General features: G+C 40.1%; 1 protein-coding gene across 4 annotated transcripts; it reads right to left on the bottom strand.

The window, feature by feature from the left end:
* Positions 1-2400: 2400 nt before the first annotated feature.
* On the bottom strand, positions 2401-109999 carry WWC3 (WWC family member 3). Of its 4 annotated transcripts, none has more exons than XM_064143049.1 (23): positions 109716-109999; positions 73244-73353; positions 68249-68452; positions 65456-65532; positions 62393-62472; positions 55349-55478; positions 48367-48516; positions 46273-46346; positions 37396-37638; positions 33971-34060; positions 32384-32958; positions 26073-26193; positions 25237-25311; positions 22925-23011; positions 19523-19715; positions 14519-14686; positions 13764-13915; positions 12187-12346; positions 10920-11084; positions 9456-9548; positions 7298-7528; positions 6347-6474; positions 2401-4941 (listed from the first exon to the last, which is right to left on the bottom strand). In XM_064143049.1, exons 1-23 carry the CDS (start codon positions 109922-109924, stop codon positions 4875-4877), a joined length of 3582 nt encoding a protein of 1193 aa, XP_063999119.1. In that variant the 5' UTR covers positions 109925-109999; the 3' UTR covers positions 2401-4874. The 4 variants fall into 4 exon arrangements, with proteins under 4 accessions (XP_063999119.1, XP_063999120.1, XP_063999121.1 ...); XM_064143050.1 differs by having other exon boundaries at positions 7298-7525; XM_064143051.1 differs by having other exon boundaries at positions 14537-14686.
* Positions 110000-117026: the final 7027 nt, after the last annotated feature.

Genomic DNA, 117026 nt, shown 5'->3' with positions numbered 1-117026 from the left:
TGTGATACTTGCATACATGCAATGTGTTTTATTTCGGGACATTCAGCTTACTGCTCCTTTTCCCATGTTCCAATATTGTGCAGATTGGTTTTACCAGTAAGGGGATCCAGGGATGTGGGGGTTTCATTGTCAAGCAGTGCAACAGCTAGGTAGGAAACCATGCACAAGCACCCATGAAAATATCCATGGTTGACTGAGAGTGCATACCTGACTTCCACTCACTTCAAAGGCTAAGGAATGTGGTTGTGGAAGGCATTTCCATCCCAGAATGCATAAGCAGCTATTTATGTATGCAGGTATTTATTTGTGCAGCCTGTTCCAGCACATCATGCCAGTGCAGAGCATACAAAGTGGGTTCTTTTCAGAAGGGCCACACAACTCCTCCAAACCTTGTTCATAAACTGAAGGTTCCTGTACTCCTTGTTTTTCATATGGTCTCCCCACAGAGAACCCACAAATTTTACATTATGAAATGCAAACACTTAGCTTGCTTCCTCTGGAATTCCTACATCTTTCCCGAGTGAGGAGCATGGTTTAGATTTGATTTTACCTTATGTACACAGCACTCCACATCACTGTTCTGTAACACTCATAGCTCATTAATAACACCAGATCTACTATTGCCAAGTCAGTGAAGTGTGGATAAGAGACAGAAGTCCCAGCTTCCTGCCAGTGTCTGTTTTTTGCACCCACTGAAATCATTATTAGCAGCTCAATTGAATTTGGTGGAGGATGTTAAACAAACACTGAGCACTTAAATTTATTGTCTTGATAATATACCTGCAATTTCTGTTAACCAGTCTGAGGGGGAAATATGGAAAACAGCAAGCAGAAGCACTTAGCTGGCCAGACACATACCTGGGTACTTCTGTGCCACAAGACACACACCTGTAACACACACACGATGCTCTAGACACAGAATACTAATTTTGTGCACTAACCCAGTGAATGCAAAGGTCTCAGCCTTCCATTTGTTTCCTGAACACATCTTACCTAATTCAGTTTCTGATTTTCTCTTTTCTATCACCACTGCTGAATTCACTGAGTTTCCTGCTGAATGTGTATTTTCAATGGCTGGTCTAACTGCAAACATACTAAAGAGACAGAATTCTATAAAGAAAACGTTATTCTACAGTCTAGATATTGATGTACAAACTTAAAGGATGACTGAAAATCACAAGCCACCAGAAACATCTCCCTAAGAAGCTTTTAACTCCAAGAATACTGAGATTTTCCAAAGTGTAAGTAAATGATCAGTGACATTTACAGATTCTAAAATCAAATCAACTTTGCTCTTTGATATTTTCTTCCAATGATACTTAAGTCAGTTAGGTGGTCTCTTGAAAAGTACTCTTCACATAGTATTTTGGAAAAGACTGCTCTTGATTTTGTTAGTCTGTAGTTTCTCAAGTCTCTCTCTTCATACATATTTCCTCCTCTCAAAGATGTATGGCCCTGTGGTTGAAAAGGAGACTGGAGTCAAAAGAGGCTCTAAAGCTTCCTAACAATTCAACCTTCCATTTTACATCCTGAGAACAAAACATATAGTTCATGTAACTGCTGAAAAACAACAACAAAATATCTTTTAATGCAGCACTTACCTTTAAGTCTTTTAAAGTGCTTACAAGAACCGCAGTAAGAAATACACGTAAGACTTTGCTCTTACAGGAGAAAACCCACATGGACATACCCATTTTAGCTTTTGTTGTTGATCCTGATGGCAGTGAGACACAGACAGTTGGTATTCCAAATGGCTATTTCTAGAAGACAGTTTAAAAATAACCTAAGCTCTGTCATACCCTTAATGCCTTGCAAACACTGGACAGAGAGGGGAGTCATCTGTCAGTACTGTGATTTTGCCCATGCTCCTGAGTTTAGAGTTGAAGTGAGAAACTGAGAAATGGCCTTTCTGCAATTACACAGGTTTCCTTTGTGAAAGCAGCAGTAAAAAGTTAAGCCTAAAAAGGTTAACCACTACTGAATGGTTTCCACCCTAGAATTAGTCAGAAGTAAGACATTACAGAACTAAGAATGGCAGCTTGCTTCCTATTCAAATCTACAAAGGACAAACTTGTTACAGAAAAAGGCAGTTCAAACACTTGCAAGTGGAGCTACCCATGGATTCCAGGAATATTCAACTACAAGACTCTGATACAGCTGTCAGCTTATCGTGAGTGGTAAGCACATACCTGCCATTCCTCATGCTCTGCATCCCTTTTGGGTCTTCAGTATAACCTCTCCAAAATCTCCACTTTCATAGATTTCCTCTCTTAGCTGAAAATTCCTTACCTTTACACAGGACAGCATTAAATCAAAATACAACCTTTCTTAATGAAAGTGTCAAGAATGTGGCAAACATAAACCATTCAAATAATGTCTCTGACATACAGTACAACTCTATTGCTTTTTATGGCAAATTGTTTTATTTTGTAGAAGAAATACTTTCAGATAATACAAAAATGACACAATCATACAGAACTGTGACAAAAACAAGAGAGATGAATACTGAATATAACTCATTACCACATCAAGACAGAACTCATTACAGCAGTCAGAATCACAGACTCATGAGATACACTGATGATGTCTCACAGCAGTCACTATTTAAAAACACAAATTGAACCCCCTGACAGAGAGGCCACCAAACACTGCCCCTTTGTTACATAGCTACGGAACAAGTTAGGGTGGAAATGGGGTCCCCTACCCCAGCCTCTGCCCAAAGCAGACCTGATGTGACCAGGATGCTCTGGGCTACATCAAGCTGACTCCTCAAGGCCTACACGGACAGAGTTCCACCTTTCTGGGCAACATCTTCCAGTATGTAATCATTCTCACAGGAACACACTACATACCAAGCACTTCTGCTGTCACTGCATAGTAGCTTTTGAGGAACACTACTATGTAAGGGCCTCCACTGAAAATGAGACACAAAATTCTGACTAACTGGTCTTTTCAAGTAAGGAGCACTGAAAAGCTTGCTGTCCCTAGACTCTTGCCACTCTACCCAAATTTCTGATGTAATTTGTTTTTCATCTGCCTACTTTCAGAGTATGTCTAGTTGTGCCCAAGGAACCCAATACTGGATGGTGAGCTTCAGGATGGTTAGCATGATAAATGCTAAATATGCTTTAATTTCACATATATTGCTATACAGTTGAATCACTTGATGCTTGTAATGATTATAGGCTATACTAGGAAACAGGGAATACTACCTTAAATGTCTGTGCTAATCATCCTCAGTGATTGATGATTTGGATTTACAATCTCTTTTTTTCCCCATTACTTTTTGCCTCAGCTTGGACAAGTAAAAGTAACTTCTGGGTTTTTCTCCTATTAGACAAGGTAAGCTCCTGAAACTCATGAAAGACCTGCTTTAAGAAATGAAAATATTCTGACTGTTTTGGATATGTTCACTTACTTTTTGGCTGTTGTTTTCATTTCCTGACACGTAAAAATTTGGAACCAATTTGACCTTTACTTCAAATTCACAGAGAGTATGATCTTCCTTCTAGAAGAGTTCAGCAATTTGCAAAGTCAGTCTTGTGTTGGGCACCTCTCTTTGTAGGTAATGTATAATTAGAAAAATATGAGAAACTCTATAATAGTAGCTTAGTAAAGAAGTATTTTTACATACTTGCAGGATGCAAGGACACAAAACTGGCATTCTCGGGAATTTAGGGTGACAGTCTTTCTTCAAAACAAATGGTCACAAGTAAAATCCTTTCATAGAAGATTTTAGCTGGTCCAACTGGCAACCAGGTGAGCTGTACCTTCCAGAATTATACACCTTCCTCCTGGAAAAGTGTCACTGTTCAACAGAACCTGCATGCAGTAACTTCAAAGCACATCCTTTAGGATGAACATGCGATTAAGCACTCTTACTTAATGCAGCTGCTTTCCAAAAATCAGCATGTATGTACTTTCCTGAATCAGATCAGAATCTTTAGAAGTGTAGAAATTACTACAATATCCCTTTAGGGGTCTTTCCACACAGCTAGCTCACACTGTTCTTTTAACTCCTTTCTCACCAAACCAACCAAAGACCTGTCACCCATTTCCTTCCTCCGTTTAAACTGAGAATCTAGTTAAGAATATAAAGGTATTGTAGACACAACTGAAATGAAAACAATCTATTAGTGCACAGTAAGAACATGCAAATGAATTCTGCAATGTTTAACGTCACTTCTAATCAGTGTTAAACACACTGCAGGTGATAATATTTTGCTATAACACAGACAGTGCTAAAGGATACAATGTACATAGTAAGCTACAGATAATAAAGCTGAAGAAAGTGACAATTTTGGAACATAGAATTTTCGTTTCAGGTATCAGAAACAAAACCAGCTCAATGGTTCCATTCTACTGTATGACAAATACTGAAGAACAAAATTTCAGTCTTAAAATACATCTTAAAGTAGGTATTTTCCTTCAAGGAAAAAAAAAAAAAAAAAGAGGCACTATAAATAAATTACACTACAGTGAATTTGCCTGAACTCACTTTGTTTCTGTCTTCCAGCCTTTAAGTCAAATAAAACAGCATAAAAACTGTACACGCTCTTAACAGGATAGTCGATCTCTTATAAAATAAGTTGTCTTCAGAGATGTCAGTTTCACAACAAGGAAAAACCAAGCCCTGTTGCGGTCGCTATTATAAAATAGATATGTATATATATATTTATATATAATGTTTTTTGCTTACTTTTACTTTTTTTTACTTTTTTATTTTTTACAAAATGTGTATATTAGCTTTTGCATGATTTTTTTTTTCCCTCTTTTCTCCTTTTTTTTTTTTTTTTTTTTAAAGAAACTTGGCTAAATCTAATAACTTCATTAAAATAAAAGCGATAAATACTTCGTGTTTACAACGCGACATGTCATACGTCATCAGCTGGCAGAGGAGGTATGTTAATCCTTGGTCTTGTGAAAAAAGCTATCTTCTCTCTGTGATCAAAAACAAGGTGAAAAAAGTCATTCAGTCAAATAGATGCCTACATTCATCTTCCCCCAAGACCATGGTTTCTTTACTCTGCTTAGCAATTGTTACTTACGTACTGTACTTGAACACAACAGACCAAAAAACCCCATTAAACCTTACTGTACACTTCTGGCAACATTCCAATGACTACTTTTGAAAGTTTAGGTAGAAGCTTTATACAACTCACCGAACATCAGCCACAGCTGACTGTAAAATAGTTTCATGGAGCAAGCCCTGCATAAGCCCCTTCTGCAATGCAAAGGTACACCCCTGTGCACTGTGCAATAACGCTTACGTAAAATGAGGAGAAACAACAGACAACAGTCTTCTTTTTGCTTCTTTATTGAGCAAGCAGTACATGCTGGAAAGTAAGTGTTACTAAGAAATCGATGTCTGCATTAAAAAGGCAAAAAATTAAGCAAGGAAGGCAGCTTTTCCTTAACTTTCTATATCTTTTTATTCAATTCCCCTTTTATATTGCAGTAGACAAAGCACAAACCCCCCCAGAAACGTAAGATGTAAAACAACCCCAAAATTTCTATTCCTCCTCACCTTTGTGAGAAAGGCCTTTCAAAGGTAAGAAAACAATGTCCAAAAAAAAAAAAGGCCTTAAAAGAGACAGACAACTTCTGTATCTTACTTAAGTACTCCCTGCAGAAGGTTCTAAAAAGCTAACCACTGGATGAACAGCATAATCTAACAGTCTAGCTGAGCTGTCCTCCACATCCATGCTGTACTAACATGTTCTTCCTTTTTATTACCCTCCCAATGAAAACTATAAAAGCTTGAATGCTGCAGGAATAACGTCTTGAAGGTACAGTGTAAGTCAAACAATGTACACTGATAAACAATGCACACTACTTATCAATGCCACTTGTACACGAAATACTGTCAGAAAAAAACCCCAGTAAAGCTGGACACATACCATGTGAACACAGATGAAATAGGGGGAAAATGTCCAGAGAAAAGGCTTTTTGAGAGAAAAAACAGTACTACTGAGTAATTTTAAGGGAAAAGAGTGTTACTAGTAATGTATTACATTAAACCAATTATTTATGCCCACAGACCTGTACCAAAGGACTGGCTAATCATTTGAACTTAATAGTGACGAGGCCAAGCAGTTTCCACTTGAAGTCTTATTTATATTTATATTAATGCAGTTTAGAATTGTAATATTGCCATTTTACCTTAGCTTTGGCTGTTTGTGCTAAAAATAATTTGAAGGAAACTCATGTGTCCAAATCAATACACAGTTAAAAAACTACTGGCTATGCAGAACAGACACAGAACATAAGCTAAATTCACTTCAGGGAGCTTTACTCTCGCTGTGCAAGTGCTGCTGTGTTATTTCAGTACCACATTACCACTTACCTAAAAGTCTGCACCTGAATAGGCTCCTTCTGATTTTGCCCACGCAAGTGATATATTTCTTTTGATGCTTTCTTTAGCATCTTCTCAGCTGCTTGCTCTTGGTGGTGCTCAAATTTGGTCTGTCTGGTCTGGAAATGAGAATATTCATATGATCATTTTAAGCATTATAAGCAACACACAAGAATTTCTAGGTTAAAATAAGGATTTTTTTTCCCTGCCCTCCACAGTAAAACCATACAGGCACACTGTCTGACACAGCTTATAATTTAAGACTTATAAATTCAAAGGACTGATAGTGTTGTTTCATTTCTTGATGATCTTCAGAAAGACATGTATTAAACTCGTATGACATTTACTGCACAGAGATTTCTGGAACAAGACCTTAAAATAAGTTTAGGCTCAACTCTTTGTCTCTGGCAATGCAATGACAATCTTGCTTGCTGCACACATTTTGCCTATATCCTCTTTCTCCAGGAAAAGAAAAGATTACCAAAAAAACCCTCCACAGCAGCCCAACAATAAAAACAAACAAACAAACGACGACCAAAACCAAATCATGTTACACTTAGGGAACATTCTGAATAGTTCTAAAAAAAAAATCAAGTATCAAATCAGAAAAAAAAGAAAAATCTTTCAAAGGTCAGAAGGAAATTGTTGCAGTTGCAATAATAAAAACCTATTATGAGAAAAAATAAATAACAAAACCCCCTCAATCAAATAAAAAAAGCCAAGAAGTGCCCTTGGCAAATAGTGCCATTCTCCAGTAATAACCACATAGTTTGGTGATCATCATTGCGATGGTTTTAATCAATGCTAATGTTAAGAACATAGGAGCCACATTTGCTGTTTGAAGTGCTGCAAGAACAGGTCTTTAGATAACGTATCCAACCAAGTGTGCTGTTGAAACAGAAGTTTTAGAACAGGTTAAGTGCTCATTCCATGTTACCATACCTGCCTTTCTGCTTCCCTCAACAAGTTTCGGAATCGCTCATCCCGAAGGACCCAGTGGGGTAGATCTGTCTGCCCTCTGAGCTGGGCATCTTCCAAACGCTGTCTCAACTCTCTTAAAGCACATATCTCCTCGTTCAGCTGTCTCTGTCTAGTTCTGGATGCCTGGAGATCCAGCTCCAGGTCTAAGGATGTCCTTGCCATGAGCTCAGCCAAAGATGGTCTGCAGGACTGCTGAGTTATTAGGATTCAAAGGAAAGGCACAATACATTACTCCCAATATGGTACACAGGTCTGTCCTTAGCTACCCAGAGCACATATATGTTGGCTGTACTTAGTTCACACACAAAGTCTTTCCTGACACAAAGTTTTGGAGAGATTAATTATTTCCCACAGGGAAAGGCTAATTAGATGTGTAGCTTTTCTGTACCGTACATGAACTTCTCCAGTGTATGCTTTCTACTCCCTCCTTTACACAATCTCTTTTTGGCTTGTAAATATTTAACTAATTTAACTTTATGGACTAAGCTTTTTTTGATGATGGCAAAAGGGGTGCAATATGGAAAACTCAAAATATAGAATGAGAAGGGGAAGAGATGAGACCTGTCTGGGGCAAACAGAGGGTTAAATTACTGGGGAGGGCTCCTGAGGCAGCAGAAGGCAGCAAGGAAACTCCCATGAAACATCCCCAAGGAATCAAAGGCAGTTCTGATAAAAAAGTGATGCAGCCAACTGGCCAGGTGAAGTGCCTCTACATGAACACAGAAAATTATGACCAGACAGCCATCACTGAGACTTGCTGGGATGAATCCTACAACTGGAGTGCAGCTGTTTGACGGCTGCAGGCTGTTCAGAGGGGGGTGGCAAGGGAACAAGGGTGGAGTTGTTGCCCTCTGTATCAGAAAATTGATAAGAGTGTGAAGAACTATCCCTGAAGAATTGCCTTAGAGCACAGGAGTTCTCAATCCCCATGTCTAAGAAACTGGGCAAGGAAGGAAAAGACCAGCATGGCTGATTAGAGACCTGCTGGTCAAAATAAAGAGCAAAAGGCAGCTACACAGACAGTGAAAGTATTCACTAGACTAATGAAATATAGATTTGATGGGTCAGCTGTCCAGTGGATAAGGAATTGGTTGGATGTTTGCATACAAAGGGTAGTGGTCAATGGCTCAGTGTCATGAAGTTGGAAAATACTGCGCTGAGCAAGATTCCCCTTAAAGGGCTTTATTCAATACTGGTTTTAAGGTACACTCCGAATCAAAATGAGAGGCATGGCTGTTTACTCCCCTACATCAACATGAAATTCACTTCTGTCAATCAGGCTAAACTGTATGCCCTTCTGTGCCCACTTGTTCTGCAACATGTAGAGTGGCACAGGGGTGAAAGGAAGGCTTAAATTATTCATTCCTGAATATGTGGGCCTCAAATTCAATGATCTGCCAGAGCTGAATGCTCTACTGTCACATTCATACACATTTCCCCAAGACTGCACCTTGCATCCTAAATGAAATTTTAAAGATGCAACAAAGCTTACATCTAAATCAATACAAGTTCTCTATGTCTACCTTTTAGCTTGAAAAGTCATAGAATCAACCAGGTTGGAAGAGACCTCCAAGATCATCCAGGCCAACCTAGCACCCAGCCCTATTCAGTCAACTAGACCATGGCACTAAGTGCCTCAGCCAGGCTTTTCTTCAACACCTCCAGGGATGGCAACTCCACCACCTCCCTGGGCAGCCCATTCCAATGCCAATCACTCTCTCTGCCAACAACTTCCCCCTAACATCCAGCCTAGACTTCCCCCAGCACAGCTTGAGACTGTGTCCCCTTGTTCTGTTGCTGGTTGCCTGGGCGAAAAGACCAACCCCCACCTGGCTACAGCCTCCCTTCAAGTAGCTGTAGACAGCAATGAGATCCTCACTGAGCCTCCTCTTCTCCAGGCTAAATAACCCCAGCTCCCTCATCCTCTCCTCATAAGGTTTGTGTTCCAGGCCTTTCACAGTCCAAGCCCAAAACATGCATTCCCTCCCCAGTTACACTACAGAAGCTTGAACATTTTCTAAAACCATCAGAGTGTGCCTGCAGACATCTAAAACTTAGGTAGAGAAGTGCCAGTGTCCTAGCAGCTTAGTGCAAACCAAACCCGGGCTGCTGGGCATACCTGCTTGTACCGCAGCGTGCGCCTCTCCAGCGTGTTCCGGATGAACGGGGACTTCCTTGGCAGAGTTGAACTGTCACTGTCGCTGCGATACAGCTGATGAGGAAAGACATTGAAAATGCAGGTTGCTTATAAGTTTGTCTACATTAAGAAATCTGGGCTGCTTTTTTCCTCTGCTTTTAGTTTGAAGCTAGCTAGAATGTTTTGGTGAGAACTAGATTACAGGCTGTGGAAGGAAAACAAGGGTGATGTCTACCTCGCTCACAGGCTTGCTGAGATGCGTAGGAACAAGAAATGAAAACATAGATAAGCACTCTCACTTGGGCTGCTGGCTGAGCTGCATCTCTTTAACCTCACCCTCCATTTTGGACTAATCCACTTTGCTTCCTAACCCTCTGGATGAACCTCCATTCTTCTTTGGGACTGGGGTAAGGTTGAGAGGGGTAGGGGGAAGGTGAAGGGGTGGTTGAGAGCCCCTCCTGGGGACTCAGGTTTCTGGGAGGGGAGTTGTGTTTCTGTATTACCTTTTACCTTGTCTATTTCTGCCTATAATTGTACATACTGTAAATATCTGCTTGTATATTGTGCCAGCTGTAAATATAAGCTTCATTCACATTTCCAGAGCTGGCTGAGTCTAGTCTGGGTGATTTCTAAAGTGGGGGAGGGGCAGGGAACACCCAAACCATCACACCACAGATGTACTGTGTGCAACATAAATAAGAAAGGAAAGATTCTTGGTTCAGAAAAAAGCATAAAAAATAAAAATCACTGTTCAATTATCAAACTTAAACTATCAAAAGCTTATGAAAGAGTACAACTAAAGCTACCTGCATTCCACCAATACTGTAAAAAAAACCCCAAAAATCAATGCCATGTACTGATCTGCAATACCATGAGCAAACTGCTGATAAGCCTTTTTGCCACTAGACATACCAATCAGCCAACATGATCTTGAAAACTGTTATGCTGATCCTCAACTGTTTGCACCAGTACACCCAGGGATCCTGGCTCAGACTGTAACAGCCATCTCGTAACATTCAGGACAGCAACCAGAGTCATAAGAATAATTATGCAATAACCTTAAGATTACATATTCAGTCCCCTTCCCAAAACTTGTAGGTAGCTGAAAGTTAAATACGACTACTAAGCTGTTTATACACCTCATTAGGCAGCACTGTACCTCTGTTAAATCAATCACTCTATTCTAACATGTAAGATTGCCAAAGAGCTTAATATCTAATTTGTCACAGATTCTTTAATTTTAAATGTAATAAATTCAGGTTTAAAATTTTTAAAAGACCCAAGAGACCTCTCCCCCACTGCAACAATTAAGTTCAGGGAAAGACTATTCATCAGCATTAAAAGGAAGGTTTTTTTAATACATGTAACAAAATCTTTATCAAAAAAGTACTAAATACTTGCATGGAGTGTCCTCCCCCTCCTCCCTTCCTTTGAAGCCTTACTCACTCTGCAAACATATTGACTTCGTGCTCCAGGCGAGAAGGTCTGGGAACGAACAATAGTGCTACTGCGAACAAAGGCAGAACCCCGTGGCCTGCGGCTAGTTCTCTCTTTTGGAAGAGCAGCAACTTCTTCAGGAAACAGATCCTCAGTGTTAGTTTCCTTATCCACCTAAAATTTCAATGAAAGAATTTTTTTTCATTATTTTTTCCCCATTTTCTCTCTCTCACCAGAAACAATGAGACATTTCAACAAGACGAAAAGGAAACATTTTTTTCCCCGACTATGTTAAAGTTTTTATGTGCACTGAGAACAGAGGATGAATCATCTCGTTTCACAGAAAAAATGTTTTAAAAGTAGGTCATTCGAAATTCTAAAACTGCATTTCAGAAGCCTTGTCTGGAAGAGTAACAATTACAATGTGAATCATAACTGCACAGCAGACGGAGTGCATTTGGCATTGGCAATTCGGTATTAACCAAGCCATCACCTGATCTCCAGCCTCCAGAGAAGAAAATGGGAGTCACCTTCCAATAGGCAAGGTGACCCTGAAGCAAGCAACCACCCTAAAAATGCAGGAAGCCAAATCAAGAGAAGAAATTCAACCAAAAGGACCTGAAAGACTGTTGAAACAATACCAAAAGACTAAACTATTCAGACATAGAGAAAACACAGTCTACTCTAGCAGAGCTTCCAAACACAACAGGAGGTTAAGATCTCTTCTAAAGGCAACACAAATGGCTTACGTTCCTCTACTTCAATGGAAGTGTGCTGATTTCAACTTATTTTCAGCAGTTTCAGCACAATTGTTCTGAAAATTTCAGCTCTATCTATTGCAGCCCTGGAACATCAATGCAAGTCTTAAAACTTAAAACTCACAATGCCTTTGAAACTTCTTATTTCTAACAGTACTGGAATCTGATCGTGATCTTTCCTGTTGCAACTTCAGGTCAACACAGACTTTGATATCAGTGTGTATTTACAGGGTAGATCCAACCAACCAAGAAAACCCACACCCCACCACAAACAAACAAAATCAATTATGTCCAGAAATAACTAGCAAGCAAACAAAAATCTCAGCCCTAAAGAGGGCCTTTTTAAGAACTCATAAAGCATACTCATGAAGGCAGTGCTTATAGAGGGTTGTTAATGTAATTTCTTACTCTTTCCCCTCCTGATCAACTCAGACTCAAACCCAAGGAGCAGCAGTTAGCCACTGTGTGTGTGCCAGGCAGCATGGCAGTTTGCAGAGTGCAGTGTCTTCTCTCATTACCTTCAGTGGTGGAGGCTGAATTTTTCCAGAACTGTACTGGCCTGCTGGAGCTGCAAACATGTGTCCAGCTAATGAATCCCCGCAAAATGGCTCTGGATAAGGAGGACTAGTCTGGGTGCAATTACTGCATCCACTGTCAACAGATTCTGCTTGCCAACTCCTAAAGTCAGAACATCACAAGAATTTTGCAGGTATTAAAAAAAAACCATGTAATTACACACCATGTTTGTGTATTTCATTATCCAGGTCAGTTTATCATTTCAGAGTATTATATCTCCAGTAAAAAATAAAAGGATAACATATCTCGACTGTATTACTGTGAATGCAAAGCAAACAGAATAGAACAGAATCAACCAGGTTGGAAGAGACCTCCAAGATCAGCCAGTCCAACCTAGCACCCAGCCCTAGCCATCAACTAGACCATGGCACTAAGTGCCTCATCCAGGCTTTGCTTGAACACCTCCAGGGATGGTGACTCCACCACCTCCCTGGGCAGCCCATTCCAATGCCAATCACTCTCTCTGGCAACAACTTCCTCCTAACATCCAGCCTAGACTTCCCCAGGCACAACTTGAGACTGTGTCCCCTTGTTCTATTGCTGGTTGCCTGGGAGAAGAGACCAACCCCCACCTGGCTACAACCTCCCTTCAGGTAGTTGTAGACAGCAATGAGGTCACCCCTGAGCCTCCTCTTCTCCAGGCTGCACATCCCCAGCTCCCTCAGCCTCTCCTCACAGGGCTGTGTTCCAGGCCCCTCACCAGCTTTGTTGCCCTTCTCTGGACACCTTCCAGCACCTCAACATCTCTCTAGAATTGAGGAGCCCAGAACTGGACACAGCACTCAAGGTGTGGCCTGACCAGTGCTAAGTACAGGGGAAGAATAACCTCCCTTGTCCTACTGGCCACACTGTTCCCGATGCAGGCCAGGATGCCCTTGGCTCTCTTGGCCACCTGGGCACACTAATGGCTCATCTTCAGCTACTATCCACCAGTACCCCCAGGTTCCTTTCTTCCTGGCTGCTCTCCAACCACTCTGTCCCCAGCCTGTAGTGTTGCTTGGGTTTGTTGTGGCCAAAGTGCAGAACCCTGCACTTGGCTTTGTTCAATCTCATCCCATTGGCCTCTTCCATGCCAAAAAAACACCAAACCACCACATAAAAAAAATATCACCTTCCCAAATATTCTAAAAGCATATGTTTTGGTCTTTATAACACTAAGAAAACAATTACCAAACAAACAAAAAAAGCAACTCATGTAACAAATTAAGAGTATTATTCATGACAACACAACATTGTAATGAACACTGAAATACTAAGAGCTGTGTTGGAGATTCACCTCATCTCTGACACTTTCCCATTTCACCACAAAATCTTGGGGTTTTAGCACAGTGCTTTTAGCTAATCCATTACAGTGGCCTCTCTAGCAGTTTCTGTTTCATATGATGCTTTCATATTCCCTAAATTTCATGTTTACACACCACAGAATTTTTGTAACACTAACAGGCAACTGGTCTCAGAATCTGCTGTAGTGCAAGTACCACTCATGTGCTTGGTGAGGTATTGAAACTACTATTTTTACCGTTCTGATACGGCTTCTGCCTGATCTTCCTTTCTTTCCATCTCCAAGATTTCCTCCTCTGTGTATTCCAGTTTTACTCTCTCTTCTGCCAGCTCTCTCTCAACTGCTTCCAGCTGGGCAGTGGTCCTAGCTAAGAGAGCAGTCACTGCATCCTGAAAGGTAAACTACACTTCAAGTAAAACTGTTAGAACAAGGCAATGCATTCAACATGCATTATTCAAAATACAAACACGGTCATTTCACGTTCCTTAAAAGAAATGATTAACCCAAATCTGTCCTGAATCTTAATGATCATAAAGCAATTGGTGTTCCACAGATGTAATTTCTCACAGAAACCAGGCAGACCTGTTCTCACTCTGAAGCAGCAAGTTAGGTCAGAAGAGACCCCTAAAGGTCACCTGGTCTGATGTCCTGCCCAAAGCAGGGACAGCTTCATAGCCATATCAGGTTGCCCAAGGCACAGTCAAAGGGTGAAAAATCTCCAAGGATGGAAAGTGAACAGCCTTTCTTGACAACCTCTTGAAGTGCAGTGGCAGAAATGTAATGAGCTTTAGTTAACTGAAGAGGAAGTGTGCATGCAAATACACAGAGTACTATATCAAGTACCTCTCCTGACATCACCTAGCATTTAAAGACTCTTTTAAAATCCAGCCATTGCCACAAGAGCTGGATCAATGTATCAGCTTCTATGCACCACAGATGACAAAAACCCACTCCACAGGTCAAAGTAAACAAATCACTTTTCAGAAGCATACTGTTTTAACTGTAGTTACATTTCCAGAAGAACAGGGAATATTTTCTTCACACTGGTTTTTGTTCTTTGCTCTCTGGGGGTCTGAACCAGTGAAGATCTGAACAGCATACCAGTGAAGCTGCATCTCACCAGAACTCTCTGCATCAGTCACATTTATCTGAGCAATGCCCTGTAAACAATAAAAAGCATTGACCACAATAAGATAAACACACACTGCACAGAATACACCTTGTCATTTAAGGAGTATTTTATTCCTAAGATAAAAAAAATCCATTTTAACAAATTGTGCTAGTTTGAAAGCAGGCTAGAATGTTTTGGTGAGAAGAACTAGATGACAGGCTGTGGAAGGAAAACAAGGCTGATGTCTACTGCACTCACAGGCTTGCTGAGATGTGTAACAGTAAGAATTAAAACACAGATAAAGGAGTCTCACTTCTTCTGCTGGGGAACTGCTGAATTGCATCTCTAACCTCACCCTTCATTTCTTTTCTAATCCACTTTGCTTCCTAACCCCCTGGCCAAACTTCCATTCTTCCTTGGGGCTGAGGTAAGGTTGAGAAGGGTCAGGGGAAGGTGAAGGGACCTTTGGGAGCTCCTCCTGGGGACTCAGGTTTCTGGGAGGGCTGCTGTGTTTCTGTATTACCTTTTACCTTGTCTATAACTGTATATACTGTAAATATCTGCTTGTGTATTGTGCTAGCTGTAAATATAAGCTTCATTCATATTTCCAGAGCTGGCTGAGTCTAGTCTGGGTGATTTCTAAAGTGTAGGGGCACAGGGAACACCCAAACCATCACACAAATACTAAGTAAAAAGCAAACAACCAGTTTTGTCCTGTAGTGTTACAATGTCTAACATACTGAACTTCTTGCCTCTTGCTTACTCTCAAGAAAGACCAGAGCAGTTAATTGTTTTGGGTGTTTTTCAAGTTGAAAAACAAAATTTCTGTGACTGATGTAGATATGTTTGTTTCAGCTGACAGCTCTAAATCTTTTACTTTTAAATCCCTCTCAGGAAGAATTCTGATTTCTGTATTTGCTGAAATTATTTTAACACTATTACTTTAATCTGGGTTTTCTTAAGAGAACTGTATTTTGAGATATTCTTTTCTCAGAGGCATATTTAAAAGGGAAAAATACATCATGTAAAACAATTTGGGTTTTTTTTCTGTCTGTTTGTATCAAAAGGTAGTCAAGTTGGTCATAAAGTAGTTTTTCCACTTTCCAAGCCATTTTTTATCTCCCAGATTCAGGTAAAAAAAAAAAAAGGTTTAATGGAGACCTCTCAGTAAAGTATTCCCAACTTTAAAGTAGCCTTACTCCACCAGACAGAGCTTAAATAAGACATTTCTGAGTGGTGCTGACCTAAATGAAAAACAGCTGAGAGTAAATCTATGCTTTTTCTTTCCCCCTCCTTTCTTGTGTCTCAGCTCACTAGTGGCATGTAGGAATGATTTTCTACTGGCTAACCTTCAATTCCTGCTTTGGGCTTTATCTGGCTGTCTCTACAACCTGTTCTTCCCCATGCTAATGGCTCAGATGCTAAGAATGTTCTCATTTATATCCTTGGGAAAATAGTGTAAATATTGTTTTGATCACTCACAAAAAGAGCTGGGCACAATGACTACAACTGTGAAGGCAGAAAGAAATGTATACAGAGGTTATCATTACATTCTAAGCAGTTAATCAGAAGATAATTTCAATTTTTAAACCACTATGTTATTTTTCCACAATGAATGTTCCCTGAGCCTCTGCTTCAAGAGGTGTATAAAGGATGACAGAGAAAAGCTTTTGAGATGAACATAACCACATCACTGAAAACATTATTCTACACCAGTATGTTGGAGGCTACAAACACAGATGTCTTTTCATTTATATATAAAAGAGATCTTCATTTATATATAAAAGAGATCTTCTCTCTCTTCATTTATATATAAAAGAGATCTTCTCTCTCTTCACTTACATATAAGAGATCTTCTAATCATCTACTAGCTCTGGTACAGTGTAGGAAAAGAAATACATATCAAACACTAACACATATGCATCAGAGTTGGAAAATGCTTAGAAAGTGTTATTTTGGTTTCAGAGGTAAAGTTGTTTTCCTGTTATCAGTATTGGAAAAAGCATGTTGACTCTTTAGATATTTGACACTGCATTTATTTGGCAGCTAAGGAACATGTGTCAAAGACGTTGTTACTACAAAGTCGATGACTGGGTACAAAAGTCACCATCAAACACAATTAACAACTATCAGTACTGAAAGGACTGATTAGTATTTCACACCTCCACCTCAAGATTTAGAGCTGTCTCTGAAGGATGAAGAAAGCAAGGTGGGTCTGCTAGTGATCTGATACATGTCTGCTCTCACGCATTTGTTGACAGTTTGGACAGGGAACAATAGAAGCATTTATGAATCTCTTGGTGATATCAAACAGAGGACTTGTAAAATTTATGAGGAAAAGGATCAGAATTTAAAAGGATGTTAAATAACAGGGCAGATGTTCTGAAATAAAACCAGAACAAATGGCAGAATGCACGAAGACATGTTACACTCAAGAAGAATTCACATAAACCAGGATACAGGGAATAATTGGTTGTTTAGGGCCATAAAAGATCAGAAACTTGGGAGCGAAACAGCAATGCCATGTGATTGCAAGAAAGGCAATCACATTTCTTTGATATTTTAACATGAGCTATACATGCCAATTGTGGAAAATAACAATTTTCTTATCTCAACATTGATGAGGGCACCAAGGAAGAAATAAATCAACTTAAGGAAGCACAGTTTCAGTTGTAGGAAAACATGAAAAAAAAAAAATCCATCAGCAAGGGAGGGCATACAAGTAAAAGGCTGAAGGAATAGAAAGACCATTCCCCAATTTAATAGTTTTACTTCTTTATGTAAGTGATGTTTAGGATTGTTTGGTGAAATATTTATTTTTCCTTCATTTTTTTCCCTCCATTGCCTATTATGTACAAATATTTGTACAATTTAGGATACATTCTGGTGGCCTTCTTGTGCACAAGTATCTGAGGGGTGGGTGTCAAGTGCATGAGGCCAACCTCTTTATGCTGGTTAGCAGCAATAAGACAAGGAGCAATGGCTACAAACTGGAACATAGAAGGTTTCATCTCAACAGGAGGAGAAACTTCTTTACAGTGAGGGTGATAGAGCACTGGAACAGGCTGGCCTGAGAGCTTGTGGAGTCTCCTTCTCTGAAGACCTTCCAAACCTGCCTGGATGCATTCCTACCCTAGGTGATCCTGCCTTGGCAGGAAAGCTGGACTTAATCTCTGGAGGTCTCTTCCAACCTCTAAAATTCTGTGACTCTCTGATTCTGCATTTAGGAAAGCATTTAACTGATATAATCCAGCTGAGAAGAAAGCAGTCATCAAGAATTTCAGAAATATACAGATGGATGATTAGAGAGATAGGGAAAACTGGAATCTTAGTGGAACAGATTTTGAAAGGCAGAAGGCTTATTGATAGCAGTTCCAAAGAGAGGCAGCAAATACTATCTCAATTTGAGAAAATTCCTATTTTCAATTTACAGCAAAAGAGAGCAATGACCCAACATTTAAATATCTATTGCTTCAGTGCAGCCACCTTTAGAAACTGTGGCATTGTTTTCTCTTCTGAGCAGCATTAATACCCTAAAGTATGTAACCAAATACTGTAGAAAAAAAGTATTTCTGACAAAGCTACACTAAGATAAAAATTTCCTATCATAATTAATTTTGGCTAATTCAGTAACAGCTGTTAATAAAAGTAGATGTAGATGCATTATAAAGATGATTTGCACTGAAATTGTTACTGAGCTTCCCAGAGTAACAGGCTACATCAGTATAAAGCATTTTACACCAATATATCCTGAGTGCTCTTGAGATGTGCTTCTCTTTCATTATACTGTAGTGCAAAAATGATAGCATTACCTACTGCTGACAAAACCATGGGTCCACTTCTGCTTATAAAATATGCTACCTAGTTTTAAGGTAGACTAGTGAGCATCCTTGACCAGATTTACTCAAATAAACACCTCTTACCTATAGTCCAACATGACAGTGAGATGCCTGTTCTTTTATAGGCTTAATACATTTTTCACTAATCCATTTAAACCCCTCACTAAAATGGTAGCCCACTCCAAAATTATCAGGACATCAGTCCTAAGGTAGATTTATTTAAGCATATTTACATCTGATAACAGCTAAATAAAGCCAACACTGAACACATCTAAAGTAAACACAATTAACACATGTAACCTATTTAAATTGCTATGTTTATTTGAATGCATCTATGTACAAAGTTCACATAACCAATACCTGTTTGGACCACTAATTATCCTGCAACCAAAATTGATATAAAAGTAATCTTCTTTGCCTACTGTTATATAATAACAAGGAGTTACATATACATTAGAGTGCCACAGAGAAACAAGTCTTGAGCACAGTGTAATATAAAACCTGCCAGATGAAGCCTTTAGGGAAGCTTCATTTCTACTGTTTCTGTTAGTATTTTTTATGCTTTCTTTCTTGCACCAATATTTAACAACAGCAGTTTTTTTTTTCAACTTTCCCCACACCAGATATTGTAAGAAATGGAACAAATAATAAAAACTTAACCCTTTATCTATTAAATCCCAGAGCACTGAATGTGAATCTTACATGTATTTTCAACAGGCCTCCACAACGTAATGCTACAGGTAGCTCTATTTTCAACGCTGCTCAGAAATTCTCCTGCTCTCACCCTTGCTAACTTAGTTAACCATCTGGAATACTTCATGTAACCTAAAATGCACATATTTCAACTTCTAAAAAGTCCTATCTTTTTTAGTAACAGGACTATACTATACATACACATGCAAACAGACACACTCACATGCAATTCTATCAGCACTTCTCATGGAAAAAAGGCATCTCCGTTTTTCTCTTTTTTTATCTTAAAAATTATTCCTCAAGTAACTTCAATTTCCCATTCCACATGGCTTTTAAGAAAACAGACCACTTACCAATAGTTCTTCTTGCTGCTGATGGTCAACTGAGCAGATGTACAGCTGCAGTGATTTTAATTTCAAAACACTTGAATGCACGGGGATTCGGAAAACTTCATTAAATATTAACGGAGTTTGAAATTCCAAGGCTCTGGAGCAGTAAGTGGTTGGTGTGCCTGACTCGAGTGGTGGCAAATAAACTCTCACATGACTGGGAATGGCAAAATAAACAAATAGCACAATTCAGACAAAGAGCTTTCTTGCATTTCACAGTATCACCAAGGTTGGAAGAGACCTCACAGATCATCAAGTCCAACCCTTTACCACAGAGCTCAAGGCCAGACCATGGCACCAAGTGCCACGTCCAATCCTGCCTTGAACAGCCCCAGGGACGGCGACTCCACCACCTCCCCGGGCAGCCCATTCCAGTGTCCAATGACTCTCTCAGGGAAGAACTTTCTCCTCACCTCCAGCCTAAATCTCCCCTGGTGCAGCTTGAGGCTGTGTCCTCTTGTTCTGGTGCTGGCCACCTGAGAGAAGAGAGCAACCTCCTCCTGGCCACAACCTCCCCTCAGGTAGTTGTAGACAGCAATAAGGTCACCCCTGAGCCTCCTCTTCTCCAGGCTAACCAATCCCAGCTCCCTCAGCCTCTCCTCGTAGGGCTGTGCTCAAGGCCTCTCCCCAGCCTCGTCGCCCTTCTCTGGACACGCTCAAGCATCTCAATGTCCCTCCTAAACTGGGGGGCCCAGAACTGGACACAGTACTCAAGGTGTGGTCTAACCAGTGCAGAGTACAGGGGCAGAATGACCTCTCTGCTCCTGCTGACCACAGCATTCCTGATGCAGGCCAGGATGCCACTTTCTCAAAATCAAGCTAAACAAAAACATCAGTGTAATTTCCATAGTAAGAATCAGCCCTGGGACCTCCTCATTAAAGGAATTTACTGTTGAAACCTAACACACACAAACAGCAAAACTGATTTGGAGCTTTCTTTTTTTTTTCCAAACTAAACCTAATTATTTTTCTTCTTTAACTTGGTGCTTAAGCAGAGGCACCAAATGGCACTTGAGATGCTCTGAAGTATCCAAGACATCTAACCGGGAGCTAGCAAATATGGCATAGAATCTATGGGTGAGCTACAGCCTTCTCCTGAGCTGAAGCAGCTGGAGGCCAGGTGCTATGCTATGGTATTTCAAATGGAAACACATGTCTGTTTAGGTGATTGCATTGTTCTACAAGTGTCACTGATCCATTTCTTCTTTCCACACACTATGCATACCTTACCCCCCGGCCCCAAGAAACTTAGCCCAAAAGGATGTGAAAGAAATCTGCAACTACTGCATCCCTCTGCCATTGTAAAACAAAAGAAAAGTAAACATCCAATACCAACTCATTTCAGACCCCAAGCCAAAAAATGAAAAATCCACAACATTTTTAATCTGACAAAAACCAGCAGAGCTACTAAGAGAAGTTTCTCTATGTTCTCTCTGTCCTTACTGTCTCCCAGGCCCTGCAACATCCTATCTTTCCTTGTGCTAGCTAACAGTTTCAGGCTACTGTGTGTGAACAGACAATTTATGTGGTTTAAAAAGCTTCCCAAAGGGGAAGATGAGGCAATTAGTAGAGAGCCTCTGTCACTCACTCAGTGACTGGCTCAGCCCTAACTCCTGACACCTATGGAAATAAAACAAGGCTCAAGGATTTAAAATTCCTCTAGGTCAGAGGCTCACTTAAGTGAACCACATGGCTGTATGAATTCTTGTGCCACCACCAGAGAGGGGCTGACGCTGACAGGCAAATAGACAACAACTGAAGAGATCACTGTGGTGAAACTGCAGTGCTGGGGCATGGAGCATCAAGTTAGCTAACTAGCTTCCCATGCTGTACAAAGGGAACCATCCAAACCCTCTGCTCACTAGCTGCTGCAGGTAACTTCACTCCTGCTGTCCCAAACATCTGATTCAATGAACATCTACAGTTGCATGTAGATGTTCATTAAAACAGCTAAAAACTTTTATTTTGGTTGGATGAATTTTTTTGACTAGTTGAACCAACTGATTTACTCCACAGCTATGCAGTTTTTTTATTCCAGCTCAGGCATTTAACAGAAAAGGATGAGCAACAGAACTGTCTTTTTGAGAGCTGTTTAGATGCCCAACTGCCTGGATGACAATGTCCAACAAACATTTTGGATTAACTTCTTTTTGTTTTGGTGACTTTGCTTTACTTTCTTGAGATGATGCTAATTTCTTTTTCTAATCACAAGGCAGTATGAGTACTGCTCAAAACTCACATTTTTTCCCTATCACATGTCCCTGCAGTTACAGCAGAAACAAAACAAGGTATCAACACTAACGTACTAACATATATGAAATACTTTGACTAGAGGTTTGCAGGTTTAGCTAGATCAGACATTCTCAACAAAGATCAGCTCATTCAGTGTCACTTCAACAATTCCCACAGAATGTCTGACTTTATAACATGTTATCACATCTCCACTTTCCAGTTTCCAAACAATCTCTCCCAGAGATAACCCTCTTCAATGTGTCAAATTTCTTTAAAACAAGCTATGATACATATCACCACATAAAACAGTGTATTATGGCAACACATTAATTAGAATAAATTAAGGAGTGGTCTATATAATGGCAACACATTAATTAGAATAAATTAAGGAGTGGCCTATATAATGGCAACACATTAATTAGAATAAATTAAGGAGTGGTCTATATAATGTTAAGTGGAAAAAGTAGCACAGGTCATCAGAGAATAGAATTCAAAAAATAACTGATTCTCTTCATTGATTTTCAGCTAGTACTTGTATTAAAATTATCCTTGGAAGCTGCTTCACAGATATTCAAGGATATCTGCAATGCAGATGTCCTGGTTGGGGTTTCTTCGTGGTGGTGGTGGTGTGTTGGTTTTGGCTTGGGTATCTTGTGTTTTGTTTGCTTTGGTTTAAAAGATAAGGGGCAGGCTATCTCTAATTCACACATATATGTTGCTGTAGGAATTTGAGAGAAAATACACTAAGCTTATTCTAGGATATATGACAAGCTGTAGAGAACTTGTACAGACAATATTTCTGGAATACTGCAAAGAACATAGAGAGCTTTTTTGGTCAGAAGGCATGGGGTGATGAAGGCACAACTTTAATATTGTCAAACAAACTTTTTTGTGCCTATTAAACACGTAAGAACAGGGATCATTAGAGACTACACTTTTTACCTCACCATTCTGACAGGTATTTTGCAAAAGACATTTTGCATCCACAAAACCAGTCCTTTCCTCACATAAACTAAGGCGTATAATCTTCCCCAGAAACAGCTTAATTTTGCACAACAGCAAACAGAACTATGGTATTTATGATTGTTGCACAGAGCAGGGAATCATCAGACTGCGGGTGAAATTTAAGCTTACATTTTGGAGTTTTCTTTCACAACTAGACTAGTGAAGTTCTTCAGCTGTAGTACATGGACTAACAGACATTCATTTTCACTGTCATGCCTGGAAAATAAATTCACTGTGTTAGTCACCAAGTAGCAATCCATGGCTTAACAGATAGAGATGAAAGACTAAAAGGATTTAAGGCATGTAAAAGCACCTTTTTGCTATTACATCTCTTACACAAATCAGAATAAAGGCAATTATAGTTATATACATTGGTAACAGAACACTATTAATAATATGAGCTACGGCAATAAAAATACCAGAACTAAGATAATTACAACAGTATTTGGTTTGAAAAGAGTAACATTCTTTACTGTGACTCTTGATAGAAAAAAGGATTTATCAAATACGTTCCTTGGTGTAAGCAGTCACAGGCTATGCATGTCCCTGTGTGCATACACACAGGTAACAATACATCACAGAATGGTTTAGGTTAGAAGGGACCTAAAAGATTATCTAGTTCCAAAACCCTGCCATAGGCAGGGACACCTACTACGAGAACAGGTCTCATCCAACCTGGCCTTGAAACCCTCCAGGGAGGGAGCATCCACAACCTCCCTGAGCAACCAGTTCCAGTGTCTCACCACCCTAACTGGAAAAAGCACTTTCCTAACATCTAGTTTGAATCTCCCCTCTTCAAGTTTAAACCCATTACCTCTCATCCTGTCATTACATGGCCTTGTAAATAGTCCCTCCCCAGCCTTCCTATAGGCCCCCTTCAGATACTGGAAGGCTACTACAAGGTGTCCTCAAAGCCTTCTCTTCTCCAGGCTGCAGAGCCCCAACTCTCATAGCCTGTCCTCATAACAGAGGTGCTCCAGTCCTCTGATCATCTTCGTGGCTCTCCTCTGGACTTGCTCTAACAGTTTAATGCCCTTCTTGTGTTGGGGGCTCCAGACTGTACAAAGTACTTCAGGTGGGGGTCTGACAAGAGCAGAGTAAAGGGGGAGAATCACCTCCCTCAATCTGCTGGCCATGCTTCTCTTGATGCTGCCCAGGACACAGCTGCTTTATAGGCTGCACGTGCACACTGCCAGCTCAGTCACCATCCGGCCTGTATTTGTGCTTAGGATTGCATCAACCCAGGTGCAGGACCTTACACTTGGCCTTGTCATGAGGTTGGCCTAGGCACACCTCTCCAGCCTGTCCAGGTCCCTCTGGGTAGCATCCCTGCCCTGTAGCAAGTCGACTGTGCCACACAGCTTGGTGTCATCTGCAAACTTGCGGAGGGTGCACTCAATTCCTCTGTCCCTGCTGCTGACAAAGATGTTAAACAGCACCGGGCACGGCATTAACCCCTGATGGATGCCACCTGTCAATGGTCTCCAGGTGGACACTGTGCTGCTGATCACCACTCTCTGCATGTGACCATCCAGCCAATTCCTTATCCAGCAAGTGCTCCACCCACCAAGTCCATGTTTTACCAGTTTGGTGACCAGGACATCACGTGGGACAGAGTCACATGCCTTACTCAGGTTCCAGTAGGTATGTCAGTTGCCCTCCCCTTGTCTACAGTTGCTGTGACTTCATCATAAAAAGCCACTGAATTTGCCAGGCATGATTTGCCCTTGGTGAAGCCATGCTGGTTACCATCAATCACCTCTGCTTTGTTTTCCATTTGCCTTAGCAGAGCCTTCAGAAAAATCTGCTTCATGATCTTGCCAGGCACAGAGGTGAGACTGACTGGTCTGTAGTTACTCTTTCACATCGGCCTGAATTTTTAAATGGAACCAACAAATTTTGTTTTCAAAATTAACAAGCATGGGAATTAGTTTTCCACACCAGAGATTAGTCTGAAGGGCTAAGATACAACATTCTGCCTTGCACTGCTATCATCTGCCCTTCTCCATGCCATCCCACTACCAACAATGCCTAAGTACAGGATTTCAAAGCTGTATTTGGGATTTATATTTGTGTCTCTTCATCTATGACTTTCCTAAGGTAATCCTCCTTTATCTGGCATAAAAATGTCTCACTCACAGAGATACATCCCTACACCCATATTCACCCTAATGGCCCAGACAGCAAAAATAAATGCTACTGAAAGTAATGAAGGACCTTTTATCAGCCAGCATTGAAAGGATGCTGACGAACTGCAGTTAAGGCACATCCCCAGCACAAAGTAGCGCATGCCTGACTGATCAACGTTGGCTGTCAGTTCAGAAACTTCTTCAAGCTATCTACTGCAGCTAGAGTTTAATAAAAAGTTGAAACCCAAACCCAAGAAAAGTAGTGTGCAATTGCTGCTGAGTTGAAAGGGAGAAAGATGAGTAACTACTCACAGAAATCCAACATGTATTTGCGGTTCTTCATTGCTGGCAGCATCACCATAAACAGGTTCTTCCAGATCTTCATTCCTGCAGGAAAAGAAAGGACTGTAAACTACATACTGACTTAAGCTGTTAAAGCAGAATGAAACGAAGACCTGTTTTGTGATTTGTGGATACAAGCAATTGTTTGGTAATATCAGAGGGACTGGTAATAGAAGGAACTGAGATATCTACTTAAAAGCACACAGAAGCAATGATTCACAATTTTAAAATATGAGGGTTTAGAGTACTGCTTTCAAGACACTTATTTCAGTATTTATTCTGTCTTCCATTTCTCTTTAACATCCTCAAAACTTTATCTTCTTCCCAGATCCTGTTTATTGTGTTAAACCATTTGCATAAAGTAACACATTTTTATCCATCCTTCAGTCAATTGGTCACTCTACACGTTTAGATTTTCAGCAGTTCATACATTTATTCCTTGCAGTTTTATCATACACTACTCAGAACTGCAATCCACAATCTGTATTATTTAATTTTATTACACAGAGGTGAAATAACATCACTGATTTATGGCTAAAAACATGAAAAAAAACCCAACTCTCTTTCAAGTGAGAAGTATATGGTGTTTGAATGTTAGAGACAAAAGAGACTTAGCACTTGCAAAGATGACAGTGGAACTGCATGCATGTAAAAAGCTTCTTATCTTTCAAACATGCAGTCTAATATTTTTATATTACTAAGAATTAGCAATTTTGAAAGCCTATCCAGAAATTCACAATTAATTTTCTTGGACCATGTGGCAGAACAGGAATATTTCCAGCTCACTATGCATTTATACACCTGACCTTTTGCTCAAAGCTTCAAACACGCCACTGTCACTAGCCAGTGAATGATCTGAGAGACATGCTGAAACTCGCCTGGCTCTCCTCTCCGATCTTCTACCACTGTCTCCTCGCAGAGTTACAGCTGTCAAGGAGAAAAAAAAAGTGAAGACAACATCAGCTCAAGGCAGTTCCTTAAAAATTAAACAAGAAACATTTACTGTGTCAAAACTAACAGAAAACCAGCACGAAAAAAGCTCATCTGATGTTAAGTTAAAAACTGAGATTACAATTGACCGGAGATTTTCTGTGGGAGAATGAAGGAAGGAAGTTTGTGGCTGACTTCTTTCTGACAGGGCTAAGTATAAACCCACTGCATTGTTAAATGCTTTCCTGATGGCATAATCCCTCCTAGAGGAAGACTTAACATTCATTCAACATATGTACATGATACCCTAAACTTGTTCAATTTACCTACTGAAATACAATAGGCTGAAAACAAACACAGAGACTAATGCTTTTAAGAAGTTATCTGATAGCACAATGTGAGTTTTTGTTCTCATTTGTTTCCTAACACAAAGTCTCACAGCACACTGTTTGTACCATGGCATAATAGCAGCTTTTATTTACAGTTTGAGAGGCATTATCAAAAAGAACCAGTGCTTTCCAGCTTCCTCAGACCACTGTTCTTTTCAAAGTCTTGATGAATTACTTCGAAAAGCATTATGAAAAAGCAATATTCAATCCCTTCTTTCATGCTTCCCCAAGTCATCAGCAACACCAGTCGCTGTTTAAGTGACTCTGCAATCACTTTCATGTTTTAAGTACATCAGTGAAAATGTTACACATCAGGTTTTGCACAGGCAAGTAGGTCCAGCAGCTACCAATCCTTTAAAGTATGTGCACAAACAGTAATAATGCTCAAGAACTGCATGGGTAAGGTTTTGACACTTCAGTGACAGCTCCTTAATATAAGGATCTTTTCTTTTGAGTTCAAGAAAGAGTAAAGAGAGTCGTGTAAGCTATGTCATTGCTTTACCACACAATGAAGAACTTTTACCAACTTTCTCTTCTGCTTAAGGTCCAACGCTGCCCTCAAAGCAGAAAAGCAATGGAAAAGAGATGCCACTTGAAAAGTGGAGAAAGCATTTTACTTGCTTCTAATCAGGCTCAGAAACTTAAATAGCATGGAAACATTCACAGTTTCAGCAAACAGCATTTGGAGTGATAGTAGCACAGTGCACACAGCATAAGAGACAAGCATCAGCTGACATCTGCAGCTTACTGCTCCCAATTTAGAACTGAACACGTCTCACTCAAAGTAACAACTTGTTAAGTACCTTCATTACATCTTATTCTAAGGCCTCAAAAATAAAATGCTGGTACACCATTAGCAAGTTTCCCTCATCACAATGCCAGCCTATAGCCTGAGCTCATTCTGTAGAGCCCAGCCAAGGTACAGATAATGAGACATCTGCCTGCTCAAGACATCAGGACTTCAAGCCTAATACAAGTCCCCCAGATTAAGAGAACTATACCAAAGTGTCTGACTAAGGTCAGCTTTAACTCGTGGCAGGACTGGAAGACAGGATGCACTGAGCCCAGGAGTCCTGTGCCAGCTTGAGGAATAACCCAAAAGATGGCACACAGGGTCCTGTTTGCATCTAAAAGTCCCACGTATCAGAAGGGCCAGTTCTCAATCATTTTTGATCCATAACCTATCAACCTCCTCTCCAAATTCAAGAATTTAGTCATCTTCCACTATGCACCACAAAAGAAAGCCATGTTCAGGCCAGAGCACAGAAAGAAAACAAATTGAATATGATAGAATGGTTTGGGTTTGGAAGGCACCTCTAATCCAACCCTCTCTGCAGTAAGCAGGGACATTCTCAACTAGACTAGGTTGCCCAGAACCCTGTCAAGCCTCACCCTGAGTATCTCTAGGGATCACCTCCCTGGGCAACCTGTTCCAGTGTTCCACCAACATTTAGAATTTGAATCGTGCTCTCCTCCACATCACTTGCCCAAAGTTGCCTTTCTTTAACTTTTGCTTCTGGTTGCCTTTCTTTAACTTTTTTCTAAAGCATTTTAATTTGTTGTCCTAACCTCTAAGTTCTGTCACTAGTACTTCTGCAGAATCAAAACCTGCACCTGTGAAGACATCTTTTAATATGAAAGTTTCCCAATAATTTTACTTCACTGAAAAGTGGCTGAACTTCTCAAAAGGGCATGCATTTTGTACAGAAGTGCTCCATCATTTCTGTACTCATTTCAACAAGTCAGGCTAGGATGACTTTTTTTTGTAAACAAGCCTTTGGGGTCACTTCTCTATGTGAACACTTTGTATAGATGTAGCAGATGAAAGACCTCATCAGCTCTCTCCTTTGGTGGTTCATGTTCCCAATTTGTTAGGAAGGAAAAACTGGTCTGAAGCACCAATATAATGTCATGAAAAATGCCATGTTACAATAATGCTGTAACTTGATAATGACTTGCTTGTTGCCTGCAGGCCATGGAAGCATTCAATAACATCTGGACAATCTCAGCAAATCTGAGAGAGATGCAAACACCAAAACATGCCCTTGATTAAGAGAGAGGAACAAAAAAAAGAAAGAAAAAAGCAGCCAGCAGGGAAAGTTGGTCAAGAAGAAAGAAACGTCAGATTTTGGTTTAAACAGAACAAAGCTTAGCACAGGTTATGGACCTTCCAATGCTGAATGCTAAAGAATGGTTTGTAAATAAAGTTTCTAAGACAGACAACTAATTTTCTCATTTAAATCACAAAATTCATGAACAATACATAGGAATTCTCAGAACTACTGGTTGCCAAAGCTTGATAAAGAACAACCTGGTTAAAATAGTAGTTTCAGTTGTTGTTAGTTGGAAAAAAAGTGAACTTCAAAGGACATAAGTAACTCTAAAGCATGGTTTGCAAGCTTAGGAGAGTACAAGTGCTGCATGTCAGCTGAAAATGCACTATTAAGAGAGTCAAATGCTTTCAAAAAGCTAAACCAGGGACATAAACAGACCTCACCTACCACAACACTGTCAGGCATTACTATGACATAATAAAGCTGAAGCTCACAAAACACTTTCCCCAGAAATTTAACTCTAGCCATGAATACATTGTTTAGTTGACATAGTAAAACATTAAGTATGCCATAACGATTAAACAGGTACAGCAAAACAGCAAACAAACCCAAATGAAGCAAAATCTCCCATTTCTTCACATGCAACTGAAAAAAACCCAAACAAACCAACAACCAACCAACACTTCATACAGAAAAACACACCGGGAATTACAGGCAAAACCAGCACAATAAGGAATTTCAGGTTCACTTACAGTGCATTTTTCTGTTGTGCCGCATGAGAAACAAGACAAAACAAAAAGCACACAATGATAAATCATCTTTTAGGTCTATGACAACATTTTGCAAAGAAGAGATTATTTAGGCAGTAAAAGGCACCTCAGCACTGGGTTGATTATGATGGAGAGGAGGAAATAGTGAATATAGTGGTATTTTATTAACATTTCTTCCATTCCCAACTATATGCATACTCCTTTCTTCCACACATGTTAAGATATTTCAGTGTGCCCCTGAGACAGGTTCAGAACAAGAGAACAGCAGAGCAGCAACAGAACATCAAAGCTGCAGTTGCTGAAGAGCTGCTTCAACTCACTTGAGTGCTGCTTCAGTGCAAAGCACGTGCAGTTTAGTCAATGCTAACTCTCCTGGCCCCCAGAACTTGCAAAAGTTACCTCATGTTTTGTCTAGCGAAGCAACAGGCAGATCTGTCGAGCAGACTTACTGATTTTGCAGCATTGCATTATGCTACCAGACCACTGGGTGGCAGCAGCAAAGCACACTGCGTAGAACCTCCGTGAAAAACTAAAGCCCCCAACATATGGAGGCTCCCAGACTGTGATCTGGAAGCTTGATGCTCCATCAAATTATTTTAGGAAAGAGCACAAAACCATAATTCCAGTACTGCCAGCTCTGACTTGAAAAGAACTGTACTGCAGTTCCAAGGCCACCAGCTTTTGAAGTGTGAAACTCAAGGTAGTCATGACTCCAGACAAAGAAGATTTAAACAACTGTTTTCAAATTCAAATATAAAACTAAACTAAACAAAAAAACTACATTGAAAAAAAAACAACAAAAACCAACCAAACAAAAACCCCAATAACAACAACAACAACCACCTCTAAGAAACATACAAAACAGAAACCAAAACAAAACCAATGAACAAATCATAGAATCAAGCAGGTTGGAAGAAACCTCCAAGATCATCCAGTCCAACCTAGCACCCAGCCCTAGCCAGTCAGCTAGACCATGGCACCAAGTGCCTCATCCAGGCTTTTCTTCAACACCTCCAAGGACAGTGCCTCCACCACCTCCCTGGGCAGCCCAGGGAATGAAATAAATGAAAATAAACAAACAAAAAATGAAATGAAAATAAATGAAATGAACAAACAAAATGAAATTAAAATAATCAAACAAAAAACTCTCAAATCCCAACTAAACAAAACAAAAAAAAAAAAGAGGCAGACTGGCTACCTTGGAACCATACACTCTTCCTCAAAGAGCAACAGAAAGCATTATGTTGTACGCTGAAATGCTGTTAACACCCTGGACTAGCTGCTGGAGCTGGCTGGACACAGGCATATTCTGCCAGAGGTTTTTAGAGAACTGTGAAATGCATAGAAACGTGACAAGGAAAAGCAAAGCAGGAACCTGTCCTTTATCCTATTGCTCCCTAGGCCCTTCACAGCAGACCTTCACTTCTAGGAAACACATATGAGCTATAAATGAACTACTAACATAGTTTCTTTTTACCACAGTGGGTGAAGACATGCTGTGGTCTGATCTGAGGTTTAAAGAAAGCCTCAGGAAGTCTTTTCATGGCACTAATTTAAGCACAAGCTTACATGCTGGTCTCTGGAATTTTGTTTATTTTGGTCTGAAAGCTGCAATATGGGCACAAGAAATGTTTACATCTAGTAAATGTAAATTCTGCAACAGTATCTTCTGGCAGTGTCAGCTGCGTTAAGGAAAGGTGAGTCTAGGCTCAAAATGCTGTTAGAGCAATAGAGGTTTTTTAGTACAGTGGTGAAATTTTCTTTTTTTAAATAAAAAGCTGAAATTTTTCCTTAGATACTGGCAGTGTTCCTTGTTATTATCAAGTGACAAACAGAATTTTGGTGGGATAATATCACACATTCTCTGGTTATGTTTCACATTACTTCCAAGTCCTCAATGCAAGACTAAGCAACTGTTAACACAGAATTCTGCATATAGAAGTGGAAAGGCAACTAAAAACTTTAATACATTCTCTACTAGTATGGTTTTATTAGAAATATGAGCAAGCCACTAAAATGTCATTGTGAAGGAACACTGCCTTTTCATTTTAATGGCAGTTCTTCAGTTGACTGGTTAAAACAGGAAAAGAGATTTCTCCTGGGCCTCTATGCTTAGATTTTTTAATTGGTTTATTTTTTTTTAAGTTTGTGTTTCCTCTTTTGATCTCTGCTATGCCTCAGAAGTTTCCACCAATGCAAGAGTCAGGAAAAGAAAACTCAACAGTACATATGCTGTGGTAACACATTTCTCCTCTGGGATCACAGAGCACAGGTCCTCCAAGATATTCACCCAAGTGGATGTTTAATTTCTCACAAAGCCTCTAGAAGATGCTCCTTGGTTAATGAAGCACTCTACTCATGAGCATGGTGCACCATGTCACTGTGGCTCCTACTCCGCTGCAGAACTCGGTCTGGGGTATATATGAATTCAACATGTGGTCAGCCAGCCTTCAAGCACCGTTGGCATCATCACCTCATTGCCTGGTTTTGTGTTTGGGCTTTTCTCAGGGAGTTTGTTGGGTATCTTCTATCTCCTCTGGGTTTGCATTCCTTTTTACTACCAGAATAACGGCAACACAGGCACAATTGAGGGCCTCAGAAGTATCTAAACTACGCTTTGACTGATTTTCAATCCATGATCAGATTACTTACTCCTTGATGCCACTACGCTGCAGACAGCCCATGCTCCCTTCTCTTTTGCCCACCCAATTCATCAGTCTTTTAAGACCTACTTGCAGGGTCCTCTCTATACTGTTTCACCTCTCTGCCTTAAATCTAAAGTTTAGGGGTTTGGATTTCAATTTCTTTTATTGGATTGGTTTTTTTTTTAGTAACTAACAAGTACCATGGGATTTTTAACCGATGGAAGAAAAACAAATCAAGCTGAGTAATGATTTCTACTGTGTCAGTTTGCTTATGTCTCTGTGAGGTTTTCTATGGTAATGTGACAAAATAGTAACGATCAGAAACTCACCTCCACCAGTCTGGGTAGCAGTTAGTTGTGGTCCCATTTCTCGCAAGCCATCACTGTCCACAGGGTAAGTGGACATGCGAGATGAGCTTGTTCCTTGTGCATCATCATCGCCCAATGCTATGGTCTGAGCCCGGAGCATTTCCAGGGCTCCTATGCTCGCCATTTCCTCAAAACCTTCTGACATCTGAGCCAAGGGAGAATCTCGAGACGCAGAGAGAAATGGGGTGTCCAGAGGTGAGCTTGGAGGGGACAGCGATGACAAGGAGGAGCGTGACGACAGGGACGCCAAGGACTGCGGGGTATCCAGAGACCTCCGCTGCTTGTTGAAACTGGAGTGCCCGGCAGGGTCAGCGTACGGCACATCCTTTGTGAGAGACTCGAAGGGAACGATGTCAAAGCGCAAGTGATGCCCGTAGTCTGCAACGCCCTCTGGTTTGTCGTACTGCGGAAGGCCATAGATGTCCGTAAAGCTGACTGAGCTGAGGGAGCCTCTGCTGGAGGCCAAGGACCCTCGACTGGAAGCCAGAGACCCCCTGCTGCTGCCAGATGACATTGTGAGGGTGCTGGCTGACAGACTACAGCAGGTAAAGAAAGAAAACAAAAAAGGCCCTTTCAGATATAACTACAAACACCAGTGCAGACATAAAAAAGTACCAATCCAGATTACACAAGCAGTTTTACATGCATTCAGTACAGAGACACAGAGATCAAATCTGGCATTTCAAGGTCTAGCTCATGTCCCCTTGTCCTGGTCTCCAACGCAGCTTCCACTGGAAGAGGGCAAGTGACAAACAAATCAGGGCCAGTATCAGGAGACAAGAGGTCCAATAGGACTCTTTCCTCTAATGTGCAATCTGCCATAATTCAGCAGAAAAGAGGCCACAGCAGAATCTGGATCAGTGTACTGAGTGTAAATCCGGGAAGGGCTCGATCCAGCTTGAATTTATGTTAGCCACAACCATAAACGTATCAGGGAGAAGAGGTGTGGAGGGATTTGGAAAGTCCTAACAAACTGCTGTGTTAGCATCACTCTCACAGGTCTCTCCAGTGCAAAGACATATGTCAGCATGAATCCCATTCCAGTTTCTCTTCCCATTCTCAGACAGTTAGGGAGAGAAGAACAAAAGTGAAGAAGAGAGATGAAATGAGACAAAGTAGCTTTTGATGTTGGCATGGTGTTGAGATCAGGAATCTCCAAGAGCTGCATCTAAAAAGCAGCTGCAAGCGTGAATAGGCAAAACATGCTGGGCTTCCGTGCACATTCTCATATTCAAATGGCAAAAATTTGCCATCTCACCAGGGATCAAAAATATTACAGTGGTTTTTAGGTATGTGTCCTCTTTTCAGAAAATAAGATAACATATAAAATTCCCAAATACACAGAGTAATCTATCCAGAGCAGCCAATACTATTTACAGAACTCCATCAAAACCATCATATTCCACAGACCGAACTGTATAAATTTGATTAAAACTTAATTTCCTTGGCACGTGTACACAAAAGCATTAAAAAGTAAACTTCGTAGATTACTAATATTGTTCTCTGTTACAGTTAAACTTCAAAACCTGCTGGCTTTACATAACTCACCTTTTTAACTGAGAGTGTAAATACGAGGTTAAACGAGTAGCCTCCTCTAGTTGCATAAGCAAACAATTTCTCTTTTCCTGTAAGAGTATCCTATAATTAAACAGATATAGATTACTATTTTTCTTCACTACAGTAGTGCTCAAAAAGTGCCACAAGCTTTCTTAAGTACAAAAAAAAAATCACTGCATTGCAGTTTGAAATAGAAAAAGAACTTTCACTGTTTAATGACAAGTTTTAATTTATGCATCTTATACGGAGCAATGGTGATTCCAGCAGGAATACAGAACCAAGAATTCCCAGATAGGTGCCTCATTATATTTAAGCAGGTGATAACAGCATTTTGAATGTTAATGTATGACAAAAAACTCTTGCTGGACTTATTCTGTGCCCATTCTAATAACAAGCAGCTGAATTACTCGGCATCATCACCACAACACAACGGAATGTACCTAGAATGCATTTGGTCACAAACACCTATGAGATATCTACCTTAAAATCTGAAATTATATTAAATGCAAAATACAAAGAATAGATTTTTATCTATTACTATTGCATTTATTCCTTTCCTGAATTCAGAATGAAGTATTCCTGATGTTTTGTTTTTTCAAGTCCTATCACTAAACTTCAAAATAAAATCAGGGTGGTAAATCTGTTTAGTGCTGTGTATTCATACGCTCAAATCCAGGGCTGCAGTCACAAGTTGGATGGAAATTTGGGTTCTGAGTGAGTTTGGAGAAAGCTTATTTGAATGCTTCAGACCTTCCTCAACTTCAATGACAGCTGTTAGAATTCAACCAGCTAATAGGCAGAAGGGGTGCAGAGGGGGTAGGAAGAGGAAAAAAAGGGGTGAGTAGGGCACAACAAAACAAACAAATCAATCAATCAATCAATCAATCATAGAATCAACCAGGTTGGAAGAGACCTCCAAATACAACGAAACAGAGAGCCCTTTTGGATACAGCAAAACAGCAGCATTAGCTTCTATAAACTTTGGAGGTTAAGATATGAAAAAAAGATGTCTTTGTTAGCAGTAAAAACATAAATCTCTCAACTTCTTTGGCCTCCAACTTCATCAATTCATATGCTGGCAAGGGCCTGTACCGCTATGCTCCAGCAAGCCCACCACCCTCCAGGGAGGCTCCCTTTATTGCAACCACATGGCAGAAGCTGCACACTCAAGCACATGCAACACTGAAGATTTTCTCCTGCTCCTGTGGACCCCAGACCAGGTAAACCAAGTAGCAGAAAGGCAGCTGCACCTCAACTATGTACACTTAATATGACAAAGGCACTAAACACAGGAACCAAAAGAAAAAGGGATGCAAGAAACTTAACCAATTGAAAAAGCTTACAAGAGGTATTCATATCATGTATTTTAAAACACAAACTTGGAGACCTACACCTCACAGTCACCAATGCTGTATGTAAGGTACCTGTGTTAAAGAGCAAGGGATGCCTCCACATCTGTAAAAATCTGTAGGATTGGCTGCCCGCCAATCTTACAAAACAAACTAAGCCAAAACAAAACAACCACACATACTCCCCACAAAAACAAAAGAAACTAAGCCAAAACAAAATAATCACACATACTCCCCCCAAAAACAAAAGAAACTAAGCCAAAACAAAACAATCACACATACTCCCCCCAAAACCAAACCAAACAAAAACATCCCAGTCAACACACATACAGAAAAAGCCCCATCTCTGCCACACAGATTTTATGTAAGTTACGATCCACATGTAACACCAAGCCTTTAAAATTTGGTAACAGAAGAGAATGGGTAACAACTTAAATTAGGAGGTTTCTTTGTATTTCATGAATGTGATAAAAGTAAAATTAGAAAAGCATAACTAGAAATGGGTTTGGATGTTCCTGAGCACAAAATGAACTAATTAAAATTAAGCGTTTTAAGCTTTCCTCGCCATCCCTGGGGCTGTTCAAGGCAGGATTGGACGTGGCACTTGGTGCCATGGTCTAGCCTTGAGCTCTGTGGTAAAGAGTTGGACTTGATAATCTATGAGGTCTCTTCCAACCTTGGTGATACTGTGAAAAATAGTGTGCCCTTCAGTATCATTTCTAACTTCTATTCAACATTCTGCTAGCAGTTGAAATATCAAGTATCACACTGGAACACTCGTTTCCACAGCATGAACTACATGGAAAAATAGCTTGGTCTTCTTGCCAACATAGTATGTACTACCTAACGTGAGAGCCCAAAAACAACAAGTAGAACTTACTACAGCGCAGTGTAAAGTGAACTCCCTTTTCTGTCAGTTTAAGCTGGAAAGCCAATATAATAATACTGCAACTGTTTGTGGGTTGGTTGTAAATTTATTGCTGAACTGTCTGAAGTAAGCTTTTTCAAAGGAACTGATTTTCTCAAGATATAGACAGAGATGGAGATTTGAAGTATTTTTTGTGTCTTAATTATGTAAATATTAATCTTCACAGACATCACATAAAAGCTGGTTCCTGTAGTTGTCCCCAAACCTGAGTTTTTACCACTATTTAAGAGAAGCAGGCCAGAGAAACAAGAATGAGTAACTGGTAAGAAGAAGAGGTTAAGAAGCTTTGTCCATTTCTTTGGCTACAGGAGAAAATTGGCCAACTTTGAAATAAACAGTGTTTCCCATCAATATGTTTTGGATGTTGCTTATTTTTATGTATAACTTGATATTTAAGTTCTCAAGAATGACTCTGTTTATTATGTTCTCTGAATGTCAAAGTTGGGATATGCTCCCACTGCTGAGATTGCAAATTAAAATGAAAAAACTGAATACCAAAAGGCAATAAAGACCTAATTGTTTAACTGTTTTGTGTTATAAGGCAGAACCCAAATGCCTGGACAGAATCCCAGAATTATCTTTCTTCTGACACTTCTGGTGATGAATATTACTCCACTTCAAAATAACAGAAAAATCTTTCACTATCTAGGTACTGTTATTCAGGTGTGAATGGGCTGCCCAGGAGGTGGTGGAGGCACCGTCCCTGGAGGTGTTCAAGAAAAGCCTGGCTGGGGCACTTAGTGCCATGGTCTAGTTGACTGGCTAGGGCTGGGTGCTAGGTTGGACTGGATGATCTTGGAGGTCTCTTCCAACCTGGTTGATTCTATGATTATCACACAATATAGAGACTTTTTCAAAGCATATTTTGTGACTCTATTCTGATCTCCTCTTCCTACTTAGACTTTTTAGATTAATTAAAGGAGAACTAACTAGTCAACATCACTCTAACTCTCCTTCAGAAACTTCAAGACAGGCAGAATTAATGCAGTCAGGAGCAGTCTCTTCCCTTTTTATGCAAACTGCTCTAAGAAGCAAACAAAATGCTGCTAAACACAATGAAACTCCCTAGGTCTTGCTCTCAAACTACCTGTGCAGATCTTACAGTAGATAAAAAAAAGAAACACTTTAAGTTCCCAAACCTTTCAGTGGCCCCATGAGCAGATGTTGCTCGAGCTCGTTGAATTTCATCCTCCAGGCGCCTTTTTTCTTCATCCAAACGTGCAATGTCTTCTGGGGATCGCCTCTGCTGACTGATGAGCTGCAACTCCTGAAGAAGAGCCTCCTTCTCTTTGATGAGCTGAAGACGGTCCCTGTCCGCTTCAGCCATTCCTGGCCAAGATTCACTGTCTAGCAAGGCCAGCTGCTGTTGTATATTTGAAACCCTTTAAAAAAGGACAAATGTATTTCAAAACACAGAAGTGACAAAGAGAAAATTAAGAGGAAAAATACCAAAAGGTGAAGCCTGTTGACTTCTGTGACTTCCTCCTGAATTTCAAAACAAAATGTAGAGGAGTTCAGGATGATTATTTGGCTTTGTGTGCTGATAAGTTAATGTGATTTGAGGTTTTTTTTTGTAGTAGGCTTTACAGCCAAAAGTAGTTTCTAATACTTCAATATGATGAACCACACAGTACACAAAACAACAGCTGTAATTCCACAGTTGACACTTCATGAAATTGTTCTGTTAAAACCAATTTTGACCTCTTACAAATATTATGAAGAACCCTAAAGCTAGAAATTTCAAAAACGTTTATTTTGGCAAAATCAACCTAACAGGGACATCACTTGGTGCCATGGTCTAGCCTTGAGCTCTGTGGTAAAGGGTTGGACTTGATAATCCATGAGGTCTCTTCCAACCTTGGTGATACTGTGATACTCTTTTACTACTGGGTATTTATACTTGTCTTACAATGGGCAACTTGGACACTTTAGAATGTTACAGTTAAAATCAGATGCAATTAAGAGAAATTCTAGATTTCTGAATTTTGAATGTTTGGAACTAAAGAACTGTACAACAGATATGCAGCTGTACACCTCAGTTTCATCTTCACTTTGAAAGAGGAGCATTCAAAATTCAGCGCACCATAAAAGATTATGGCCCTTTAAATGAATAAATGTTTAAAAGTACATTTAAAGCCATCCATAAAAGTAGGATATGCATTCGTGCTTTTGGTAAAGTAATCTTTTCTTTCCAAAATATCTGGTAAGAAACAAAGGCCAATAACAAACAAAACGAGGTAAAAGCACTTAACAAGGAGAAAGAAGATTCACAAAGGATGAGCAGCGTGGCAACATGTTTAAGAATATTTTATAGAGCATATATGACAAAGGCAAGGTTTTCCCCATCAAAAACAAAACCTCAGGCAATCTTTATTTCGTACTGACATCTGGAAAGTATTTGGCTATCTTATTATCACGGGAAGAGAAATTAAGTATCACTATAAGTCATTTCACAACGATTGCATTCGCATATGAATAATAGTTTTACTGTGAATTTTGTCAAATATGATTTCTCCCTCTTAGATTTCATTTACAGCAAGTAAAGAACTTGGGTGCTAGGGTACATTTTAGTCTAAAGCAAAACACTTTATCAAGCACTTCAATATGATTTCCTCCTTCCTGCTGAAGCTACTGAAAAGCACCATTGTGAATCGTTACGTACAGTCTACATATTTCATGCCTCAGCTATTGTGCACGAATTCCAGATGCAACTTCCTGACGAACACCTCACCCCATCAACCAAGCAATAGGGCCAGGAGAGTGAGCAGAGTCAGGACTTCTTCTCTTCCCTGCCCAGGCTGCTATGGTGTTAAAGTTTCAGTAAACACTCCTGAAGGCACACAGAGCGTGATTTTCTAGTGTTTGATGCCAAATGAAACAAACGGGGACTCAAAAGTCCTTTCAACAAAATGACAGGATTCAGGTACAACTGAGTTATCATAGCTTGGCCAGTGAGTGTGAATCAGATGAGCCCTGGCAATATACCTGACTGATCATGTTCATAAGCTCTTAAACAGCTCGTGGATGAAAGAAGATGAAATGCGCCTGGTGAGGTCTCTGGGTTGTTTTATAAGATGGCTGAGGATTGGTCCCCTCTTTCATTTTAACACCCACAATTGTTTTGGTAACTATTTTTCTAGTGCACAGTGAGCTGGTTAAGAAGCAAACAAATGCTCATGCAGGCAACAAGCAAGAGAGAAGTACCAGCAGGCAAGAGGGGATGGTGGGATCCCTCCTTTCAGCGCTATTTAACTGAATGAGCTCAGATCTAGAGTAAAAATACATCACCCTTTAATTCAAGAGGCTTTAATTCAGCTTCCTGAGGTTACTGAGAGCATGCAACTCCCTTTGTGCATGACATTCCAGTTTAAAGCCTGCTTTTTCCCCTTAGCTTCAGTTATGCTGATGCTTTGAAAGTAGGAATTTGTTGTACAGTAACTTAATTACACCATTATTAAAAGCACTGTTGTGGACAAGGTTTGAATCACTGAAGAGTTCCAAAACCTGATTATATATTTACTTTGATTCCTTTGACACTCTAAGCATTTCAGCTACTTCTCCTTCTCTCATTTTCCTTTTAAGCAAAGAAAAAGCACTTGCAAAACACTGCACAATGCAAGAAACTGTTGGAAGGGGAACTTCAGTATCAATAAGCCAGCCTTCTGCAACCTGTATTTGCTGTAAATGAACTAAACACATGGGGAACGTTTGTGCTTGTTTTCACTGAGGATTCCCCCTGCATGCTAAGTTGTTCCAAAAATCTACCAGTGCTAAACTCTTTTCAATTTATCTGCTTGGCTATAAAGCATCCCTAAGGTTTTTATGGCCTCACTGCCTACAACCCAACAAAAAAAAATGCATAATTGCAATTTGCTTTCCTTCCACACAAGCTTTTCTTCCCAATAGCAATAAATGCATAAATAAACCTCATCACTCTTATCCATGCCTGATTTTATACCTATACTACACCAGCCACTCACACTGCTGGTCTGTTACAAAAAAAAAAGGGACAGGTTTGCATTTCCAGACTCAGGGCATATATTCACCTACTGAATACAGACTGCAGTTTGAAGGCAAAAAAATATACTCTTTTTGAAGTCTTTGTTGCTCAAACACATTTTTTTCCTTCCTACTGGGTATTTTTAAAGATACTACTTCTTAAATGTAGCCACTGTAAAAGACTATTTTTGTCTGGCCTAATGCCAAACACTGAGGTCCCTTACCAATACAGCGATTTAGCACATTCCTGGGGAAAAAAACAGTTAATTTTGAGCCATCGACATTCCAGGCATTTTGCCCATTCCCATCCTTGCATAACAAGTGCTGAGAAGCTTGCATTCCATGCTCAAGTAGGTGGTATCAAATGACTGGTTTCCTAGGTAGGACGACTTGCTGCTTATTTCAGTATTTAAAAATTGCAAATGGAGATGAATTTAATAGCCCCTGTTAAGCAGAAAAGCAGGAGGGGCATTGATGGAATGACAGAAGTTTAACCTGGTCTTCTTAACTAAACATGGATTCAAAATAACTCTACTTAACCTTGTAGACTAGAGTTATTGGCTGGACTTGGTGATTGTGAGGGTCTTTTCCAACCTGAGTGTTTCTGTGGTTCTGTGAAAATGGCAAACTTGCCTTGAAATGGCTACACTAATGCACCTAGAACGGTGCCTGGCCCAAGATAATTACTAGAGGTAATGAAGATGAGTACAGCCAGGAGTTTGCTACACGAACTACATCATGGGAACCAAAACAGCATGTTCATAGCATGTCTGATGGGTCATACATCTACACAGACTTCCCCCTTAGACAAAACAGAGCAATCATTCTGCTACTGGAAGTATCTGGAGAGCCTATGAGATTTTGTTAGTGTCTAGAGCCTCACATTTGAGACTGCTAGCTACCTGAACACAACAGTAATGAAATTTGGGGCAATCATTCTGCTACTGGAAGTATCTGGAGAGCCTATGAGATTTTGTTAGTGTCTAGAGCCTCACATTCGAGACTGCTAGCTACCTGAACACAACACTAATGAAATTATACTGCTGAGTTCAAGAACATTTCACTTCAGAAGAGGCTATTTATCAAAATATAGCATGAGAAGTCAGTCTGATTTGCAACTATAATTAACCTCATGTTTAGACCATTGCAGGGATTATGAACAAGACAGGTTATCTTGACAAGAGAAACATCTAAAGGATCACAAATGTCTTAACTCATGCTCATAAAAGGGATAAATTACATCTGGCGCTTCATAACCAGAACTGGTCTGCCTTAAACATTTTTTTCAAACTTACTTTGGTTTGATTTCTCAAGGACATCAATATGCACCTAAATTTAAATGCCTGGACTTCTGGGTGACTTACAGACCACTCTATAGCTGAGGCTTTCATTACCTATGAAATGGGAAGACTGGCGAGCATAAATCAAAGAAAAAGAAATCCACAGTTATGATTTGGAGGAGAGTGGTGGCTATGATCACACAAATGTGCAGAGGTGATCAACACAAATCTGCCCAGCATATTCTTTTCCTTAGGCTTATAAAAGGACTATAATTGGACTCATTTCTCAGCCTCTTCAGGTGTCAAGGAACTTCTCCCACTTGCAATACTTACAGGAAGTGGCCGTGGGACTGAAGACACATAATGAAGGACATAAGAACTTGGTAATTTCTGGTATTTACGGATCCTCTGAGAGTGGATTTTGACTTACACTCAAAGAGGAGAAGGCTAAGGAAAGGGGAAGAAAGAAATGGAAAGAACAAGAAGCTGGGGAACTCAGCCAAATGCTCACAAAACCGCTCCAATGTGTCTGCTTTGGCTGTTCCTGCAAGTATGTGCCACTGTGGCTTTGGCGGACAAGTACGCTCTGGAGAATATCCAGCTTTCCTGGCAGCCCAGTTCAGTAACAAGGAGGTCTTAAGTTGGCTTAAGATGCACATGAAACCTTTAGAGTTCACTGACATTTTGCAGACAAAAATAGGTATTCCCCTTTAGGAAAACTGCAAAGCCTGCTAAAAGCAATGAAAAGGAGGAATGATTGTTTTCTCCTAATTCACAGGTAAACTGGTATAAAGAGAACTTTAAAAGACAGTTCAAGAGCATGGCTCAACATCTTTGCAACCCTAAGCAAAAGTTTCATCTTTAAAAACTAACACTAGGAGATTTAGGTTTAGCTCTCCTACCTGAGACAGGTATTTATGTGGTATCAGACAAATCACTTCATCCCTAGTAAGAGTTTCAGATTAGTTTAGCAGAATAAAGCACGCAAAGCCACTAGATTTCACTGAAAATTTGGTTAAAACACCTTGAAACCTGCCCACACAAAATTAATTTCACCAGGAAAATACTTGACTGTGCTATTGGCATACTGCTATCAATATTTTGCTGGTACAGCCACAATCTGCACTGACATGCTGCTTCTTGGGCTAGTGCTTTTAAAAGCCCAACTGAAAACTAATTTTGGTAATGAGACAAGAAGTTTACAACAAAGTAAATATTCAGCAACTACACTGAAAAAAAAGAACTAACATTCTTAAAAGGAATGTGAAAGTGTTAAGCATAGCTGAGGAGGACACTATAGTAAAACAGTTGAAACCACTGTATGATTTAAACAATTGAATTGAAAAATAACATCTTGGAACTCAAATTTACAGAAGACATGAATAAATTACTGGGTTTGCACCCCAATTGGAAAAGCTGGTTGAATATGCTTGGAAATATTATTTCATTAAAGGCAGCTACCATCAGACTGGAAAAATCAGTTATGCACATTTCAAAACCACAGCTACAGATCTTGGCAGGATAATTCTTCCTCTATTGATTACTACATTTCACAAGATAGGAGGCACTGCAGCAATGACGTTTCATGATAACTCACTAATATGCTTCACGTAGCCATTACACTGAACTGCCCAACTTAAGAGGTATCAAAGAAAAACAATTTGCTTTTGATTTCTCTTTTAATGAAACAGGCTACTCGGGAAAGTGCTCGAGGGGTACACCTTCCAGTGTGCAAATGCTTTCATGAGAGGTGGTCTCACTGAAATAGTAACTGAAACTAAAACCTGTATTTATCCAGGCAGCTCAAAAAGACCGTCCTCCTCCTCTCCTTCTCTGGAGGGCCACACTGACAGATCTGAGAGAAGAAATTTCATGGAAATTAGGTACAGTTTATTTTAAAGTATTGGGGTGGGGGGGAGTAAAAAGCAAAAGACCTGTGACGGAGCCTCTCTTCAGCACGACTGGTGAGTTAAAAAGTAGTATTTACACGCCTCCTCCCCAGAGCCTGGATCAGACACAGGAGAGAGGACCTCTTACCCACCATGCTGAAGATGTCAGAACCCACAGCTCACATAATCTGAAATACCCATGGGAAAAATTAAATTGCAAATTACCCAACTTCCTTCCAGAGGGAAACTGAAGAAAGAGAGGGAAAAAAAAGGCAATGTGAAAGTCTTAATTCATGCAAAAGCCAAACAACTCAGTAGTTAGGTAATTTTTTAAGGAGGAATTCAAATCTAATTATCTTCTATGAGGGAGAAGATATATTTGAGGCATATAGGCCAACTTTTCCACCATCATTTGGTCTCGTCTTCTGAGTTCCTCAGGATAGTTTGCCCATAAAACCCAACACTGCATCTCCTTGCTCAGACACCATATACAGAGAATATATTTTTATTTTTAACATGTCTTTATTACAAATGGCAAATATTCTGCTCATATCTAGAGCTGCATCATCTTCTAGATAGATCCACAAGAGTGACTAAATTCTGCCCTTCAATTTGTGGGGCTTTTTTCCTGCTTTCCTCTAAGGGAAAAGACATACTTTTCTCTGGCAGTCTTTTTAAAGTCTCCCTTTAAAACCTGGAAAGACAACAGTTTGGCTGTTGTACTCATTTGCTGCAAGCTCCCACACTCTGTCTGACAAGCAAGCAGCCATAATACACTGCTTTGCAGTTGTGAGATACTGTAGCATTTTAACTTTCTCCTTTGTAGTTTTTAATCCATCACAGCACATTCTGTCACCCACACTGTGCAGTAACAGTAGATATTTCACCAGCCAAGGGAGAATGAACACAAAGATATTTAATAGAGACAAAAGCCCTACAGAAATGCCAGCAAGCTAAGGGGAAGGAATGCATGATAAATAAAGAATGCAACCCCAGAGATAACTGGTAGGGGTAATGAGCTTTGTGCAGTTCCACTCAAAAGCTGAAAGATGATTATTTCTGTACAATATGCTGGGCAAAATAAGGCTACTATTCTAAAGCAACTAACATGCTCTTGCTAAATAACAGATTACTGTCAGAGCTGCTATCGTGGGACAGCAAAACTACCCTTACTGCTATTAGCATTCTCTAGTTGGAAGGTTAGTTACTTGGATATTTGACACTTCACTAACATCAAACCCCACCTCACTTCTGAAGTTCAGAAATACTGCATTCCACACATAAACAAATGTTTGGCATTTAAACTGAGAAATACTTCTTCTATTAAGGAAAAAAAAAAAAAGAACCCTACAAAATGCCACCACCACACAATCTTCTTCCCTGAAATAACAACCACAAAGGCAATTCTTTCAAAAAAGATAGAAAAGATATCTCAGAAAAACAAACTAGAAATGTTTGCTACAATCTTCACAATACTAGTGCCTCTTCTGAACTAAAAATAGAAAAGTAAATCCTATCCTTCTTTTAGCCACTGTCATGAACTCCTAAATTATCACTATAATTATTAAATGATAAGGGTTAAAGTCTGTGACCAAAACAGGACATTGATCAGTTTCTGTTCTGCCCCTTTTTCCCCCCCAATTTATTAACCTTCATTAGCTATTAGTCACTGGCATTCACATGCAGTATTTTACAATGCAGACTTTCATTCCAGTTAGAAAACCTGAAGATTCAGCTGTGTATTTCTAACGTGCTTACACCAATTACTTTTTTTTCAAAGCCTGTCTTACATCCAAAAGTGGGTAAATTTTCCAAGAACAACAAGATGGTGAATTGCCTATGAAGCTTCCAGTCCTTGCCAAGACATATGACAGCATTATGGCTTCCCCCAAAGAAAAATTCCTTGTAACATGAAAAAAGATAGGCCAAAGTGTTCATTTTTTTTTAACCCTTGTTCTGAGAGATGTAAAAAACTGGGAAAACAGGCAAAGTTGGAAGGAAATAAGAAAAATCCTACCTCAAAATAAATAAATTGGGAGTCTTTTAAGTGTTGGTCAATTTTAATAGAAGAATGTTCTGTCAGCATAAATGGTAACAATCATAGGTGCATAAAATTACTGTGTTCAAATCATCTACGATTATACTACTGGCTTGAATATGGGGGAAATAGGTTGAATGAGGACCTGCTAAACCATGCTACTAGATAATATGTTTTAAGTACTACTAAATGAGAACAGATTACTTTTACAAAGCTATGAAAAACCACTGCAAGATTGACCTGCACCTAGCAAATGTTTATGAAAAGCTATTAGACTGAAGGACTTACTGGAGAATTAAAGTAATTATTTATTTACTCCTACTTATTTTCAATTTCAGCATCTATTTTTATGTACTCTTTTTTTTGTTTATGAACATCTCTATTTATCTCACAGTAAGTTCTGCATTCTTTCTTCACAATGAGTTCACAACTCAGAACAGAGGTATGCAAAGCTCTGAATATACTGATAGACCAGGCTGAGGAGTGCAAACTTAAGGACCATTTGTACTGAGGTTTTAGAAGGGAAAAAAATTAATGAAACCAGTTCAATCAAACTACTGCAGTTTTGTGTTTATGCTAGTGCAGAACAGGGTTTACATTTAGCTTTATGTCTGCAAATGAATATAATAATCTTAGGATAAATGTATTATGCTTACCTAGGTTTTTATTATCTGAGAACTACTCAATGGTAAGCAAATTAGTCTTCCTGAAGACACTGCAGCTAAGGGACTGTTCCCAGTTCCATTTTGAAAACTTTAATCACAGCAGTGGAGGGAAAAAAAAAAAGAAAATGAATATATTTATCTTTACCTTTTCTTGGCCTCTTCATACTGCCAGTTCAGCCTTACTTTGTCTACAAGTCTTGTTTTGTCATCAAAGCCGAACTTTTGCAGAGTAGAAAAGCAAGGAGAGGGCAGGGAAAGAGAGAGAAATGAGAATTTCAAAACTTTTTTCATCACTTGTATGTACTAAAAAACCTCAATGATTTAAGTAATAACATAATAAAAATCAACTTCATGCTTTAGAAATACAAACTTGGTTTACTGCTGAACATACAGAAGATACAGGAGCCTCTTCAAAAAATTATTACCCTGCAAATCAAGGGCTAGAAAATAAAATCACTGATGAATAGTCAAAATTTTTCAACATCACCCAAGCCTAAAACACACAGAGTGTTTCAACTGAAGTATTTTACTCCTTGATACAGCTATTCTATAGGTGCTTTGATTAGAAATAATGCAGATTACATTCCATGTACTGTGATACTCAGGACTTAAATCACTACAGTGTTTTAAACAGTATTAAAAAACCACAACTTGATCATTGACTTGGTCTTGGAATGCACACCTGGCCTACTCCTATTGTATATAATCCAGTTTCTACACATCTTCTCTTCACTGTAAGGCATCAGCAGTTTACCTCTTCAGAAATCTGAGTCCAGCCTAATAGTTAAAACCCAAGTCCCTGTTTAAGTACACGCTGCTGGACCTCTTGATTTCTCATCTAACTGCTGCTATTGCTCTCTACATAACCACATCTGTTTTAAAGAGAAAACAAACACAAACACCATCTCTTCTTTTATTCACATTCTGCTACTAATAATTCAGGAAAACGTTTTAATTATGCAATTTTCTTCTCCTAACAAAAACCCTATACCTGACAAACTGTTTCCAGAATCTGCTTGGGTTGTCTTGGAAGGCATTCAAGGGGTGTTGTGAATGGGAAAATGGTGCTTTTGGTAGTTCTCTTTGGAATTCAATAACCACATCCATCACTACTCCAGGAAAAGACATTCCAAAGGCACCATCAACCTAAATACTACACCAAAAGACAGCCTTGTGTTAGCTTTCTTAGGTGTTTTAGTGGAGTATCTCCTTAAAAACAAGATTTCTTCTGTTGAGACTCTCTGGAGACATCCAACTGGGCAGCTAGTCATTAGTGAAAGAAGACAGTAAGAGGAAAAATGGGATGATGAATGTCTATAAACAAAAAAGTTACAGTTCAATAACAATTTCTAACCCAGTATGGAATAACGTCCAAACTACAGGACTAACAGGTTACAAACAGGCTGTCTTCTTTCTTTGTTGTAAATCTCATCAACAGAAGAAAAATGTTTTATTGCTGAAGAACAGCTTAGGCTGTCACAGTACTAATGCAAGCTAAATCTTTATTTTTGAATATATAATTCCATTCACACAGAACTATTCCCAAAGAATGCCAATATATTCTTCTTAAATAACACATTTAAAGGTGTATTTGAGCACAAAGGTATGACAAACTAGATCAGGAGTTTTATTATTGATTATTATCTTAGGTAGAGGAAAAGAGTAGATGTCTGGTCTATATCTTTGATGTGTATGAACAACAGTGAGAAGCATGACAAAACCAAAGATTTAAAATAAGTTAAAATCCTATGTATGCTCATATCTCTGTATATACATTACTACTACCAGAATCAGCAAGTGTCTGCTGTAACTTCAAGCTGGCTAAAACACTTGCTCTGTTTCTGCATCATTACAAGTTTCAGTGAGTCAGAACTGGTGACAGGACAAGACACCGGCACCTCGACAAAAGCTGTAATTCAGAAATGAACCTGTGGTGACCATAGTGATAACATGGGAAGTGCTCCACTGGGACACTTGAGTCTGGGAGCTGATTTTACCTGTCACTGACCTGCAAGCATGTCAGTATACCCCTGTGCCATGATCAAACAGCAGAACCACAAAAGCCACTGCTCACAGGATCCAGAAACATCAAACAACTCCCTCACCACCAATATTGTTTTGGATTTTCTGTTCTGTTACAGCCAACATCTCTTGAACTAAAGCAGGAAACAGCAACATATGACTAGACTAGAAAAGCAGGTTTTTTTCTACAACAAATGTCTCACCTAGGAACACATACCTCACCAGTGATGTCAGTCTGAGAGTAAGCATCGCAGTGTTGTTGAGGTAAACAGGAGTCACTGAGTGAACTTGAATTATGCTGGAAATCCTGCAGCGAATCTGTAATACAACAGCTATTCCTGAATCCATCTGTTAACTTGGCCAGGCTCTAAAAAAATTTAGGAAAAAAATTATTTTTATCACTTTAATTAACAGAAGACAAAAGGGAAAAAAAATCTACTTCAGAAATACAGCAGGTAGCTTACCCATAAAAATGATTTCAGAAAGTAAAACTCATCATAGTGCTACTAACATGCAGAAGCTCTGCTGTGTCATGAAACCTCTCCTTTTAAAAGATGCATCTGACAGTCAACAGCTTTTAAATCACTTGGTTTAGATCTAAAACTGTTTTAGCTTCTGTATGATTTACATCTAGTAGCTGTCAACGTTCAGGTTAGCTGATAGGGAAGACAAATGGGATTCACCTGCCCTTTTGCCATCTTCTGCACAGGTTACATTCCTTAGCCACTACTGCTATCACATTCAACTTCATGAATACCTTGTATCAATTGTATTTTTTTGGCAGCAGATTTCACCTTTGTGGCTCTCTTGCCCAAAATTAACATAGTTAAGAGATATTTTACATTTTGGGTTAGATAAGGGACAGCTCTGAAATGTCTACACAATGACAGCATAAACAGAGATGTTCATCTTTAAATGGAAAGGGGAGTAAGACAGAACCATACAAAATAATAACTTGTTTGATAACACAAGCTTGGTAGTCAGGCTCTTAAGATGCTTTAAAAAAAGAAATGTTAATATTGCTTTTGTTTGCTGATTCTGTACTCTCTTTTTCAAAAAATACAGACAATGTAGTATTAATTACACATGTGCCCCTGGGCACATTGTCATTTATGATGGAGACCCTAAGCATTATGCATCAAAAGCAAGTTTTTTTAAAGGAATAAGGTTCCCTCACCAGAAGATAATTATTTTCCATGTAATTTTGTTGTCCTTTATCAAAATAAATTGATACAACTTATCAAAAATAAGTCCAAACATAATTAAACCATCTGGTTATAAAACTACATGCAAAAAGCACACGGTAAAAACTCGCAAGAAGTCCAGTGGCTAAATTACAGAACCAGAGACAAATCTGAAGTACTGCTCTGGGAAAAGATTAGCCTTCAGGAATTTCAGAAACTGACAACTGGTGATCTGTAAGAAATCCCAGTCATTATTGTCCACATCCAATTGCTAAGAGACTTCTCAATCTTCAAAGTGCAGTTAGAAAAGAGTAACACTAACACGCCAATGCTGCCTTTTCTTACAACAAATTCAACTGAAGGAGTTAAGATGTCAAACTTGTTTAACAGCAGCTAATTGCCGCTCACAGGAAGAGCAAGGCCACTTTGGAGATTAAAGCATCCAGTTTCAGAGCCTGGGAAGCATCCATAGGAATTGCAGCAGGTCTAAAACTAGCCGGAAAAAAGCCCAGCTTTTTCCAGTAGCCTCTGTTTCTGTCACCCAAGGTTCACCACTTGGTTCTAATTTATATACCAGTCCCTTCCACAGGCCTGCCTCCACCAGGGGTGAAAAAGAGGGAAAATACCCAGCCTGGTGCAGGAAGAACAAACCAGCAGGCTCCCTAGCCACAAGAGGTGGGGCGGCAGTGTTCCTTGAGTGCTGCATCCAGTTCTGGAGATGCTGTTACAAGAGGGATGTGGAGATGCTGGAGTGTGTCCAGAGAAGGGCCATGAGGATGCTCAGAGGGCTGCAGCAGCTCTGCTGTGAGCACAGACTGAAAGAGTTGGGGCTGTTCAAGCTGGAAAAGAGGATGCTCCGAGGTGACCTTCTTGTGGCCTTTCAGGATTTGAAGGGGACCTATAAAAAGCTGGGGAAGAACTTTTTAGGCTGTCAGGTAGTGACAGGACTGGGGGGAATGGAACAAAGCTGGAGGTGGGGAGAGTCAGAGTGGAGGTGAGGAGGAAGCTGTTGAGCATGAGAGTGGTGAGAGGCTGGAATGGGTTGCCCAGGGAGGTGGTTGAGGCCCCATCCCTGGAGGTGCTTAAGGCCAGGCTGGATGAGGCTGTGTGCAGCCTGCTCTAGGGTAGGGTGTCCCTGCCCATGGCAGGGGGGTTGGAATTAGATGATCCTTGTGGTCCCTCCCAACCCTGACTGATTCTATGATTCTATGTGCTGCTGCACGTCGGTCCCTGATGGTCTGAGCAGGGCTGGAATTTTACTTCTGTGCCTGTCTGGGACAGAGGACAGTGCAGAGTGATGGCAGATGCGCTAGCAGTAGGACATGGCTGCCACTAACTTGCTGCCAGAAGCACAGTTCTCTTGAGTCCTCAAAAAGCCAATCCTTCATCCACCTCCCAACTGCACTGTGCCGCCTTAGTATGAAGGACAAACAAATCAAGCTTTTCAGTCCTGAGACACCAACATTTTCATTTCAATTTATGGTGACAAGAAGTTCCTAGATAGTGTCCCTTTATCCTCTGTGATTTGCTACAAATTAATTTCTCCAAGTCATGGCAAAAAAGAAAACCTAAGTGCCTTCTGCTTTATGAAAACTGATCTAACTTTCTTTCTCAAAACTGACTGGAAATCACTGAGACCTCTCAGTCTCCAACCGTATGGAGGATCTCTAATAGCATTAAAACATGGAAATAATAACTTCAAACCCCAGCTTCATAAATATCAAACACGTAACACATCTTCTTCCCAGTAAAGCAGTCAGTCAGCAAATAAAAGAAAGATTCAGGATTCACACAGTCAAAGGTTTTTCCCAATCAGCTATGTTCCACCTGATGCCTTTGGCTAACACATGACAGGCATATGTAGTAACACTGAAGATCCTTTTTGCCAGGATCCTAATTTTTTGCCATCATTTCAGCTACTTTATGTATTCTGATGCCCTCCAGCATATCCTTGGCAGGTAACGAAGTGCTGCTTGGCTGCTGGCCAAACTCCCTACCTCGGCACAGCTGCTGAACCCTGGGTATTACTTCAAAATTGCATAACGTTTGGCAGGTGGCAGTTGCCAAGTAGCATCCCCTGTGCATATGTGACTATGCTGTAGGATAAGCGTAAATGATTTGAGTCCTTCTGGTCAGATGAGTGAAAGCATAGCCCCCAGGAATCCTAACACAGAAGACAACCTCAGTTGGCCATACCAGCCTAACATATGGATGTCAAGTTCTAAGCACAGCAGCCCTGACCTACCCAAAGTGAAACGAGCAGTCCTTTCACTATTGTCTGTTGTGATCTGAATTGGGAGCCCTCTTCCACTTACTATTTCAGGTGCAGTTCCTATCCAATCTAATGGTAAAGAAATGAAAGGAAAAGTGAGAAGAAATTAAAAAAAACACCTACAAACCCCAAAGCTTCCTAAGGATAAAGGACATTTTAAAGTATGAAAGGGATAAGGGGAAGAGAGACACACACTCTGCTTTCAGAAAACTAACCACACACCTTGATTACTCAGTATCATATAAAAAGTTCACCTACTTTTTTGGAGCAGTGACACTGCTTGTTTGGCTTTACTTGTAACCACAGCTTCCAGTTTAAATCTGACCACTCTCCCCTTCCCTTGTCTCTCCCACATAGCTCAATCCAATTATCATATGACAGCTACAATTTTCCAAGCACCTACACAAGACTGAGTCACTTTGACTATGTTTAGTTCCATTGCTTACACTGGCCAGATTTAAATTAAGAGACCATACGAAATTGGCTATTTCCTCTCTCTAAAATAAATCCCCTTTTGTCTACACAATACCTCAAACTCCTAAACAAAGTTTTAAAACAAAAGCTTTTCATAAGAAACCTTGTCTCATCAACTAGAGCTTTAAAATGTAGCATTTCTGAGGACAAAACAATTTCAAAGCTGACAGAAAATTAAATATCAAATTCTCAACTCATTAGGAAGACACTTAAAGCAGACCTACACTTGCTTGATAAAGTTAAATAAATCACTAACCATAATTTGCAACTAACTATAAAAGGATAAAGCACAGAAATCTGGTAACAACAAAGATAATCTAAATTTTATTGGCCAAATTCTTTTTCAAATTAGCAGAAAGCTGCATTGTGCTAGTTTGAAGCTAGCTAGAATGGTTTGGTGAGAAGAATTGATTACAGGCTGTGAAAGTAAAACAAGGGTCATTTCTACTTCACTCTAGGCTTGCTGAGATGTATAAGGATCAAAACATAGATAAGGGAGTCTTGCTTCTTCTGGGGAACTGGCTGACCTGTATCTCTCTCTAGCCTCTCTGACTTTGCTCCCTAACCTCCCCTGGCCAAACCTCCATTCTTCCTTGGGACTGGGGTAAGGTTGAGAGGGGTAGAGGGAAGGTGAAGGGGTGGTTGAGAGCCCCTCCTGGGGACACATGTTTCTGCGAGGGCTGTTGTGTTTCTGTATTACCTTTTACCTTGTCTATTTCTGTCTATAACTGTATCTACTGTAAATATCTGCTTGTATATTGTGCTAAGCTGTAAATATAAGCTTCATTCATATCTTCAGAGCTGTCTGAGTCTAGTCCGGGTGATTTTCAAAGTGGGGGGGGTGGGAAACACCCAAAACATCACATGGATATTTAAACAGAGCACAAGAAGCCAGCAAGAATAGTTTTTACAGACATTAGCTTTTGTCAAATATGGCATTTGATCCCTTATTACAATTGCAACAGCACGTGCACAACCATTTTGCATGCTAGGTCTCTGTGGAACAACTATTTCCTAGATTCTCCTGTGCTGTCCATCTATAATTGGATGCTGTCATAACAGATTGTCATTCATTACAAAAATGACAAATATTCTTGACAAAAATTACTGATATTCCCTGTATATTACATAGAATCATGAAGGAGGATAGCAGCACTTTTAGTTTTCATTTCTCATGTGCAATGTCTACATTCTGGTACTGCCCAGTCCTTGATGCCTAAGACTTTTAATTCCCTAAACAATGTATTTAAAGAAATTGCAAGTACACTTCCAAGCTGGTTTAATAAATACAACTTGCAAGGCATGCCAATGTTAATCACTGTATTTAGTGCAACTGAACAATGAAAATGTAAGGGAAAAGTGAAAAAAAGTTTGACTTTGGGGAAGTCAAAACAAGGCCAGTAGTTAAGCTGCTCCAAGATCTCACACACAGGTCTTTAAATTACAGATTTCCTGAAATGTGTAGCACTGCATCCATGTTTCCATGCCTTTCTAATCACATCTTACTAGCCAGGCATGTGGAAGACTGAGAATTACTTCAAAACTTGGCAAATACAAAATATCAAATATGCTGCAAGTTGCCAAGGCAGAAACTTTCTTGTAGTGACTTAAGTGCTTTTACTGCTTGAACAAGGAGTTGTGGTCCATCAGCTGACCTTTGGGTAATTCTTTGGAAATGGAATAATTGTGTATCTATATAAATTCATCAAATGTAGATAATGAGCTACCCATTAAACAATTAAAAAAACAAAACAAAACAAAAAATCCCAAACCCTCAACATTAACAATCTAAAAAAAAAACCCAATGACCCACAAGCAAAACACTACTGCTGATAAAACTGAAACAAAACGTTTGAATGTCAGTACTAACTTAGCAGGATCTAAAACTTTAGGTAACAAAGATGCCTTTTTTTTTCCCCTACACAGCAGTCTGAAAACTGCATGAAGAGAATTGTCCTTGTCACCCTCTCTGCATCTGCAGCATATTTGAGCAACTCTACACTCAAGTCACTGGTGGCAGAGGCTCATGGCTCTTTGATCAAGCTCTCATATTGATAACACAGACACAGCAACTGAGAGCTCAGGGCAGGATGTAGGATCTGTTCAAAAGCTAGATCACTACTCAGGCATGTGTGTCTCCTCAATCCTCATTCCCCAGTTCATAATTTAAAGCCTGCATGATGGTTTCTGCATACAATGTAGTTAATCATACTGCAAAGGTTTTGTGAAGATATGCAAAATTAATGTGTGTTGATTTGGGTACTTAAGAGGAGAGCTGGGAAAAAAAAAAAGAACTGCCAAAATGTGGCAGTGACACAGAAATCTGTTTTGTGAATGTTTTTCCTTATATAAGGAAAAAACAGTAGACAAAATTGCTAAAGATTTCAGCACAAGAATTCTCAGTCCTACTTCATTACAGGTAACACAGAGACATTAAACAAAACTGGTCAGGCCACACCTTGAGTACTGTGTCCAGTTCTGGGTCCCTCAATTCAAGAAAGATGTTGAGGTGCTGGAACATGTCCAGAGAAGGGCAACAAAGCTGGTGAGGGGCCTGGAGCACAAATCCTATGAGGAGAGGTTGAGGGAGCTGGGCCTCTTTAGCCTGGAGAAGAGGAGGCTCAGGGGTGATCTTATTACTGTCTACAACTACCTGAAGGGGCATTGTAGCCAGGTGGGGGGTGGCCTCTTCTCCCAGGCAAGCAGCAATAGAACAAGGGGACACAGTCTCAAGTTGTGCCAGGGTAGGTATAGGCTGGATATTAGGAAGAAGTTCTTCACAGAGAGAGTGATTTCCCATTGGAATGGGCTGCCCAGGGAGGTGGTGGAGGCACCATCCCTGAGGGTCTTCAAGAAAAGACTGGATGAGGCACTTAGTGCCATGGTCTAGTTGACTGGCTAGGGCTGGGTGCTAGGTTGGACTGGATGATCTTGGAGGTCTCTTCCAACCTGGTTGATTCTATGATTCTATAATTACTCCATAGCAGTTTTTGAGGTAGTCAGCTGCAATGGAAAGCTACATTCAATAAACACACTGATCTAAATTTAGATGAGTACATGGATGCATATGAACATATATGTCCACAACATAGACAACGACTACTTACCTCTTTCAAGGTGCCTGCTAGTGGCAATTAGCAAACAGAAAAATCAACTTAGGCCACTCCACTTACATATTTAAACTTGGCAACCCCAATGAAATATCAACCAAGGTAACAGAGGGGTTTATTACTTTTTAGCAGCTATTTGTTGAGTAGCATATTCTTTACCTGCATAAGGTCCTGCCTTTCTTTTTCACCTGTACAGATAGCTTTCTTTATGGTTCGAAGTTCGCTCATTATAGCTTGTGCTTCATCCAATCTGTAATTTGTATGGGCACTTGACATCTTTCGATCAATCCTGTTGAAAAGATTAAGACAAATTCAGGAATGTTCACATAATTAGCATGCAGAAGTTTTGAGACCTCTCGTAGACTCGTGTACCACTATTTCCAGGAACAACATAAAGCTTGCTGGAATTAACACAACATTCAGTGACAAGTACACTATGAAAACAAACCAATGCAATTGTCCACCCAGGTTCTTCAGAACCAACAGATTTCCTGGTTTTAATGTCCTTATACAGAGCTTAACTATAAGTAATGTCTGCAGGCTACTTCATACAACAAAAGTAAAATCAATCTAAAACTAATCCACACAGTAGTATCTTTACCTTTTTTTAGTTACTAGCAGTCTAGCTGCCACATTTTCCATGCAGTGCTACACACTGCAACATCTTCCAGGACTTCTATCTGATCCTGCTTTCGAGGTTTCCAACAAAGGCACTTCATGGTTTTGGGAAGATTATTTTAAGTCTTAGAAATGTATTGCAAATGTTTTCCTGCCATTATGGGCATCTTTGGATTTCAAAAGCACATTTGGCAATCAGTAAGAGCACTACTCTCTACATCAGATTGAAGTAGCACTAAAATTTCCATCTTGACAAAGAAATCTCTCATCTTAAGTGGGGCATCCACTGGATGAGTTTTAAACTTTTTTTCCCCAGCTGTTTTCAGCAGTAAAGGACAACAGATCAGGACACACAGGCTTAGTCTAGCATATGATCTTAATTATTTACTTTGATTCATAGATAAAGAACAAACCCAGGGACTCTGCAGAACTTGCTAGAAAATCATTTGGTCTTACATTTCTAACATACAAGGGATTTTAAGTCTATCCACAGTAATTAGTGAAAAGTGTATTAAATTCCTGTTAAAACATGAAAACCTCAATTTGCTTGTTAGTCCATCATAGAAAGCATGCATATAGAAAAAGTTTTCTGTGTAATGCTCCCTAAGTCAATGGTAAGAACTAACATCTCCAGGAAAAAGAGTCTCTGGTTAAAAGAATTAAATATAGAACATACATTAGTCATTACACAAGATATTGGTTACAAAAAGACGTAGTAGGAGAGGGCATCCTACACATATGTGACAAGAATACTTAAATTGTTTAAAATGCTGAGAATAAAAAGTTTCATGGTAAGTACTACATTAAGCTAATAAAGTCAACAACTCACCATGTTATGCAAGTTAAAGAAAATTACTTAAACACTCCTTGCAGAAGATTACTTGCTTTAAAATTAAAATATTAACATGAAAACAGCAAAAGGCTTGAATTAAAATCTTATGGTTTTATTGCACAGCTCCCAATATTTAAGGAAAAAAAAATCCAGGCTGAGTTTGTATGGTTTTGGTTTGATTTCTTTCCTGACAGTTTCTGCTTTTGGACACATCACAAAATAAGTTTAAACCTCAAGCTTTCCATTTAAATGCAGTTTTCCCCATAGTGCACAAGAAAATATACAAGCCATTATGATTTTTGGTTCAAGGACAAGAAAGGACTTAAATGTCAGTTGAGCTTTTTGCTTTTGTTTTCCTTTTAACGTGTTTGAGTCTTCACTATTTTTTTTTGTTAAAATCCTGAAAAGATTAGATAAAAACATAGTACAACAACTAATGCTTATTAACTAAAAGTTACAAGAAAAAGACAACATGTGGTTTAATCTGAAGGTTACCTTAATGCTAAGAACATAGATTCCATCCACACATTAGACCTGAAAATGCCTCCTACACAACTGCTCATTATACTGTTTGCCAGGTCCATGGTGGCATTTCAGGAAAAGGAAATCATTTAATTTCAACCATATTTTTGTCCAGTTACCCGCAGTCATGTTCCTGGATGTCACTTTGGAACCCAACTTATGAATTGATAGTTGTTTAAGGAAAGAATCAGAGACATTTCTACTGCCGGAAAGATTTGAGCTTAAATCAGTATTGCTGTCAACCCAAACTGATGATGGCATTTGACAAAATGACTTGTTATTTATTGTCTGTTAGGGGTTTTTTTCCCTCTTTTCATAAAGCTCTAGTTTTGAAAACCACAACGTTAACAGGAATCTTCCATTTCACTAATGGAAAACAGCATGAGACAAATACAGATTAGACCTTTGTACAAATAGAAAGAACATTCAAATAATACATGGAAGTATGAATGAAGTACACATTTGCAGAGAAAGATGTTACTAGGGTACACAGACTATTAATATACTCTCAATCATTTCAGTCCTAGAGGGCATTTTCTTGCAGTCTTCCATTTTCTTCCACATGCTCTCAAATACACAACACACCTCCCACCCTCGCTGAAGCACAGGTCTGTAATTCAGTTAAAAAAAAAACTAATTATAAAATCTTTCCAAGCTCTTTTACCATTTTTTACTCTTCTTACTAGTCTGTAGGTACAAATGGTTTGATCCTAATTTCCTGTCTCCCCAAACTTCTCTCAGTGTTCATTTCGCTCTCACAATCAACTGGCTGAGTTTTAATTTCCTTTGTTTTCTAACTGCCTTCTTCCTCCAAAATTCCTGCCGTGGAGCAGAAGGGTCACTGAAAACAGAGGAGAGGAGGAACTGCTCCTCATTCTCAGTCCTGGCTGACAGGTCAGAGGAAGGAGCTTGTCGCAGGATAGGCTCATCTTTAACCCTGTAACTCTGGACTGTAACAGAATCAGCCCTACTTCAGCGCAAAGGCACCAGCAGAGGCTAAGGAACACTGTCATGCAAAGTGTTATCTTAGCAAGCTTTATACAGTGAGCTCTAGAAAGTCTGTAGTGGACAAAGGCTGACTGTGATGTCCAAAGGCTTATCAAAATGTTGCCAAATTTGGAGATGTCCAGAGAAGGGCGATGAAGCTGGTGAGAGGCCTGGAACTCAAGCCCTGTGAGGAGAGGCTGCGGGAGCTGGGGCTGTCTAGCCGGGATGGGCTCAGGGGTGACCTCACTATTGTCGACACCTACTTGAAGGGTGGCTGTAGCCAGGTGGGGGTTGGTCTCTTCTCACAGGCAACCAGCAACAGAATAAGAAGACACAGTCTCAAGTTGTGCCAGGGGTAAGTATAGGCTGGATGTTAGGAGGAAGTTCTTCACAGAGAGAGTGATTTGCCATTGGAAAGGGCTGCCCAGGGAGGTGCTGGAGTCACTGTCCCTGGAGGTGTTCAAAAAAGAACTGTATGAGGCACTTAGTGCCATGGTCTAGTTGACTGGATAGGGCTGGGTGCTAGGTTGGCCTGGATGATCTTGACAGTCTCTTCCAACCTGGCTGATTCTATGATTCTATGAAAATACATTCCAAATAAAAAATACTGACTGTATTGGAGTTGTATAGGAATTAGAAAAAAACCAACAATCCTCTCTCTCTCCCCACAAAACCCCACTTTCCTCTAGGTTTTTTTTGTGGGTTTGGTCGTTTCTTTTTTTTTTTTTCAGTTCTCCTCAAAGACAGCTAAGTCATTTTACTAAAATTAAAAAGAACAGAAAACAAAACACAGTCCAAGGCAGACAGCGCACATGGAAAATGTCAATGCAAGAGATTTGCATTTAACAAAGGCATCTGAATCGGACAGCAACATAAAATGATGGAAATACTGAGTAACCTAACCACTCTTACCATAAAATTTGTCTTTTCTCTAAGACCTACACCGAGCAGAGGTTGCACAAGGAGTCACATGGCAGCAGGTTCTGATACCTGCTCATAATGCCATTCTGGTCAGACTTTGAAAGCAAACACTCAGCCAGATGTAAAGCCCAAAGTGTGACAGCTCCCAACATTGTTCTTGGCTGATACTTGACATAAAGCGAAGAACATGGCTTTTAAAATGCTGAACGGGATGCATGCCATTCTCAGCTTGGCAGTTACTTGACGATCTGACCTAGCAGAAGGAAGAAAAATTACACAGACCAAAACTTTCTCCCAAAGTAACAAAATGGGGAAGTGTCCAAGATGTAAGAAATATAATCAAATAAGTGGGGAAATTTTTTTGGTTGGTTGTTCTGGGTTTATTTTAAGAAGGAACAATGATTTTCATCTTAGACAATACACTTGCTTTGTGGATATGCAAAGACTAAAATACTTTGGTACTTGAGTGACCCTTCTCACCAACAAATATGTCCAGTTCTGGGTCCCTCAGTTCAAGAAAGATGTTGAGGTGCTGGAACATGTCCAGAGAAGGGCAACAAAGCTGGTGAGGGGCCTGGAGCACAAATCCTATGAGGAGAGGTTGAGGGAGCTGGGCCTCTTTAGCCTGGAGAAGAGGAGGCTCAGGGGTGATCTTACTACTGTCTACAACTACCTGAAGGGGCATTGTGCATTGTAGCCAGGTGGGGGGTGGCCTCCTCTCCCAGGCAACCAGCAATAGAACAAGGGGACACAGTCTCAAGTTGTGCCAGGGTAGGTATAGGCTGGATATTAGGAAGAAGTTCTTCACAGAGAGAGTGATTTCCCATTGGAATGGGCTGCCCAGGGAGGTGGTGGAGGCACCGTCCCTGGGGGTCTTCAAGAAAAGCCTGGCTGAGGCACTTAGTGCCATGGTCTGGTTGATTGGCTAGGGCTGGGTGATAGGTTGGACTGGATGATCTTGGAGGTCTCTTCCAATCTGGTTGATTCTATGATTCTAAGTGGTGTATGGCAGAGATCACCCAGGGACAACACAGAGCACAGTTAAGCTTTTAGCATGATTTGTCTGCTGACTACACAAGGAAGCTAGAGAAATGTCTATCTTCAGTACTCTCCAAATTGGCTCACTTCCTACTCTAAGCAAAATACTCAGAAGAAAGCACATATCTCACCAAAAAGGCAATTAAAAAATTACTTAAAAACACAAAACAAAACCAAACTCATCAGCCTCTGGTTTACAAGTGAAGCCTGCAGACAGTAGAGCTCAGCAAGACACAAACACAGAAAGAAATTCACTGCAGTCCCAGATAACACACAGGCAAAACATTCTCCCCAGCTTCAGCAGGCAACAACAAATGCCACCCAGTGCGCACCACCAGGACAGAAAGTGACAGTAGCAACAGCAGCAGTAAGCAGCACCAAAGCATGGAGCTGTCACGCTTGAACTTTTAAACTAGATGACCACTAACTAATCAGATATGCATTAAAATAATCCCTCTCTGGAATGTTTCTCCTCTACCCCCATCCTGGAGCATGGGCAACTTCACTTGGGATAAAATCCAAGACTAACATTTGTGTTCTTAATCATTTGCAGACTTTACTTTTCAAAAAGTTTGGTCTGTCTTTAATTAATTATATTCATTAAAACAATATTGAATTTCAAATGGCCTTCAAATACTTTCATAATCTTAGTCAAATGGTTAGTCCTTTTATAAAACAATTGAACCTATACCCTTAAAATAGCCCAGTAATCAGGAGAAGGAAAACAAGTAAAGTAGAAAAGGCAAAGCAATTCTTACTCTTTCTTAGAGAGAAATACTTAGGCCACCATTTTAAAATATTAACTATACCTAAAATATTACTTTAAATATTTCAATATACCAAGTGCTTTATTTTACTAATTTTCAGCTAACAGTGCACATTAACAACTCCCAGAACTAGCCATAAATGCTTTCTGTAGTTAATAAGAACATATTTATTTCTGAAAATCATGAAGGACTGTGGCTAAACAAGTTTTCTGCTGAAGCTTTAAAATGTTTTATAGAACAAAAAGAGCATTGCAAGCTTAAAAAAAAGGGGTGGGGAATGCATGAGCTACACCCTCTCTGTTAGAAGTAAAACTTGAGCATCTCCTTTGCTATCATTTTGTTAGCACATCAATCAGAAGCAAAGGTTTGAAAATAAATAATCTATCTGCTCCAGGATTCCTAGAACTTTGACAGAATTCCTGAAGCAAAAGTGCACACCCATGCTTTCTAGCACCAGCGCAATAAATCCAAAGCTTCCTAATATTTCCACAGATCCTGTATGTCTGCTGCAAAACACATTAGACATGCAACAGCTCCGACGTTCCCAGGAACTGCCTGCATTAGGCAGTTCTTTCACATGCATGCTGGAAAAAATGCCAAAGCTTTTAAATGTGTAGCCACATCCAAGGCAAATCCAAAAACTGTTCAACACATGGTCTAGTTTCTGGCCTTGCTGAACAGATCTGGAAGTCACAATAACCTGTGTTTACCTGTCCTCCTTTCCATGGCCTAGCAATCTCTCACTCCATCCCACCAGGCATCCTGTGCATGTGCTACATGTGCAGGTGACTAAGTAGTGCACAGACGGAAGTCACTCAGGGACCAGAAAGGAGAGGGTCACCACAACAGGTCGCCACCTTTGCCACCACTTAGTATGAAGTAACCACAGTACAAGCTAATAGCCCTGGAAGGAGTGGAGAATTGTCTGGAGCTACCTCTCCTCACAGACTGGAGACAAAGAGTCTTATTTATATACGTTCATTCTGCACATGTGGCCAAATAGAAAGTTTCACAGACCATCAGATTTACAGTATGCACACAAATCAGCCATACTGTAAGGATGGAGATGGTCTGACCATCAGGTAAAAGGAAGAGGCAGTGATGTGGTGTACAGCCATGAGAAGTACTGTGCCCCAGCAAGGAAGCCTCGGTATTGTTAACAGGGAAGCTACTGCATGGTCCTTGGGGCTGTGCTCCAGTGGTAAATAACTTCAGAAAATCTTGGGAAAACTTTCTTACATTTTAATTCCACCTTGACATTTTTGGAAGAGTTAAAAAACAGGGCCTACAAGTCTGTTTTTGCATGTGGATCTATGAAATCACCATTCCAACCAATTCTGTCCAACCTTTCTTCCATCATTTTACACTGTCTCACCTTGCATCACTATCATAGCAGAAACTCTGAAGCAAAGCAATTAAGATGTTTCAAACTCCTTTTTTTTTGGCAACACTTTTCTATTAAATTCATTCCACGGTGAATAAAGGGGGGAAAAATCCCTCCAAAAACTCTTAACTTACTCTTGAAGAGTTTCCACTCCTTTTTCTTTATATTGCAGCTCCTGCTTCATCTGTGCCAGTTCTCGTTTCAGCCTGGAAAGCTGAATATAACAAAATAATTTAAAGTAACAATACACACCATAAAGTTTTATTACAAAAGATTTTGCATTGAAACAAAAGTTACACTTTAAAAAACTGAAAGCAATAAAGTCATCTTCTGTAGGTTTTTTGCTTTAAAATCTGCATTAAAATAACCAAAGACTTTCTAGAACATCATAATCAAACAGCAGTCACAACATTAAGCATCTAAGTTATATACTTCCTCATCTATTCTACTGGGTTTCTACCTCTAGTAGGTAAAGCTAACAGCTAGCAAGTTTCAATCCATGTGCTTTTTCTTCTCCTCTTCTAGCAGACAGACACCTCTCAACTGTCTTCAAGTCTTTTAGTCAACTTAAAAGACTGAACAGAACATTCAACGTTGTTAATTTTTCAACCTAGGAAAACAAAATCATTGGCAACAGAACTACCCTCTGTCCCACAAATGGCAGACTGATTTTATACAGTTATTTTCACATTGCCCTGCCCTCTCAAGCCCTCCACCAATTACCTTGATCTGCCTAGCAAGCATAAATCAAAAGTGACAAAAGTAGCAATACTTCAAAAAAAGTGTTTCTGTGGGTTTCTGAAAACCATTCCTAGAGAAGGTTGGGAAGACCTTACAAGAGTGCTAATCAGCACCAAGAAGGAATGATCTGCAGAGAAACAGCTCCCTGCCCTCCAAAACTGACAGATAACTGAGGGTGACAGCAGGAGTGACAGCAGGAGTGTCCTGGGTTTGGCTAGGATGAGGTTAACTATTTTCCCAAGAAGTTGGGAGAGGCCACACCCAGCATGAGCAGCTGAAGCAGCCAGTGGGGTAATCCTATTCCAGAAGCATCTAGATAGATAGACAGATGGATGGATGGATAAACAGACGCACACACAGGGGAGCTTGCATAGCGGGTTGCAGTGGTTCTCAGGTTTTTTAGGCTGGCAGGCATCGGGTGAGGGTGTCACATTATATATTATTCAGTTTTATATGTTACTTCTTAACTGTAGTTATTGTTCATCCACTCTTTGTATTGCTCTGTTAAACTCTCCTTATCTCAAAACTTGTGGAGTTTTGCATTTTGCTCCCAGTTTCTCTTTCTCATCCTGCTGGAGGGGAAGGGGTGAGAGTGGCAGTTTTGTGAGCAGAGGAGTGGGTCTCAGCCCCAGCTGTGCTGTGGACTTAAACACTAACAGGGAGGAGGATGCAAGGTACTACAAGCAAATGGGGGAAAAGGAGGTGTTTCAGCCTGTGGTGGTGGCCTAACACTGAACTGAAGAGTCTAAGGAGGGGCAGGTTTAGGAGAAAAAACCTCTCTGTCCTCAAGCTATCAAAATTTAATACCTTTGCTAAAATTAATCCAGAATGCTCTTGATTTTCACAAATATGTCAATAAATTACAAAACCATGACTACAAAAAAAGAGAAAAACCCAAACAAACAAACACCTAAATGAAACAACAACAAAAAAAACCCCACAAAACAATAAAACTCCACCAAAAACTAAAACCTCACAGCCTAAAAAAATACTAAAGAAAAATTCCTGTATACCCATGCACAGTATAATTTTGTCAGCTCTACTCCAAGAGTAAGGGCCTTCACAGCAGTTTTGGAAATGCAAAAAAAGGACTGTCCCCCATCATCTTGCACAATCTGCCTTTCCCACTGCCTTTTCTTTCAAACTCATTGCATCACCTCCCAAAACACTTATGTAGCCTCACTAACTCTTTTCATGCTCACCAAAAGTAAAATGAAACAAACAGTGCATCACTAAACCATACGCACAAACACTTACTAGTGCATATTTTATTCTATTACCCAAAACAACTGAATGCACATGTTCAGTTGAGAACAGGTTTTCTTATGCACTGAGGTAATTCTGTTTGAAGATGCAGGAACAGAGAGAAATAGGGATAGAAAATGCAGACCTTGGTAATTTTCTCTAAGTATTACTTAAACAAGTAAGGCTTATTTTCCTGTTGAGAATACACTAACATTTGAAGTATGCAAAACAAGCAAACCGAGTTAGACTGTAGTAAACACATACAGACAGAATAAATGCCTTTGAAGGGTGGTGAACAGGGTTTATTTTCAGAGGCACTCCTGTGAAAAGTGTTCACTACAACAAAAAATGGAACACTATCCTGCAAAGATAAGTATTCTTTATTTATTTGGTGAACTAAGTGCCTGGTATGTTTAATCCCACTTCAACCATTAATAAAAAGAAACATACAATTTAGAAATAGCTTCCAAAGCTTAATATTACAAACTGCTTTTTATAATTGTTTATGACTTCTATATCAGTTTGCCTGAAATCAATGTGCAGACTAGCTCTGTGCTAAAGCAGCAGAGGAGTAACTCAAGATGTTAACATTCTTTCTTCTACAAAGACAGTACCAAAAGCATAGTTCTAATTTAAATCTATGTAAAAATGGAACATTTTTATTACAGAACTGCCTATCACTCTCAGAAGGCTTGAACTCCCCTAGTAGAGGAGCTCTGGCCAAATCAGATGGAAAGTTTTATTTCACCAATGTGCCTACTGAATTGCGAACAGATTTCCGAAACAAAAAGTCTAAACAGCCAATGACATCCACGGAACCTCACTGAAAATAGGTAAAAGGGAAAATATAAAGACAGCAGATTTGATCTGCGCTCTAATCAAGAAAGAATTTGGCTACAGAGTGTGGCTACATGCAGCAGTTTGCACAGGGTAAACAACTTCCCAAAGTCTGGTCGACTTTGCCTCCGACATCAGTGACAACATTTCTACTCGCAACGTGCATTACCTCGCAAGTCACTGAATCAGGGTAAACACAGACTCCCTTTAACAGGACAGTAGGTCAGAGGAGAAAAGTAGTTTTTAATACTATATTTCAAAAAGAATGCAGCAACACCCAGTGTAAATGCTAAGGTAAACCAAAAGCACATATGCCAACTCCTTTCCCTGTGTCTAATTAATATTAGTACAGAATAAAAAGAAGGATTACTCACTCTATCCCGACGGCTGGCTATCTCTGCTTTAATCTGATATGGGTCATACTTGGTATTAGTTGAAAATCCAGAGAATGCTAAACAGATGGAAAACAGCATTTTACATTACTTATTTTTCTTCTGTAATACAATTGCTAAGATGTGACACTATTTAACAGACTATTGCATTCGTTGTGTTACAAGTTACTACTAGGTTTGAAAATAATACTCTGCACTGATGTACAACTTGGGATTGCCTGACTAGTTTTTTTCCTCAAAAAACAACAATCCAGTGTAGCAGCACTGTACATAGCCTAAAAGCAAGCAGTTTTTACTGATACAAATAATCTAAGATGAACAATTCTTAACTGCTTCCTAGATATTTTGGATCAACAGCATGATAATGCAATAAAACTATCATCAGAATAAAATTCAATCAGCTACAGAGAGAAGCTGCCTCCTGAAGCAACAGCACAGGGAACAAAACACACAGCCCCTGGCAAGTAAGTCTTAAAGTGTATCTTGAGTCAGGCAATGATTTCAAGCTGTGGCATTACAAGCTAGAGCCTAGACAGATGAAGTAAAGCTCCAAGAGGATAGGCTGACCAACCGTGATGTATTGGGTGAGCCATTCACAGCAGTGCTGGTCCACTGAAAAATGCCTGGTATGTGTCTGGATGAGGTTGTGCTGTTAGACCTAGAAGCCTCTTGTAGAGCTGAAGGCTGCTGCTTTGAAACCCATACCCTTCTCTGCACTGTACTGAGCTTTTTGACTCTCCAAAGAATACTGCAATGCCAAGGTCATGTCAAGCATGCAGGAACTTGCCAAAACGAGTAGTCATGCCTGGACTAATTCTCTAAATCTAGGATTTTCTATGGAGGTTTTCTTTTTTTTCTTTTTGAAACAGTGATGAGCACAACTGAGTCACAAAAACTTCTGCATGGGCACCTCCCTGCCAGCCCACAACTGCTGAGCTCACACCACCTCCCACTCATGAGCATAGGACGCTGAGTCAATGGCAGCACCCAAAAGTTAAGAGAAGGAAAAGAGTTTGTGAAGTTTTAGCTCTCATAACACACACTCTTGATGCAGCCCAAGACACTGCTGCTGTCTGGGCCGCACATGCACACTGCAGGCTCATGTTGAGCTTTTCATCAACTCAGACCTCCAGGTCCTTTTCCCCAGGGCTGCTCTCCAGCCATTTGCCAACCAGCCTGCATTTGTGCTTGGGATTGCGCTGACCCAGATGCAGGACCTTATGCTTGGCCTTGTGGAAATTCAGGAGGTTGGCCTGGGCCCAGCTTTACAGTCTGTCTAGGTCCCTCTGGATGGCATCCCTGCCCTCTAGCAAGCCAACTGTGCCACACAACTTGGTGTCATCTGCAAACTTGCTAACAAAGATGTTAAACAGCACTGGTCCCAGCACTGACCCCTGCGGGACACCACCTGTCACTGGTCTCCAGGTGGACATTGTGCCGTTGATCACCACTCTCTGCAAGCGGTCAGGTGGGGGTTGGTCTCTTCTCCCAGGCAATCAGCAATAGAACAAGGGGACACAGTCTCAAGTTGTGCTGGGGAAAGTATAGGCTGGATGTTAGGAGGAAGTTGTTGCCAGAGAAAGTGATTGTCACTGGAATGTGCTGCCCAGGGAGGTGGTGGAGTCACCGTCCCTGAAGGTGTTCAAGAAAAGCCTGGCTGAGGCACTTAGCGCCATGGTCTAGTTGAGTGGCTAGGGCTGGGTGCTAGGTTGGACTGGATGACCTTGGAGGTCTCTTCCAACCTGGTTGATTCTATGATTCTACAATTCTAAGAGCAGTGAGTTTGCTATGCACCCTTCTTGATGCCTTGAGGATCTTAAACTCTACCATTTCATGGTCACAAATGAAAAACGGAGGCATCAGAGCAGGCGAATGACCTGCTTTATGATCTTAAACTCTGCCTTCTCAGTCAGGTTTCCTGAACAATTTCAGAGAGGGCTAAGCAGAGCTGCCCATACTTACCAAGTCTCTGGCATTTACCAGCAAATCCTGCAGTTACATAATGGCTTACACAGAGTGGCTACTGAAGAGCCATCTGCACAGTGAACACTACGTTTCCATATGGCTGGGGTAGGGGGTATCCATGTGATACGATTCTTTGTCCCAGACTGTCTGGACTTTTTGGGATTAAGACTTTTTCCTGTTCCACCAGCCAACAGCCATGATATGATGCAAAAACTAAGACCTCATCTTATCTATGCTACCACAGTCATCTGAAGAATGAAAAGGGCAGAAAATCAAGACTCGACAACCTAGGCCATCAATACTAGGATCAGAGGCTGACAGTCCAGAATGAGGTGCACCAATAAAACACTGCTTCCTGCTTCACAGTCAAGGTACTCTTGACCATGATACCTTCTCAGTAATTTTTCATAAAGTTGATAAACCAACAATGGATCCACAGAAGGCTTGCACTAAGCTAGTGGTTCACTCCCCTGTCTAGGAGGGAATAACCTATGAATTAGGGAGTGCAAGTAGGTGGCTGGTCCAGCAACATTCAGCCTTGGTTTTGTTGCCTTGCATGACGCTGGCTCCAAAATGGCTAGAAATGCTAGCTGGAATACATCCCTGTTTCATGTTAAAAAAGGCACATTCTGACAGATTTAACAGGAAATGGAAGTCCCTGAATAGCAAAATCAAAGCACAGCACCTCACTTTTGTAGTCAGGATCTCCACTCAAAGGAGATCTGGGTGACTGAAACACTTCACACTATTTATTACATCACATGTTATGAGAGGCAAATGGGTAAATCAAGAAAAGACAAGAGAACTCACAGCTGGCATAAGAACGGCTGTCATCTTCACACAGTTTGTGCAATTGTTGATATTCTTCCTGGGCTAGTTCAAAACGCTGCTGCTTGATTTGGTAAATCTCCTTCTTGGCATTGAGTGCCTCCTGGGCAACTATTAAATATTCCTTTAGCATGCGTTCCTGCTCCCTTCTCCATTGCTCCCTTGGGTCCTCAATTTGTGTGAGCTCTAAGGAGAAAAGCATTTTACAAAAAGAAAAATCATAAGACACTTTATTCCACAAAGTACATATCATTTTGGTAAGGTTTCTTCTCAAGTACTACATCTTAAGACTGCATTACTCAAAATCACTCCAGTCTGGACGAGAAGGAAGGATGCAGAATGGAAGAACATGAAAAGACTTTTCAAATAGAAAAGGCATTTAAATTTTATCCTTTTCTTTACAAATGAGAGCAAACTCAAAAGAACAGCGATTTGGCTCTAACTTTTCCTTGTAGCCACCTTGAAGATTCTGACAATTGCTTAGAAGAGTAAGAGGTATCTCAGTGATTAACCTATAACTCTATAAATGGCTGGAAAAACCTTAAGATACTACATACAACTTCACAAGTATAATGCCCTGACAGGTCAGTGACTACACCTGCATAACTAAGAAGAATAAGGTCATTCATCATTATCTTCAAATCCATAAAAGCATTTAGATTGCTTCCTTTTCTTTTGCCTAAGAAACAGCACTCTCATGATTTCCCTCTCCAGGATTTAGAACAGTTCATATCCAAACATCAATCAAAAATAGGCTCCCAGTACAAAGTCTTTCTTGAACATACTGATTTTCTACCATACAGTTGCAAAGACATTTGGGGAGGTCAATTTGCATTATTTCTTTTTTAAATTACTGGTTTATTTAGAATCAGAATTGTTTTGGTTGGAAAAAGACTTTTAAGATCACTAAGCCCAGCCATTGCCTAACTCTGATTGTTTTCTTTTTATGGTGATGTTCAAGCTAGCAAATATGTTTTGCATGTAAAGTTTCCTACTTCAGTGAATGTTAATTTCTGATGACTGTGGCTTTCCTGGTAAGAAGTTGCTGCAGATGCAATCTCAGTGTTCAAAGTAGTAGCAGAACTTGCAGCAACAATCAGAAGGTCATTTTTTCCAAACTCTTTTTCTGAGGAGTTAAAATCCAGTTATTTTGTATTCATCTTGTGTACATAAAAGTCAGTATATTGGTATCAGTGATGAAAAAACAAACTGTAAAATATTGAGCCCAACACATTAACAACTCTAATGACATCAAGGTCATACTAGCAGCTCTACCATTTGAAAAGTACATAAACAAAACCATAAAGCTCCTCTATGTTCTTCCAACAGATTTGTGTATTTGTGAGGTCCTCTAATACAGGGCACCGCATCTCTTATCAAATGATTTCAGAAGCTTTTTCAGTTGCTTCCACTATACTTCTGACAAATGAAACTTCTTCAGTAGAGTAGCAATGTTCTCTTACATATCATAAAGTACAACAGCTTCAATTTGTCCTGAATTTCAACACAAATTTGCATGTAATGACAACACTGAAGCTATCTAATTTTCCTTCATTTCTTTATAATCAATTAAAAAAAAAATAATCCTGCAGTAATTCAAGCACAGTTCCAGACAAATGCAGAGAATATAAGATTCCCTCACTGGGGAATGCCCAACTGGTTAAAGGAAACTTCAAAGGTTCCCAAGACTCTGAAGAGGAGGGAAAGGAATTCTGTGGCTGGCAGCCGCCAAGGTTTTTAAGCAATGCTTGGCCAAGAGCCAAAAGCAGCTTAGTAAGGGTGTCAACAAAATACTAAATTTACAGAACAAGATGGAGATCTGGGCTGGAAACACCACTGAGTCTTACAGAAGATTCCTCCACTCCTGGAATGTTTCAATGTAAGTGAAAAGTTACTGCCTAGAAATCTTTGTATTATTTTCTGGGTAAACAAACAGAGCAAGAGGCTTGGGAAAATCAGATGTACTACTGCTTTCTTTTAAAAGGTGAAAGGGCAGAAAAGAACCTGGAGCTGCTGCTTAACAGTCAGCTGAAAACAAGCCAGCAGTGTACCCAGGTGGCTAAAAGAACAAAAGCATCCTGGCCCATCAGGAATAGTGTGGCCAGCAGGAGTAGGAAAGTAATCATACCCTAGTACTCATCACTGGTGAGGCCACAATGTAAATCCTGTGTTCAGTTTCGGGTCCCTCACTATATGAGAGGCATTGAGGTGCTCAAGCATGTCCAGAGAAGGGCAACAAAGACAGTGAAGGGTCTACAGAACAAGTCTTATGGGGATTGTTTAGTCTTGAGAAGGCTTAGGAGAGACCTCATTGCTCTCTACAACTACCTGAAAAGAGACTGAATTAAAGTGGAAGTTACTTCTCCTGAGTAACTAGGGACAGGACAAAAGGAAATGGCTTCAAGTTGCACCAGGGGAGGTTTAGATAGGGTATTAGGAAAGGCTTTATTGAAAGAGTGGTCAAGTATTGGTACAGGCTGTCCAGGGAAATGGAGTCATCACTGCTGGAAGTTTAAAACAAACAAACATGAAGACGTGTTTACTGGGTATGGTGGTGTTGGGATGATGACTGAACTTGATCATCTTAGAGCTATTTTATGACCTTAATGATGCCATAAAAAAGCTTAAGATGGTACATAAAGTATGAGAGGTAAGCACGACTTCAGAAAGATACTCTATGAAATATCACTTGCATTTTCTCCCAGTACTTCTTGAAACCAAAGAAATTCTGTTTTGTCAATACAGAACTCCAGTGTTGTATAAAGCATTTCACCTGGTCAGCCACAAAGCACAGTCTGAACGTTTTCAGATTGAAGTTGCCATTCCAAGTATTTTAGACATAGTTCAGGACAGAATGTTAAGAGAGTCACTTAAGAAAATATATTTCTTCAAGTCCTACATTGTCTGTCACCTGCCTCACACCATCTTATGATGCTCATGATTATCCACTCATTAGTTCTCACTTCTACAAAACAGGTTAATGTAGGCTTGATTGGTACTTTGTTGTCTTCAGATTAAAACTGGACTGACTGCCCTATTAATTTTAGAATAATGCCTATTCAGCTATAATATTGACTCTGCCTTCCCTCTGAATGAATATATAAACCTTGCTTGTCTATGCAAGCACTCTATTAGCCTAAGGGTGACAAACCCATTTAGCTGTGACGGGTGAATTACCATTTAGGATAATATCTGTGGGCTGCAAGTAATTAGTTATCATGAAAGAGACAAATTTTGCAACCTTGTTAATTGCAGAATGATTCCTTTCACTCAGTTCTGCACTGGCCCTATGAAGTTTCCATCCTTCTGTTCATGTGTTACTTTTACTTAATTCCTAATATGATTAGCTTTGTTTTCCCAGACCCATTTATATTCATCTCCTCTTTCTGTGTCTCTCCACTGAGCATTTGGAAATTTAATTTCTCTGTGCAAAGACTACACTTTTGTTCTTAATTGCACAGACAAAAAATCCAAGCCAGATCTGACATGCCCACAATGATTAATATCCATTCTGTAAGTCCAAACTTGATGTCTGTGGTAAAGCAGCTACTAACAGAGTCTGAAAAGCAAAAGGGAATGACTTCTTTTACATGGGATGACAATACTTATTCCTACTGGTAGGATGCTTTAATAGGTTTTTTAGTCACAGCATTGCAACGGAGTTCGCCTCCTACTCATTATTTATTGAGACTCCTAAAACCTTTTACAAAGTTCATGGAAAAGAAACAAAAAAGAAGAGCTGTTGATATCCTGCATTCACATATATGTACTCATTTGTGCAAGTGCATTCCATTACCATACTCTGATGTAAACCCTACTTTTTACTAAATGTCAGCAATAACAGAAGCTGTCGTGACAGTTTAAACAGCAGCGACTAAGCTACACAGAGTTACTGTAAGAATACAGTCTCTATTTATTGTCTTCCCATTGCCTCAGTTATCAGTGCACTAACAGCTATTTAAAGTTCAATTTATGACCTTTGGTAATTTCACTACAAGTAAGTAACTGTGTGGGTCAAACACTATCATGGGAACATTTTTATTCTGTTATTTGGGTTTTCTCAAATAAGTAACTGTGAAACCACCACACATAAGTAATTTCCAATGATGGCAGGAAGCCAAAATAATTTCTACACCTTTATTTTTCAATTCACTTGATTTTAAGTAGATAGGATGGAAGTTGTTTTTGCAGATTATAGCGTTTACTATCGCTGTGATAGTCTATGTAACTACTTTCTTCTTTTCTCCCTCCCTGCCAACTGTCAATACCCGCAACATTGAAAGCATTCACTCTGTGGTGATAAGAAGTTTAATGATAGCAGCACAAAACTAACAGCAGTAGTAGTACAAAGTTGTAAAGATAAGTGGGTTTTTCAAACGTAGAACTGGCAAATGGACAGTGGCAACACAAAGATCAGTTATAGTCCAGAGGGGAAAACTTTGGAAATTACTCCCTCCCTTTCCAGAACTGATATCTATTGTTTTTTTTTATGGCATTTTGCACTGTATTAAAGCATAAACCATGCATTCCTCAGACAGGGTGAGATTTCACTTTATTTCATAGTGCTTTTAAGTAAAAATCAGCACTATTGTCTCAGAACGTATTTTGGTTTTCAATAGAAAAGACCTCTCAGTATAAAAATGTGAACTATGTGTGAGTGGAATATAGCAAATACAAGAGTATAACATGAAAACTTTCTTAATTAACATATGACAAAAAGTAACAAGAAAATTACTGATACTCCACAGGAAGACAAAGCAAACCAAAACATTTTTATCCACTGCAACTCAATCAAAGGTTGCAAAATTCTTTACAAATTGAAGGATTATGCTCCCATCTGAAAGATGAGAAAGTAGACAGTGCAAGAAATTACTTGTCTGTGTTTTCTCACCATAGCATAAATGTTCCTGAAAACAAAGTGCCATCAGTTAACTGCAGCTTGCTAGGAGCCCTCAGAATAATTACACATCTACTCACGATTTATGTGGTCCATATAATAAACTCCAATCTGTTGATCATAAACAGTTTCCCATCCTAAAGGAAGCTCATCACCGACACAGTCAGCAAATGTCAATGGCTTTGTAATCCTGTAAAAATAAAACCAGCACAAATAAATACAAATGCTGCAGAGTTTACAACACAATGAATGTTATTACATGTTTTGAAGATACCTCCATCATTTGATCACAAACATTATGCTGCTTAGGAATGTGCTAATAATTACAAACACACAGTTTCAAAATATTCATTTAAATATGCTGACAGATACTTCCCAAACAGGTAAGGCAAGCTTCTCCCTTCCAGTTTCTACATTTAACAGTTTAATAACAATGGAATGCAGTCCTGCCAGTTTTTCTTCCATGTTGCAAAGAACATAAATATGAAGCTTGAGTTCACCACTGCTAAAAATTACTAGAAGCTTTATAGGCTTTAAAGACTACAAGGTGTCAAAGCAGATAACTGTTTGTTCTTTAAAATGACATAAGAATTTAAAAGATCAATAGACCTCTTGTCTTTTCAGTTATACATTTCCAGCTATCCCAACAATTAACTAACTCAACCAAGATCCACACAAATTATTCCCTCTCCCTAAGAACCAAGAGAAACAAACAAACTTGTCTAGAGAACTCTGACGCCACCAGAGCAGAAATTGTAACTAGTAAGGAAGAGCATTTCTATCTCACACCTTAAAATATGGCACCCTCATGACAGACCTGTGGACAACAGAAATCCAAATCAGCAATTTCAGTATTGAGAGTAATGATAGAAGTGTTGGAATACAAGTTCTAGAGAAAGACTTGAAACCAATGCTGTTCTAGGATATGAAGGTGTATAAAAAACACCTAAGAACAAATTATGTAAATGACATGTCCTTAACATTCAGTTGAACTGCATCTGTTTCCAAAATCATTATTTTAATCATTACTTAAGCCCTAATATAATCTTTTCCTCCAAAAACTGCCATAAAATTCCTTTACTTAAAAGCTATTAATACAGTAAGTTCAATTATAGGTGGGATATAGATCCAACATCATCAGCATGTATTTGTTCATTTCTAGCACCCAGAAAGATAACAGCTTTGCAAAGATTAAATACAAGCATTGATTTAGGGACTGACTTAAATTCAGCATAAGCCATAGCACAATACTCTTTGCTGTAAATCAGAAATTCCATTTATGTGTTATGACACCCAGTTAAGGTTTCCTGACATCAAATTTTAACTGTGCTTACAAATACCCTGCAGATCAGAGGGATCATTGAGGCTGGTAATTGCACTTTACCTGATAATATCTGCATAAAACAATAAATTCATTTGAACTAAAACATATCTGTCTTTGAACTGGAAGTCCTTCCCCAGCCAAAACATAACCAACCACATGCATCCAATGGTATAGACTTCAAGTGATGGAAATACTATTACAGCTCCATTCTAGCTCTTCCACTAGTCCACTAGGAAGTGGACCACTCAGACAAACAAACACTAACAAAAAGCACATAACTTTGCCCACAATACTCAGGGAAATCTCTATTTACCAACCTCTTAAATCTATTTTCATATTCTTGAAGTGTTCAAACTTAACTGTAATAGAATTAACAAGGGGGAAAAGAAAAAAACATACCCACTACATCTTAAATGTAGTCTTTGAACATCTTTGTACAACAGTGCAAAGATCGTGTTATTTAGGTCGAATAATAAAGAGCTTCAACACAGCCTATGGATTCTCAAACACATTTAATAAGATGGTGTGCATAAACTTGTGCACTGCTATTCAACAGCAAAAAATCTTCCACTGACAAATAGGTAGTTTACATTGTGTAATCACCCAAATCCAAAGCTGAGGTATGCAAGAAAGAAAATATTACTATGACCTGGCATATGCATTCTTGTAATAATTTATCTAGCAGTCAGGCAGACCAAATATTGCCCAATACTTCTGATCTTCCTGGAATTCAGTCAGATAGTAATAGTAAAAATACAAAATGCAGTAATTTTTCTTAAACTCTCATGGTTTTGTTCTGAAAACATCATGTTTACAATTTCTCAAAGTGGTCTAGACATTGGCTCCTAAATTACCACACTACAGATGAGGTTTTCTTTGGAATGAGTTATCCAAACACACCCTTCACCTTCTATTCATAAATAAAACCTGCAGATGATACTGTAACCTTTCACACTAGCAGCACTTTAAGTCTTAGCTCTCTGTGATTCCATCAGGGCTCAGACTTGCAGGACAAGGATGACACTCACTTAGGAAAACAGAGACTGAAGGAAAGCCAATGCACCTGGTTTAAAGCCTTTTCATTCCAATGTTACAAAGCAGACATTAACAAGTTTAATTAATGGGTTTGGAGGAAATTTTGTAGGAAAAAGAACACATTAAAAGCCATCTTCTAGCTAGTCAGACCATTATTAACTTGACATTGCTCATTTTAAACTGTATGCAAAGTTGTTCCAAACTGGATTCCCTTCAAACAATGCATAACACCACATTGATTCTCAGTTCACTCCCATCTATATCCATGCAAAACAAACATTCTTCATCCAAATCACCAAGGTTAAAACATGCAAATCTTAAAGTAAGAACTGGAAGTTTAAGTCAAATGAAAAATACATTTCTGGTTTAATCAGATCCACACTGAGGGCAAAATTTTATGCTTTGGGTTTTTTTTTTTCAATTAGGGAAACTAAGGTTTTGCAGAATAACAAAGACAAAACTAAACAGATGCAGATATGGATATTGGAGGTCAGCTATAAATTACAGTAGTAGACTGCTGAAATGAAGTATCTTCTGGCAATGGTGCTTTATCCTCTGGGATTCTGTAAAAATGGACAAGCCTTTCCTGCTTCTGTATGAAGAACTGGACATGGTATAAGTACATCTGTTAAAACACTTCAATGTATTAAAATAAAGACAAAAAAAAATCATTTTAAATCATTATAAAGGCAAGGAGAATAAAAATACTACCATCATTAGCTAAAAAAATAAACCACAGGGCTGTCTTGTACAAAGTAGTAAAGAATAACTAAGGCATTTTATTGTCCTGTTTCCCTTACAACCAGTAAAGGATAATAAGGTCCTGAACTTTTGGCTGCTAACAGTTGACATCATCAACCATTTCTGGCCACTGGATCTACAGCCCCAGCACAAGTGACACTCACCCATGGGGGCCAGTTTTACATGTATCAAAGGGGTGATCACAACTTCAGATAATAAGTATGCTGACTTTATTATCTTGAAACATTTATCCTTTCCAAAAGTAATGCTGTTTTTCTGTCATTAGGCACACAATCTTTGGTGACTCTAAAATCCTGCAAAAGCAAACACAGAAACATGTCCACCTGGAGACCTGTGACAAGTGGCATCCCTCAGGGTCAACATGAGTCTGCAGTGTGAGTGCAGCCCAGACAGCAACCGTGTCCTGGGCTACATGAGGAGAAGTGTGGCCAGCAGGGCAAGGGAGGTGATTCTCCCTCTTTACTTTGCTCTCATTAGACCCCACCTGGAGTAGTGTGTACAGTTTTGGAGCCCCCAACACAAGAAGGACATTGAACTGTTGGAGTGAGCCCAGAGAAGGGCCACAAAGATGATCAGAGAGCTGGAGCACCTCTGCTATGAGGACAGGCTATGAGAGTTTGGGCTCTGCAGCCTGGAGAAGAGAAGGTTTTGGGGACACCTTATAGTAGTCTTCCCAGTATCTGAAGGGGGCCTACAAGAAGGCTGGGGAGGGACTATTTACAAGGTCTTGTAATGACAGGACAAGGGGTAATAGGTTTAAACTGGAGGAGGGGAGATTCAAACTAGATGTTAGGAAAGTGTTCTTTCCAGTGAGGGTGGTGAGACACTGGAACAGGTTGCCCAGGGAGGCTGTGGATGCTCCCTCCCTGGAGGGATTCAAGGCCAAGTTGGATGAGGCCTTGAGCAGCCTGTTCCAGTGGGAAGGGTGTCTGTCTAGGGTGGAGGGTTGGAACTGGATGATCTTTGAGGTCCTTTCCAAAGTAAACCATTCTATGAAGAAAGCTTCTACAACCCAAATATTGTGTCTGCCCACCTCTAACTCTGCCCAATGTAGCTTTCGACTGGAAGAAAATGGAAAGGTGGTATTTGTATGCAGTAAACCAGATACATCTGAAAGCCTAAGATTTTGTTTGTTTGTTTTCCAATTATGAAGCTAAACAGCCTAAACACAGAATTAAACCCAATAAAAATGAACAGCTGAATAAAATTGTTTCTGACAATGATCTGGTTTTCATCTCCCTTGTGTATTTATTTCATGCCTTTATCCACTAGTCATACACAGAAGGATTTCAGAATACATTACTACAGATCTCTGAATCTGCAGGTAGTTTCTTGAATGCTTCAGTTCATGGAAAGAAAAGAAGATGACAAAAGGCAGTGGCTCAATATAATTTTGGATAAATGACTGCAAAATTGCTCTCATCTTTAGTATACTTTGTTAACAGAATTTCAAAAAAACCCCAAAAACTCACAGAAAACCTCAAATGTTAAATTTTTGGGTTCAAAGAAAAGGCATACTTCAACTCTCCACCAAAACACAATCTGACTAACAGAATGGGTCAGCAGTTTCCTTGTCAGGTATTTTCAAAATCATGACCAGGTCACTAAAAACACAAGACTTGAGAAAATAATTAGGTAAGATCCTCAGTCTTCCCATGGTCCTGATGTCACATCAAAAAAGCCCTGGGTGATCAAAGTGCCTAGGTCTAATTGAAGAAAACTTCCCCTGGGAGGAATTAAATTCAGACAAACACAGCCTGGTTTTGAAAGATCTCAAATAGGAAATCAAAAAGGTGTTTCTGAAAGAGAAATGTCACTGTAAACAACCTGCCATCTCAGGAACAATGTCTACATGCCTAAACTACACCCAAGGTCACCTTGTCTTCCAAAGTCGACCTAGATTAAGAGGAAAGCACTAACCACAAGGACTAATTATCAAAAAGAACCACTGAATTCTGAAGAAAAGCTACCATTTGTAGGGGAGACAGAGGGAAGCATGTGCCATGCATGCCAGCTGTGCTTTTATTGCTGTTCTGGAGTCCGGTCAAGCCCAAGAGCAGAGGTAGAAACGATCTAATAAAAATTGGTAGTTCTCAACAGACAACTAGAAGAAGCAGTTTCTTAAATGTGATCTCATCTTAATAGTCATCTAATGGTATATAGAGATAGGTGGTTTTCCCTGACAAACAGAAATTACAGGGTAGAAAAATGTTAATGCACACTCTGGATCTGAATTCTGATACGTTACTGAAGGGTCACAAGGCAAGAAAGGGACTAAGGGCAAATAAGAAATCATGCACACACTTCAAAGCTTTTAGAGAGATTTTTTTTTCTGACTTCCTTTCAAACATGAATTTGTGCTATAGCCTTTGTTATAAAATTCAGCTAACCATCCTGTCTCATATCATAGCTTTTATTATTCTCTCCAACCACACAATGGCAAAACCCAAACAAACCATGCAATCAAGCACAAATGGAAGATGATTTTTTTGTTGTTGTTCCACAGACAGCCAAGAGAAGCTGTTTACACTGCAGGGATTCTATACCCTGTTTTCAAAAGTGGCAGTGAAGTCTTAGAGGCACTTAGTGGACATCCTCCACCAGCATAACTCAGACCTGGGCAGCGTTGTGCTCCAGGCACTCAGGACCTTATCTGCAAGATGCAGAGAGTGTCTGTGGCCACCTAGCTGGACCATGACTCCCCAGTAGATCCAACCCACTCAGCTCCTCCGAGCAGGCTGCCCTGAACAGAGCACTCTACTTCTCAGCAACCACTACCTCCCACCCCACCCAAGCAGGGCAGGAACATCTCCCACATATGCTGCCCAGCTACAGAAGCAGGGGAGCATCCTTCACAGTTCAGAAAGAGCCACGCACCAGCCAGACCATGCAGCCTCACCTTGTGGCATCTGGGTGCAGCAAATGCCACCATATATTCCAGACCCCATGTTAGAGAGTTGTGGAGTACACCACGGTTTTACTCACTGTTCATGTAGACAAGTCACAAAGGAGCTGGATTTTGAAATAATGTTTGGCAAATTGACTGCTTAGTCAAAACTACAAGGTTCAGCAAACTATACATATCTTTTCAACACAAAAATCCCTTGTAACTTCTTTTTTAATACAAATGTCTTCATTTTAATGCATAATTTAACCCCAAGCTCTGAATAAATAACATACTGAACTTCTGCTCAACCCTTCACTGAAATAAATCCAGTGTAGATGGTTTGTCAGAAACTTGCACAAGTGACATTCTGGGCTCATGACAAAGATTAAAGAAGGTAATTTGTATTCAGAGTCATCACTAGGATATGCTTCCTTCAGAAATAACAGCACCAGCTCTTTGAAAGGTCTCTTGAAATTCAGCCTAAGACTAAACTCTATTTTGCAGTGATTTTCTTAAAATAAAACAACACGCAGAAAAAACACCAAACATAAACCAACTACAAATAAGCACATGAAAGAGTGCTGATAATGTCAAATCAGTGTATTTGCTTCAATTAATTTTACAGTAAAATAAGCCAACACACCATACACCATTCTGCAAAACAGAAAGCATAGAATGGCATTGGGCAGCTACAGTACTGAATCAGCATTTTTAAGCATGGGGAAAAATGTATTCATTATCAGACTGTTTTTAATTATTTTCTTCTTAATAGAAACAAGCATTAACTGCCTTTAATGCAGTATTACAAACCTAGACAACCTATGCCAAGACAGCTGAGAAGCATGACACTCCCACAAATACTTGAGTTAGTTGTCAATCACAACCCCCTCAAGCCATGGTTTGACACTGCTTAGTGTGGCAGCTCCTTTTCACCCCAACCTATAAGCTACAGTGCCTCAGGAGCTGGTTAAAAAGCAGCTTTAACACCTGTGCAATAGGGCAGCACAGGTGGTAACTTCATCAGCCATCCTACTCTGACACTTGTCTAAGCAGAAAACATGATGCTACACGTGTAGCACAGCTTTAGAGGAGGCAAACGGAGCAGTGTTACAATTTCACTGCCTCCAAAACAATGTTTCTATCTTTTTTTTGCTAATTGCTACAAATAACAGTGATTTCCAACTATCTGCTATTGATAAATAAGGTCCTAATTAGTAAAGGCCAGCCCTGAAGCTCTCTGTATCTTCAAAGCTGCAAACCACAACTCTGCAGCCTTCTGCTACAGAATAAGAAGTCACACAGCTGTCAGATTATCTATTTTTATAGAATAGTCCTATATTTAGGCCTATTTCTATGTTCAGTTCAGTCTATCAAACTGCTTGGCAGTTATAGTCTTAGTTTTGCAATGATTTATTTCTGGTTTGAGAGCTCAAATTTCTAATGAGCTCACCTGGACACAGTCCTGCCCACCAGTTAACAAAATCATCACAGAAGAATTACTGGGAGACATGATGAATTGCTCTGCTCTTATACAGAAAGGATGGTGTATGTCCTGCTGCTTCAGTATATGCATACACATTGTGCTCTTCTGACTACTGCTAGCAACTTCTACATGCAATTAACAGATGAGGAGGAAACATCTGTACTTTCCTAATGGAAGTGATCTGACCACCACAGAAAAGGTGCATCTGTGTGACCTTGCCAGCAAGTTTGTACTAATAACCCCTTTGAACATGAACAAGAATAACGGGAGGAGTTCAAAGCATGAAGAATATGAAGCACACAAGAAAAGCAAGGTCCCAAGCAGACAAGCAGGAACAAGAATTTGGAGTTTCATGTCCCATTTAAGTCCATGAAGCTCCACCATTAGAAGAAAGGAAAGCATCAAAAGAAGTTTTGCAGCTCAGTAACAAGCAACTAAAATGCTCTTAAATGCAACAGGGCACAATCATGCAGTGGAATACTTCCCGCAGGATCACTTCACGTTTATATCAAAATAATCAGCATATCCTCAGTATTACACTGCCTCTTTCATTTCTAGTTCATTATGGCATCTTGGCTATCTCCAGAGTAGTACAGAGGCAAAAGCTAAAGTTCTTCAAAACTGTTTTTCCAGCTAATATGTTCTCGTCCTCCTGAAAGAGTATGCCAGGTTTTGCTGATTAGCTTGCTACCCCTAAGTCTGACCTTCCTACTCTTTTTAGTCTGTGATTATCACAAACATTATGGCAGAGACTTTTCTAAAAGCTTCTGACAGCCATTGCCAATTCAAGCTTCTACACAGTTGTTACAGTCAGTTCTGCATTGCTGCAGGCTTCCCTCCTTCCATTTAAATTTGTCACTTTTTTTTTACCAAATAGACAGACTGGAAATCACTAAATATATATGTGAATGTATGAGTGTGTGTATACATACATACACATTCATATGATCTCATGATTTGCTCAAAAACCACTGAAGTGTCAAATGACAGAGGCTTAACCTAAGCATTGTTTAAAGTAGAAAGCACTACAAAACACTTGTGAACACTTTAAACCACTTTAGGCAAGTGCCAGTCAGCAAAACTGAGAAACTTGTGTTAAACAGTAATCTCTGGCCCACCTAGAACACATGTAGTTGAAGATGCACAGAGGTTAACAACAGAATCTTGAGCTATACAAGTGATTACATTCTAATGCGGTCTACAACTGCTTATGAACCAAAGAAAACCCTTCTCATACACTAAGAGGGCAAATCATGCTACAAAACATGCCAGTGGAGGAGTTTTATACTTCTGCAATGTTTTAGAACTACAGCCAAGTTAATTATTACCAATATTCCCCCTAAAGATAAATCAACGTTTAATGAGATTAGAAACAGATACCTGTCATGGCTATACAGGTAAACAATGAGGCTCAGCATTGCTATCAGTGAAAATTTAAGTCATTTCATGTTATGTGTTGAGCCCCAGTGCCCCAAAAACTTGTTAGTATATTCAATTAAATTGTACTGAAATTAATTTCACAAACCTATCTCCACTGTATTACTGAATGACTGTGGTAAAGGGTTGGACTTGATGATCTGTGAGGTCTCTTCCAATCCTAATAATACTGTGATACTGTGATACTGTGACACTAGTAAGAGAGCAAAATACATGTTAAAAGCTACCAGAAATCATTTTGAGATGAATAAAGCAGAAAGTGACAAACAATGGGAGGAAAAAGTAAATGCAACTGGACTGACTATAAAACAATAGTTAGAAAAAAACATATATTCAAGAGACCACTCTTTTCAAGTCTCAGAACTAAGTGATGTGTAGGTAAGTGCCAAAAGAATTTGCACACCATGACTTCACGTGCATCCCATTAAAAGAAGAAAGTGTGGTAAAGCAGTAAACAATTGCTTCACAACCAGAAAAGTCTACACTGCCAATTAATATTAGAAATTCAAGAAAGGGTCTTCTCATTTAACATTTCAGAAGAGCTTTGCTCCTCCTCATATTCCAGCCAGTTTGAAAGCAGCATTATACTTGTGTATTTTTTCTTGTAATTACCATGTATGGTGTTTCTCAAACATGTTCAGCTACCACATTCATGCAAGTTTTATGGACTCTTGTACCATTTATATGTAACATTCTTCAATGTGCTACTGTACTGTCACACACCAAATGTGCCTGTACAGCAGAGAAATTCTGCCTTACTGTGATGGTTTGGGTGTTCCCTGCCCCCTCACACCTTAGAAATCACCCAGACTAGACTCAGCTGGCTCTGGAAATGGAATGAAGCTTATATTACAGCTAGCACAATATACAAGCAGATATTTACAGTATATACAGAAATACACAAGGTAAAAGGTAATACAGAAACACAACAGCCCTCCCAGAAACCTGAGTCCCCAGGAGGGGCTCCCAACAGCCTCTTCACCTTACCCCTACCCCTCTCAACCTTACCCCAGTCTAAGGAAGAATGGAGGTTCGGCCAGGGGGTTAGGAAGCAAAGTGGATTAGTGAAAGAAACGGCAGAGAGGGGTAAGGTTAGAGATGCAGCTTAGTCAGTTCCCCAGCAGAAGGGGAGAAAGCCTTATCTATGCTTCAGTTCTTTTTTTTATACATCTCAGCAAGCCTATGAGTGCAGTAGACATCAGCCTTGTTTTCCTTCCACAGCCTGTAATCTAGTCCTTCTCACCAAAACATTCTAGCTAGGCTCAAACTAGCACACTTACAAAAGCACACAGCCCTGGCCTCCATCAATGAAGCAAGTGTTGAGGAGGAGCACAGAGGGAAATCCATGATCAGAGAGCATTACACACTCTTCCAGGACTTAGGCAAGAGGGTCTGCCAGACCCTTAGGCAAGAACCGCATATGGCTGCATGCTTCAGATGCCTAGAAGTGGCAATGGACAAGTCATTAGCGAGTATTGTATACTGTAGCATATACACAGGCATTCTCAATCTACCACCATTTAAGAGCTGCATATTTTAACTGCTACTACAAAAACAGTTAATACATTTAAGGCATGAAAGCTGTCTAAAAATAAACCCATTAAAGACAACTGTGCTTAAAAAAGTGTTTTTCTACTTTCCAAATGCATCAAGAGATCTAACAAAACAAACTGCATTTCCATAAAATATTCAACCCACTGAAGCAGTACTCCCACACACTAAGTAAAATATAGAGTTCTGCAGTGATTTTCCTCTCCACAGCTCTGTATTTGTTTTAAGACTATTTACACTTTATGACATGCTAGTTTATTTAATTTCTAAGCTTATCAGTTACAGCTACAAATTCATAATGTTAATAGGTGTCCAGAAGATTCTCTGAAATATGTACCTAAACTCTTATAACTGCATCCACATCCCAGGTTGACACTCACATCAGCCAGTAGTTGCTAAGCTTTTGGGAAAACTTAGCCCATTTTCCCAACAATTAACTACTCCAAAGTTATTACCATTCCCCCAGATACACTCACCTCTTATAGTCACCCTTAATGCTGACATTGTGAACTAATGCAGTGTATTCCTCAGTCAAAATTGGGGATTTGGTGATACATCCTAAACAAAGTTTTACACTTACATTTATCTGCTTTTGTTAAATAGGGTAAAGTTATGAAGTTAGGTGTCATTACTTCTGTGGCTGCCAGTAGTTGTGTAATATATTTTTATATATTTAAGCTTCAAGCTAGACCAATAAAGTACTTCCAAGTAAGTTATAAAAGGAATTAATAATTTTAATGTAATTTTTGGCTAACATACAGGAACAAAAAGATAATTTGTGAACAATCCAGAGAAGTATCATCAGATATTGTAATTTTTTTGAATAGTAACAGTGCAATGAGGAAAAAAACATTCTTAAGACAATCTGCTCAAACCAAATATAAAAAGAAAAATATTGAGAAAAATTCACTTTCTGTATAAGAAATTAAGTCAAAGAGTAAGACAGTCTAAGTAATGGTTAGGCATTTTAGAGTACAGAACTTCAGACCCACCAAGAAAAGGGCAATGTAAAAACCATTAACAAGAGATTAAGCACAATTACAGAAGACACACCAAGCCATCCACTATACACTGACCTTAATTTAAACACAATTGAGCTTTCACAAGTATGAAGCACCTCTTCATTAAAAACAGCAGTGGAAATTTAAATTTATAGAAACAGACTGAAAGAGACTTCAATAGTAGATGGCTCCTCTTTTTTCCTCCTCATCTCTCATGACCAAGAAGGTTAAAAATAGAGGCTTCCGTTTCCTTAGATTATTTCTCTTTAAACTTTTCTAGAGCACTGAAGTTAGGTGCTCTGCCAGTTTCCTACATTTGTGTTAGAAAAGAAGGAGTGTTAAAAACATGCTTCCATTTACAGCAACTCAGGAAACCAGCTTTTGTGATTTGCATTATTACCATTTGCAAATAAGTCTGTCTAGAAGTTGTCTGTCTCTTCCAAAGCTTTTGCATATTGCTCCCCCAAAAGCCCCTTGCACCACACAGTAACATTTTGGGGATAATCTTCTGTACTGGCATATTTTTCTATATTTATGCATTCCTTTGCAGTTAGCAAACACAGATATTTTCAGTGCACAGTACTGAATTTCCCATATCCAAGAGCAGCTCCAATACAAGGAGAGAACATAAAACTCACAAAATGCCATCTTCAGCTCCCTCTGTCTTTCCTTGACAGCCCTGAGCCTTCGAGGAAGTCAGAGCTCCAGGAAGCCTCTGACTTCCACCATGGCAGCACAGTGTGACCCCATCTGTCTGGGTCCATACTTTAAGGCCATGAAGAATCACTGCTATCATCTAATTGCCCTGTATTATCCAGGCCACAAAACTTGAGCTGCTAATTCTTGCATCTAGCCAAAAATCTTCTGGTTGACCTAGAGCATATTTTCCACAGTGGCAAAAGCAAAGTTTGTTTATATTGAAAAATATGTGCACTGCAGAGTATCTGAACTTTCTATCTAAAAGGATTGCATATCAACAAACAAAAAGTAGCAAGCATCCCAATACTGCTGTAATATAAAGCTGTATCATCTACAAATTCCTATAAAGCAGCACCACTCATTCACTAGGATGCCTGGCATGCTTCATTATGCACTGCCCCATTAGATTTACAAGAAATGTTTTTAATTGCCTGTTAGACTGAAGTCCTTTTGGCTGAAGTTCTCCCTCCTGAGGACGTGTCTCTCTTATCTCTTCAGAGAACTTTCAATTAATACAGCTTAACCATTTAAAACAATGAAGCAGAGGAAAAATTGCTGTCCCACACGCTAGAATTCTTACAGTAGTCTCACAGATAATTTCAGCATTGCTAACACCAGGACCTGATTTTTTTTGGTCTACTATCCCCAAGGAAGATTATTCAAATCTGGTGAAGGCACGGAGGAGTAGAAGGAACATTACTGCACATGTTCAACATTTCTCTTTACAGAGTTAATCTCCACTGAACATGCGCCAGTTTCTCAGGACGTCTCCTGCTACACACCCACCCAGTGTGCCAGGACTTCATGAGGCTTGCTCCAACTCTAGAACAACATTTCCAGCACAACTCTGCTTCTTGTACCCTGGAAAAAGAGACCAAAAAGCCAGTTTCACCTCCCAGTCTCAATGCAATCTCTGTTATCATCTGAACTCCACGAAGGAAAAGAAGGAAGCAGGCACGATACAGAAGGACAATAAGTATGTGATGAAAGGAGGTGGCAAACAGCAATAAATGGTGCAGAAAGGCATAGAGATAGAAGGGTAATAACCACAGAGCTGGAGCAAAAAGGACTGTCTGGAAGCAGTGTTAACAGAACAGCACCCAACCAGTGGGATGGGATGAAAATGGGACTAGCCAATGATGCAGCCCTCTAAATGCCTTAGCTCTGAACACAGCTCTGTTCTCCCACGCGAACCCCACTCAAAGTGCCCTCCAACTATAACACAAACTCCATCTACAGTTTCGTATGAAATCTGGGTAAACAGCATGGTTCCACTGGAGAGATCCCTGTTGTCATTAAATGTGCCCCTTTCCACAGCCCTAACTTCATGATCCCATCATTTCATAGCACAACTACCTCTGACGCTCATCTATACTGTAAGCTAGCAGTAGGCATAACTCAGCTTACTACAGTGACAAAAAAAAGTAATGTAGAAGGAGGAAAGTAGTAACCTGGGGGGACATCCCATGGTTACTGATTGGAATCAGTTTGCTTTCAGACGAGAAAAAGAGACAATGTAGAGGAGGTAAAAGGTAAGCAAGATCTACTACTCAAAACAGCTGTTCATCCAATTTGCAGTGTACTCTGAGCACAAAAAGTCTCACTCCTTTAGGGAGGAAATAAAGAAAACCTCCCCAAAGTCAGAATGCAGTCACATAAATAAAAACCATTTAATAATAATGACAATGCAGTTCTTAATTCTGGCATTTTGGAACATGTCTACCACCAAAAAAAAACCCAACCCAAGAAAAAACCAAACCTCAAAAGGCCATATAGCCCCTCAAAATGTTATTAGGAAACCTAAGTGAACTGAAAGGGAAACTCCTGCCTTCCCATGTGCCATAGAGCATACAAGCACTACAGGAAATTCCCAGGAAAATGTGGCAACGATTCTTAAGCACTTAGTTTGCTCCATATATTTTCTCTTTATACCGTTTTCTGAAAGCCTTTTACTATTATTCATTAAGCAAGTGGTGGAGTCACCATCCCTGGAGGTGTTCAAGAAGAGCCTGGATGAGGCACTTAGTGCCATGGTCTAGTTGACTGGCTAGGGCTGGGTGCTAGGTTGGACAGGATGAGCTTGGAGGTCTCTTCCAACCTGGTTGATTCTATGATTCTATGACAACTGTGGAAAACAAAATAGGAGCACTCCTTTTCTTCCCTCATGTTGTATTTATGACACAACTGAACAACTAACTCAAAGAGCTTTCCTCACCATTTCTTACACCACCACTGCTGCCAAGAATGCCTATCTTCTGCCATCACACTTCACCTGGCTTCCTTTTGCTGATCTTACTTCCCTGTAAGTAACCTCTTGCATTTACACACATCGCCACTCTTGTCTCTTCCCAGTGTTAGATCCATAGGATTCTTATTCATGGGATTTGGATTTTCAGATTTCAGACTACCACAGCACACCAACAAGGAATTACTGAAGATCAGCGTTGTCAGAAGAGCAAAGGTCTTCAGTCCATCTCTTCCCTACTCATCATTATAGTTGAAAGTCTGACCCTAAATTTATGTTCTTGATAACTTCCTTGACAAATTTGTCCTCACATTCTAACTACACTACAATGAAGATCCCAATAATTAAACTGTTCTCATATTGCATTAAATCTGTTTTCCCTCACCAAATCAACAAGATGTTTTTAATCAGCATTCAGCATCACTGCCCTTCGGCCTATCTGATCATCTTCAATCTCTTTTCAGGACAAGAGGAAATGGCCTCAAGGGGAAGTTTAAACTAATCTAAATACTAGGAAAACTTCTTTACTGAGAGTGGTTAAGCATCAGAACAGGCTGCCCAGGGAAGTGGTGGAGTCATCGTGCTTAAAACCAACCCACAGCGGAAAAACAGATCCCAGATGAAAAGCAGATCCCAGACTCTGTATCAGAGCAATACTGTCATGTCCCATGTAGTAGCTCAAGCAACAGCCCCCCAGGGAATGTGAAAGAGAGCTGGGAGAAAAAGGCCCAGCGCTGAGTTGACATAAGGATAGTTTAAGAGAACAGTGTGAAGAGATAACAATAATCAGGGAAATCAGTAATACTAATGAAGTAGTACATACAGCAAGTGACACAAAATGCAGCACTGGCCACAACAGCTCAGCACAGTACAGTCTGCCCACCTGATCCTGTCTCATGTCCACATCCAAGTCACACAGTCACCTACTCAAAGCATCCCTGCTTGCCCCAGCCCGCCCTGCTTTTAGACAGCCGGCAAGAGAAATACCCGTTGACTGGTTCATCTGCCTATCTTCTTGTGAAGGAAAAAAACATTATTTTATATACATATAAACTCCACCCTATCCTATCCAAACCCAGAACAAATACACATGGCAACGCATCAACTATCCAAGACATCTCTAACCCACACTGCTTTGTGAGGTGACACTAGAGTGATGCTAAAGGTAAGCACCCATGTGTATAAGCATATTTCTCATTGAGTAACCTCTACTTATCCAAATTTCAGCAAACACATAAAAGGGCACTTATTCAGCATTTAGCTCTTCCCAGAAAATTAGTGATGACAGAAGCAAAGAACAGGATGGCATAGCTACAGCCATGATATAAATCCAGAATATTAGAAGAATAACAAACAATTTATTGACAACTGAGCCAAAATAATTTCACAATGTAACATTTTATGAGATCCAAGAACAGTATGAAAGTAAACAAAAAAAAGAGCTCTTGTATACAGACCTTAACTGCTTTTAACAGGAAAACAAATTACACAAATGCCATTTTCCATAGCAGCTTGTCTAACACATGGTTCAATTTAACAGGTACTAAAGATCTTTTAAGATATTGTAAGCACAGACAAATTCCTCTTTGAACTTTTAACATTCATATTTTTCTTCTTTAAGAAAAAAAAATAGAACCATTGTCTTCAGAGATTCAAAATTAATTTCTTTTTCATTTCTTGCTTCCTTCAAAGTCGTCATGAAAATGACTCATCCTCACTTATTTTATACAATTAAGCCCAGTACATTCTTCCATTGTTTTGAATCTACACAGCTTTGATCTCCATTTTCCAAAACAAGAGAACTACATAAGCAATCTCAAACATACCTTCCAGATCAGACATGTGCTTCACCATACACACATATATTAATGGCACAAATTATTCTGTTCCTTTTACATTACTGTCAGTCCCAAGACTTTGGAAGTGTAAATTTCAACTGCACAAAACATACAGCTATCCAAACAATGGCAAAAATACTTTCTTATTACTGTCTCCCATTTTCTTTCCTGGAAGTTCACAAATACCTTCTTCACAAGACTATGAGTCAACCTAGCCCTCCAGAGCTGAGGGTAGCTGGTTCCTATGCAAGAATGACCAGCACCAGCAGTGCCTCTGTGAGCAACATGCTGGTGTCACCACACTGCCTCATGGCACACACTTCCTGAGTTTGATACAGCATGCAGGAGTGGGACATAGTTTCAATCTCAGGAGCTGGCATGGGAGCAGTACATGCTGACAGCTTCATAACGTGGGGTCACATGGGAAAAAACTGGAGGGTTACTTGATGTTCATTTATGCAGTTTTTCCTACTGCATGCAGTCACATGCATCACACTGATTTTTAAAGTATTCTGATGGCATTATGGCTACTGCTTTCCCCAAACAAAACTATGACAGGATAAGGTGTAAGGCCAGGAGGAGGTTGCTCTCTTCTCTCAGGTGGCCAGCACCAGAACAAGAGGACATAGCCTCAAGCTGCGCCAGGGGAGATTTAGGCTTGAGGTGAGGAGAAAGTTCTTCACTGAGAGAGTCATTGGACACTGGAATGGGCTGCCCGGGGAGGTGGTGGAGTCGCCGTCCCTGGGGCACTTCAAGGCAAGGTTGGACGTGGCACTTGGTGCCATGGTCTAGCCTTGAGCTCTGTGTTAAAGGGTTGGACTTGATGATGTGTGAGGTTTCTTCCAACCCTGATGATACTGTGATACTATGATACTATCATTCACCTCCACCAACCTAACACAAAGCAAATTTTCACTCTATGTAGCAAAAAGACACAGCTTAATACACAAAAGCACACTTGCAGCAAATGAGAAATGGGAGTATATATATTGTATTGTACTTGACAAGCACAACTGTAATATGAATGCAAAGATCAATGACCCCCAAAAAAATTTAATAAAGGCCTACTGTCTTTGATAACAAGGTAGAATGGATGAATGACAAGAGGGAAAGCAAGACATGATTCCACCCTCATATCAAGCTTGTTCACTGCTACATTTCTTCCTGGTGTCAACAATAAACTTCATTTCCAAGAACCAGGCAAAATAATAAAAGATAGAGGTACTGAGGTCTTTTGCCTTTGGAAGGCTGTAACTGAAACTAAGTATTACCTAGTTCATGTTTTGTAAATCACTTCCTACACATTAGCACACACACACTCCCCCCCCAAAAAAATACATATATCTCATTGAATCTTTACACTTCTCTTTTGCTGCATCTATGAGACCACAATATTCATTTTTAATCAAAACACCACTCTAAAGTTAAGAAATACCATAATTAGTACCCGAGTACCAGATAACAAGAGTTTAAACATAACAGTATGAAAAACCCAAAACACATATGGCAAAGCAGATAACCAAACCTCAATCTCCCAAATCCCAAGCCAGTACTACTCTCTCTCTTTGGAGAGGTATGACTAGAATAGGCAAACAACATTTTAGGACTCATATTTCACAACAACTAGAAGATGAGCACAGAAAAAGCATTGTAGTAATACAGCTGGAAGACAGGGAAACTAATCTAAAGCAGGATTTTGGAAGTCTGGGAAGAAAAACTCAGAGGTGCTTTTCTGTGTCTATCAAGCACTTGAAAAGAGTTACTTGTCTACTTTGAAAATTCAATTTATCCTTCCAAGTAGGTACTGGGATTGGATCACAGTAGAAATTTTCCTGAAGTCATGACTTCATTTCCAAGACCTTTGCTTAGGATAAGTACACTTATACAAGAACAATACACTACTGCAAATCAACTATTAAGAATGCTATCGGTGATACATCCTACAACAGTACAGATTTTATATGTGCTTTATGAATACACTCCTACGAGAAATAACTAGCACCTACAGCTTGCACAAGAAGAATGTTAGTAGATCTCTGTAAAGAAAGAAACATTACAGTAAAGGTGCTGTAAATTTGTATAGTAAATTAATTACTCCATACAAACATTTCCAGAATTCATCTACGCAGGATGTTTCCAGTAGATCCACAGCAGCTCTGCCCTGGCTCCCATGAGCACAGCTTCCAGCTACTTCAGTGTGGCACAGAGCTGGATCTAACAAAACATACCCCACACAGGGCCTGTTCACTCAGGTTTGGTGATGAATTAACCACAGACACCTGGCTTCCAACCAGCTCAAAGCACGAGCCGAATCTGCAACGTTGCATTTAGACACAACTGAGAGTGTCTCATAATGAAATTGCTTACTCACCTTATTCACCTCACTTAATTCACCCAGTGGAATAAACTACTCACCCATATTGCTACACAAAAAGCATTCACATGGATGACTGAAGGCACTGCTTATTCATACCCAAGACTGCCGACCTCCAGCTTTTCTAGGTAAAAGAATCTGTGCTTAATGAAGGTCAAAACCAAAGTGAATGCATCCTTGCTGACAGTGAAACCAATGGCAACCCACTACCTTGACAGTATTTCAAACACAGTATCTCTGATTCTTATGATAAAAAAACAACCAAAAAACCAAACTGAAAAACCAAACCACAAACAACCCGCAAATTGCAACTGCTAACAGCTCCAAGAGGTACGTTAGTAGCAGGTATCTCACTGATAAATCTTTTGCAGGACTCTAGATCTCTAGTCAAGATAGCACTGTTTCTTCACATATAGGAAACCAAACTTAAAAGCCAGGCAGTATACCATAGGCAAAGCAGCTCAAGAGCTACACTGGAAACTTAAATCTAATGCTTTGTTTCTGGGGGAACAGTGCATCTATTGCACACATACCACAGAATAATTACAGTCTAAGCCCATACCATAAAATCAGGTGTGCTAAGCTCAAAACATATTTCTATTACTGAGTAGGCAAAACCAGCACTCTTTTTTAGGAATTGGTTTCTGCTTCAATGAACTGACTATTGGAAACCAGAAGTCAACAGAAGCACTAAAAAATACTAAAAAAATAGGGCTGTGATTTTTATTAGCAACAGCATTAATTAACAGACTTGAGTCTATTCAGATTTTAGTCCATCGACGAATTTCCAGTTTCAGGGAAAGCCTCTACATAATTCTAGATCCTATCAAAGTTAATGAAAGTAGGATGTTGATCTGTTGGAAGGTAGGAGAGCCCTGCAGAGGGACCTGGCCAGGCTGGATGGGTGGGCAGAGGCCAATGGGATGAGATTGAACAAGGCCAAGTGCAGGGTTCTGCACTTTGGCCACAACAACCCCAAGCAGCGCTACAGGCTGGGGACTGAGTGGCTGGAAAGCAGCCAGGAGGAAAGGGACCTGGGGGTACTGATGGACAGTAAGCTGAAGATGAGCCAGCAGTGTGCCCAGGTAGCCAAGAGAGCCAATGGCATCCTGGCCTGGATCAGGAACAGTGTGGCCAGTAGGACAAGGGAGGTTATTCTTCTCCTGTACTCAGCACTGGTCAGGCCACACCTTGAGTACTGTGTCCAGTTCTGGGCCCCTCAATTCAAGAAGGATGTTGAGGTGCTGGAAGGTGTCCAGAGAAGGGCAACAAAGCTGGTGAGGGGCCTGGAGCACAAATCCTATGAGGAGAGGTTGAGGGAGCTGGGCCTGTTTAGCCTGGAGAAGAGGAGGCTCAGAGGTGATCTTATTACTGTCTACAACTACCTGAAGGGGCATTGTAGCCAGGTGGGGGGTGGCCTCTTCTCCCAGGCAACCAGCAATAGAACAAGAGGACACAGGCTCAAGTTGTGCCAGGGTAGGTATAGGCTGGATATTAGGAAGAAGTTCTTCACAGAGAGAGTGATTTCCCATTGGAATGGGCTGCCCAGGGAGGTGGTGGAGGCACCGTCCCTGGGGGTCTTCAAGCAAAGCCTGGATGAGGCACTTAGTGCCATGGTCTGGTTGACTGGCTAGGGCTGGGTGCTAGGTTGGACTGGATGATCTTGGAGGTCTCTTCCAACCTGGTTGATTCTATGATTCTATGATGTCTAGCAGAAAGCAAGAAGCCCGTGTTTACACCTAACTGGGTATCACACAATCTGTTCACAAGCAAGTGGATGCAAATACCCAAAACATAAGGCAAAAAGCATCTGGCAAAACTTTCACCTTCCCAGTCAGCCGAAAGACACAAACCCAGAGGAAACCAGACTTCATCAGTTCCGGTACTCACGGAAATACCTGATTTCTATAAATGGTAACATTTTCCACATCACAGCCACAGCCAGCTTCTTCAGCATTTTAAACTCAGTACCCTGCAAGGCATCTCCCTGCCCTACCCTAAACATTCACATGCAGGCTACCCAAATGTTTTTGCTTCCAAATGTTATTTTCTTTTAAAATACATTAAATATTTCCTTTCAAAACCCGCAGCTAGTCTTATTTACATGACTGTTTGCTGGGTGGAATGAAGTTAGATGTTAAGCTGGAAATGCCATAACAGCTGAGTATTTTAACTGGCAACACCCTTGTAATGACACGCCTGTGTGTCACATCAGCTACAGGCTCCCCAACCTTTCGAATCTGATATATTCTAGCTTGAAAAAACAATTTAGCAGATTTATCAGAATTTGACATGCACATGTTCACAGACATGCCTGCATTGAAAATATGCAGGAGTACTGTATAAAGCATATATTTACAAGTTTGAAGCTTGTTAATTTTCAGCAGCCAACTCAGGCAAGTCAAAATGCCATCCCTCCAAAACTAGACAAAACTTTGGTACCATGACCTAAACCAATTAATGTTAATTTTTCTGTAGAATATAAAACCAAAGTAGAGATTAACTGTTTTAAATACTGACATTTTATCTCCTTCCTGATAAAAATCAATAGCCTGATTACCTGCACTGTTCCACCAAGGTATGTGTGCACTATTTTATACAGATTAGCAGCGCTATTCAAGGAACTTGTCCTAAATAAAGATAAACTGTATATAAAAAGGAAGCTGCAATTCCTTGTGCATCTAAGACTGCTGGGCACTGAAGATCCCCTTACCACCCCACCCCCTCAAAATCTGAAAGCAAACTTATGGCAATACATACAAAGACTACGCCAACTTTTTCTTCACCACAGACACCAGAAGTACAGAAAAGGCAGAGTCATCCCAATTTGAGTATTTTCTGATAGTTTGCAGCCACATTTTATAAGCTGAACTTTGCCAGATTTGTTTTGTTGCACTTCCTAAACAAAACATGCAGATTGGAGAGGAAGGTAGAGGGGAAAACCAAGGTAACACTGCATTTAGCAATCCAGCAGATACCAGAAATATGATGAAAATTATTTCTTCTGATTAAAAATGACCCATCTACAAGAATCAGAGAGACAGAAATTTGGATTAGTGCCAGTTCATACAATAACTACGTTTATTTTTCTTAATAAATATTTAAAAAACATGATTTGTGGTGTTTGATATAACCAAGCCCATGGTTAAAAGGTCTCTCTCCCTGTCATGAGCAAATACAGTCTATCCTCTTTATTTATCCGACTTCTCTTCGACATTCAAGGCTAATCTAGTTTTAGGTCAGGAAGAGGACTGTGGTCTATCATTTTAAACAAAGCATTGTAGTAAAACGTGAACAGGAAATTCCTAACTACACTGTTCAAAGAACAATGATTAAAAGAAACAATGCTAGCTCAAAAAGTACGAGGAGCTTACAAGTTATCACAGGAGAGTTTGAGTGGAAAATATATCCTTTTTAATAAAGATATATCCATACATGCAGATACAGTCACCTTTTCATTTTTTCTTTTCCCCTTACTGTTCCCCACTCCCCACTGGGGCTAGAGGTCCTCTGAACTTTGCCAAGGGAGAAACTTGCAGGTCTGAAGGGGGAAGAGTGCAGTATATACAGCTCTGTCTGATACCTTGGAAATATCCGGCCTGCGGGAGTTAGCGCAGGCATGCCATTCATTCCACAACATATAAATGCCCTCTTTAGAGCCTCATCTAAGCAGCAGTTTCGTTTGGATTTTGAGGCACAGGTCTGCCTTGTTTTTTTTCAATAAGCTGCAAACTATTTTTACCACAAAATTAAAAGAGAAAAATTTAAAACCCCACCAAAGCCCAGATTTTAAAAGCTGCTAGCATGCAGAGAGTATATGAGTAAAATGTAGATGTGAAGACAACCTCCTGTATTAGCACTGCATTCATAACACAGCTTTCCCTCTCCTAAAACATAAAAAACCCACCACCCAAAAAACTAAACCCTCAAAAACCCAACAAAACTTAGGCATTCTAAATTCCACCAGTCATATCATTTTTAAATGTTCAGAAATTCTTTAGCCAAAGCACTCTGAAAACTATGTGGAAATTATTCTCATAAATGTCTGGACATCAAACTACTTCAGTACTGGGGAGAAAACTCAGACATACTCCCAGTTTGAAACAGAAATCCTAGTAAAGGAGAAATATTTCAACTTTAATGTAAAGTAGTAACATTATCTCATCTCAAGAGCCTATTAGTCTGTATAACCTTTTAGGATTGTTTTTTTCTTTACAGGAGACATATCCTAAAAATATGTGGACAGAGGTATACCAGCACTAAAATCTTCACCCACTTTCAAAAATAAACCTTACAGCACATACATAAAAAGCCAGAAAGACAGAAAAATGAACACGTGATCTTGAAAGACTTGCATTTTAAAGAACACTATTCATAGATTAGAGGGTGGAGAGGGGAATTTCCACAGCCAGGACATCATCCATAGTATTGAGGTGTTCCTAAAGGAACCAGCCTGTTGGACACTGGGTGACTTATTTTTTTAAGAAGACAGAAAAAATGTTTTATACATGTTCCAGAGATTATAAATGTAAAGAAAAGAAACTTATGCTTGTGATTAAGGAAAAAAATAAATAGAATTTTATCATCTGACTTCAGAGAGAACAGAACAAATAAATACCTGAAGAACACTAAAAGCAGGTCATACATGCAAAATTCCACTACACAGTCCCACAGAGGACTCCATAAATGTATTACTCTAAGTTTTAATGATGGAATTATGCAGTTCTATTTTAAAACAACAAAACTTCTTCATTTTTTTAATTCTGAACCTTTTACATGTCAGGTGTTGAAAAATAAAATATTGGTATCTACTTTCAGATACTACTTCCAAAAGGATCAAGTAATGGGCAAAAAGCTGCTTCACAGAAGTTAGAAACCAGAGAAATTCAGAAAGCCTTTAACTCAAGGATTCAAATGGACTCCTGGTCAATAGTAATGAAAGCACAGTATCATCTTAAGAGTTGCTTGGCAGAGACTGTGAAAGAGAATGGAAGATGTGGCTCACTCCTCACTGAGATCCAGAAAATAAGAACAGTAATCATTGCTGTTACCTAACAGAAGTTCTGAGCAGCCGGGGACAGATCTGCAAGATCACTCCCAAAAGTAATTTACTGAGCATGATACTACAGCACAGACTGGCAAAAGAGTTTACTCTGTACCTGCAACAAGCTCTGCAATAAGCCACTGGATATTTAGTGGAAGGCAGAAATGTATGAAAATGGACTGTTTTCCACAATCACTGGAGCTTTGTCTAGTCTGTCATATTTCACATAATCATAGAATCGACCAGGTTGGAAGAGACATCCAAGATCATCCAGTCCAACCTAGCACCCAGCCCTAGCCAGTCAACCAGACCATGGCACTGAATGCCTCATCCATTCTTTTCTTGAACACCTCCAAGGACAGCGACTCCACCACCTCCCTGGGCAGCCCATTCCAATGGCAAATCACTCTCTCTGGCAAGAACTTCCAATTTTATGAACATTTGTTTAAAGTATATACACACACAGAGACCTATATATCTTCACATGAACCATCCTTTTATAAGTCTTAGGCACAGTTTAACCTGCTAACCTGTTTTAGCATGAAAACAGGTTTACATCTAAGCTCAATGAAATATTCAAGGATGTTTTACATGCCCTTCTGGGAAAACTCCAAACTTTTTTTTCTAGGCACTTAACACACTCCTAGAAGTTAGGGCATTCAATTTTGTGCCAAATTTCCCACGAGCTGATTCTGACAATGTATTAAAAATTAAGATAGTTGGTAATTCTTTAAGATGTACTTGAATCTCTATGAACAGATTCATTATAAAGAACTGGGAAATTCTGAGTGGCATTCACAACCAGTGACAGGAGGCATTAACTGTGCTTTTTCTTTTTTTAAGAGAAAAAATATTTACTAACAGAAGCAGTGAGGCTATAGTTGTAAGGAATCACTGATGGCAAGATGCCTGAAATTTCAGATGATTAAATGGCATTGCAGAAAACATTCACATACTCCTTCCTACATTTTTCTAAACAACTAACTCTATTACTTATTTTGCCCAAGGAGGCAGCTACATTAAACACAGAAGCAGAATTCAAATGCTCACGCAGAGTCTGAAGCACCTAGGGTCTATTTATCACAAATCTCAGTACAACCATAACCACAAGAGTTTTTCCTTGAATAAACTATGAGCTGGCAGAAAAGCAAAGACAAGACAACTCAAACCAACACAAAGTAGTATACACCTTTGTTTTTTAAACATCATCACTCAGTACACTTCACATGTGAGAATGAGCACATGAATATGCAGCATGACTATATGCATTCTTTAACTGGATTTTGACAAATTATCTATTGCATTTACAGTCTTTATACACATTTCCATTTAAAAAATATTATATAATTATAATAATCTACAGTACAATATTATACACAACTAGCAACATCTATGATTGTGGCAAGGACCAGGGAAATGATTGCGATCCTGTAAGCAGCACTGGTGAGGCCGTATCTTGAATACTGTGTTCAATTCTGCAGCACTTACTATAAGATAGACATTTTGGTGCAGGAGAAGGTCCAGAGAACAGCAGTGAAGCTGGTATGAAGGGACTGGTCAACAGGTCTTATGAAGAACAGCTGAGGGAACCAGGGTTATCCAGCCTGGAGTAAAGGAAGCTGGGTGGAGATCTCATCACTTTTGGCAACTACCCAAAAGGAGATTGTAACAAGGTGGGGGCAGTCTCCTCTCCTTAGTAGCAAGTGAAAGGATGAAAGGAAATGGCCCCAAGTTACACTGGGGGAGGCTTAGGTGGAATTTTAGAAAAAAAACACCTTCACTGAAAGAGTTTTTAAACACTGGAATTGCCTGCCCAGGGAGGTGGTTGAATCCCATCCCTGGAGATGTTTAAAAGACCTACAGATGTGATGTTAAGTGACACGGCTTAGCACCAGACTATGTAGTTAGATAATGGCTGGACACAAAGGTCTTTTCCAACTGACACAATTCAATTGTGTTCTCTAGCTCATAATGGATAATCATCAGGTTAATTTGTGCTAGACACCAATTATATCTTAGAGATTATTTAGATTACTAAAATTTATGCTCCAATAGCCATGACAGTCAGTAAATGATTTTCTCCTTGGGTTTTGTGGTCAACAACTTCTGAAGTTTGAGGGTTTTAACCTATGTGCCATATCATAGCTTTAATATTGTGAGTTTTAGTCTTATCCAAAAGATGTAATCTGAGGAAAGCAGAAAACACAGATTTAAAGAGTAATTTCTGAACATGTATAATACTTTATCCATCTACTGCTTATCCCTATATTAAGAAAAAAGAAAAAACCTCAATGGCAGTTTGCTGTGCTTTCTGAAATTCTCTTTTATGCTGAAATTCTCTTTAAGCATGCACTGAATAGCTGTTCAAGTCAAGTAACTTTGGACTGTGTCCTCCTTTGAGAAGTATGTCACAATTTGTTTATGCTATAGAACTAGATAATCATGCAGTACTTTAGCAGCCTTCCCTAATATGGATAAGTCACTCTTTCTAAGAATGCCTTCTGTATTAAGGGTGTTTAAAAACTTTTTTTAGCTGTTTAAACTGTAATCCAAGATTAAATAAATCAGTGTTTAAATGCTATATATTTTCAGCTTCCATATCGAGCGTTGCATCTTGCCATAAAGAATACTAATCACTGTGTGTGAGAAAGCTTCAGCTGGAGTACAATATAAATCAAAACAGTTTCAACAAAATTCTCCATAGATATTTCATTTTGAAAATAACTCTTTGAGAAAGCTATGAAAGATAGTCTTTGATTCTCTTTTGCTGGTTCAAGGGTGTTGATATCACTGTACTTTATTTTTGTCCCACTGCCAATTGAATACACTGAAATAGTGAAGTCTTTGAAAAGAAATATAATTTCTTGAAAGTTGCTCCAGTTTTTTGTTCTTTGCTAATTCAACCATTGGATGTAACCCACTCCTTCAGCCAAAACAGCTAACAGTGCAGCATAGAATTGCCTGCATTCTGCAAACAACACTGAGACCACCAGGCTCATCACTGGACACAAGAGCCTTTCCTACTCCAGCAAACATCCACAAAAAGGCAGAGAAACAAACTGGGAAATACTCCCACTTATTGGATCATGAAACATATCTAGAGCAATCCTCACCAGGAGGCTAGCCGTATTAAGTGGCTGACTCAAATGATTCAGTGGGCCATTAAAAGTGACAGATCAAGTCTCACCATGCTTTCAGCACACCCTAATTGTACTAAGTCCAAATTAATTTTCCTCTCTGGACAGAATCAAGAAATTATCAAGACCCTTGTAGCGTGGCTGAACAAAGTCTGCATCCCTTTTCCCTTGCCATTAATGACTGGTTAAGAACTGTAGGATTTATCTCCATTAAACAGGCTTGGCATTGGTAGCAAGGAAACAAAAAAATCAAGTGTCCCTGTTCCTTTCCATCAGCAAAGATGTTCATCTACTTCAAATACTACAACCTTTTTCTCTACAACCTGGCAATTTCAACTTTGACGCAGACAAGTCCCTTAAAAAACTTCTCCAATCACACTGTGACAATCTTTCTGTTGAGTTATAGTGCCAAACACTGGAAGCAAAGCTACCTTCTAAGTTCTCCCAGTAGCTGCTCTGTAATTTTTTATCACCTGGACATGCCTTTTCACACTCCTCCCTTCTCCATTTACACCCTATACTTCCATGCCAAACCTAGAGCCTCCTTGGAGGCGCTACACTGTCAAGGTCCACACCCATATCTAGCTCATCATCTTCAAGTTCCCTCTCACACACAACTCCAAAGTATCACCCTGCCAGCACCCTCCCACAGACACTCATCTGGTCCTTGCTCCAGTTTACTTACACGACAACTCCAATCCCTCCCCGGAATGGCAATGCTCACCACTAACTTCACCAAACCTTTCATGAGGGTTTCCAAGCTACCACTGATATCCCAAACCCAGCCACCAGACCGGTTCTGCTGCTTGTAACTCTCTCACTTCTTAACAGCCACTTCAATGCTGCTACTCATCTGAAAAACTGAATCTGATACCCACTTAATTGATTTCTGTTGGCTTTTATACCTCAATATTACACCTGAAAAGTGAATCCTTCCTTTTAAACATAACATGAAGCTTGTCTAAAGATGTATTGCCTTACTATGGAGGTATTTTAAAAATCACTAGTCAGGATACCCATTCAGAAAATAATTTACTCAAAGAAAGTTTTAAACTGACTCATCACTTTTGCCAGAGCAAATTCCTCATTGAATTAAACTTAATTGACATAAGCCACTTAAATCCCCATCTGCCATGAAGGTTAAGTCATCTTAGGGAACTAAACTGGCTGAAAACTACCTTCTCCAAAACAAGGCAAATTAAATACTGCATAAGGGTTATTTTTCCCCTTATTTGTCATAGAGTCAGATAAGCACCAGTACCAGTGTAAGAGAAAGGGGAGAACATGTGGTTTGGCAGCAGCTAACCAGTAGTAGCTCAAGGGTGCTGTATTGCAAAATCTTGCTGAGTATGCACTACTCTGCAGTGGCAGAGAGGTAGGAAAAGTACCAAAGGAATGTTTTCTTGAACTAGCTTCTTTCAACCAGAAACAAATTGAAGACTACTTAAAAGCTGAGATGCTGGCTTTGCTGGTGAATGTGAGCTGTCACATCTGTGGCAGATAAGATATTCAGGAAGTTCTATTTTTAACCTTAAGCAGAAAAAAGTAGTAATTTTACTGTTCTTCACCAAAATATCAACAAATACTTCTGTCTGGCCTCACATACAGATTTGCAAAGCTCTGCCTAAGGGTAACCAACACAAAGTTATAAACAAACAGCACATTTAACAGGCACCTCTGTGAAACCTGTTAACAAGACATTCCTATAGATAAGTTTTGGTTAGTTGGTTTTTTGGTTTAGTTTGGTTTTTTATTGCCTACAAGTCATTTGTTCTTATGTTTGCACAGTGCTGTCACTATATTTACGTTCACTAAAAACACTTAAGTTGTTATCCTTCGAACTAAACTTATCACTAGAATCCAGGCCTAAACATGGACTTTTTTTCTCTAGATAATAGAACTTAAAACCCAGCCCCAGGCCTGTGATCTTTCAAATCTTGCATTCTCACATGTGCAGATTACAGATCTTGAAAAGCAGATACTTACACACACACAACCTTTGGAAGATGTGTGAATGCCAATACTTAATTTTCTTTTAACAATGTTTGGTGCTGTTCAATGACAATAAATACAACCATTACGACAATACAGTGACTCAGATACACGTTGATTTATACATACAAAAAACCAGAGCTCTTCCAGGAGAGTTTTGAGCACTGATATCCACAACAGATCACATTTTCTCCATTTATAAACTCCAACTCACATGTGAGGTAGTCAACAGTATCTCAAGAAAAGCCCCAAGCTCCCATAACATCTGCCATCACACTGCTACAACATGCTGAAATCACAAGTGCTAATTTAGTCCTTTCTAGCACGCACACAAATACATTAAGGCAGGTGTATGCATTCCCTTTCTAAGTACTGAAAATACTTTTATTTAAAGGTAAAAAATACACATACAAAAAAAGTCCCTTCACCTTTAAAAAGAAATAACTAAAAAAGCTGTTCAACTTCAGTGAGTAAGATTACCACGGCTCAATAGCTGACATTAGATCCTGCAGTTCTATGTTAGCTAAGATAGATTTTCAAAGCATATGTATTTTAACCAGTGAAACACAATTAAATAAACCATAATTCACTTCTACTATAAGGAAAATCTTTCACCTTTAGGAAGACATAGCAGATGCCTCTTATATCTACTTTCTAAGATACTTTAAAACTGCTATGAACACTAATAATCTTCAGTGACTGGAGATGTAGCACCCATTTTTAATAGTGAATTACAAGAAAATGTGAATGCTTGCTTCATAGAGGCATTGCTTTTTCCCAAGCAAGATAAACTATTTTGAAAAAACGTTTAAATCATAGAGTTGAGATTAAAAAAAACTGGCAAGAATTTACAATTATTTACCATAAATCAGCTGATTAACATCTACTTGCTATCAGAATCTATCAATCAAACAAAAGACTCAGTTTAAAAAACAGACCTAATGCCAACACTGATTCTAGGACACTTGTTGCCTGCATTTCTTCTTAATCATAAACATTTTCAAGGAATTCAGTTTAAGTATTTGCCTGTTTGAAGACCTACTGGCCAGAATGAAAAAAAAGAAATTAAAACTCCCTCCTGAAAGGCACTGAAGTAGATTTATCATGACATATACAACTATGACATTTTCAAAACAAATGTCAGCTACAGTATGTCTTTTAAATGTTACTGAATTATTCTGAACAAGAATTGAAGCACAAATATGTGCTGGCTGCCCAGGGAGGCTTAGGGCAATGCAGCCTTTTCCCAGCAGCATATGCTGCTGCATGTATTCTTACACCAGAAGAGCAGTTGCACAGCTGCATAGCTTTCCCATCCACGCTTTAGCTGCATCCAGGCTTGACATTTGCAAAGAAAATTCAAAACATCTGGATCTCAAGCACTACTTTATACACTATGCTCTCAATATAAATTCTATCAAGTCCATTAGGGCGACGAGGCTGGTGAGAGGCCTTGAGCACAGCCCTACGAGGAGAGGCTGAGGGAGCTGGGATTGGTTAGCCTGGAGAAGAGGAGGCTCAGGGGTGACCTTATTGCTGTATACAACTACCTGAGGGGTGGTTGTGGCCAGGAGGAGGTTGCTCTCTTCTCTCAGGTGGCCAGCACCAGAACGAGAGGACACAGCCTCAAGCTACACCAGGGGAAATTTAGGCTGGAGGTGAGGAGAAAGTTCTTCACTGAGAGAGTCATTGGACACTGGAATGGGCTGCCCGGGGAGGTGATGGAGTCGCCGTCCCTGGGGCTGTTCAAGGCAAGATTGGACGTGGCACTTGGTGCCATGGTCTGGCCTTGAGCTCTGTGGTAAAGGGTTGGACTTGATGATCTGTGAGGTCTCTTCCAATCCTGATAATACTGTGATACTGTGATACTGTATTTACTGCTAACTTAAGGCAATCAAATTATGTGACTGCAGTGACCCAGATCCTTCAAGTAATGGGATGAATTAGTTTTCTTCCTTACTGTGTTAAGAGAAACAACCAGATAGAGAAGCCCTCCACTTTCTAATGAGGGGATGTATGTTCTGCCAATCCTTACAAGATGTATTTGGCTATGTATAAATTTTATATAGCTCAAATAATGTATGATGCACTAGACACAGTAAAAATAGATGGTTATAGACAAGACTTCAAATGATAATTCATTTAAATCAGGCACACAAAAAAAAAGCCTGAATTAGGATATTTCACCTAAAGAACCTAAGCAGAGTGAAAAGAAAGTTCTGACATTTAATATGTCTTACTATTAAAAACATGTATTTCTGATTTCAACTTCTGACTATCAGATAGCTCTACTAAAAAAAGTTCAAGACTTCAGCATAATCTCTTTTTTCTAAACAGTACTCAAACCATTTCTTAAACACCTCTTCAACTGAATAAATTTTGTTCTTGTGGGCAAACATTTTCTAGATCCAAACTCTTCCAATTTTTTCCCTCCTTCAACCGTTTCATGCAAGCATAACACTGATAGCCTAAAAAGACTATTTGTAAAAGCACAAATTAGTACTTCAGTAGTTTCTGCTCCTCTTAACCGAGTTTCAGAGCATTACTTCCAAAAATACACTTTTGCACCACACATATTATATTTTATGTTTTACATTATTTGACTGATGCAGTCTGTTAAAGCAAGTGATTTAAATCTGCCCAGTCTCTGTAATGTTTTCAGAGGGAATATTAAGAAAAAGATCCACAATCACTTTTTTCTTACCATTCCACATCAGCATTAGTTCAAAATAAAACTGTGTGCTAACACAGTTGATAATCAAAATACAATAGTAAGTATGCATACAAAAAATCTGAAAACACATATGAACCAGAGGCAAGCTTTCAAAAAAGGCAGTTACCAACCACTGCATTCCCTTCATCTTTTTGATGCTTTGGAATAAAAGCATTTGATTTCTGAGTACTGAATGACATTAATTGAGACTCAGTATGAAGGTTTAATGTCCAAAAAATTGCTATTTGCAAAAAAATAATGATTTAAATGATGCTTCTAATTGTCTTTGGGTTCCTGAGTAATGTCAACTGAACAGACACATTCCAACACTCAACAAGATATTATTTTGCTTTGACAAAAAGCCCACTGCCTTTCTAACTATTTAACACACTGGTGCATCAAAAGATGACTTCCACTCACTAGAGAGTGGCACATCTTCCAATTTTGGCAAAAAACCTTACAAGCAACTTTCATTTGCTTCACAACCCTCTGATCTGGCCTCAGAGCTGATGCTCCCCATGTATCAAATAAGGCAAGAAAACATAAGAAAAAATAGTTCATCACTAAGAATCTTCTCTTCATAGAAAACGGCAAGTAGTTAAGCAACTTCAGTGTGGAGTGTTCAAGCTTTGAATATCTAACATGAACGCTCTTTGGATTCAAGCTTCTCACAACCTCCCATTCCTTTACAAAACCAAATTGGGAAAAAAGAAATTGCATCATCCAGCATCACACTGGCATGTGACTGAGTACCTCACTTTGCCACTTGCCACAATAGAGAGAATGGACTGGTTTTGCCCTGCCCCACAGAGAGAAGAGGCGAACCAGATAATACAGAGATTTGCTAGAAGCAAACAAAACTATGAGAATAAGGAGTCCCAAAATCATTAAAAAAAAAAAACCAAAATGCAGCCATCGCTTCTGGACTTTTCTGCTCACTTGACCACTCCCAGTCCGTCCTGCTAACAACAGATACCTGTCTAGTGACTTTCTCAAGCTGACTCCTCCTTTCACATCCAGTAGCCTTTCCTGCTTATTTCCAATATCTACGATTCTGATTTTTCAATCTCCTTGTCCTCACAGGAATCTTATACTTTCTGACCTTCATCATCATATTTCACACACAGTTCTTCTATTTCACCTTCCAACTACCTTCCCCTCTTCACCTAGACTTTGCATGCTGTCTTGCATGCGTATTTTCAGATTCAGATTCCTCATCCAAACTCAGTGCACTCTCTTCCCTAAAGGTTCCCTGTACAGTAAAGAGCTGACACCCTCACACCCTGAACCCTCCTCACCAGACCGGTTTCTTCTTGCCTGTTTTTCCCTGCCCTACTGGTTTTTAGTCCAGTTTCCCAACTTTTTTCTTCCCAGGCTTAAGATGCCATTCCTCCTTCTCCCTATCCTCAACTCCTCATTGCTTTACTGTCCACAACCTACTGAAATTTTGCTCCCTCGTTTTTCCAATGTCGACCCCGCTTCTTCTCCTACTCCTTCTCTACAGGGCCAGGGCTCTACTCTTGTACTCAAATTAAGCAGTTTTTAGGTCTCAGAATTAAGATGCTGATGAGGATATGGAACAGAAAAACTCTGATTTTAATTAACATGTCAGCAGTTCAGTTTGCAGGAAGTTTATGCAAATGCAGCTGCTAAAACCGAAGTCTTTTACCCAGCCCATATTGATTTTTCAGTGCCTCCCAAACTCACCCAAGCAGACAGCTTCTCCATGCAAAACCCTGCTATATCTCACAAGTTTAAAAGCTTGACTCTAAGATTACTTCAGTCTTCATGTGGATTGTCTTGTTTGATTCAAGAAGCTGAAGGAAACAGACCCTCTCCCTTAGCATTTTTCAGAAAAAAATACTACTGTGTTTTAGCTGTAGTTTCCACACACAAGAAATCTAACAAGACTCGTTAGCTTTTTGGAAAGCTTTTGCCAAACTCAAAATTTTATCTAAGATCTGATCATCTGAAAATGCAGTCTTGTAGCAAACAGTGACAGCAACAGTTCTAAGATCCTTGGTGCCACAAGGATCTTCATTATCAACCACAAACATAGTCAGTGTTTTATAAGATCATTTACAATCCCCAGTTATTGACCAGACTCTCAATATAGTAAGTACTATGTAAACAAGATAAAAAAGCAGTTCACTGCATTGAAGAACTTGCAACCTATTAAAAGACTCCTACAGCAACACGAAGAACTGCACTGAATGGCTCCATTCTGCCAGAATCAACTGTTTACAATTCACTCATTACTCTATTGATCTGTGTGGATTGTGTGTATCTTCCTTATCCTAACCACTGATTTGATACCAAAGATAAGATGCTTCTCAAATGGCTGGTTTTATTATTCTTCTACTATTCTCCCCCTTTTACTCTTAGTCAACTTTTTCTTAGCATAGAAAATTGTGAGATATCCACTTCTGAATTTTTATGCCCTCTCATTTTGTGTTTTTTTTTTTCTTTAACTTACCTCCCCTGTCTTCATCACCTTCTCTTTCCCAAACTCTGAAATCTTTTATAGAGATCTTTCTCCTGACTCAATCTCTCTGAACTAGTATTTCCTTCTCTTCTTGGCCTCAATGAGAAAAATGCTGAGGAGGCAGGTCATGTGCTATTTGGTTTGAGTTTTTTAAAATCAGTAATTGCTTCAAGGTAAATTCACTAACCAAACTACACAAAATGCTGAGAAATCTCAGGAGGGATGCTGAAAGCAAAGCAAAGGAAAGAGGAGCCTGTAGGGATGGTTATGAAATTACTGCCCACAGGAAAACTTGGAGGTGCTGATTCTTAGAGCCCTGATCAAATGCAGCATGGCCTGAAGTACCATAGTATTATACAATTCCTCTTCAACAGAAACAAAATACTCAAACACAGAAATGGGGTGATCTCTGACACTCTACACCCAACTTAAAATGCTGAGATACATATGAAACAAGTAGGTTATTCTGCTCTCCACTTCCCCAGCTTTTTACAGAAATACAGTACCACTTCCATGCTGCACTAACCTTTCTTTCCCAAACCTAGCAAGAACACAACTAACTTGATCCTTTACTACTTTGCTGCTGCCCACGGGAATCTGAATAGCTGCAATGAAAAACAAAAAGTCTGTTCACTTACCACTATGCAGAACAGAGACGACATCTTGCTAATGTAACAGTAGTAATCTGTTCTCAAACAAAGATTAACTCTGCAATCATAAAACTAGCTCCTACTATCTATGTTCCTTAGAAACTACTGATATGTGCTCATGGAAGCATGTCTTCTCTTTCTATCTGCCCGAAATGAATGTCTCAATCTCTGCTCTACAGCCTGTTCTTACCCAATGTGAAAAACAAGTTTGAACTTTGGTGTGAAGTATTTAGAGATGTTCAAGCACTGTGTGGCATTTCGATTATTTCCTCAAAATATGAAGTCCTCATTTTAGCAATACTTTTTACACCGAATGGTAAACAGGGTAGTAAATGTGTAATGGTATTCAAGACGAAATCACATACCCTCTGAAATTTAACTGAAAGGAGAGCATACAGGCAATCCACAGAGATACTGCTATGTCACCGATTACCTTTAAAACAGCATATTACAAGTAAGCTAACAGCATGTGTATGCACTTTAATGTAGTAGAAGAATGTGGTATTTAAAGCATACTAACAAATATTTAATGCCTCAGCCAAAAGAAAAAGTGCGTGCCTAAATATATCTAAATGATGAGACAAAAAAGACCTTCATCTGGTCGGTAAATACTTAGGCTATCTGAACAGTTATGTATCATTGTGCAAGACGGCAGAAATTGCTCAAATTACCAGTCTTTAACCCAGACTGCGCTTAAATGTTCTGTGGCCTGCTTAACATTCCAGGCATACTTCTGGCAAGGTAGCTCTGGCTGGGGTTCAAACTGTCCTCGTCCAACTTTCACTTACTATAAAAACATTGTTTAATATAGAAAAGAATAAACAGAGACATATGTTTCTTATTTCGCAGACACCCAGAATACTGACACTTGTGTTCACTATCTCCGCGTGGAAATTTTCAGGCGAAAGCTTGCAAGTGAGGTTGCATTTACCGAGCAGTACCCGCTACGTTTTGTCCACGCTTCCACCAGTTTTAAGCTGTAGCGCTTCACTACTGCTTATAAGGCAATTCGACTAAAAAGCGTAACATTTGCCCGTATTTCTTCACCCTAATTAAAAGGCCTAACTCGATCTTACCACGCACTGCCAGGCCTGAAAGTGGCGAAAAGGCTACCCCGGCCGGACGCAGCAGTCGGGCAATGTGCAGCAGACGGCGTATTTGTCAAATTAACTGCAGGAATTTACCGGTTTGCTTACCTCCACGCAGCGTTATCTTTTATGAGGCGGTAATCTACCAAATTACTTCAGCATGCTTCCAGCCTGCTGCTGCCAATTAGTTCAGCCCGGCTAATAAATCAGGATGGCCAGGCCACTCGGTTGCAGGGTTGCTAGTCCAGTAATTGAGGAGTATAAACAGAGGCAGTATGTCCCTGCCTTGCCATCTCCCTTCACACAGAGACAACACTGAGTTTGAGCATCCACCACGGGGGGGGGGGGAGGCACCTCACTTCCCGTTTTCCTTCACTTAACATTTACGCTGGCAGCAAGCTAGACAGCTGCTGGGGTAGGGGCTCTGCCCCTTAGGTCTTCACACGCATCGGCCGAAGACGCTCGGTGTGACAGCCCCCCCACCACCCGTCCTGGCTCGCCTTCCCGCTTGAAGGCGAAGGGAGGTGAGGCGGAGCACCCCGCCGGCAGGGGCACCGGCGGTCCCGCCGCCCACACCCTCCCGCGGCCACGGACGGGGGAAGGAAAATGTCGCCGACGGGCCTGGTCCCGCCGCCGAGGGGGAGAGGGCGCGGAGAGAAGTGGCAAAGGAGGCCTCGGCTTCCCCGATCCCTTCTCTCTGCACCCTCTCCCCTTCTGCGTCGAAGTTCGCGCTCAGTAGGGTGAACCAGGGCAGAGTCTTTCTTCCCCTGGGACCTCGCTCGTCCGCCTGAGGCTTCAGCGTCTTACCTATCCCGGGGATCGATCCACGAGGTCTGCCGGGTGTTATGGTCGATGTAGAAGACTCGCCCGTCGAAGTCCCTTGCTTCCTCCCAGCCAGCAGGCAGTGGGAGTTCCGAGCTCTCCCGGCCCCGCTGCCCGCCCGCCGGCGGCCCGCCGCCCTGTCCCGCCGCCACTTGTTGCTGCCGTCGCCGTCGCCCACCGCTCAACCACGGCATGGCCGCTCCGCTGCCGGGCCGTCGCCGCCGCCCAGCTCCGGCCGAAACCCGCTCCCCGCCTGCCGCCGCCGGGGCAGCTCCCGTCCCGCCCGGGCCGCGGCCGCCCGCCGCCGCCTCTTCCTCGTCTTCCTCCTCCAGAACTAACAGGCGGCCCCGCAGGGAGCGGGACTCGGGCGGCTCCGGCTGTGCCGCGCCGGGCTCATCCTCCCCCGCGCCAACCCCGCTCCGCGCCGGGACCAGCCCCGCCGCGCTTCCTAACCCCGCCCGGGTCCTGCCCCGCGCCGCCGCGGCTCCCAGCCCCCGAGCTCGGCCCGCCGGCCCGAGCGCCTCCGCCCCGCCGCTCAGCAGCGCCCCGCCGTCGCCTCCCCGTGCTCCTGCCCGGCGCCTGCCCCGGCCATCTTCCCTCCCTCCCTCCCTCCGACACGGCCCGTCCCCCGCCTCCGCCCCGCCTGGCTGTTCCCACGCCGCGGAGGGCCGGTCTGGGGTGGGAGGACCCTCCCGCTCTGGCTCTTTCCTCTGGCCGGGCTCGGCCTGAGGGGCAGAAGGAAAGCGGTACAGGCCAGCCCGGTGGCCGCACCCCGCGCCGCGGAAGCCGGGCTCAAACCCAGACACGTCGGCCGGGGGAAAGTGTCTGAGGCCCCTCCGGCTCCGTCCTGTCCCGCCCCGAGGCCTGTGATCTGTCACGGGCTGTTGGAGAGCGAGGCAGGCGGCGCAGAAAAGGTGGAGCGATGCCAGGCCCTCGCTGGGTCACGCATCCCGTGTTGCCTACTCGAAAAGCCTCGGAGGTGCTAGAGCAATCTGGATAGGCAAAGAGACATGAGAAGGGGCAGGGGTCCACAGCATAGTCGCTAAAGGTGATGGAAGAGAGGTGCTGCGCACTACACAACAGCTCGGGTAACGGATGGTGGAGAATTAGGGTAACGGATGGTTGACATCTCAATCGGGTCCCTCAGTCTCATCCAATAAAGTTCAAAGCATCTATCTGCCTGATTTCACCTGACCCTGCTGGAGATCACGACTCAAACTTAGAAGAGTTAAAGTTAGCTGAAGGTACTCCACCCCTTTTCAGAATGCTGACTCCAACTAAACCTTTGAAAGTCTTGAAACAGAGTTAATGTAATGGCAACTTCTAAAAATTAGGAAAGGGTTAGCAATGTTCTCAAACATCTTTTAACCCAGTCTACTATAATTTGCAATATGTTGCCAGGGATTATATTACAATTCCAACTATGTTCCACTTGCATTCACTGTTTTAAGTTAGAACTCTGTGAACTTTAATTGTTGCAGTGCAGTTAATAGTGCAGAAAATTTCGCTCATGACTTCTTAGGCTTTTCTCTCTCTCCCTCTCTTTATTCCCCTAAACCATGAGTTATCGAAGAACAGACCAGTGCATGAGAGAGGCAGTACAGATGCTAACAGATCAGGCCTTCAACCTATTTTGTAAGCTATTTCAATAGTAGTAAACTGAAGTCATCTTGCCAGTGTTATTGTCCGCAGTGAGGTGTGATAGAAAATAATAGGTGGGTTTAGTGATGAAAGCAAAGCACCATATGGAGCTCTGAGGGCAGTGGTGAAGTAGACTTAGAATGCAATACAGATATAAAATTTAGCACGTGCTGGGCTGTAGATCTGACCTTCAGAAGCACAACGGCTTATGTTTGCATCAGCTCATCTCAACAGAGCAGAGAGTTTGCTTCAGGAAACATTGGGTGTTAGACTGTTTTGTGGTTGCAAGAGTTCAAGTCCCAAGAGTTCAGCAGTATCTCCAGGAGTAAGGTGCTGCTTGTGTGTTACAGATATTTTTGAGGTATATTTCAAAGACAGCAATGTTCAAGCACAACACAAACTCTATTTTAGGTTTCATTTAGCAGAAGTGGACATTCTCAAATGGCTCTGGTTTATAGTAACATTTTTGGGCATTAGATTTTTCTTGTTAAAGAAATTAAAAAATCCACAATAAACCTGTCCTCTGCACCATCATTGCTTTCAGTGTCATTGCAGCAATTAGCATAGTGTCTGCATAGCACCATGCAAAGACACTGGCCTAGTTCATAATACCCAGAAACAGTAGAACCAGGTCGCTATAATAGTCCCCCAAGCCTAATTAGTCCTGATAATTGCACGTGCAGCATCACCCTCCAACATAGGCTAGTTCTTTCTCATCAGTCCCTGGAGGGACTGATGCTTCAGTGGGTCAAGGGAGGGTCAAGTTTCAGTGAAGGACCTGTAAATGGAGGTTGCAGAACTGTGGGGACTGACCACAGCTGTAGCAAAAAGATTTCAAATGCTAATGGAGGAGCTTAACGTAGCAGTAAGCAAGAAGGGAAACGGCAGGATTGAGAGTGGAACATTTCATTCAGCTCACAGCTCTTCAACTAAATTCTTCCCTTAACTTTGGCAAATTGCTTCAGGTAACAGCCAGAAAACAATTTGGCTGGGTTGTGGTTTCCCAAGAAAAATTATGATGCACATGTTCCATGTAAAACATGGTGGCCTGGATTTCATGGATTCGTTATAAATGCAGTTAAGGACGCATATGCTACTATGTAAAGAACAGGTCCAAGGTTTTTAAATGTACTGTAGCTGCTTCTGGAACTGACAGGCTACATCTGCCCTTAGATTCTGCTGGGCAAAGTTTGCAGGTCCTAAAAACCTCAGATTTAAAATTATCCTAGACTTCAAATCTAACATTTGGGCTGTCCATATCTAGAAAAATTAGTTAGAAGCTGAAGCTTCTAAATGAATATAGGTGTTGAAAGACCTAATTCCAGAAGTCCAGCCAACTGTGCAGAGAGCTGTCTACAGTAACGAGTAGGGAAGGACAGGGCTAGCAGTTGCCTCACAAGAATAGAAACCCCCTCTGCAGCACAGTCATGCCAGGATGCCAGGCAGGAACTCTCAATTATTTTTCAGTCCATAACAGTACCCTTCCTTCGATGGTTACCTCACCCTTTTGCCTGTTCCACAGGAGGAACAAACCATTTGAGAGCCAAAGATCATTTTTGAGTAACATGAAAAGGCAAGAGGAGAAGAAACTGAAAAAGTCACTCTACTTTTCACACCAAAGGACTAATTTGCAGTGTGTGTTATGCCATCCTTACCCTACAATGAAGCCCTCCCAGAGACTGTGTCACTGCTCCTTGCCTTTTATCTTCCTTTCTCCTCAATGTCTGTCATGCCTCATGATAGCAAGAGAGAGATGGAGAACCTGGCACAGCACAGCTGTGTATCTCAGTTTTGAGTTGCAGTAAGAAACCCCCCCCCCCCCCCCCAAAGAAAGATGAGCTGCCTAATACAGAACAGGTAATAAATAACATGGAAGATTTTGACTTAGAAGAGATAGAAGTCTGCCAAAGGAAATTAAATGCTTGCTGAGCATATTTTAATCAATTTGCACCTATGCCAATATATCCTATTTCATACAAAGGTATATCTGCATAAATAAATCAATCCCTTGCCTCACTTATATCTCAACTCATGTATACATAATACACATCTCAATTCTCATATATTTCACACACCTTTATCCACACCTGTTTTCCTTTCCTTCCATTTTTTTCCACCCACAAACATTGCTCATGTTCACTCATTCCTCAGGCACACCTATTCCCATTAATTCAAAATTACATAAGCAGCTTTTCTTCCTGTATCCTCCCTGCCATCTTCAGTGTTTATTCTACCTACACATCTTTGTTACATGTGCTCTTACACTGAGGTCTGTAACAGATACCACATTTTACATTAAAAATGTAGATAATATCATTTCCCATTCTAGGCTGTAGATAACAAGTTTCAAATTCCCTACCATTCACAGGAAAAGCTCTTAATTCTACATAAAAAACCCAATGTCATTTTGTCATTGCACACACTGCAAATCCTGTACCAATGGGAAAATAACAGGGTAGATCTGAATCTAACATGAAGTGTAACTGCAAGGTTTTGAAAACTAGAGTGCTTTATCAGGAGGCATTTACATAGGGAAAGATTTATTCTGCAGACAGAAATCCATCTGAGAAAAGGAGAGTATTTTTAGAGCATTTTTAGTTCAGGCATTAAGGCTGTGGTTAGCCTTTGAATGAATACAGTTCAAGTGCCTAGATACTCACTGCTATGAAATATATACACAAGTGCTTGTTCTTACATCATTATGATCATAAGCCACTGAAATACGTACATAACGTGGTTTTATAAAGCACACTTAAAATTCTGTGACTTGGCAAAATTCTTCATTTATGACATTGATTTAATATACAGTTTATAGGTGGAATTACTGAACAGAAAATTCTAAAGAAACCAAATTATCTAGAAGCAGTAAGATATGACACTCTTCTAGGCTTCAGTCCTGAATTTGCTGGGATAGACTCATAGGCTAGCCATGGTCTGCAAGCCCTTAGCAGTTTTAAGGTCATGATGGTTGTGTTTTGCTCATCCTTGCCCTGCCTCTCCTCATCCCTGGAGGTGCTTGCTTAACCATTTTGCTCTCAAGGACTGACTTCATGCTTATTTTGACCAGTGTATATTTGCTGGACTCAATATAGCTTTGTATAGTTTATATTGGCATTGATGTTGGTTTTGTTGTTTCACTAAATAAATCTGTTTTCATTTCAACCCACAGGTGATGTCTCCTTTTTCTGATTCCTCTTTGCTGTGTAGAGGCCATTAAGTGATAGAGCAACAGCTATACAGTTTAGCCCTGGATACTGGCTACATATAGACAACTTCACAGTTTAATAAGACTACATTAGCCACAAACAGAAAAGTTATTAAATATATGCAAGTTACATAATAAATAACTGTAGCAACAGATTGAATTATAGATCAGTTCCTCTGAGTATGCAGACTTGCTTGCATATCCTTTTCTAATCCTCCATTTCATGGCACCTACTCATTTGTCTCTAAAAGCCCTGGGATAAAGGCAATGTGAATTTCTCTTTATCGTTCCCAATATAGTGTTTCACTTGACTTATTTATCATATGGCAGTAGTATTTGCTTCAAACAGTGTAAGTGCTCATACTCAGGAAATCCCACTGACCACGTTCCCCTGGACAAACCCCATTCTTTGTGCTGCAGGCCAGCCTGCCAACCATTTGAATGCCCAGATTTAGCATTTCAGCTATCAAAACATTTAAGATGTTTATAATTATGAAGAGATTGGGTTTTTTTTTAATTTGTTATAGAAGCACAAGTAATTTTTTCATGTGTCTTCCAGTGGTACATTCTGTCCCAGTCAGCGATCAAGTCTGAAGCTTGTGTGCTGTACATAAATAGCACAACATCTAAATTTTTTTAAAATTTATTTTCTGTAGGGATCTGATAAGTCATCAGGCTGGTTCAATCAGTATAAAATTCCTGCTCTAACACCCCACCACAGGACTTGAAAGATAAGGAGTTACACCACAGTTGCCTCTCTCATCCTGTCTTCTCTGTGGATGCTCACCCACTTACTCTATTTGTAAACTTAAGCCTATTTCATCTAAGTGCTTTCCCAGACAACTATAAATAGGCTCTTGGAAGTGGTAATTAAGTCAGGACCACATTCAGTCACAGGAATTTAACAGCTTCTCCTGGCAGAATACAATTGTTTTTTCCTCCTCCATCCAGGTCTTTGCAGTTGGCCACAGAGGACCTGGAATGCTCTAATGGTTCAAGCCATTTGCACTATGATTGTATACTGGCACGGTATTATTCCTTTGCCTCATTATTTGTGCTGCAGTTCATTTTTACTACAAATATATTGTTGGGAAACTTTCACTCTGAGCTCAGACTTGTCATGCACCCAAAATAAAACAGGATGGAGGGTGGAGCTGACCTAGAGGACTCAAAGGCTGAAGGATGAGGTGGTGGGTGCTAGGGAGAACCTGTGAAGATGTGAACAGAGCTAGTTGTGAACTTCAGCATACAAAAATGTATTTTGACTAAGATTATAATTTAAGGCTTTATTGTTCTCTATTTCTCCATATTATACTAAAATTCAGTGACTGCAATGACAATTTTTGTTACTTGTGTTATTGTAACAAGTTTCTGTATGGCAATATCTCTAAAAAATAATTACTAACCTTAGCTTGATTTTTTTCCAAATGTTGGTTGAACTAAACTTTGAGGGAAAAAAAAAAGTCTCTTCTGGAGTTTTGTCCCACCTTATGCTTAAAGTGAGGGAGAGTTATTTGTTCTGTTAGATTTTACAAAGAAACCTCTCATGCCAGTGTGCTTTTATACACCCAGTGATCAGAGCCCACTGCACTTCAGCCCTAACAGGGCATTTTTGCCTCTTGGCTTTGCAGCCAGCACACATGCTGTGTCACCTTGTGGCAAGGAGGACCCCTTCCTCCTGCTGGTGCTGTGTACCACTTAGGTTGTTCAGAGAACTGAAGAGCAGTATGTATCTTCTGTCAGTGTGAAATATGGTAAATGCATTCACTTTCCTGCATGAAGTTAAAAAAACACAAACCAAACCCCCACCAAAAAAACAGAAATAGAGAACTTTCTGGATAGATTACCATATATAGGCTTTCTGCAGGATTCCCCAGCATATTCACTCAGTGACTCCCAATTACTTCAACAACACTGTAGTACTTGTTCTCACATTGACATCACTGGAGAGATATTTATTCCAACACAAGATGTTTGCTGTGCAGAATATGTCAAATTTTGTTTTACAAAAGCACATTATTGCAGTTCTTTTTCAATTTTTATCCAAAGATGTATTGTCTGTGGTATTGCATACTGCTAGAGAAAGAAACAACACAAAACTACGCCCTGCAACCCCCTTTTATGTTTTCCCATCTCAAGAAACATGCTAGTTCACATCTGTTCCAGAAACTATACATTCTAGTTCAGTAGTATGAGAATTATACTGGCGATGTGAATTGGATACTGGAAACATGCTACACAGCCTCTGTAATGTGAGAATGATTGTACTAAGTCAAACCAAAGTCCATCCAGCCTAGTGCTGCATTTCTAACAATGACCACTACCAGTAGTATAAGGACAAATCACAGACAGTGTAATATTTGATTGCTGATTCTGAGGTTGTTTTTTCAAGAACTTTCTTCCAATTTCCAATGAATTCTGGATGTTCTGGTCCAGAGCTGTTATCCTTG

This window comes from Pogoniulus pusillus, chromosome 5 (assembly GCF_015220805.1).
Source record: "Pogoniulus pusillus isolate bPogPus1 chromosome 5, bPogPus1.pri, whole genome shotgun sequence".
Lineage (NCBI taxonomy): Eukaryota > Metazoa > Chordata > Aves > Piciformes > Lybiidae > Pogoniulus > Pogoniulus pusillus.
This window is presented reverse-complemented; position numbering and strand designations above follow the sequence as displayed.

Bases quoted from the DNA above. Each gene is read 5' to 3' on its own strand.
- WWC3 (XM_064143049.1), bottom strand. From the start codon at position 109,924: ATGCCGTGGTTGAGCGGTGGGCGACGGCGACGGCAGCAACAAGTGGCG. The intron at 46,347-48,366 runs GTATGTGTTCCT...ACTCTGCAAAAG, and splicing joins AGACTGACATCACTGGTGAG to TTCGGCTTTGATGACAAAAC. The intron at 12,347-13,763 runs GTAAAAATAGTA...TTCTGACTTTAG, and splicing joins GCAGAAGCCGTATCAGAACG to GAGTTGGCAAGCAGAATCTG.